This window comes from Clytia hemisphaerica, unplaced genomic scaffold (genome assembly GCF_902728285.1).
Source record: "Clytia hemisphaerica strain Z4C2 unplaced genomic scaffold, Clytia hemisphaerica genome assembly, whole genome shotgun sequence".
Classification (NCBI taxonomy): Eukaryota; Metazoa; Cnidaria; class Hydrozoa; order Leptothecata; family Clytiidae; genus Clytia; species Clytia hemisphaerica.
The window spans coordinates 337,050-472,553 of record NW_027103728.1 but is presented as its reverse complement, the minus strand read 5'-3'; the positions used below and the strand labels follow the sequence as shown (position 1 = coordinate 472,553).

The 135,504-nt window shown below is 36.2% G+C and overlaps 4 protein-coding genes across 4 annotated transcripts; 3 read left to right on the top strand and 1 right to left on the bottom strand.

Moving 5' to 3' along the window:
* Positions 1-38,986: 38,986 nt before the first annotated feature.
* Positions 38,987-63,600, top strand: LOC136804912 (mucin-2-like). Its single transcript, XM_067061433.1, has 20 exons — positions 38,987-39,384; positions 39,781-39,851; positions 40,186-40,220; positions 41,683-41,743; positions 41,890-41,953; positions 46,220-46,300; positions 46,660-46,769; positions 47,395-47,453; positions 48,218-48,300; positions 48,519-48,567; positions 48,673-48,875; positions 51,411-51,465; positions 51,762-51,969; positions 53,614-53,681; positions 53,881-57,694; positions 58,521-58,812; positions 59,245-59,383; positions 59,710-59,898; positions 62,386-62,481; positions 63,316-63,600. The coding sequence occupies exons 1-20, from the start codon at positions 39,238-39,240 to the stop codon at positions 63,495-63,497; spliced, it is 6,006 nt and encodes a 2,001-aa protein (XP_066917534.1). The 5' UTR covers positions 38,987-39,237; the 3' UTR covers positions 63,498-63,600.
* A 196-nt stretch (positions 63,601-63,796) lies between these two features.
* On the bottom strand, positions 63,797-69,008 carry LOC136804927 (chymotrypsin-like elastase family member 2A). The gene is made up of 7 exons (XM_067061457.1): positions 68,821-69,008; positions 68,222-68,350; positions 67,313-67,342; positions 66,899-66,922; positions 66,178-66,375; positions 65,480-65,695; positions 63,797-64,227 (listed from the first exon to the last, which is right to left on the bottom strand). The coding sequence occupies exons 1-7, from the start codon at positions 68,846-68,848 to the stop codon at positions 63,887-63,889; spliced, it is 966 nt and encodes a 321-aa protein (XP_066917558.1). The 5' UTR covers positions 68,849-69,008; the 3' UTR covers positions 63,797-63,886.
* On the top strand, positions 66,368-132,648 carry LOC136804921 (uncharacterized). Its single transcript, XM_067061450.1, has 11 exons — positions 66,368-66,403; positions 94,941-95,028; positions 104,506-104,626; positions 106,165-106,343; positions 109,640-109,796; positions 110,466-110,575; positions 111,839-111,970; positions 119,424-119,606; positions 127,168-127,326; positions 129,892-130,120; positions 132,102-132,648. The coding sequence occupies exons 1-11, from the start codon at positions 66,398-66,400 to the stop codon at positions 132,379-132,381; spliced, it is 1,644 nt and encodes a 547-aa protein (XP_066917551.1). The 5' UTR covers positions 66,368-66,397; the 3' UTR covers positions 132,382-132,648.
* On the top strand, positions 85,434-89,614 carry LOC136804924 (uncharacterized). Its single transcript, XM_067061453.1, has 4 exons — positions 85,434-86,199; positions 86,548-86,679; positions 87,667-87,979; positions 88,646-89,614. Exons 1-4 carry the CDS (start codon positions 85,551-85,553, stop codon positions 88,815-88,817), a joined length of 1,266 nt encoding a protein of 421 aa, XP_066917554.1. The 5' UTR covers positions 85,434-85,550; the 3' UTR covers positions 88,818-89,614.
* Positions 132,649-135,504: the final 2,856 nt, after the last annotated feature.

The following is a 135,504-nucleotide window of genomic DNA, read 5'->3' as shown; positions in this document are numbered from 1 at the left end:
AAACCACTATATACAATGACTTCTAAGTTTATCACTAATTTTCTATCGCTAAATTGCACTGCAATGACTTCTTTCACGAAAAGTAATTGTTAAACTTTTTTTGATATCGCTAATTATCTATCGCTAATTTTGAGATTGCTAAATACTTATCGATAGAATCGATAAATTAACAGTATCGATAAAGTGTTGAAAATTAAATCTTTTTCCAATGGAATGTCACAAAGGCTAATCTATACCCAACACCTGTAAAAAACTTAATTTTTTGTCTTTTTTGAGAAATTTAAAAAACTTAAAATTTGATAGCGGATTGGCAAACTCCAAAAGGGATCTAGGTTAATAATTTGTTGAAAAGTGAGGGCTATGATGAATCTTTCATATGAAAAACATGAAACTACAGTAGGCGAAAAAAGTTGTCAAAGGTGTTTTCTTGTGCCAACAATACTTTTCAATTTTTTGACTCGAGTTGAAGTTATTCTATTGCACCTAGTAATGGCAGAAAGAAAATTATTTTAATTGAAAATCATGATTCCTTATCAAACTCCAGAAAGGTTTCCAATAAAGTCAAATATGGTACTCTCTGATAACTAATACGTTATACGGTACTGGGTGGACCAAAAAAACGCAACATGATTTATTTTTGAGGTATTTTTAAAGTAAGTGAGCTTGCTTTATATACAATTTTCACAGGAATTTTCACTTACCTAGTTTCCATTGTCCCCTGAAAATTTAAAGTCTATAACTTGATTACAAAAGTTCAGTGCGAGTCCTTTCTCAATTTGTTACAAAATTGACGTTGCAGTATCATTGCTGATTTATTTTTCTACGGCGTTTTTTAAGGTTCAGCTTTTTAACGGGACCTTGCATATGCTTCGGTAGACAGGAGACCCGTCCTGTATTTTTATAATCTGATGTATACAGGACAGGTATGACCTGTGAGGGAGATTTCTACCTCAAAAGATTTTATACAGTGGGAAATTCGAATTTAGCACTTTCCTTACTTACTATAATTATAAATAAAAACCAAATTTGATTGGCTATGTTTTCAACCGTTGTTACATTATTAGGATCTGGGAAATTCAAACTCTCAGCCCATACCATGCTATATATTTCGCCATTAGTATAATAGAATAAGAAATCATAGCATGGATCTCCAGGCTAATGCTTCAGTAGAGTTTTTATTTAAGCACTACCATCAACTGATCTAACTTGGGACTATCTGACAAAACATGGGACAGCAATTCGGCTACCATTTCACCGAACCTCCAAAGTCATATGATTTGCGTTAATGTACATCGTAATAAAAAATTCATGATTTCTCTTTCGCACCGAGTACCGTAAGCTGGTCTAATCTCGACATACGTCTTGTAATCTCGACACCGGATCTGTAAAATAATCAAAACAAGCCTTGAATGAAATTCTTGGTATCATTCTTATCGACATAGCTTCAGCCCCCCTTACTTTTTTTTGGGGGGGGCTAAGAAATATTTTGGCCTTTAAAGAGCCTGGGGGCTAAAATTACCAAAATATTTGGGGGGACCTAGATTGTTGGGGGGCCTAGATGGTCTGACTGAGACTCTGGGGGCTGTTCAGCTAATTTCAAAAGATCTCTTAAAAGATTTGTAAACAAAAGCAAAAGATTTGTAAACATAAATATTAATACAAGTAAAATTGAGTTTTCATTTATCAGTACTGTAATCGCATATATTTTTTATTGACTTCTCTACAGTAGCGGGAGAACAATGTTTTCGTTTTTCCCCCAAGTGTTAGGGGACCTAGAACAAGGCATTTTTTTGGGGGAAGCTAAATTGTTGAGGGGACCTTACTTTGTTGGGGGGAGCTAGAAACCTGGCTGAAGCTAGCTATGATCGAACAAGTTCATCCATCAAACTAGAAGTTCAGTAAACATTGCAATCCTTTCAAAAAAAACAGCCAAATTATAAGCAGTTTCACACAACACACGAAACGCATGCAAACTTCCTCGTAATTTTCTCGTGTCCATCATTAAAATTTTACAACTTTATTACGCTTCAAGTCACGTGATAAAAATAATTTGCGCGCTTAGTCGACCTGGTTTCCCCGTCCTTATTGTTTATTGCAAGCACGTGCTCTAGGCGCAAAGAGGCCGGGTTAAACTTCTAGGCGCCGCACCTAGCACACCCGGTCCCTTTTCAAATTCATAAGGAAACCGGGTTCTTTTAATTATTTTCGGTTCACGGTAAAAAGGTCTACTAAAAAATTCCTTGCGTGCAAAATTTTGTTGTGATTTGGGCATCTTCGTTGAAAGCATGCTAATTAGTTTTTTAGTGATTACTACATCGTTAAAGTGTTCTTTTCAATCAAATATACAGTTAACATTTCTCATATTATATTAACAATCTGTGACGTGATAGAGAGAGAGTACAATAGACCTTTATTCAAAGAGGCCACCCTGTTGAATAATTATGTCGTCTAGCAGAAAAACAATGATAAAACCATGCATAATTATTACAATATGCATGATACAGTAATTATGCATGGCTCTATCATTGTTTTTATGGCTGGACTACATAATTATTCAACAGGATGTCCTCTTTGAAAAAAGGTCTATTTAGTGATTGATTGATAACTTTGGTATGTATTTGTTTATGTTTTATTTTTTATTTCGAAGACCAGCCTACAGCTATGTCGAGATTAGAAGACGTATGTCGATATTAGACGATCCTACGGTAGTGAGTGGGACGGCAATTCGGCCACCATTTCACTGAACCTCCAAAGTCATTTGATTTGAGTTGATGAACGGCGTATAGACCTTTTTTCAAAGAGGACGTCCTGTTGAATAATTATATGTAGTCCAGCCATAAAAACAGTGATAGAGCCATGCATAATTACTGTATCATGCATATTGTAATAATTATGCATGGTTTTATCATTGTTTTTCTACTGGACTACATAATTATTCAACAGGGTGGCCTCTTTGAAAAAAGGTCTATCAAAAAATACACGATTTCTCTTTCGCACCCAGTAGGCTTTTAAATCGAAATATGAAAAAAATCCGTAGTGTAAGACACGCGAGTGTCTGTGCACTCTCAGAGGAATGAAGAAGTATGATTGATAAACTAGGTGGAGTTTATCAAAACAAATTTGTTGTCAAAGAGATTTTAACAGGTAAGTGAAAATACAGACCAGATATCAACCAGTCCCATGTTTCGACCAATCGTCCCAAGTTAGAGCAGTTGACGGTACTATGTCTTCCTTTTTCGTTTGAATTCATTCATTGTATTGCGAAAAAGACTATAAATTTCAGTTCCAGACTGAACGTCATGGTGATAGGTACCCTGAGTATCAGAGGTCAAGTTTTCAAAGAGAAAATATTAACCTCTGAGGACGAGGTTGGGTTTTCTAATGGGAAGGCTCTGCATTGCAAAACGTTCGAAAATTGTCAATCGAATTGTTTATGAAAAAAAATCCAATGTTTACAAACATTCCCTCTCCAAGGGGTTGGTGTAATTTAAGAGCCATTTTCTGTAAGAGTGGGGCAAAATTGGAGCATCCAGATAGTAAGGAATTTTAAATGATCTCATTTTTGGATATTTTGTTCTTCAAGGTGAAAAAATGAGAAATCCAAAAGGACAAGTCTCAAAAATCCATAATGGTGGATTTATGGGGTTTCAAAGGTTTTGCGAAAATTCAAAAAAGCCAAAAATTAGCTGAGATAGCAATTTCTAGCCCTAATAACTTTTTGCGCCCTAAAGAGCACATGGATTTTTTTTCATATATTGAAACTATACCAAAAATACTACCAAAATCCGAAAATAAAAATTTGTGATCATAAGGGCGCGCGCAGCTATGGTGGCCCAAAAATACAAACTTTTCAATTTTCGGTGTACTTTGAGCTCATTTTGCAGTCCATCTAGAAGAAATTTTCACAGAAAATTAAATAAGAATGAAAGAACACCATTTGGACTGCCTAAAAATCAAATTTTCAAAGTCTGAAATTTTCTCAATATGGCGCCATTATGGTTCAAATGCGGTAATAATTTCAAAAAGTAGCATCTTTGAGCTGCGCCAGCCGCCTGCGCCCCAAAATCTAGAAAATTTCACTTTGAGGGTCTGATAGTCCACCAAGTTGACTTTCAAAAACAACAAACAGAACTTTGTGATCTATAACCATCATGGAAAAAAATTACATTGAAAATTTTTTTTTGCTTGTCCAAAAACGTCACTTTTTTGCTTTGCAGCCTTTCAACAGCAGTTTGCAAACATGAAATTTGACAATCTATTCATAATTTACTTTAAATATTATCTAAAAGACCCAAAAAGTGATTTAAAACACTTTTTTATCACATAAAAAGGCTAAAATATCTGTAAATAAGTAAATTTTAGGTAAATTTGGTGAATTTGGGTAATATTAAGAGCCTTTTTTTATCTTCAGAATAAAGAAAGTATGATACCCCACCCTCTTAGAATTTGATCTAATGATCTATCACACAAGAAAATAAGACTCTGAAAATTTCACTTTGATATCTCAAGTAGTTTTGCAGATACAGTGTCTCAAAGATAGGTTACTAAGCGAAAATTGGCCCCTAAAAATCATGAACTCTGGTGGGGAGCAGATTTTGAAAGCCAATGAAATTTTATTCAGGTACATTAGAAAGCTGATTTACAGTGGATTTCAAGAACTTTTTGTAAGGAATCAGAAAAAATCAAATTGAGTCTCCAAAATTTTCCCCGAAAATCTCTAGCACCTCCTGTAGAGGGCTTCAAACTTTGCGTAATCTGGGTTTGGAAGCACTTTTAGCTGTCTGCTGATGGTCCTTGTGACTTTTTTGAAGCAAAATTTTGACCTGGAGTGGTTTACTGGTGGGTTTTGGCCACAAAAATAACATTTTTAGGATTTCCATCTTTGCGTAACCGTCAAAAATGGCCGAAAAAATTGCTATTTTTGCAGATCTGAAGTAAAATTCAAGATGGCGTATCTTTTTGCGGCAACAACAAATCTTTTTGAAACTTTCAGCAAGGCTTCCTTAGTAGGTCTAGTTTATAGCCTCAAAAAATCTCAGTGGATTTTTGAAGTCTCTTATTAAAGATATGATCGATTGAAAATTTGCTTAACTTTGTTGTTTTTTCCCTCTTAAAATGCTAAATCAGGCCCACTTAGGGGCTCTAAAGGTTAATTATGGTCAAAATATTGGTCTATCTTCTACACCCAACTAATCATTGGCATTAGGGGGACAACTGCAAAAAATTTTAGGTCATTTCCATCAACAGATGACATTTTATGACAGTTTCTTTATTTTTAAGTACAGAATATGTAAAAAAATGAGACTGACATCTGGCCTTTCCTACCATTCCAGGGCCTATATTTCCAGGAAAAGCCTCAACCTTTCACAGTTTGGTGAATTTTAGTCTTAAATATAAGCAGGTTACTTCAACTAAATGGGTTTAACAGTACTTAATTCATATTCAGAAACTTTTTAGACTCATTCAGAAATCTTACTTTGACAATAATTTGCGCTTTACCGCAAAATTTCAAAGTCCAAGTGTTGTGATTAACTTTTATACTGTCCAATATCTCTATATTAGTGTACACTAACAGCCTTTACTTGTTGATTCTTAATAACAAAGCAACATTGCTATGGTGATATTTTACAATGCTGTTTAAATGTTCTGGACAAGAAATTTTGAACAGTCTAAAGCTAATCACGACACTTGGACTCAGAGATATTTTGCGGTAAAGCGCAAATTATTCTCAAAGTAAGATTTCTGAATGAGTCTAAAAGGTTTTTGAATAGGAATTAAGTACTGTTAAACTCATTTAGTTGAAGTAACCTGCTTATATTTACGACTAATATTCACCAAACTGTGAAAGGTTGAGGCTTTTCCTGGATATATAGGCCCTGGAATGGTAGGAAAGGCCAGATGTCAGTCTCATTTTTTTACATATTCTGTACTTAAAAATAAAGAAACTGTCATAAAATGTCATCTGTTGATGGAAATGACCTAAAATTTTTTGCAGTTGTCCCCCCTAATGCCAATGATTAGTTGGGTGTAGAAGATATACCAATATTTTGACCATAATTAACCTTTAGAGCCCCTAAGTGGGCCTGATTTAGCATTTTAAGAGGGAAAAAACAACAAAGTTAAGCAAATTTTCAATCGAGCATATCTTTAAGAGACTTCAAAAATCCACTGAGATTTTTTGAGGCTATAAACTAGACCTACTAAGGAAGCCTTGCTGAAAGTTTCAAAAAGATTTGTTGTTGCCGCAAAAAGATACGCCATCTTGAATTTTGCTTCAGATCTGCAAAAATAGCAATTTTTTCGGCCATTTTTGACGGTTACGCAAAGATGGAAATCCTAAAAATGTTATTTTTGTGGCCAAAACCCACCAGTAAACCACTCCAGGTCAAAATTTTGCTTCAAAAAAGTCACAAGGACCATCAGCAGACAGCTAAAAGTGCTTCCAAACCCAGATTACGCAAAGTTTGAAGCCCTCTACAGGAGGTGCTAGAGATTTTCGGGGAAAATTTTGGAGACTCAATTTGATTTTTTCTGATTCCTTACAAAAAGTTCTTGAAATCCACTGTAAATCAGCTTTCTAATGTACCTGAATAAAATTTCATTGGCTTTCAAAATCTGCTCCCCACCAGAGTTCATGATTTTTAGGGGCCAATTTTCGCTTAGTAACCTATCTTTGAGACACTGTATCTGCAAAACTACTTGAGATATCAAAGTGAAATTTTCAGAGTCTTATTTTCTTGTGTGATAGATCATTAGATCAAATTCTAAGAGGGTGAGGTATCATGCTTTCTTTATTCTGAAGATAAAAAAAAGGCTCTTAATATTACCCAAATTCACCAAATTTACCTAAAATTTACTTATTTACAGATATTTTAGCCTTTTTATGTGATAAAAAAGTGTTTTAAATCACTTTTTGGGTCTTTTAGATAATATTTAAAGTAAATTATGAATAGATTGTCAAATTTAATGTTTGCAAACTGCTGTTGAAAGGCTGCAAAGCTTGTCAAAATAGCAAAAAAGTGACGTTTTCGGACAAGCAAAAAAAAATTTTCAATGTAATTTTTTTCCATGATGGTTATAGATCACAAAGTTCTGTTTGTTGTTTTTGAAAGTCAACTTTGGTGGACTATCAGACCCTCTAATTGAAATTTTCTAGATTTTGGGGCGCAGGCGGCTGGCGCAGCTCAAAGATGCTACTTTTTGAAATTATTACCGCATTTGAACCATAATGGCGCCATATTGAGAAAATTTCAGACTTTGAAAATTTGATTTTTAGGCAGTCCAAATGGTGTTCTTTCATTCTTATTTAATTTTCTGTGAAAATTTCTTCTAGATGGACTGCAAAATGAGCTCAAAGTACACCGAAAATTGAAAAGTTTGTATTTTTGGGCCACCATAGCTGCGCGCGCCCTTATGATCACAAATTTTTATTTTTGGATTTTGGTAGTATTTTTGGTATAGTTTCATTATATGAAAAAAAATCCATGTGATCTTTAGGGCGCAAAAAGTTACTAGGGCTAGAAATTGCTATCTCAGCTAATTTTTGGCTTTTTTGAATTTTCACAAAACCTTTGAAACCCCATAAATCCACCATTATGGATTTTTGAGACTTGTCCTTTTGGATTTCTCATTTTTTCACCTTGAAGAACAAAATATCCAAAAATGAGATCATTTAAAATTCCTTACTATCTGGACCTGCCCCACTCTTACAGAAAATGGCTCTTAAGATGCACGATCTAACGATTTACGATGCACGATTCGCGATCCGTGCATAAAATATGTTAATTCATGCGTAATTATGCTAATCCTGATAAAATATTTAGGCCATTTACAAACTTTCATTCGCTGAAGCTCAATTATTTTTAAAAACATCATTTATGTAAGATTATACAAATTATATTTAAAAAAGCTTTTAGTGCGTTTTCATAGATTAAAAGAAAGTGAAAGCCACGTGCATTCACCTTTTGTACTCTCTCTCTTTTTCATAATTTGAATCAATCTAGGGGAATTGTTTACCGGAAGAAAATTCTTTTTCATAAAATAGAAAATTCTTCTATAGAAATTCCTATATATTCGATTAATGATTGTTAAAACTGAGAGCAAAAATATTTCTTGTGCATTGTTTATTACTTTCCCTTTCTTTCTATTGTAAGATTATGTAATTTTTTTTCATAATTTTACAGTCGTAATTATTCGTAGTTCCATTGCTCTTACTTATTTCTTTTTGGATAAATTTACTGTGGTAAACAAAAGTGAGAAAAGATTATGCCATTGTTTTAGAATTATGTTTATATATAATTCAAGTTTTATGATAATTATTAGGAATAATCAGCATATTTTATGCATGGATCGCGCATCGCGAATCGTAAATCGTTAGATCGTGCATCTTAAATTACACCAACCCCTCTCCAAGTTGAACAATAAACTATCGAAATAAAACATCTAACCAGATGACTATAATGTCAAGATTTCAATTATTTAATGCCATCATTCATAAAGTGCGAGTTGTAAAAATAATTATATACCTCCATTACTATTCTGAATTGATTGCTCGTGTTTAAAACTTTAACAATTTTGTAATAAAAAATATTACGTTTTGTATTAAGAAGCAATTATTGTTATTTGGTTCAATTGGTTCAGTGTATCAAATTTCTCAGTTTAGTTGACACTTTGGTATCTTCATTGCGTCACAGGGAAAGGTTTGTTTTTATTTTAATTTGTATCTTTGAAAGACCCCATCGGATTTAGGCAGGGCTGTTGGATTTAATTTAGGACCACTCAAGGTATCTATGGGAAATATGGGATCTATCAATAGAAGAATAGCTACTGTAAAGCTGTTTTTTTTTTCGAGTGCAGTCATGTTGCTGAAATTCAGAAGTTCTGCTGTGCTGCTAGTGCTAGACAAAAATATTTAGCTGGATATTTTCTGATCTTTGATGTGGGTGAATACTTCTAATGACACCCATAGCCCTGATGCAAATGTTTCACTCGAACCAAATACTCAAAATTTGCTTTGGACCTGGAGGAATTGGATAGGAAATGTTTTAGATTCGATTAACTTATTACACTTGACACTACAGTACAGTTTTCGATAAAGAAGTTTGAATATTTACTTCCAATAATAGCGATCCATTCTTGGCTTGTTTGCTGTGTGTGTCAAGAACGATGAAGTCTTGCAAAAAAGGGTAAGTCGTTTAATATTTTAGAATTACAGCTGGCATGAATGAATAAAATCGCCCAGCTTTTTTTATCCCAAATGGAATGAAACTTTTCTCCGTTTGAAACACTCAATTTTTGTGCTATAATAGGGTATTTACTTTTTCTGAAGTTAAGAAAAACAACCAGAGAGTTTGTTTTGCGATATAGTTGTTTCAATTTGACTCATCTATTAAGAAAAAAGGTGAAGCGTGACGCTGCAGATCAAATCTGTGTTTTGACTGAACTCACCAACCTTTTAAAGGTACAGTCTGTTTATCGCAACAACTCATGCTAAATTTAAAATCCAATGAGTGTGTTCCATCTTGCTTCATAATAAAATTGTTTCTTTAAAACTTATGCTCTTCATTTTTGAAAATGAAAAATAGGGACGGTTCACTCCTCATCCTTGAAAGATAATCTGGAGATATTTTTTATGAAGAGAAGGAGTATAAAACGTTAAAAAAGATTTCTCGTTTGTGGTTTAAAAGAGCCTGGTATCTCGGGGTCTTTTGTCTTCATCATAAAGTATGAAAATGTTATCAAAATGGACTGAAAAATTGCCCTCACTGATCTGACCCGTACTTCAGTTAGGTACAATTGCAAGGAAAATCTAGTTGAGTTAGCAAGCTATCGCAAAGTTCCCTACTGACATAATCGTTCCGCCTTTCATTTTTCACAAATTTTCTGAAAAAGCAAATCAGACATGATCCGCAACCTCCTCTAAGCCAAACGAAGCCAAACGGTGAAATATATCTACTTTGCGAGCGTTTTTCTACAAGATCTTGTATAAAAAAAACAGCTCAAATTTATTCGCGCTGTGATACTCACCACGGTAGGTGATAGGCAGGCTAAGGCGACTAACTAAAATATGTTCTGTTCGCGTCATAAAACATCTTCAAATCCAGTCGGTCGGTCGGTCGGTAGTAAATTTTGTCGGGTTTTTTAAATCTAATAAATCCTAAAGAATCAAGTCGGCAATCAACAAAATCTCTTGCCGCCATCTTTGATTTGCCAAATTAAATGTGCGCGCACATGTGTGAACCTTAAAAGCGGACCTTATTTTTGGCTCTCGGGGGTAATGGCCTACCGTGTCACCGAATTTCGACTTGAAAATTTTAATAAGGGTACATGAAAAAACTCAAACGGGACTCAATGTGGGTTAAGTAAACAAAAACTCTTAGCGAATGATGATTCAAAGAAGTGCTTAGCTATCAAAAACTTTTTGCGAAGCGAATTTATGAGCGAAGCAGTTTTGCTATATTGTGCACGTACCTTTAACTTCTATCCCAAGCGAAAATTTGCTATAAAATTTGCTATATAAATCACATCTTCAAACCGATGATTTTATCAAAATGACCTTGAATGGTTTGGCGAGTAGACTACGTAGTCTACTCTGACGTAATTGTGAAATTTATGTGATGGGAGTTTGACATAGTAATGTAATGTTGTTTGTAGGCTGCACGCATCCCCTCTGATATGATTTGATATAGCAAAACTATATAGCTATAACAAAATAAATTCTGGGGATGCGTGCAGCCTATGTTGTTTGGGGAATTATGAAGTTCTCTGGAATTTCGATTGCATTTATTCAGGCTGATTTTTTATGACTTCTAATGGTACTTTTTCTAACGAGTTTGATTACTCTGTTCTCACACTTCTGTCTTTTTTTTTTCGCATCCTTTTCCGTGATTACTTTTATTTATATTTTTAAAGACAGGTAAGAAGGCATATTGATGTAACTGTGTGTTTGGGGCATTAAGGCTCTTACGACCCTGTCTCTATAGCGGCTTTATTAATTTAGAGTGTCTCTTATTTTGCTAGCAACTTGCAAATTGAGGTGGAGTCTGGATCGCTTCGCAACCCTTATTTATACAATACGGCTAGTTCCGACATTTTTCCGACTTGTCCGACTCGGGATTTATGTTTTGAAGGTGAGTCGGTCGGGCGACGCGAACGGAACATATTTTAGATTGCCGCCTGCCTAAGCTCTAAAGCTCTAAAAAAACAGCATCTAATAACATGAAAATCAGAATATGGTTTCTCAAGGGGAATCATTTCTATTTCTATTTCTATTCAATAATTCAGAGGGTACATACGTACAATTTCCTGAATGTAAAATAAAATGGTAATAAAATAAAATCTATCTAAATATAATAAAATCTAGAATTTAATAAAAAGGCAACCACTTTGGATTAAGAGGTAATTGAATTGCAGAAAAAAGAACTAGATTACTGAGGAATTTAATTGGTTACCAAAAAGAGCTACATGGCTGTATTGACATTGAAAACAAACTAAAAGGCTAAAATGTGAACGATAAAAATATGTGAAGGATAAAAACAATTCTGAGTAAAAACATTTTATTAACTAATATATAAAACATAAGATAAATTGAAATAAATTAGATTGCAAGGTTGAATTGAATCACGCATCACTGAAAGAATTTTGAAAACTTGATAAGACAAGACAAGATTAATTAACACTGAGATTTGAAGCAAACTTAAGAAAATAATCTATTTGAGGAAGGCCACTAATTTATCATTAAATATATCTAACGACTCAGCATTAACCAGACCAGCTGAAAGCATATTCCATTCTTTGATTGTGTATGGGTAGAAGGAGTAGGTATACCGTTGAATTGCACCTTGGATTGGCTGAAATCGAAGATCATTGCATCTCTGAGGTTTAATTGTATTAGGAGGCATGAACTTGATTCCATGGTGAAACTGGTAGAGAGATGTTAAGCGCTTGACTGTACGCCTCTGCTCCAATGTTTGCAGGTCAAGGTTCTTAATCATACTAGTTGGAGAGGCTTCTCGTTGCCATTGATTAGAAATCCATCTAGCTGATTTTCGTTGTACAGACTCTATGTGTCGATTGAGTTTTAGATTTCCTACTGGGTCCCATACTATTGATGCATATTCGATTATGGGTCGTACAAAGGTTTTGTAGCATTGGAGTTTAACTTCCTTGTCACACATTCGAAGATTTCGTTGCAAAAAATGTCGACAGTTATGAGCCTTTGCAGACGTTGTTGTGATATGTTTGTTGAATGTTAATTTGCTATCCAAGATCACTCCTAGATATTTAGCTGATTTTACCAATTCGAGATTGTAGCCATGGATTGAATATGTTTCTTCAGTTTTTTTGTGTTTATTTGTAAATCGCAGGACTTTACATTTGTCAGCATTAAACTCCATGGACCAGTCCTTTTCCCATTGGGTAAGGTGGTTCATGTCATTTTGCAGATCTCTGGCATCTTTGATTGATTTGATGGATTTGTAAAGTAGAGCGTCATCAGCAAAAAGACTTATCTCTGAGGATGTGACTGCTAATGATATGTCATTTATATATACTAAAAACAGCAGGGGTCCCAGTACCGATCCTTGTGGGACTCCGGATGTTACTTTTCCCTCTGGTGATTCTACGCCTCTAACGAGTACTTTTTGGGTTCGGTTACTGAGAAAATCCTCTATCCAAGTCAACAAGTTGTTTTTGATTCCATAGAAGCTTAGCTTTAAAAGTAACTTGCGGTGACAAACTTTGTCAAAGGCTTTACTGAAGTCCAAAAGTATAGCATCAGTTTGCCCTTTTTCATTCAATATCTTGACTAGATCATTAACAGTTTTTACTAATTGTGTCTCACAGGATCGTTTCTTTCTAAATCCATGTTGTCGGTCAGTGAGGATGTTTTGCTGCTCTAAATGGTTGATTATGTGACTGTGGATTATGTGTTCGAGTGTTTTACATAGTACAGATGTTAGGCTCACAGGGCGGTAGCTTTCAGGGTTTGATCTGCTTTTGTTGTTGCCTTTATATAGCGGAGTAATGGTTGCTTTGCGCCAGTCATCTGGAATTTTTGATTGCTTCAGCGAAGCTTGAAAGATGAGAGTAAGGGATCTTCTCAAAAATATAATCGATTTTCGATTATTAAGTTCGATTAATGATTCGACTATTTAATCGAGTAGCTGTCGTCGTTTAGTTGAATAGCTTCGACTATTTAATATCCTATATTCGATTATTTAATCTCCTTTATTCGATTATTTAATCCTTGTATTCGATTAATTAATCCTTTTTCGCTTATATCTTAGGGATCCTCTCAAAAATACCGAATTTCGGTAAAATGGTTTTCGGTTAAATTCGGCTGTTTGTTTTGGACAATTTTCCTACCCATCGCAAGTGAAAGAGAATAAAAAATGCTAAAAAAATGATATATAAAAAAGTACAGGTTGTAATCCAATTTTTATCGATATTTTTGCCTTGAAGTTATATTTTTTTTCAAATGCTGTTCATTTGATCAATTTTAACTTCACGTTTCAATGGAAGCGCAATTTCGAAAAAGAAATCCCTTTATTTTACAAATCACCGACACATATCTACTCATTCTCTTTAGCATTTTTTACCTCCAAAATAAATAAAACTTACTGGTTATCCTTGGGAGTTTTTGATATCCAAAAATGAATCACCATTAATAAAAACAAAGTTTAGATAAATAAAGTCTCCCATCGAAAACTGAATTTCGAAGGGAGGAAAGTCTGTAGTGAAAACTGAAGCAAACAAAGCATTCCATTTCCATACATACATACCTCTTACAACCATATCTCAATGTAATAAATTTTATAACTTTCTGTTTTCAAAGTCTTTTCAAAATATGAATAAAATCACAATATTTTAGGTTTAATTTTTAGAAAATGTTTTCTTCTCAAAACCAAACTCACAAATGAATTCAATGTTTTGATTGCAACATTTTCGAATTTTTCGAATGCGTGACGCAATTTGATTGGCAAAAAATAGAACTCGCGCGAAAAACAATGCAACGACTTCATTTTTTAGATGACAAAAAGTGCAATCATCTGCGCGATGATTCGATCTCTTATCTAGCCATTAAAAAAAACCTGGATGTAAAATTCGAATCCATTTTTGCAAACAGAATAATAGAGCATGACGTAACTTGTAAGAAAAAAATGTTGCATTGACCAATCAAAACGCCATGATTGACGTTTGCGAACAGAACAATAGAGCAAAAGATTGTTTTCTTCCTGCTTTTATATGTGACGTAATGACGTATTCTTGATCTTGTGAGCGCTCTCCCTTTTATCCTTTTATCTTTTTTTTTGTTTTGCCCTTTTTGATTTGAACATGAACACAACGATGGAGTGCTATTTTCGAATCGAAAAACAATAACAAAGAGATAAGAAGCAAGTGTGTTGAGAGGTTGTAAAAAGATAGAAAAAGATGGAAGTACTTTATCGTGGAGAGATCGTGGAATTGTTATCCAAACATTAAGAAACTTAAAGATGATGCGATAATGTGATTCACAAAAGGATTATTCTATCATTTCATAATTTATGATGCCCCTTGGTAGATCAAAAATCCTTAAAGGTAAGAAGAATTATGCAGTCATTGGTTGATTTGACTACGGCTTTTTGAAAATATTTTTTCTTCTGTCTTTCAAATCCACAGTAGACAAAGGCTTGTTTGCGCTGTTTTCGATCTACGTAAGAAAAAATAACCGATATTCGACTATGTTTTGCAAAAAATTCGATTATATTTTGGAATCAAAAGGATTAATTAATCGAATAATAAGATTAAATAGTCGAACCGAGGGGACTAAATAATCGAACTGAGGGGACTAAATAATCGAACTGAGGTGACTAAATAATCGAATTTCGATTGTTAAATAATCGAAGTACTTCGATTATTTAAGCGAATTTTTCGCTTAAATTCGATTATTTAAGCGAATTTATTTTTGAGAAGATCCCTAAGGGGTTTACTTATTATATCAGCACACTCCTTCAAAATTCTGGTGGAAATTTGATCTGGTCCATTAGCTTTGCTGGGGTTGAGCTCTGAAAGTAATTTTTGAACACCATTTTGTGTTATTTCTAATTCACTGATGGGTGGACAGGTATTTCCTTTTATATCTGGTGTTCGGCCGTCATCTTCTGAAAAAACACTCAGAAATTGATTATTGAGGATTTTTGCAATTTGAGTGTCATCAGTAAAAGTATTTCCATTTGAGAGCAAAGAAGTGATTCCGATATTATCCTGCTTTTTCGATTTGATGTAACTGTAGAACTTTTTCGGATTTGATTTGTGTTCTGATAAAAAATTGTCGTTGATAAATTTATCACAGTTTGTTTACAAGTCAATCTTGCTTTCTTTGCAGCTTTTATGTATTTGTTCCAGTCAGCTGATTGCTTTGTGCGTTTGTATCTATTATATAATCTTTGCTTTTTTCGAACAGCACGTCTACATGATTGGTTAAACCACCGTTGGTTGTATCGTTTAGTTGAATTTTTGCACGGTACATTGCTTTCTGGAGCAGTGGTAATGATATTTTTGAATTTTAACCACAAGTTATTGATCGGTGTATCGGTTGTTTCGTTTTCCAAGAATTGGTCTGACGCTTGTCTTACATCTTGCTTCATCTGGTCGAAGTTAGCACGGTTCCAGAGGTAGATTTTTCGTTGTACAGGTCGCTGTCTTTTAGGGTGGCAATAAACGTCAGCAAGAACAGCTGTCTGGTGATCTCCAAAACCTGGTGTTGGTCTGCAGCTTTCGATGAAGGACGGTCTGTTGGTAATGACCAGGCGTACCCAATCGATGAAATCGATACGGGAAATTAATCGATATTAATCGATTTTAATCGTTAATAATCGATAGTGATCGATAACTAATCGATAAACAATCGATAGCCAATCGATACTAAGACTTTACGTTCTTATCGATTGGATTCGATTGTTATCGATTGATATCGATTAATCGCTGATTGCTTTCGATTGTTATCGATTAATATCGATTTCTTTATATTCGCTAAAAACGCAACCTTACCGTGGTTTTTCTAATTTAACGCTTGGCAATAAATAATTATCTTCGACGCTACGCGTGAAAAACTAGAGAACAATTAATTACGATATTCAAGTGTTTTAAGTGTACGCGTTACTTAAAGGCTTGTGTAATATATATTACATATAGATATATAGATTGTATCGTACATATATAGATCGTATAATGTATTAACAAGCATTAGCTGATTTGGAGGAGCCAGAGGAGGATGACGAAGATCCCTTTAATTTGTGTTTTTGAAAGAAAGAAGTTTATCAAAAATAAAACTTTCCTGTCTAATTTTTCTTGTCCAAGGCTTGATCACGCGTAATAATTAGAGTGACATTAATTATGCAGAATTTTGGCTACGCGTTAATAATTAGAGTACCGCAGGACGGGGTGAATCGGATAATTTGTTTAATCGCCTCTCATACTTCACTGACGATGTCTTTTTCCATTCTGTTTTCAGATCCCGTTCACTGATCGATCAAGCTATCGGAAAAATATGGCTTCAAAGATTTGGAACATGTTCTTCGGAAATTGAAGAAGAAAACCTTCTGATTTTCAGACCCCTTTTGAAATGCCGAATAAGAAATAATGAAGCGACCGTGATTGGAGATTCCTTTGGCATTGTGTTCTACGAAAGCCAGTTGATTCACTAAACGAAAAACAATGTCTATTCTTCGTATTTTCATTCTAAAGTTAGGGCGGAAAATTGTTCGCGTTAAAACGCGAATCGCCCTTTTGCGCCCCAAGTTGAAGGCGTTGTTAAGTGATACGGAACCGAGAAATGGAAAGGAGTCAAATGTTAATAGTCACTCATTGTTCATACAATGTCTTTGTATATTTTGTATAGTGATAATTTAGGAGTTTATATGTTATGTATTATTTTCCAGAAGAAAATAGTGGGAAGGGTAAGGCTACAAACACTTTACAACAAGATAAGAACATTTATTAAAGTAACGGACGCCGCGGTCTCTCGTCCTTCCTAGGAAATGTCTTTGACGAAAGAGAATATTTCTAAAGGCTTGATAATGAGACAGGGTACAGTATGAAACAAGACATAATTTCCCGTTCGTTCATATGCTGTTCATTCTCTCGGAGGTCTCACATCCCCTGGCTTAAATCATCTCTGAGACAGGGGTGCAAATATTTCTGCGAGCGGAAATTGGTAAACTAAAAGAGGCAAGAAAGTATGACACGGTGGAGCCCCTTCCTAGTGGAACAATTGGCAATAAATAATCGGCCCGGTGAGAAAATATGCCCCAGATATTTAAGAGCCGGAGAAATTTTTATTTTCTTTATTCCTTACTGTTTTTTTATCCTTCATTTTCCCAAAGGGTATAAAAGTTCTCACCGGGCACTGAGAGAGACAATGTTATAAAGTATTTTCTTTCGCTAAGAAAAGAATTAAAAGGTACATATTTTCCAAATAAAAGCTTAGGAAGTTTGCTGCCAACTACGAGTATACTATGTATCTGAGCATTGAATACCATATAGAATTATTACTGTCTCCTGTCTTTGTGTTCATGGCGAGTCCACGATGGTTCTGAATTCTTTAAGTGCCACCATAATACCCCTGTCTCAGTAACTAAGTGAAAATTTGAAATCGACCATCGGAGAAGTTATGAAACAAGTAAAAATTCACACACACCGAGTCTGTATTTGTAATCACTTAATTCTCGCCGGAGTACGGGAAAATTCACTTTTATTAAGCATTATTCCTAGAATTCATTAATTTATTATCTAGTTGTAGTATAGGTGTCGAAATACCGACAGTACTCTAAAGGGCCATAACCTTTAAAGAAAATACTTTTTTTGCTTCGTTTTTGCATTTCTGGAATCATCCTCAAATTCTGCGTCGATCGGTAGGCAATTTGTAGGCACTTTTAAAGCAGAACCAAGGCGGCTGGAGCCTTTGAAAGTCAAACTTTCGATGAAATTCAATGAGGTCAAAATTCTTAAAGTGGCTTGGCAGTGAACGTGTCAGTATTAGGTAATTTTTTTCATCGGGACGGATCCTTGACCGGGTCACTGAGACAGGGGTGTATCGTACGTTTTCTCTTATCATTTTGTCAACAAATTTTAGAGCCAACCAGAGCGTTATTGATAATCTTCTCCCGTCTCTGAAGTATCTGAGATTGTTCAGTACCTGAAATAAGGAGAAAACAAAAATATACGATGATCGGATTAATTTCTCTATTCTTTTTATCGACTCAGCTATCACACCCAGTATCACTGCGAAAGTAGAAAAGGTTAGCTTTTCACGGGGCATTTGTAGCGGTCGAATGATACTTGAGACAGGGGTATTCAATGGACGCTAAACGTCAAAACAGTGTTCATTTAAAATGTCCGTAAACAACAGGATATGAACACTGGGTTTTTTTCGAGCGCAATTTCTATTAACCTAACATGGCCTGTGAAACAGGGGTGTGGGTGTGGGTGTGCTAGACTCTTCTTGGGTAAAAAAGAAATACGCACCTGCTGGGTGTAATAATTCAATGCTTTTAGATTCAATACTTTCTATCGTAACCGCGGAAAATAACGACCATATAATATGTGTTTGATGACTCTGGCTGCGTTTAGACCAGCCTGGCATTTGTAATTGCTTGCAGTATTCTTTTGAATTCTATTGTTCCGCGCAATCGTTCGGTTTGTCAAATGCCTAATGATGCCAGCGTGTTGGCATTTCGTTGGCATTTGAAATGCCATTTTGAGCAAAGGAATCCCCTTTTCTGGCATTTCAAATCAAACAAAGGAACCAAAACAAATAGAAAAAATGACATTTTTGATTTTTTAAAGTATTTGCACGTTTTTTATTCAGTTCTTTCTATAGATTGTAAAATTTGCAAGATTTGCCATAGCCTAGCCCTACGGCAAAAAGTTTCAGTCTTAATGACTGCAGTTTTTGAGAAATTCCACGCTTTTCACTGTTTGATCTGTCAAAGTTGAACTTGAGGGAATCACCTTTTCAGTAATGACTCTAAAAAGACAATTCCTTAAATGCCACGACAGAAAATACAATGGAAAAGCTATTAAAATCGAATCCCTCATGAGCAAATGCCAAATCACAAATGCCAGTTGGTCTAAACGCAGCCTCTATCGATCGATGCTTCGATTAAAATTTGATATTTTCGTAAGTTGTCCAGTTTCTCTAATGCTCTTCTTTTTTAATCATTTATTTACTTCTCCCTTTTCATTTTCTCTGGAACGAAACGCAAGCGTTAGATAAAAAAACAAACTTGGATTTGGCTAATGTAGTCAGACCTTTCAGAGACGTTTCATTTTCTTACATTGCACTTTCTATCGTGCATTCAACCAACACTTTTCATAGCGCACACTAATCAAAATTTTATTATCAATGATACTAAACGTACTACCCAAATATATCTCCCTTAGGTATTACATTTTTATGACGCTCTATCTAATGACTAATTACTTTGTGAGAATTGCATGAATTCAAATTATAACTTCGGCAAAACGTAATTTTTGAAAAGTGGAATTGCTCCACCACAAAATATAGAGAGTGTTTGTTTATGTTCCGAATGGCGCCCCGTCAAATTCTATCCACTTCACCCCGAAACGAGTGACTCGATTTTCTTGTATTCGATTGAATGAAGATTGTTCTTCGTAGAAGAAACTTTGGACTTTTGAAAATGAAATTTTCTAAACTCGCGAATTAGACCCCACTCGTCAAGTTCTGCGGTATAATTAAGTGGTAGGTCTCGTCGGGAAGAGGTAATTTGCCCAAAACCTAGACTAGTAAACTAGTCGGTTATTACTTGTAACCTTATAATAAAACTGTCAATCAAATGATGTAAACACTAATTAATTATTCAGCGCGCGTGAAAAAAGGAAAATAACCGACTAGAAGCTACTTCCAACGCCTTTGTTTCTTCACCTAAAATCGTAAGGAGAGACATACAGATTTCTGTATGTCTGACCCGTGCGGGATTGCATTTATTTTTCTTTCTGTTTATTGCGTTTTTAGAAATGCTCATTTATTTATTATGTTCCCATGTTCAATGTTACTATGAAATATCATTTAGTCAAAAAAGTTGGATGGATTCTCAAAAACCTAAAAAAAGTTGTAAAATTAAACAACGTTTTTTGAGGGAAGTAGCTTCTAGTCGTTGAAATTCAGAAAAGAGACGCAACTTCACCCCTTCGATTCTTTTTATTTGGAGCTTGATTTTTTGTATATGGGTCTGTTTTCAACGACTAGTTTACTAGTCTACCCAAAACCTTCCAATTCTATCTGATTCACCCCGTCCTCTATGGTAAGATTAATTACAATTTTTCGCCAAAAACAGGGTACGCGTTAAATTAGACTACGCGTTAAATTAGAAAAACCACGGTACCGCAAGGACAAAAAAACTTGCGCCGTTGGTTTTGTTGTTCGGATTGCTCAGAAATTTGGTGCGAAGGCAATTAGCCTCCGTCTCGGAAGAGGATTGGGCCCGAATTTGCGGACGTTTTCACAGTTTCACTTTCGTTTTCGGCTATACGAAAGCGTTTTCAAGCAGAAAGCAGAAATTATGGCAGGGAATGCTAACCTATTTTTCCAGTGTTTCGCAAGATTGGAGCAAGATTATTGTTCTAGAAAGGCCTAATAGTTTCAGATTAGTATGATTTCATCAGAAAAAACATTTACACCAAAGCTCCTTATTGATATGTGAAGGCTACCAAAAATAGCAATGTCCTCCATCAGAACAACTTTAACATAAGGGACAAGGACAGTCAAGAAGTCTACTTTGTTGAAAATTTGCACAAAATACTTGGAGAAAATGGTACTATGGAAGCCCATTCTATACTCCTAAATGATAGTAAGATTTAGGCACAGATATCAATCTATTTACCGCGTAGTCCGGCGGTAACCCGGCGGTATTTCTCATTCGTCAGATCATGTGTAAAATTAATAGCCTTTTTTCATTAGAATAGTTTACCGCCGCCGCCGCCGGGTTTCGCGGTATTTTGCGGCAACCCGCCGGTAAATGACAATTTACATCAAAATAATTTACCGCCGCCGCCGCCGGGTTTCGCGGTGTTTTGCGGCAACCCGCCGGTAAATGACATTTTACATCAAAATAATTAAAAACCCGCCGCCGCCGCCGGTAATATCATTTACCGGCGGGTTGCCGCAAAATAACCGCGAAACCCGGCGGCGGCGGCGGGTTTTTAATTTAGACTCTTTGATTGAGCTTATAATTATGTTGCGGTAGTCCGCGGGTTTCCGACGGTATTCGTGTATTACCGCCGCCGCCGGGTTTTCGCGGTGTTTTGTTGCGGCAACCGCCGGTAAATGACATTTTACATCAAAATAATTAAAAAACCCGCCGCCGCCGCGGTAATATCATTTACCGGCGGGTTGCCGCAAAATACCGCGAAACCCCGGCGGTGGCGGCGGGTTTTTAATTTAGACTCTTTGATTGAGCTTATAATTATGTTGCGGTAGTACGCGGGTTTCCGCCGGTATTCGTGTATTACCGGCGGCGGCGGCGGGTTTTGAATTTTGACTCTTTGATTGAGCTTAGAGTTATGTTGCGGTAGTCCGCGGGTTTCCGCCGGTATTCGTGTATTACCGACGGCGGCGGCGGGTTTTTAATTTAGACTCTTCGATTGAGCTTAGAATTATGTTGCGGTAGTCCGCGGGTTTCCGTCGGTATTCGTGTATTACCGGCGGCGGCGGCGGGTTTTGAATTTAGACTCTTTGATTGAGCTTGGAATTATGTTGCGGTAGTCCGCGGGTTTCCGTCGGTATTCGTGTATTACCGGCAGCGGCGGCGGGTTTTTAATTTAGACTCTTCGATTGAGCTTAGAGTTATGTTGCGGTAGTCCGCGGGTTTCCGCCGGTATTTGTGTATTACCGGCGGCGGCGGTGGGTTTTTAATTTAGACTCTTTGATTGAGCTTATAATTATGTTGCGGTAGTACGCGGGTTTCCGCCGGTATTCGTGTATTACCGGCGGCGGCGGCGGGTTTTTAATTTTGACTCTTTGATTGAGCTTAGAGTTATGTGCGGTAGTCCGCGGGTTTCCGCCGGTATTCTGTATTACGACGGCGGCGCGCGGGTTTAAATTTAGACTCTTCGATTGAGCTTGGAATTATGTTGCGGTAGTCCGCGGGTTTCCGTCGGTATTCGTGTATTACCGGCGGCGGCGGCGGGTTTTTAATTTAGACTCTTCGATTGAGCTTAGAGTTATGTTGCGGTAGTCCGCGGGTTTCCGCCGGTATTCGTGTATTACCGGCGGCGGCGGCGGTTCATTTTAAACAATAGATACAGGAAAAATAATAGAGGATACAACGGTAAATAGCGGGATGCCGCCGGAGAATCCGGTAAATAAGTCAAAATCTGTGGTATACTCAAAGATCAGCAGTTGAGAGGGTTGATTAAAATAGAACTCAAAGCACACAATAAAGTATACATATATATTTGTCCAGAAAGAACTGGCATGTTATTTGCTTTGTTTTGGTGTTTAAAAATATGTACTTATCAGTCCTAAAAAAATACAAATTCGAATATAATGAGGGCAATGAGTCTGGTTAAATGTTACTATATTTACAAGAAAGGATTACTGAAAAAATACTACTGTATGTACTACTGATGAACTAAACTCAAAAACTAAAACTTTTATCATAAATTTACATTACGACAATTTAAAAATCTATCTTTAATAGCAACAAAGAAAAAAACATGGCTCAAAGTTTTAAAAACAGACTTAGTCAGAGCTTCAATTCAGCTGGTAAAGAGCTTTCAAAATTTGAAAACAGACACTGCATTGGTTACTACAAGACATACTATCCACACGGTTTTTTCGATTCATGAAAAAAATAAAGTATTTATCAAAAAAAGGTTCTCTTTTTTTTTGGTAATCAATTCCAACAAACAACAATCAATATAACAGTTTTTTGAAAACCATCCCACAGTGTAAACATTATCAACCAACTAAACCCACACCGCCAAAATTGTAAAAATAAGTCAATATAATTTCTATCAACAATTTCTCGTAAAATATTTTTTTTTTCAACATTCTGATACCAATCATGGCTGGAGGCATCATGTGTAGAGTGACTGTGTGGTATTTCATTGCTTTTAATGATCACGATACCAAACATCAACCAAACAAAACTGACGCCAAGCCAAATCTATGCCAAATCTGTCGATTAAAAATTTCCATGAAAATTATGATTGAAACTTATCTCGTAAAATGCTTTTTTAAACATTCTGGAGGTGTTCAAAGTTAGAGGTATCATATGTAGAGCCAAGCAATACATGAAAAGTCATTTGCTATCCCATTTGCCATGAGATATATGAGTCAACAAATCAAACAAAAACCAACAAATCATGTCTCTTCACTTTCAAGTCACATCGTGTTTATATGGGGTATCAGAAAGCCAATCCACAAGAAGAGCCATCTTCCTTTATTATGGAGTGTTCCAAAACTATTGGTAGGTTGTTTGGAAGTAAAGAAACCCACACAGTTTGTTTTATTTTGAAGATTTAACTTGAAAACAAACTGAATCTTTCCAGCAGAAACTCATGTTTCAACCTGCTACATAACATTGGTCAGTCGGGTCTGCTACTAACATGTAATAGTTTCATTATAGCCGAGCTTGAGAATCCGTAGGCAGAACTTGTAACATGTATTATGTGTATAATTATGTCAGTCGACTTGAATCATGATACATTACTCACATTTCACTGGATGCATTTTCGCTGTGAAATTATCCGCAAAATTTTCTGACCGCGTTCTGAGACGGAGGCTAATTCACCCGATTTGCCGAAAAACTGCGAAATTAAATTCCGCGCAAAAGTTCTTCCCGCGAAAATTTCTTCCCTTAAAGTACGCTACGATATTATCGTGAGATACTATATTTCTGGTACACAGAGTAGCGATCATAAATACAGAAAATTAGCACAATCGATCGCAATCGATCTTAATCGATAACAATCGAATTCAATCGATGGCTAATCGATAATAATCGAATTTAATCGATGAAAATCGATACCAATCGATAATAAAATTTTACGTTCCTATCGATTGGCCATCGATTAGTAATCGATCGATCATCGATTACGAACGACTTTTATCGATTGACATCGATTAAATCGACAATCGATGTTATCGATTGGGTACGCCTGGTTAGCGACTCCAGAAGTCATGCAACTTTCGTTGACGTCAAACCAAATGTTTCATTTTTCCGTGAACTTTGAACCCTTGGAACTTGTTTTCTATGTATGCTAAAGCGTTCCGGTTTTTACTAAATGAAAGCCCGTGATCTTAGCTTTCCAGCGGTATATAACACTGTGGACACGGGCTAGATGGCAAATTGGTAAAATGCCGAACGTTTTGCAACATTTTGAAAATTGTTTGCCGACGGGAGAAAAAAAATTAGCAACTATCGAAGAACAAATGTGTCTGGAAACGGAGGAAAATCCATTTGGAGGCTGAAACTTTGTATATTTATCAGAAAAAGGGTGAGGAATTCAAAAATCACAATCGCTAATTCTAGTTCTTTCATTTTCATGTAGTTTTTTTAACTTTTTTGCTTCTTTAGCATGGGAATGTCCCAAAAAAAAGTTTTTATTTCTGCCGAAATGGATTTTTTTTCATTTGGGGTTTCTCCTTTCAGAAAAACTTATTCTTTACTCATAAGTTTTTGTTCCTCCATTTCCAGAGGCCCCTTGAAAATGGGTCCTACCACCTTTTTTGACCCATTTCAACCTTTTCCAAGCTATTTTCTTCAAAAACAAAAATAAAACAATGCAATGTCTTCTTTTTTCAAAAAAAGATATATCTTTCGTTATTTTGATAAATATACTAAATATTTTACAAATATTTTTATATAATAATATTATAACACCATCAAAGAATTCTCAGGCTTCGGCATATTAGGCGTGCGATCGCACGCGCACGCCTCCGCACACGCCTAAAAGCCTTTTAGGCGTGCAATTTATCACACGCCATAAATCATGAAAACCTAGCGAGGCGTGCGATCAATCGCACATGCAAAAATTTATTCTAGAAATATTTTTTCTGCTTGTTGAAAGAAGATCAAATATCATTTTCTACTTTAATCATAAGAACCAAATAGATGACAGATAAACTTTCCTTTACTCTTTCAAACTGCTATATGTATACAAAATTTCTTATAAAAAAGTTACTCTAATGGATACACATCTTCTCTCTCCTCTTTCTCTCATACTATGCTTTGGTCTTCAATAAACAAGCCTTTCTCAAAAATAACTTTTGCTGCACGATTTTTCGTATCTCTAAAACCTTTTTTAAAAAATCACTTTTGCTGTATGATTTTTCCTCTCTCAAATCTTTTTCCTTCCCTCTCGCATGCTATGTTTATGAGGTCGCTGGTTTATGACAATAAACTAGCTCTTCTTAAAAGTTACTTTTGCTGTATGATTTTTCCTCTCTCAAATCTTTTTCCTTCCCTCTCGCATGCTATGTTTATGAGGTCGCTGGTTTATGACAATAAACTAGCTCTTCTTAAAAGTTACTTTTGCTGCATGATTCTTCTTCTCATTTGTTTTCCTAAAGTAAAGTATGCTCCTTCTTGATTATTCAGTGCTCTTTTGGTTTCTGTTTTTGTTTTTCAAATATGAAGATTGAATATACACTTTCTTCTTTCCTGTTGTCTAGTTTTTATGTAGATAAAAGAAAGATCATTCTTAGGAATTGTTCAAAAGTTTGTGCCTCATCATTGTTAATGATGTTTATAAAATAAAAGAAAAAAACGATCGCACGCGATCGCACGTCTAAAGAAAATGAGGCGTGCCATGAGTCGCACGCCTAAATTACTAAAAATTACTATGTAGGCGTGCGATGATCACACGCCTTCTTTTTTCTTATGCCGAAGCCTGAATTCTCCCTCCAAATTTGAGGTCTCTAGCTACACTAGAAAAAGAGATATGCAAAATTTCATTTTTCGAATTTTTCCAAGCTATTTTCCTAACCTTTTTTTGACATTTTTAGTCAAATTTTTGACACTAAAATTTGAATATCTTTACAACCACTAATCCTCTGGAGGCCTATGACCCCTCATTTTCTTTCTTTTTCAAAGCTCTACAAGATAGGATAGGTTTTGAAAAAAAAATTAAAATTTGAAAAATCTTCTGGAGTTGCTAGCCTGGTAATGAGTAGGTCTAAGGAGGTGCCGTTCGAGCGCTGTCATGAAAATAGGGTTAATATTGACTATAGGGACAGTGATTATAGGGACACATTGTTTGTATTGTATTCTTCTTTGATTGACAGGTCTTTTGATCCAATTATAAAAAGGGGGAACGAAAGTTTTCTATTACTGATTCAATTAAAGAATTAAATACTAACAATACGAAAATATTCTTCTCAACTTCAAATTTATAAGACGGGGGTATAAATAATTGAAAAAATCTGCTTTTTATAAGAATATCTTAGACCTGATTTTAGAAAACGGCCCAAAACAAATACTATTTTCAACGATGAATTCTCCTAGTTCCTATATAAAAAATATTTCTTTCAAATCTTTACACTCAAACTGCAATTAATCTGATCATGATTCTAGGGCATTTTTAGTTGGGTTCGTGATTCTAGGGCAGTTTCAGCTGGACTCGTGATTGTCGTGATTCTAGGGAATTTTTAGTTGGATTCGTGATTCTAGGGCAGTTTCAGCTGGATTTGTGATTCTAGGGCAGTTTCAGCTGGATTCGTGATTCTAGGGCAGTTTCCGCTGGGTTCGTGATTCTAGGGCAGTTTCAGCTGGATTTGTGATTCTAGGGCATTTTTAGTCGGACTCGTGATTCTTGGGCAGGTTCAGCTGGACTCGTGATTCTAGGGCATTTCTAGTTTGGACTCGTGATTCTAGGGCAGTTTCCACTGGGTTCGTGATTCTAGGGCATTTTTAGTCGGACTCGTGATTCTTGGGCAGTTTCAGCTGGACTCGTGATTCTAGGGCATTTCTAGTTTGGACTCGTGATTCTAGGGCAGTTTCAGCTGGACTCGTGATTCTAGGGCATTTCTAGTTTGGACTCGTGATTCTAGGGCAGTTTCCACTGGGTTCGTGATTCTAGGGCATTTTTAGTCGGACTCGTGATTCTTGGCCAGTTTCCACTGGGTTCGTGATTCTAGGGCATTTTTAGTCGGACTCGTGATTCTTGGGCAGTTTCAGCTGGACTCGTGATTCTAGGGCATTTCTAGTTTGGACTCGTGATTCTAGGGCAGTTTCCACTGGGTTCGTGATTCTAGGGCAGTTTCAGCTGGACTCGTGATTCTATAGGGCAGTTTTAGCTGGATTCGTGATTCTAGGGCAATTTTAGCAGGACTCGTGATTCTATAGGGCAGTTTTAGCAGGACTCTTGATTCTAGGGCAGTTTTCGCTGGGTTCGTGATTCTAGGGCAGTTTCAGCTGGATTCGTGATTCTAGGGCAATTTTAGCAGGACTCGTGATTCTAGGGTAATTTCAGCTGGACTCGTGATTCTAGGGCAGCTTTAGCAGGACTCGTGATTCATACCATCCATATGTATCACGAAGCAAATGAAAATTGCCCCAGAGTCACGGCTTTATTAGAAAAGATTCAAAAATCAACACTTGGATAGAAATCATCCATGTATCACGAAGCAAATGAAAATTGCCCCAGAGTCACGGCTTTATTAGAAAATGTTCGAAAATCATAACCCTTGGATAGGAAATCACCCATGTATCACGAAGCAAATGAAAATTGCCCCAGAGTCACGGCTTTATTAGAAAAGATTCAAAAATCATAACCCTTGGATAGATATCACCCCTGTATCACGAAGCAAATGAAAATTGCCCCAGAGTCACGGCTTTATTAGAAAATGTTCGGAAATCATAACCCTTGGATAGAAATCACCCCTGTATCACGAAGCAAATGAAAATTGCTCCAGAGTCACGGCTTTATTAGAAAATGTTCAAAAGTCATAACCCTTGGATAGATATCACCCCTGTATCACGAAGCATATGAAAATTGCCCCAGAGTCACGGCCTTATTATAAAAAGTTCAAAAATCAACACTTGGATAGAAACCATCCATATGTATCACGAAGCAAATGAAAATTGCCCCAGAGTCACGGCTTTATTCGGAAATGTTCGAAAATCAACACTTGGATAGATATCACCCCTGTATCACAAAGCAAATGAAAATTGCCCCAGAGTCACGGCTTTATTAGAAAATGTTGGAAAATCAACACTTGGATAGGAAATCACCCATGTATCACGAAGCAAATGAAAATTGCCCCAGAGTCACGGCTTTATTCGGAAATGTTCGAATATCAACACTTGGATAGATATCATGTATGTATCACAAAGCAAATGAAAATTGCCCCAGAGTCACGACTTTATTAGAAAATGTTCGAAAATCAACACTTGGATAGAAATCACCCATATATCACGAAGCAAATGAAAATTGCCCTAGAGTCACGGCTTTATTAGAAAAGGTTTGAATATCGACCCTTGGATAGATATCATCTATGTATCACGAAGAAAATGAAGATTGCCCCAGAGTCACGGCTTTATTGAGTTCAAACAAATCAGCTCGTCATGCGAATAACGAATAAGGAGGACTAAAATTAACCCAGATTCACAGTTAATGAGGGTAAAGATTTTTGTGAATTACGCACCAAATTATCACGAGTGAAAGAATCTGCCTCAGAGGGTCACGGCAAAAGAGAATGCCCTCTCTCTAAAGTAAATTTTTAATGCATGAAATGGAATTACCCTAGTATCAAGAGTCACCTAAAAACTAGACTTAAATAAGAAAACACACGAATTTTCTTAATCTATGTTCATTATTTCTTTCTTTGATATCACATATATAAATCAAATTAATATTTACATTTTATAAGAATAAAAAATCACCAATATAAATAGTTGTGATTTTTTTAAGTGAAGCAACCCCCGTCTCCCCTTTCCATCATTTCTTCTAATCGAATTACAAGAAAATCGATCTGCTGCCCTATAGTCACGACTGTCCCTATTTTCACGCTACCCTATAGTAATGGATGCGCTTGAAGAACTGGTGGGTCTAAGATAGATTTTTGCGAAGCGAATTTATGAGCGAAGCAGTTTTGCTATATTGTGCACGTACCTTTAACTTCTATCCCAAGCGAAAATTTGCTATAAAATTTGCTATATAAATCACATCTTCAAACCGATGATTTCATCGAAATGACCTTGAATGGTTTGACTTGAAGCCAGGAAAACTTTCTCGGTTTGGTAGCTAGGACTGCGAAAAATGCCGTTTAAAAATGGTGTACCCTAGCAGTGAGCAGCAACAAAATTACCGGAAGCCGAAACACGGACTTCGAATCTGAAGTTGATCAAATTGCCGCGCGGGCGGGCGGCACGCATCTAAGCAATCTAAGCAGTGGTTCTTCGGTTTTAAATGTTTATTTTGCTGTTAAATGGAAAAAAATTAGTTTGAATGTTGACAGAAAAGATCTTCATCATCCCTTGACTTTTAACAGAAACCTACCTTGCAAAACCAAGTGAATAATCTAATGATAAAGAAGTACAGAGGTAATCAAATTTGTCGGATTTGTCAAGAAATAAATCAAAACTGCCCAAGAACCAACAAGCCATCTTTGTACATTTTTGTTTTTGTTTTATTTTTATGTTTTGATAATTTCTCGACAGACGATTCGTGATTCGAATAAAAATGTTCGATCGTTCGACTAAATATCGTTCGATTTTATTAAGGCACCATTTACACTAGAATAACTAGAAGGAAAAAAAAAGAGCGATGCGCGGCGGGTGTTGTGCCGCCGTGGATTATGTGGTGTGTTTGGGGCATTAATAAGGCTCTTACAACCCTGTCTCTATAGCGGCTTTATTAAAGGGATTTTTAGAGTGTCTCTTATTTTGCTCGCAACTTGCGAATTGAGGTGGAGTCTGGATCGCTTCGCAACCCTTATACAATACGGCTAGTTGTCTGGTTGGAAAATTGACAGCTTGGGAAAGACTGTTTATGTCAAATCAAAACTGTAAAGTGTACTTACAAACATCAATTTGTCAGATCTAACAAAATTAATAACGACACTGTCATCATTGACAATCAAACAAACGATATTCTGTCAAGAGCCTTGTAAACATTCCAACAACTTCCATCGAAATGATCTGCCACAGCTATGTCTACCATTTTAGCGTGCGGTCCGAGGATTGTCAAAAAGTTAATCCGAAGAAACTATACCGATTTCCCCGATTCAAATCGCGCGGGGAAACAGTCGGGCTTGACAACAAGTACTACGTCCTCTTACCAGATCTCACAGCTATGACTTGTCAAATACGGTATAGTTAAACCCGACTCCTCGAGAATTTTCTTGTGGGTGAAAACTGGTGAAAAACGTTTTTGTGTTTATACTTTTAGATTTTTTTAGAGGTAGTTTTACCAACTTTAATCTTTGCTGTTTGTTCAAGCCACCAGGTCTAATATTTTGTTTGTAATATATTGTATCGTAAGTTGGTCCTTTCATTCTGTCAGCACTGGGTCCTTCAAACAGTCCGTAACAGTACCTTTTAGAGCGCCAAATTAGGAACATTTTTGTTACTTTTACTAGTATTCCTAATTAGGAATCTTATTTCTAATTAGGAAGAAAAAAATTCAGCAACAAATTTTATTGTAATAGCTACAAAGTAGTCTCTCCAGACGATTGAATTTTTACATTTTCATAATAGTTACCAAGTTTCCCGCATCCTGCATGTACGCAAATCAACCTTTTCTTTTGTCCTGGCTGAACGCCCGCATCCTCTGTTTGTCTCGCATTTTCAAACATTCATTAGGATTACGCACAAAGTGACGCAAAAATGACAAAACACAGCCAATAACGAGGAAGATGATTGATTAATGATAAAAAAAGGAAAAAATTAGACAGGGTTTTTGTAATTTTCCCATACAACTTAATGTTGAAAGTTTTTCTAAGGGGGCTCTGGTCTCTCTGCCACAAAAACCCCATTGAAATGCCGAGCTCAATTTTGCACCTGTTTCGCTTGCACACCTTGTCCCGCATTCATAATTTTGAAACTTGGCAAATATGCATTTTTACATTTAATTTTTACATTAAACTACGCTAAGGCTATTTTTAGCATTTTATTACCTTTTATTGTCAATAGTTAATCAATATGTCCCCTAAGGGATTACAACTTTTTGTACATTTTGTTGAGATTTTTTCGAAGAAGTTTTACACTTGACAATTGTGTAATTTTTTACTGACAAATAAAATTATGATATTGATTAACTAATTAGGAATATGAAGCAAATACCTAGATTTTCTCCAAAAATAGAAAAGATTGCACGTTAAAAAGTACCGTGAGTGGTCCTAAATCAGACAGGCCTGTCTAAATCCGATGGGGTCATTCAAAGATACAAGCTAAAATAAAAACAAACCTTTTGCTGTGACGCAATGAGGATACCAAAGTGTCAACTAATCTATGATATTTGAACCAATTGAGCCAAATAACAATAATTGCTTTTTATACAAAAATGCGTCATAAAAATAATGAGTTGATCCAGAATAAAAGATAATTATTTTTACAACTCACTTTTTAAATGACATTAATTGATATCTTGACATTATAGCCATCTTATTATTGTTAGATATTTTGTTTCAAGAGTTCCTTGCAATAGTTTATCGTTCAACTTGGAGAGGGAATGATGTAAACATAGAATTTTTTTTCATATAAACCGTTATTTGGGGGATCGGAATTAGGCAGGGCTGTCGGATTTAGGACCTCTCACGGTACTTCATAAGATTCTTACCATTCCATTTAGGTGGGAAAGAAAGATTGAGCTCTTGACTTGCTTGGGGGACCGAGCTATAATTCCTAGAAAAAACTTCACTTCTCCCATAGACCTAGCCTGGGAATCCAAGGCCGACCCTAAAAAAAAAAAAGTTTCCGGTTCACCGGCCGGGTGAAAATCTTTTTCGTCGTCACCCGGCCGCATTTTTTTTTCATAAGAACCAAATAGATAACAGAGGAAACTTTCTTCTTAAAAACCTTTACTCATTTAAACTCCCAGCTGACACACAACGTTGTTTCGACGTTTATATAACGTTAAAAAGACGTTATGAATGTTAGATGGACGTTGAAACAATGTTGTGTGCCAGCTGGGCTGTTACATCGTTGCTTTATAACACTTACACTCTTCAAAAAGGTTTGTTTGTTTAGCATGCTTTCTGGATATTAAAGATCAAATAAATAGTGTTATGCATATTTAAATGAGTGAAGAAAATATTTGTTTGTCTAGGAGGCTTTCTGAACGTTAAAGATCAAATAAATAGTGTTATGCATATTAAATGAGTGAAGAAAATATTTGTTTGTCTAGGAGGCTTTCTGAACGTTAAAGATCAAATAAATAATGTTATGCATATTAAATGAATTTATTAGAATGAAAGGTTTGTTGATTCTTAGAAAAAAAGATCACAAAGTAAACACAACTAATAAACTCATTCAACACTCAGCTTTTTGTAATTAATAACAACACATTTCTTTCAGTGAAAGAGAAAAAGAGGGGACAGAATGTGTGGCAATATACTTTCTTTAAAACTACAGTAACAGCCAGAGAGATGAATTTTTTTCTTCCTAATTTTTTTAATTAGAAAGGACCAAAAAAAAAAGGCATACCGGATAAGTGGGATGGGGGAACCTGGGAACCTAAAGTGGGAACCTAAATGAACACCTGAAAAGTGGGATGGGGGAACCTAAGTGGGAACCTAAATGAACACCTGAAAAGTGGGATGGGGGAACCTAAGTGGGAACCTAAATGAACACCTGAAAAGTGGGATGGGGGAACCTAAGTGGGAACCTAAATGAACAACTGAAAAGGGGATGGGAGAACCTAAGTGTGAACCTAAATGAACACTGAAAAGTGGGATGGGGGAACCTAAGTGGGAACCTAAATGAACACCGGAAAAGTGGGATGGGGGAACCTAAAGTGGGAACCTAATTTTTTATTTTTTTTTATTTTTTTTTTATTTTTTTTTTATAGCAATATATTTCGCACGTCTATTGACCTCCTATGAAACAGAACTTTTGATTTTACATTTTATAAAGTTTTTTCTCCCTTTCTTTTATCAAACGCTCTTTGGAGACTTGTAAGGATGGTGCTTCAACAGTATCTTCTTCTAGATCATTCCAAGGTTTCACTTCTGTAAAAAAGAGAGTTGCTTTGGTAGCCTCTCATACCGTCATTAGCAAAGTTCCTTTGAAGCTCGTAATCATGCTGACGTCGTGGTCGTGTTCGAGGAGTAAATTTCTCTGATCTTATAGACTCCTCATAAATGTGGAGGTTCTTGAAAACTTCCACCATATCACCAACTTGCCCCCTGGTCTTTAGGCTAGGTAGATTGATGAGTCGCAGCCGATCTTCGTATGAGTAGTTTCAATAGCAACTAACTAGCCTTGTAGCTCTTCGTTGGACGCCCTCGATTGCATTGATATGTTTGATTAGCCTTGGAGACCATACTACATGTGCATATTCCAAATGGGGTCTGACAAATGCAATGAAAAGCGTTCGAAACATATCTGGTGAGAGAAATTCGAAGCTCCTGCTAATCAAGCCAACGATAGAGTTAGCTTTCTTGATTTTACTGAATATATGGGCTTCAAAGGTCAGGTCACTATCGATTATCACTCCTAGATCTTTTTCTTGGTCAACATGTTCTAGAACAGATCCTGATAGGGATGGACATATTTGATGTTCCAAAATTTACCCAGTGTTAAAACATGACACTTGTTCGGATGAAATTCTAAAAGCCGGACTGGCTTTGACCAAATTTTAAACCCTTAGAGTGCACTTATTCTCATTTTTGCTAATTTCCACCCTTACAGTGTACTTTGGGAAGCTTGGAAAAAAGGGCCGCACGTACGGTAGTAGGTCGTTTACCTTGAGTGCCCCCCCCCCCGTGGATCTATGCTTATGTGTATTGAAACGTGGCAAGCCGTGCAATATGTTCTATTTTACTATCAAACATTTTTAATTAATGGCATTAATGAAGTGTATTCACACGCTGTACTGTTTGGTTGGTACAGAAAGAAAAACGAGCTAGAATCCGTTAAATGCTAAGCGACCCCAGCCCTGACCCGAAAATTGAAGCTGCTAATAAAAAACAATGTGTATTGCATCAAGAGTGAACAAAAACTAGATCGTAAATAATGTTTTACTAGATTCTGTATTCAAGCAAATTAGATCCGTGCAAAAGAAAGAAGAGGCTCTAAGTTATCCATCGAGCTATGAACGAACTTCTAATTCCTTCTAGATTTGAAGATATGACGGTTTAAAGTTTAAAGTTTAAAGTCAATTAAGTCAATTTACTAAAAAGAACCTTTCAAAAAGATGCACTATAAAACTGCTGATGAATAAACATGCTTTTTTGAGCTAATTGAATAAATAAATTCCCTTTGTTTTATTTTCAACATTATTGTTTGCGAACCGTAATGTAAAAAGTAAATAACTGGTGTTCTTATTATGATAAAAGGTTTTTTCTTTCCTTGCATATAATATCTTTCTTATCTTTATGTATTTGTTTTTAAAGAAAAATAATAATAATAACAAATTAGGTTCCCACTTTAGGTTCCCGGGTTCCCCCATCCCACTTTTCAGGTAAAAAATATGGGCACATCTTTTCAAAATTTGAAAAGTAAACAAAAATCGCCATTTTCAATAGACCTATTTATTTAAACATAAAGGAATTCTTCTTAAATTGCGATAAGACTTGCTATTGAGCAAGTCTTATTTTTCGCTTATGTATTTGTTTTTAAAGAAAAATATTTCAATTCTATTAATAATTAAACAACTTAGGTTCCCACTTAGGTTCCCCCATCCCACTTTTCCGGTGCTCATTTAGGTTCCCACTTAGGTTCCCCCATCCCACTTTTCCGGTGTTCATTTAGGTTCCCACTTAGGTTCCCCCATCCCACTTTTCCGGTGTTCATTTAGGTTCCCACTTAGGTTCCCCCATCCCACTTTTCCGGTGTTCATTTAGGTTCCCACTTAGGTTCCCCCATCCCACTTTTCCGGTGTTCATTTAGGTTCCCACTTAGGTTCCCCCATCCCACCCCACTTTCAGGTGTTTCATTAGGTTCCCACTTAGGTTCCCCCATCCCACTTTTCAGGTGTTCATTTAGGTTCCCACTTTAGGTTCCCAGGTTCCCCCATCCCACTTATCCGGTATGCCAAAAAAAAATTATCCCGGCCGCTCGCATGACTTTTTTTTTCGTCACCCGGTGGACCGGAAACGAAAAAATTTTTAGGGTCGGCCCAAGCTCATAATCTTAGAAAAAAACAAAAAATACCTCACCTCACAAAGTTCTAAGATTATAGAGCTTGGTGCAGGTAGATTAGTCGGACACAGAATGTTATAAACAGTCTGTGTGTGAACCCTTGTTGACAGACTTTCTGAACTTTGGAAACCCAGGCAAACACACATAATTAACTTACCATAAAAACTCTTTCACAAGCTCTAAAGACTTTCAAAACTACTAAAAACTACATCAAAACATCAGCCACATATATTCAGACTTCCAGCCGACAGCCATTTTGTTTTGAAATGAATCTATGTTTTTATTTTCATTTGTTTTCCTTTTTTCTGCAGAGTCAGCTTTTTCCATAAATTATGCGTGCGCATCGAAAATATCAAAATGCGCGCAAAAGTACTGCTAAGTAATACGCCAAAAGCTGGCCAATCAGGCCGAACCTGCATTGCAGGGAAAAATCTCCCTGCAGCAGGCGTGTTACCTGCGCCAAGCGTTACACAAGCAGCAAAAATATCATAAACTAGACTGTGAATAAAGTTTAATGCTTATATAGATTCCCAGGCTACCGTAGACCTTATTTATAAAACGCGGGAAACTCGCTTTCTGTTTTCTTCGTGATAATAAAAACGGCAGTTCGTTTAAATTCTAATTGGGAATTATTTTTTGGGGCGTTGATAATTCCACCATCCGCGAATGAAATCTTTAAATTTTTTGCACAGTTATCATATTTGGTATATACCAAATCTATTGTTCATACTTGGAATTTGCGAATGTAGCTCGTTTCAGAGATAGTAAACTTTTAAATATTTCTTCCTAATCAGGAATTTCTTTCTTCCTAATTAGGAATAGACCTTTTTTCAAAGAGGCCACCCTGTTGAATAATTATATAGTCCAGTAGAAAAACAATGATAAAACCATGCATAATTATTACAATATGCATGATACAGTAATTATGCATGGCTCTATCATTGTTTTTATGGCTGGACTACATAATTATTCAACAGGACATCCTCTTTGAAAAAAGGTCTATACTAGTAAAAGTAAGAAAAATGTTCCTAATTTGGCTAAAGGTACTGACTGTTCAAGGTTTTAGCAAACGGTACTTTAGGCGTACAAACTTTTGCAAGCAGAAACTTTTGCGAGAACGAAAATTTACTTTTGCAAATTTAACGGAAAAATATTTTTCGTGAACATAAACTTTCGCTAATCAAGACGTAAAATTGAGGATTTTCACATGAAAAAATGGCTTATGGAAAGGGAAAAGTCCCTCTTGGATTGGCTTAAAACATTTGTCCTTTGTTGACTTGTTAGTTTTTATCAGGCTAAAAAGTACCATAAAGTTACATTTTATTCAAAGTTTGAAGTTTTCAGATTTTCTATTTTGTTAAGAATTTTTTTGCAAGAATAAACTTTCGCGAATGGCCTGGCTGGGTTAATATTTCGGATCTTGCTTTGAAATTTTTATCTCACGCAAAATGAACATCTCAATTTGGCAGGTCTGTTAGTATCGAAGTGGTGTGCCATGTGAATTCGATGAAATCACTTAGTACTGTGAAGTCAGGTAACTTGCATCAGTGGAGGGAAACTTGCATAGCCATCAAATGACTGACCAATCAAAGCAGCAAAATTTTGCAGTTTTGCTCGCAGCTCTATTCTACCATTTTTTTTTATTTAACTTTGTGTTTTAATGACCAGCCAGGTCATTCATTTGAGGGCTATGCATCTTATCCTCCACTGATGCAAGTTACCCGATCTCAGTACCACGTAAACTTGAAAGTTTAATTTTGAAATTATTGATCGCAGTATTGTAAAAAATCCAGTGCATGTGCATAGGCTGCGGGAAGTAATCCTCATCGAGTTTTGGGCCCCTGATAAAATCCCACCGGGTCTGTGAGAAGGGTGTGTTCATACAGCAAGTCTGAGCCACTATGTCCTTCGTGTGCAAGTAAACTAACTTTTTTTAAATGATCGTTTATGCCCTAAACTTCACAAAAAGTGATGGTGAACTCATCTTCGAAAATTTTACGGGTCCCCATGTGACGTCATCACTTTAGCTGGGGCTTTAAAATGAAACTAAAAATTAGCTAGAAGTTCAAATATAGCTTAAATGAAAGATGTTCATCTCAGGATTCCAAAAGATATCACAACACAGGTATGAAAATCAACATTTGAAGAGCTATAACACGAATTAGGTTTCAAAAAGTCTATCTGAATTTTGGCGTCAGCCTATTCAAATTTTGGTGTGGAAATAATCAAATTTTGGCGTGGAAAAATTTAAATTGGCGTGAGACCATGTGAGACTAATAAAATTAACTGGAACTATTCAAATTTTGGGGTTGGTGTAATTTAAGATGCACGATCTAACGATTTACGATTCACGATGCGCGATCCATGCATAAAGTATGCTGATTATTCCTAATAATTATCATAAAACTTAAATTATATAACATAATTCTAAGACAATGGCATAATCTTTTCTCGCTTTTGTTTACCACAGTAAATTCATGCAACAAAAAAGAAATAAGTAAGCAATGGAACTACGAATAATTACGACCATAAAATTATGAAAAAAACTAACTTGCATAATGTTGATAATGGTGATAATGATAATCTTGTGAACATCTTACAATAGACAGAGAGTGAAAGTAAACAATGCACTACACAAGAAATATTTTTTCTCTCCTCAGTTTTAACAATCATAATCGAATATAGGAATTTCTTTCTTAAATAATAAAAGAATATATTGGTAATAATAATATGTTTTGCGTACCGTAATGTACGAAGCAAAAAACGTGTGCTCTATTATGAGAAATAATTTTCTTTCGGTAAACAATTCCCCTATATTGATTCAAGTTATGAAAAAGAGTGAGTACAGAAGGTGAATGCACGTGGCCTTCACTTTCTTTTAATCTATAACTGAATTTATTGAAAAGAGAATAATTTGTATAATCTTACATAAATGACCGACCGGGTAGCTCAGTCGGTAGAGCATTCGCCTTACAATCTAAGGGTTGTGGGTTCGATCCCCGGTCATCGCCAACTCAGCAGATGAGTAGCTTAGATTGGGTAGTCTGATCTAGGCGGTAAGTTATTGGGAGCTGATTGTAGGTGTGGCGCTCCTCTTCAGCATTCGATCTCCCAGGTCTAGCGCAAATAGAAAAGGGGATAGACTCCCTCACTCCCGGCTCCGCCGACAGCCACCAGATGAATATACTTACTTACTTACTTACATAAATGATGTTTTTAAAAATAATTGAGTTTCAGCAAATGAAAGTTTGTAAATTGCCTAAATATTTTATCATTATTAGCATAATTACGCATGAATTAACATATTTTATGCACGGATCGCGAATCGTGCATCGTAAATCGTTAGATCATGCATTTTAAATTACACCAACCCCAAATTTTGGCGCGAAAGAAAATTTAGGCGTGACAGTTGTGGGCCACCGTAAAAACCAGCCGCTGTTTCCTTGAAAAAGCAGAAAGATTTGTGTTAATTTCAGATTGTGCAAATTTCAAGGACATTGGATACTTGCCTGGTAATATTTGTGTAATAAGATAGTTGCTCTTCAACTTTACGTTAGTTTTAGGTACCTTATTTAGCATGGATTAATTTTCACAATATTCGCAAATTATGGTTATTTTCGGGAAATTAGTCCTCGCAAAATATTTAAAATCCAAATTTTGGCAAAATCCCCTAGGAAAATGAAAGTAATTGGATAAAAAAGAGGCAGATTCACAAAATTTTATCCTCACAAAAATTCATCCACTTAAAGGTATACTTCCCTGTAGTGGTAAACAGCCCACACTGTCTTTCTCAGATCAGCTGGGTACCCCTAACGAATTGGTAACCCCATCAAATTGCTAAATTTCAACTCCCCTCTATAGAAAAAGAATGATTAATTCACACAAAAAACGTTTGCGGTAATGAAAATTAACAATTCACAATGACAAGATGAATAACATGAAACCTTTGGACCCAACAAAAGAAGAAGAGTCCCGAACACAGAATTCACACTCACAATCTCTGAAAATAATGGATAGGGTACAAAGAGGAGTACAATCTGATTTCAGTGATGCCGCATGTCCAAATTGTAAACAGGTATTGTCTTTGTTTTGTTTTTCATCATTTCTATCAATTTAAAACATTGAAAAATGATCAATGAATGATAGCTATTATTAGTTTTCATTGGCTAAAAACATTTGGTTCAAAAATTGTGTCTTCCAAAGTGTTAAATTTGGCTAAATAGGCTGATGTAAAGATGTCAAAAGTGCAAGTAGAAACGTTATTATGTAGTGTAGTTTTTGTTAAATAAACATGTGGTTTTGAAAAAAAAAAAAAGTAGAAACAATTGACATCTGTAATCTCAACTTACTCAAGGATATTGATTGCCACCGAAAAACTTAATATTTGCTGGTTCAAACAGGTTCAAAGGTTGTTCAAGGCTGGTTAAATAATCTTCTTAGCAATTCTATTTTATTGATCTTTATATTTCAGAACAAAAGTCAAGTCAAATCTGCTTATGAATCGAACTTCAAGCTCATAAAAAAGAAAATGCTTGGAACTAGGTAAACATGCTTTTTTGTCATGCCGTTTGCATCATTATCTTTAGCAATAAAGATTTCCAATGAATATTAAAGCTACCAGAATGGAAAATAACAATATTTTAGTCTTTTCTGACAAGTTTATAACATACTAAACTTCATTCGTCTGAGGGGGTTCCAAATATTATTTATTGCGTGTTTGTTAATGGGAATGGGGTCCTAGTACTGTAAGGTATAAAGGAGAGAAAGTAAATAGAGCATTTTCAATCAATAAACTATATAATTCTTATTTCATCTGATAGTGCTATCATCATCAAATGTTTTTATATACACCCTTTTTTCATTCATTTTATTTCAGTGAGCTCATTCAAAAGTATCATCAAAATCAACAAGGTAGGTGAAGTAACCAAATCATTATTTCAGAAACTGAATTATTTTTTGGATATTGTCAATACCCAATTTAACTATACATGGTTTAATTAATTCATTAAAAGACACTGGTATCATTTTTCCAGTCCTGTCCCGGTAAATTGAGTTTTACATTTATTTCTTATTTGAAGTGAGTATACGCATTTGAAATGAAGAAATAATTTGAAAATTAAAGTTACGGAGTGATGGCATTTGATGGTTAAGACAAAAAGGGTATTTTCCACAAAAATTAAAACCCAATTTTTTTCAATGCTACAATCTTTCCTCAGGAATGTAGAGCTTAGACTCTTGAGACTCTTAGACTAGCAGACTTAAGATCTCAGGATCTAAAACCTGAGAATATAGCCTGGGAGCCCACAAACCCTTCCCATGTCGAATTGCCAAATTATTAAATAAAGTGGAAATATCAAGATCGTCATGAAATTTACTGAAATTTAATTTTTTTTTAAATATTGGAATGAATACCTAGCGGGTGTGCCACAAAAAGGTTTCTCTCTTTAAGGTGAATTTTTTTGAGTGTTCAAAATTTTGAAAGAAAAAATTTTTTCCATTTGGAAGAAGATAAACTTAAATTTTGATGGGTTATTTATTAAATTTGATTCATTAGATCAAAAGTTATGCTCAATTGAACAAAAAATATACTTTCAGTGCTCGAACACGTTGAAAATCGACCTATCCAATTAAACTTATTCATGATTACATGATACATTAGTATTTTTGGTTGAGTCGTTAAAAATGATTAATTTTAGCTGTGTAAATAACCTTTTGTTATATAAAGGAAGTTGAATTTCAATAAGAAAAGAAAGTTCGTCGAAAAATGCCGAAAAATCTGATAAGATTCATGAATTTACATCAAATATGAGTTTCGAGGTGAATCCAGCCTTACATTGACTTTTATCCAGTCTAGAAGCCAAAATCGGAGGAAAAGTTCGGTAAAAGTAAATTAAAATGACTTTGCTGACGATTTCAAACCCTTTCGAGGCTTCAGCTTCAAAGTTTATGGATTTAATTACTAAGAAATGCTCTTAATCATGTGAAGGCTATTGCAATTGCCGATTTTGAAATAAAAATTTTATAGGTCTATCTGAAAGTAATTGTTTTGTTCAATTGAGCATAACTTTTGATCTAATGAACCGAATTCAATAAATGATCCATCAAAATTTAAGTTTATCTTTCTTCTGTCCAATGAAAAAGGAATGGCACTTTTAATATGTTTAGACCTTGAGAAAATTAATTTTAAAGAGAGAAAATTCTTTGTGGCCCACCCGGTAGAAATGCCATTATACTATTCGACCTCGATTGTAGCCATTATGCTGAGCAGTGCTGGATCCATCGATCAATATGTATGTTGATTCAACAAATTTCTCTTCGTGAAAAGACCATATAATTACTGTATTTTAGTCGTCATGCTTTTCATTTTTTATAGATTTAGCAGAAGCGAACAACAAACTAAAAATACAGAACGAGAGACTTGAACGAGCTTGCAGGTATTTGTTTTATTTCTTTAAATTTTTTTATGAGAACTCTAACAGTACACTTTTGGTAATTGAGGAACTTAAGGCGTGGTAAAAGTTGTGGGAAAAATAGAATTATAAGGAGAGAATGATTTAAAATTCTTTTATTCTTTTAACAGAGAGAGTGGAATGTTACGTATTCAACTGGATAAGGCTTTGAAAGCACTCAACCCCCTGAAAAAGGTATTTTTGTCACTTTCGTTTTCGCAAGCAATGTTTTTATTCTCGATAAATTTGTTTTGATTGACAGATCGGATAGAGCCTGGTTTAGACTTTATTCAGCCTTTGTTTTGAAATTTAAGGCCCATCTACATTTAGTAATTTTATTTTCTGCCCAGGCTTGCCCGGCCCTGTTTTTCTCTCTTCTTTTGTTTTACGAAATGTTTTCGAATGTATTTAACGATCGTATTTTATTAATGACATTCGAATTCTTTTTAAATTCATTTAGTAGTACAAGACCAATAACGTTCACAAGAGAAAAGAAAAATGTCTTTACTTCTAGTTTCTGTACATTAAAAATAAACCAACGCTGAAGGAAAAAAATGGATGATGAAAATTGATTTGAAAATTCTCCTTAGTCTTTATCAACCGATACTAAATTTGCAGCATTTTCTCAACAATTGTTAGTGAACAAAATACGAAAAAGCCAAGTATGCAAATTGTTTTATGGGTACCGCGAGACAAACGATCGAGTAAAAACAGGTTCCATTATCTTCAATAAAGTCCGTAAGTGGGCAAATATTTCACTATTTGATAAAATCTTCAAAAGTCTGAATGTTGTCTCGAAATCAAATGTTGTTTAAGACTAAATCAAGCCAAAATCAACATCCAAGCTTAATCCCATATTGTAATATTGCAGGGTAAATTTATGGATTCTATACTATGTACAAGTGAATGGATGTCTATACTTTTGATGTTTCTATAATGGGGTGTAATTTATTGTGTTTTTTTATGTTTACCTCTGACTTTTTCTTGGCACTCCAAAAAGTTTTCACCAGAAGTTGTTCTCGAAGAGAAGTCCGATGTCTCAAACATAGTGGAATCATCATTCTTCGCTGGCGTTGAGAAATCCTCCACATTTGACAACTCAGTTTCATCGGATGCGTGTTTGGTGATTGGGTGTATTTTACGAATACTGTGTTTTTTTGTTACGTGTTTAGTAGCAAGCCTCCTTGATAAGGGATTCAGGTTCTTTATGTCATTTTGATTTGAAGAAGGTCCTGCTTCACAATCAAGATAGTTACCACTCCTTTCCGTATTCTTTCCTCGTGGTTGTTCGGGTTGAACTCGCAATTCTCTTCTCCGAAACATTCGACAGTAATATTGTCGAATGTCTTTGCATTGAGAAATGTATAGGCAGGCATTAAGCCCATCATAGAGTTCAGAAAAAATAACCATCCAGAAATATACCATTTCAGTATTGGCATATTGTTGATAGGTATGCGGAGGTGTTTCATTGTTCAACTGGATCGGTTTCACCGTGAAACAAAATATTGCAAACGGTAGGTTGCAAAGAATGTGAGTGATCTGGATTGGCACGATTCTTATGATTGGTTTCCAGATACGGTTGAAGTCTGCACGTGTCTGTTGATACTGGTTGGCCACGTTTGCTTCAATGAGCCTCGGTCTTTTCAGTATGCAATATATAGATACGATAGCCAATACTGACATGATGAATGTTGCTAGAAATAGCAAAGCTCCAGTGGAAATCCAAAAACTTCTTTTTTTCTCGCTAATAAGATTTGTCTGTGTGCCAATCAAACACACCGGTAAAATTGCTGCAACGATTAGAATGCGTTTAATGGTCTTCCATTCGACGTTATACAAAGGCCATTTGACGGAGATTAGTCTTGTCACTGAATATAAGATCAAGATAAATGTTTCCAAAATCCACATTAAATCATTAATAATATTGGTTATTGTTTCTACTAAACAGCTCACGTTATTAGATACCAGGGTCCATATGAGAAAGGGAGTCAACAAGCCAACCACCAGCCCACACACTGAAGATAAAACGAATAATTTTTGAGCGATCTTCATCTCCCTGTTTGTTTTCACGACACTCAAAATGGCTACAATGTTGGAAAAGATTAAGAAAATTCCCATCAGCACGCTGAATGTCAGCATGTAATCTGTTTGTTTGGCCCATATTTTTGTGATGTTTCTAGAAATTGTTAAATTGAGTTTTTCAAGCTCGTACACTATTTTGCCGTCTTCGAAACTGCACTTCATCTTTCCTTGTTTAACAAAAACAGTGACAAAATTTTCATATTTTTTCATTCGGATTGCTTGCTCTCTTTCATCATTATAATGTTTTGATGTGCTATCGGTTATATGTGAACAGACAGTGTTACTACAAATTTTTATTTTTATTACTTTAAATTCACGACAATCCGTTAGGGGTAAAAGATTAGCCGTAACAAAAAACGGTTACAATAGAAAAATGTAAAAACCGGATTAAAGTATGTTAAACCCTATTTGACCCCGTAGGGCAACTTGTAGACCATGTTCAGACGTTACGGTTCCGTATCGTTCCGAAACGAAACGATTTCTAAATAAGTGTGAACGTCAAAATTCGAAACGTCAAAAAAGAAGACGTTACAAAGCAAAACAGATTGAAACGGTTTCGCTCCACTATTTTCATCGGAACGGAACTGCTCCGTTTTTTTACTCCGAAACGTCTCGAAACCAATATGAACACTGATTCGTAACGGAAACCATTTTATACCGGGGCGATACGGAACCGTAACGTCTGAAGATGGTTTTAAACTACTCGGGGAAACTTTGTGAAACCTTTGACAAATTTAATTCGCAAAAAGAAATTCCGTCCATGTCAGCCACAGTAGCTTTTTGTTCAGCGGTAACCTGACAAAAACTCAACATTAATAAATGGCTATTGAAATAAAATCTGAACCAATTGAATGGTCTGAAATTTTGCAAAGTGATTAACAATCTGGGCTACATAAAAAGATTTCCCTGATGATACCTATATCACGTGGTCAATTTTTCAGGATACGCTTGTAGATTTCGAATATTTCGTTCTTAATGCCACTATTATGAAAATTTTTGAGCAATGATCCAAAATTGGACTCACAGCTCGAACCCGTCTTGTGTACATCAAATTATAAAAAAAAACACGACGGGTCTCCTGTCTACACTAATCTATGCTATGAATTTTATGAATTTGCTCTACGAAGTTATTTTTTTTGCTTTTTTTGAAAGGAAATTTTTTATTTTTTTTTTAAATGACAAAAAAGATTACATAATGACAAAAAAAAAACAGAACCAAAGTTTTACTAAAATGAAACTGTAAGGTAATTGCTTCCTTTCGCGGGCTAATTCGTCTTTTCAAAGCAAAGTCAACTTTTTTTGGTTGGAAGTAGCAGTTTTGTGGACTTTTCCGAACATATACAAATTTACATCCCGCGTACGCAGATCTTGCCAAAGGATTCCATAGATGTTTTTTTTTTTATTCACGGTTAATATACTTTGAGCCACCACAGAAAAAAGAATTTGGAAAATTTAAGGAGATTTTTTTATCAAATCATATTCAATCTATTTGTAAGAGGTAAAAGAAACGATTATTTTAAAATCTTTACCTGAAAATCTTTTGTCTCATCAATTTTCGTGCCCCTTTCATTTAAGAGCCTCTTGCAATTTATGGGATATAAGTGTTTTTGGCGATAAATATAGCTAAGAGCCCTAATAAGATTTTTATACGTATATAAGACGATTACTATAATTTTCGTGAAGCCAAGTGCGTAAAAATAGTCCTATTTCGCGCACGTATTCTGCGCGAAAAAAAAGACGTGTAAAAATTAATGGTGTTAATCAATGAAGATAATCACGACGACAGACGAAAAATGTAATAGGCTAGTGAAAATACGAAATTTGATTGGTTGAAACTCACTAGCCTGTTAAATTTTCGTTCGTCATCGTGATTTATAAGAATCAGTAAATTTTCAGGCTCGGCTGTTCTTAATTTTTAGCACTTTGAGCCTCAAATCTTTCTACACTAACAACACTATTCTTATTAAAAAAGCGTATAAGTTGTCACGTCACGAGTTGTGTATTGCTCGCTTTTATCATTATCACCAAATTTGCCAAAATATCTTCCTTGTCATTTTTATATGTAGTAGTTGAACACCATTTGCTCGATAAATTGTATAGAGCGAATTCATAAATTTATTTCAAAATTTTGCTTTTAAAAAAAGTACATTACTTTAAGTTTCATGTCTTAAGGCAATCATCAGACGTACAAATAAAAACATTAAAATTTTGAAATAAATTTATGAATTCGCCCTTGTCATTTTTATAAATGAGCCACATTTTGCATAACCATTCCAAAGTTTGTCAAAACATATCATCACGTCTGACAAACGCTTTAGCCACTAATGACCCTTATTCAAGCTCTTCAATCGCATTTTTCATCTCATTTTTTCTCTATAGACTATTCAACGAAACGAAAGTGAAAAAGCCCTTCTCCAATATGATTTACAGAAAAAAGACTCACTGCTCAATAAATCAAAGGTATAAATTTTTCTTATTACGAAAACGCGAGACTTTCCTCAATCAATATTTTCATACGGTAAAAAAATACCTTTATTTGGTAAAAAATACTTTTATCCGGTAAAATAGACGAAACTTTGGATAAAACGAAGAATGTTTTACATCCAGCAAAACTTTTCTCGAAAATATGGAATCTATAGTACACATTTTTTCATATTTCATTTTCACATAATCAAATAGTAAATTGCATTTGGTGGCATAGTCCCTTTTCTCTTGCTTCATACGTCATCAATTTGTACACTACAATTTATGGTTTAACAACCAGCCAACCTTTCGGTATTAGCCTATGATTGTATTGATTCCATTTTCCTTTCTTGCAGGTTTATACAAATGAACTTCGTGATTCGGTCGAGTCGACAAAAATGGCAGAGATTGACCAAAACAAGGAAAAACAAAGTATTTCCAAAGATTTTGAACGTGAAAAGAAAAGGTAACAGACACACTCCATTCGTTAGAACGTGTTTGGTTCCTGCCCCTCAACCCGAAGATAGTTTTAGTTAGATTTAGTTTGTTCTTAGCCCGGGGTGTACTTAAAGCTTTTTGATAGACTCGATGGCGCGATTAAGTGGCCCGGTAGTATATGGTAATATGCTTCTGCTTCAGATTTTAGTTGTTTTTGTAAGGTAAAAACAGTATGAAACAATGTTTTTATTTGAGAATAAGGGATTGCAAATCTTTTATTGATGTTTGTTTCTCATTTTTGATTATATCTTTCAACTCCAAGTTTTTTTGTAATTTGGATTTTAAACATTTTTTTTCAAAATGGCGACCTCGCCAAACGCTCCTAGTCTACTTCACTGGACTCAGTGTCATAAAAAAATTATCAAAAAGCAAAGTTCAGCCAAAAGTAGACTCTAGTCTAGTTTGTTCTAAGTTCACTCATCTGGAACAGGTAGAGTTGTTAAACAAAGACTTGATGGAGTCAAAAATTGTTTTTATTTGAAAGATCACAGTCATCAGACATAAAGATATAAGTTAAAGAAAGATCTTAAAAAAAGCTCCTCCAAGATTACTAGCAGCCTCCTCTACTGACACCATATCTTCCTCTATCGTAGAACTTTGTCACAGGCGAAGACCATCGAAAAACTTGATCGTAAACTGCAGCAAGTGAGAGGTAAGATGCGTAAACCACGAAGCATGAGAAATCTTTTTTTATTTCCCCCCTTTACGGAGAATTGGAAGGAACTTCAACTCAAAGAATATTTCTGGCTTAAGGTTACATTTTTGTGTATTATACGAACATTTCAGTCATTTCAGTCATTTCAGTCACCTCACACTCTTTTTTTGACAGCGTATCATTTGTTGTTTTTTCGGAATGCCTTAAGCACGGAAACGAAGATATACCTTAAGTGTATATACAAGAAATGGTTTGAAACAAGAAAAAGACTAATTTTTCTTGCAACATAGCTTAAATAATGTGCAAAAATAGTATCAGAATTGTAACAACATACCACTTATTTCTTAAAGAATTCATTCTCTGTTCTATTTACGAAAGATTGATATCTTGGTCTTAATTTGAAAATTTTCCCGTGTATTTAATTTAGCGATTTCTTGTTTTTGAAAAATTTAAACGGTACAAAATTTCGCCAAATTTTTCAAAAAACTCGCGAAATTAAATACTCGCGAAAATTTAGTACCCGCTGCAAAAATATATACACTTAAGGTACTTTCTTGTCAAATTTGATATTCTTCTGTATTCTTATTGATTGATAGAGTCGATGTTTTACGTGTATAGCCCAGGCTCTTTCCTTTGTTTTCACGGGGTCCACGGCCGACCGGCTTGAGTATCTATGAGCTCATAATTGGAAGATGTGAGCATGGGTAAATATTACTTGAAATAGATTTTAAAATCCAGCTTCATTTAAAATTTTTTTGTAGATTTGTTGAAAGAAGAACGAAAAACGTCGAAACGAACGAGTAAAGAATTCAACAAACTCCAAAAAGAACTAGAAGAGAAAAAGGTAGGGGAAATGTTATAAATTGTGAAAACGTAAACATTTGTTGAATTTGTTATGAAATTCTACGTTAAAGAAAATACGGACCGGACTTTAAGATTACACCAAAAGTAGTGTCTAATATGTAATATATTGACACTTTTAGTTAAAATGTAATATTGAACACTTTTAGTTTAGTAGATGCAATCAAACTTTACTGTGAAAATAATTTTTACCTTTCATAGGCCATGGAACTTTTACCGGACACTGAATACAGAAAGAATACCCGAAGACGTAGGTGTTTTCCTTTCTTTCTTTATTCATATTTCATTCCTTTGTATTCTATAGTTCGTCTTCTTCATCGCAGCTGTCGATTCACATGAAACTTTTTCTCTACAGGAGCAGGATCCGCACGAGGGCGTGCCAGAAGAAGAGGCGGCAAGGGTGCTTCATTCCGCCAAAAGGTGAACCAAGAAGATAACAACAATAATGGAGAGGTGGGAGTGGGGGCGGAAGAGGGCGGCTTCGATTACAAAAGTCTGTTCACAGATGACGAGATGAGAAACATTTATGACGACGAAGAAAATGATAGCAGTGACCAGGTATGTCCGAAAACTTTTTATTTGTAATCTAAACTCAATACTTTGTGCACGATTTTTTCTCTCGAGAATTTCATTTTCAAAGCCCTTTTCTATAGTATGAAGAGCAGGTTGAGAGAGGTCAAAGTGTTTTGCCATGAACGACGAAGAATGACTGCCTTCTCGGGAAACGTAGTCTATGGCGCGCCCTATGTTGCAAAACCATACATAGAAGATTTAAATTTTTGCTTTGATAAAGATTGAAACCTCGCTTTGATAAAGTTCGAGCTTGGAAACCTTTCTTGTCGTGGGAAGTTTTGAGTCAAGTTTTGAGTTGGGGAGAAAAATTACCGGCTACCGAAAACAAAAAAACTAATAGCATAAATAACATATGATACATATTAGTCGGTGTTTTTTACACTTTTGGCAAAAACGTGACATTTAATTTTCTAAAAAACGGTTTTTTTTAATAAAATGAATTTGAACGAGCATTTTGGGATGAAATGTTCCAAAAAGGTGTAACACACGAGCTTAGAACTTTTGGTTTTGGTCCCAGGAGCGAAGAAGGATCCAATATTCCAAAATATTAGATTTTAAGAATTTTGGAATTATGAGAGTTAAGTGACTCTTGGATTGATTCTGATGGTCTGAACTTGTTACACGATCTCTATATTTTATGAAACAATGATGAAGAGCACTTTTGGATCCGAAAAACATCTCTGAACTTGAACAATTATAAAAGATGCATTTCATCGTTAAAAAGGACTGGTCACAATCTAAAATTAATCAAAAGTCACTTCCACTTAACTTTAAAACATTCTTAGATACCAAAAAGTGCGGTTTCGCGAGCGTTTTGGGATTAACAATTTCTCGCAAAATGGAATTATTAATCCTTCGGGGCTCTATCTGATCTTATCTTAGGTCATTAACGTAACGACATATCATGCATAACGTAAAAAATCAGTTTAGAGCTTTGTAGGATATTTCATTCCAGACTAAGACGCTCATTTCGGATGAGGCAAAGTATGTTACTTTCGATTAAGGACTTGATAATCCTTAGATGCTCTATTCTAGTGGAAAATCTAGTTAAATTTGAACTACTTAATATCAAATAAACATACTACAATCCTTAGTTTAAAAAGGCTTGAACTCAAAGAAAAATTAGGAATAAGTGATTCCAAACTGCTCCCAGCTGGAACATTTTTTATTTAGGAATAGAAAATACATAAATGCTCCATCCTGCCAAATTTCAGTTCTAAAGCCCCATTAGATCAAAAGTTATTGCTCGTGGAATCCATAATCCATTTTCATTATGGAATCGTTTAATCCTAACGTGCTCCTAACTTTAAAAGGTTATAAGTACTGGTTTAGTTTCTCTAGAAGGCTCGAGAAAAATGGAATGGAATCTTCAATCCTTTGCCGATCCCCTGATATCATATTAAGAAAAGGTGCATTTTGTATTTATTTTAAAACCTGTTTAAAAAGTTTTTGCCAAAAGTGTAAAAACACCGACTTATACATAAAACACCTGTAACACCATCAATATATTCTTTTGCTTTTAAACACGTGCTATTTTCTACCGTCGATTCATATACAATTATATTTCCTCCATCACATTAATATAAATGTAACTCTTGATGAAAGTGACTTCAGAACCATTTTTTTATAATTAATTTGAAAATCTTTGATAAAAACTGTCAATTTAATTATAAAAAGACAAAAGTTAGCTCTATAAAGCTATGGCTACGAATTTTATAATGCTAAAATGACTGTCAACTTATATCTTTTTATACAGTGGGCATCAATCTCAGTATGATCTAAACTTTTGGAGAAATTTGGTTGACAATCATTATATTTAACGATCTCGTCAATATTTTTACAAGAAAGTGTAATGTTGTCAGCATATGACATTGTATATGAGTACTATTTTTTAGCTTTGCTAGCCAGCACCTAATCATTCTTATAAAGAATAGGAGAAAAATTCAACAGTTTCTAGAAAGTTCTAGAATATTCTAGAACATGCTAAGATTATATACGAGGCAGAGAGATTTAATTTCGTTTTCATTTTTTGCTAGGCCAGATTAATAATATGATTTTTTTCCAAAACAAAAAAATATTATCAAAGCGAAAATTGAAACTTTATCAAAGCGAATTTTTTAAATTTCATCGAAGCGAAAAAATCAACTTTATGAAAGCGATATTTCTAATCTTATAAAAGCGAAAAAAAATCAAACTTTATCAAAGCGATATTTCTGATTTCAAAGAGAGGAAATTCTAATTTTATTAAAGCGAGATTTCCATTTTTATCAAAGCAAGATTTTTAATTCTAACGAATTTTGAAAAGTGAAATTATCATGATTTTGCAAAATAGGGTGCATCATGATAGTCGTCAGGGGTTTGTTTTTTACTTAAGTCGAGGAAATTTGGTCGGAAAGATCGTGACCGTAAAATTAAATTTTAGTCGGGGAATACTTTTCAACCCAAAAAAATAATAGGCTTACCTGAACCTTTTATTTCCTCGGATAAAGTAGTTGAGAATTCTTTTATTTGTGTTTTCAGGATTTTAAAGATGTTTCGATTCAAAGAAATGTACCAAAAGCAAGCGAAGCAAAAAGTAACATTTCTCAATCCTGCGTTATTCTGTTACTTTTTATTTCCTCTTTGAGTATTGAGGTTTAGCTCGGAATCATAAGATTTTTCATGAAAATCCTTAGTTATTGGCAGGGTGTAAAACAACTTCCCCGCCTGAAAAAATATGGAAATCCATCTGGTATAAAATTTTGATTTTAGCTGTGTCAAAAAAATTGTTGTAACCCTAAGCTCTTGTAATGATATAACCTTTCTTACACCACTGACTTATATAAAGCCACCAAACCACCTGTTAATACACCACTCTCCTGACACTTGTAGGAAAACCACCGACACGTCAAAAGAAAACCTCCAACAGCTCCAACAACAAACCAGGCATACCTGTCAAAAGGAGGCGCTCATCGAGGCTGAACAATCTCCAACCTTCGCCGACGAACATTCCACCGGATGGTTTCCGTGACAACCGGCAAAACCCCTCACCTTTGCCAACTCCTCTTGATAATGACGCTCCACAATTCCATAATCCAAGGTACATTGTATTGTTAATTATATAATTATCATTTTATTTTTAGTTGTGAAAAGAATAGTGAAGCCTAACGTTCAATAGTTACCATTAATAAAACTACAAAAATATAGACATAATATTACAGATTGAATATTAGGAGAGGAGGGTGATTATCCGAAAGTTTTTGGTGGCGTTGATTGATAAGTACCAGTGGATACCCCTTAAAACCACATACCCCTTAAAACCCACAATGTTGCATTTTTGGCTTTCATAACTACCAGATTTAATTTTATGTGGTATGTTTCACTTTTTTTACAACCTCTTATAAATGTTCTTTCATAAAATACCAAATTTTAAGGATTTTAAAGATGCTAAAGTATCTTAAAATTCGAAGTTATTCAAAATTTTATCAAAAATCCCTTCAAAAAATCAGGTTTTTTGGACCTAGAAATTACACAATTGAATTTAAGGTCATAAAACCTATACTTTTTAGATACCTATACTTATGGTAGGTATGAAAAAATCATTTTCATCTTCGTGAATAGACCCCAACGAAAATGACAGGCCCTTAAAATTCTACTTTAAAGCACTTTTATGGTGATGAAATCTGAAAATCGACTTTCTCAAAACCTGGTCATGTTGCATACCAAAATGTCACAAATTTGATGGAGATTTAGAAAAACATTAGAACCTAGGTCAAAAATGAAGCGAATGAAGGTTTTGGCCTTTCGTAGCCGTTTTTGACGAAAAAACCACACACAATTGCATTATGGGCATGAAATCCTGAAAAATGAAAATATTGTTGTGGGAATGAATTTCTAGCAAGTCTTTGAACCATTGAATCACGAAGCAAAACCAAATTTGTATCCATCAGCTTGAGTATCCCGTTAGCAAGGGTCGGACTTTGTGGTTTTTAGCCTTATTTTTGTAGGTTTTAAGGGGTATTTTGATTTTAACACATATTTTTGAGATCATTTAGGTACTAATGGTATATTCATAACATTAGTAACTTTACAGTGAATCACTGTTCAAAATTTGAGGTCAAAAGAACTTTTTTGTAAAAAGTTATTCGAGAAAAACCATTTTGTAGGTTTTAAGGGGTAAATAGCTAAAACTGCACTTTTTCACTTCCTCGTGAAAAACTGAAAACTGTTTTCTACAAAACATCACTGCTAGGGAAGACAATCATAGACAACGTACTTTCAACACAAAAAGTTTCAGCCTTACACTCCAACTAAACAATGAGATAGAGGGTACCACTTTTTATTGTGGGTTTTAAGGGGTATCCACTGGTATTGATTAATAATACTAATATTGAGGAAATTATCCTGCCGATTTTGAGTGTATGTAGCTTTTCAATACAGTTCCTCCATTTATCATTTACGGTAGGCCTCGTATACTTTCCAATAATCACAAGCATAAAAATCTATTGAATAAAATAAATAAAACTACAAAATATATTGACACATGCTTTTTCTGGAATTGAATCCTAATGGTGGGGTTAAATTTTTCCCATGGTTACTTTGTTTTAGGACCATGCATATTTGCTCGTGTGAGAGAGCTTTAAACTTCTGACACACTAGTACAACTTTAATGTATTTTATATTAATTTATTTACTGAAATTAATCAAATTCATATACTGAAACTATTTATATATTTTTTGACAGAACGTTGGAGGGTTTGAGGCTGTCCGATTCTTCGTCCGAAGAGGACACTATAGAAACTTTAAAAGAAGGTAAGTGTGCCCATGGTTCATTGCTCGCAACTACTTGTGAATAGGGAAGGGGTGTGAATTGCAGATCTTATGAGATCTTATCTTCATCGCCAAAACATCCTTATATAAAAACGACCTTTTTGTTTTTCTCGTTCAATTTTGAAGGCCTCTGTTAGAATGCTGCTCATTCTCTCTTCCTCTTCTTTCTTTTCTATCGCAGAAAACGACAATCGAAAACTGATTCACAAAATCTTCCGCCAGATGAGCACCATAACGCCCACCATATCTCCCCTGGCTGCAACTTCGCCATCGCCTCTACATGATAACGATGATCACATATCGGACATTGGTGGCCATTCACCTTATTTATCGGACATGGATGAAAATGAAAATCTTCTCTCTTTTGATGAACCGACGGATCTTAGTATTGAGAATGTTGTTAATGACGTCATGAACTTCTTGGTTGACAGTGTGTGTTCTGATAGAATTAATCCTCGACAGTTGCACCATGCTTTACCAGAAGCTGAAAGGACCCTTCATATTCCAGAAGACGGGGATTCAAAGGATAACTTAAACGAAACTCAAAACAGGACCCTGAAGACTCTTGAAAACGTGTATAAAACTACTAATCAAAATCAGAAAACATTAAATGAGAATCTGAAATCTGAAAAGATTACTCCTTCGAAATCAAAGAAAGTGTCTTTTGTAGATAAAATGACGACCAGTGAAAGTCTACAACGATCTCCATCCAAGTCTGGTAAAACGCTTATTTCGTGTAGTGTTTCGAAAATCATCAAATCGATATTAGTGACTGACTTCGAGCTGTACCCACAACACAACACGATGAAAGATGATTGTGTAAAGCAAACAGAACCACGAGTTGAAAACACTGAAAACCAAAACGATTATAAAACAACCAAAGACACTTCAACTTTATCAATAAATCAGAGCAGATTACCATCTATGTCAAAAGAAAACACAGATATGCTCCATTCAAGAGTTACAGCAACTCAACAAACGCCAACACCACCAAGAAGTGCCAATACTTCAAGACCGTCTTCCAATACTAAATTTGCGATAAAAACAACACCTTCTAAAGATTCTACCTCATCGACAAATGCCGCTACCGAGAAAGATGAATCGCATCCGGATACGACCAAGTCTAAATGGAAACAAAATTCATTCAAGAGTGTTGCCAGCGGCGTCAAACTTGTTGCAAAAGACAGTACCCCAAATGATAACGAGTCAAACACAAACAATGAAGATGATATAGTAATCTCTTCAGAAACAGTCAACGCAGGAAACGGCACACCTGGACATTCTTCAACTGGTACAAGAACGTTTGAAATCGAATCTCAAGACCGACAATCTACAGCATTGCAACAACCTCAGCAAAAACCTTCAGTTGTCCGTGCTTTACCAGGTTTATCGGAATCATCACCTGGTCGGCCAATGAGAATCTTGAAATCCATCCTTGTCGAAGATATTTATTCCTCTCCTTCCATGATGGAGAGGTTCAAAGACAGTGCAAATTTCAAAGAACCCTTCCATCGACCTTTAAGTCCTATCGCCGCTACTCCGCCTCGCAAGCTCAGGAGGAGAGACAAAGAGAAAGCTTGCACCAAACCTACCAATAAATGTCCCATAGAATCTGAACAATCAAAGAATGAAACTGCACCTAGCGGGCGACCAAATCTCCGGCGCTCAGCACGAAGAGACTTATCCATTATTAATGAATCTTCAATTTTGAGAAACAACGGCAAAAATCAATCTGTGTCGCAAGTGAAAGAAAACTCACTAGACACGACGGAAGAACGACCATTATCGGCAATACATACTTCCCCAGAACCCGACATTCCACCTTCGTTAGACACTTCGTCATTAGCAACCGAGTCAAACGCCGAGAAATCAACAGCCACTGTATCTATTACGACAAATAACGTTCGAACTGCTCCTTCTACAACGATACAAGCTAGCACGAATCAGAATACCCCTCTCAATGAAAACATGGAAACACCACGATTACACAATACACAATCATCCATTACGTCATCGACAGAGAACTCTGATGAAATAGACAGAAACTCTCCACCATCACCGCCCACTACCACCACACAAGAATCACCAGAACATACCTCAACTTCTTTGTGTACCACTACAAGAAACTTTCCAATAGAAATGCAAAGACTGGGAGGCCATGCTTCACCAAACAACACTGAATCACCTCCAACTTCATCCCCACCGTTGCTGGTTTCGTCCTCAGTATCAACTTCATCTGTGCCTTCTTTTCCATCGACGACGTCACCTTCGAATATCTCCACCCTTGCATCAAGGATCATCTCTACTGTTGCATGCCCTACTCCCGCCACGCCATCAGTTGCATCACCCAATAGATCTTCGACCGTCCAACCACCTTACATACCACGGTACAGGCCAAGTACACAAGTCACATACTCGTCTACTCATACCTCACACATCCCAAGGCATCGTCCTCTTGCCAGCAGTCTCCACTCACCTCGCTCCTACAACAGCAGGAAGCACGTCACTTTCACTAACGCCGCCAAAATTCGAGACATTCGAAGAAAAACCGCTTCCCCGACCATGGCGATCTCTCCACCAATCAGTCCCATTCCGCCCTCTCCAAGGAGGACTATTTTAACGCCCCTGATCTCGCCCTTGCCAGTGACTCCTCTTCCAGATTCAATTTCGCCTTTACCACCCTCACCCAAAATCATGTCACCGCCCTTGATCCGTGGTTCCGCCATACAACATTCCGAAAACTCATCAGTCCGTGTACCGGTCCCCATAGCACGAAAACGATCTTTATCGACTCAATCGATTTCTTTCGATAATGAAACTCTTTCGACGTCGCAAAATAAGAACAAGAAGTGTCGGATACAAAACGAAGGAGCGTCAAACGAATCTGGTGTACATCCACCATCTGCTTTCACCAAACAAAGACCGTCAACAAGTCGAAAAGACACTTCATTGCATGCCGTCAAAAAGCCTACTAATGTTTCAACAGCACCGGGAGGTTCAGAGCCGTCTTCGCAATCTGAATCTACCGTTGATCCCCAATCTTTGTGCGTTATAGTATCAGAAGGCTCTAATACTTCAACTCTCTCCACACAGAAATATAAAAACGGTCACGCGGCGAGTGACAAACGACTAAAACCGGCACAAACATCCGAAACTGCAAATGCTGTACGAGGAAAAAATAGCTCTCCAAAAATATTACCAACAACTAACAATGATAAAAGGAAAGAAATAAAGTCTGCTATCTCTAGTAGCAGTAGTACCCTTAAAAAAGACAACGATAAAACAATTACTGAAATGGTTGGCCTTAAAGCAACCACACCCTTTAAACGATGCGTTAAAAGAACTTCGGTATCTCCTACTAGCAAGACTGAGAAAAGTTTGAATCCAATCGAAACGCCAGCCAAGAAACAAAAAAAACCAATGATAACAAAACAAAAAGAACCATGCGAGATTGTATCACCTGCAACGAAGAAAACCGAAAAATCAAGGACTGCAACGGGAGCGAAATGCGGAGCGTCAGTAAAAATATTAGGCGCAAAAGAGATAAAAGAAATGGACCGGGAGAGCGGGCTTTCGGAGAAGAAGTACGTACGTCAGGTCATTGAAATGCTGCGTAAAGATGAAATCAACCTCCGCTCCATTATTCTAGCTTTCCAAAAACGAACTAATATAATGTCACAGAGAAGTCTAGTAGCTGCATTTGTTGACTGCTCAATGGAACGAGGGAAGAAGGTGCTTAGCGCTGATTTAACAACAAATTCGAATTACCATAAGAAAACAGACAAATCAAGCGCGTTCTGTCCTTATAACGGCGTCGTGCGTCTTCTGGACGTCGACATGTTACGAACGAGCGACGAGGAACAGTTATTGTGTATTTTGAATGGTTTGAAAAATGCGTATCTCTTTCGTAATGGACCTCATGAACTGTTGGAAGTGATACATAAGACTTTGCATAAAGAAGTGAAATTGCAACTAAGACAGCAAGAAACTTTATGGTGAGTGGCGCAGGGGGGGGGGGGTCATGCAGTTATTATATAAACACTATGACAATTACTACCGTGGTGGTATATAAACCAAAATTTGGGAAAACAGTTACTCCACCAGTGGACTAATTGCAACATGGGTGGTGCCTAAGCCCAAAATTGTCGATTTTGGTAGGATATGGTGTACTAAGTGAGCACATTTTTCAATTTTGCACTTAAAATTTTAGGTTTTTAAAAATTCCGGAAGCAAAAAAATTCAAAACATTTTTTTCAAAAGTCAAAAAAAAATCACAAAGTTTTAACAAACTTGGAAAATGATTGAGATATTTAACTCTTGAACGGTCGTTAATAAGACGTACCCAGTAAAATGGTATCAAAAATGAGGAATTCAAAAAATTGCCAAATTTGACATTGGGTGGTATACACCAATTTTGAGGGTAAAATCAGTTAGTACACTATGGAACAACTGCAAGGGTGGTGGTGTCTGTAGAAAATGTCCAAAATTGCAGTTACTCCACATAGTGTCAAGGAGTAACTGCAAGACCCCCCCCCCTGAGTGGCGTATCATTCTTCAGTTTGAAATAATGTTGATTTAGCTTTTCGCTACCTTCTATTAGTGTATTTCTTATACATCTTAAAAGTTTATAGATGTTACTCATCCATCGAGTCAAAGTATCCTCGAGTGGGCATATAAGCTACATGTTTTGGATGGCTTGAACATCCGCAGTTTTGATCGGAGACGGTAAAATCCCTGACGAAGACGAGTCCTCAGTCAATCAATAATCGGTAAATTACGTTAACTATACTTTTAACTGTTTGCTTACTTTTTCTCTTACAGTCGTTTTTACGCTGGTGTATGTCGTATCTTCAACATGTTGGATAAACTGATCGGCTTTTTGTATGGAGTATGTTACGACAATCTATCTCACCTTAACTTCGCCATTTGTTTCTTATCATGTTACATCGTGTGGCCATCCATTGTCTTCCGATGTGATTTAATGGACTTTTCGAAGAAAAAGGAAGAGGAGGGACGTTTGACCAGGGTCATTATGTCTCCAATGAGTGCGGCCATGCAGTTCATTTCATGGTTCGATTGCAAAGACCCAATCATTCACAAAGATATGCGGAAGGTATTGAATTTAATTGAATACTTCGCTCTTTCTTTTAGTTTGGTCCTTTCTCTGCTCGTATACGATATTGCCCCATAACGTGATGAGAGTATTGGGCTATTCCAGAAATAGTGTGTACCCTCTATGTTGAGAAGGTGTGACGTCCAGAGTTGACTGGATAATTAAAAATCCGGGGGGTCAATAAAACGAGATCGAAAATCCAGGGTGGTCCAAAAAATGAGAAAAAATATCCAAGGGGGTCCTGAAAAATTGAGAAAAAAACAGGATATCACCTTTCCGAAAAAAGACCTCCTGAACATAGGGGCTACAATCTTTTCAAGAATAGCCCATTTCATATGATCTTTCCTGATCTTTCGGCTATGATTTTTTTAACATGATAATCTGTCTTTTACTTTGTTTTTGGACTGAATTAACTGCCTGGTTACTCTTTAGCTTGCGAACGACTTCTTCAGCTTGGGGCTTGGAACCGAACGAAAGTGGAATGACCTTTTCCCTCTGTTGAAAGAATTGGCTAAAGAAATTTACCATCTGCTGAGCAACAAAAAGATTTCTTCTATCCAAGGAGACTCAGGTACAAATGGAACTTTGATCATCTTATACTGCTTATATTTTGAAAGCGATTTCATTCGTTACTTCACTGTATTTCATATTCCTCACGAATTCGGTTTAAGATCTATTTGAAACCAAATATTATCAAATACGGATCTGATCCCGGTATTGGTTTTTCGTTTAGATATGTTGGTATGATAAATGAATAATAATCTTAAAAGTAGTTTCAGATCACTCCAAAGACACTAAAACTTCTCTTGATTGAAGGAGAAATCTGTCTTTGTTCCATTGAGTTCGGCTGCTGCGTAAGCACAAATCAGCGAATTATTTTTTCTCGTTTATTTTCAGACACTGGCTACCATTTAAACGAGTATGCCTTCTCCACGACGAAAGCTTTGGTATTGATCTGCAGACGAATTGGCTGGCAGTACACTTATAATAAAGTCATCTGTGGCTCTATATGGAAAAGCTTGGAAGGTGCTTTCTCTACTCCCAAAAGCTCACAATGTGATACCGGCGTGCTAGTTTATTTGATTGGTGAGTTTTCCGTTTTTACGGCAAAGATATTATTGTTGATAAGGTTGTCTTAAGCTTGAGGTATTGTCCAGTTATCGACCGCCGGAGGCGGTTTCTTTCATAGTGGTACGCTAATCTCGTTTTGCCTTGGCTCATTACTTTGTCTACCATTTACTTTCGGCTTTTTTAACTAGATTACCCAGGTGTTTCTCTTTTTTTTCGCTGAATGTCTTTTATTCGGAATTGAATAATCGAGACATGAAAAATGACTATATTGTAATCTGTTTTCAATGAACAATCTAAAATGTACTGGAGATGACATTTAGGCGTTAATAATGTGCGCGCGCTCTTTTGCGAGCGTGACTACGCGTGATGGAAGGCGGTCGTTTCAGTGTGGTTTAGATCCACACTGTGACCTAGTATACAAATCTCAGTATTATCTTAGGTGATATGTTCGTCTGCGAACAGACATTTCCGTACTACGCCACGTCATACTGTAAGTTGGTCTACTTTAGGCGTAGAAACTTTCGCGAGCAGAAACTTTCGCGATTTTCGCGAATTTTTGCCCTTTTCGCGAAAGTGAATGTCTTTAAAAATTCTAGGAAGGGACATTCGCGAAAGTTTATGCTCGCGAAAAATTCTTGACAAAATAGAAAATCTGTAAAACTTTGAATAAAATGTAACTTTTATGGCACTTTTTAGCCTGCTAAAAGACTAACAAGACGACTTGAAGTCGAAAATTTCGCCAAATATTTGCAAAAAGTATGCTAAAATGCTGGCTCTGAAAAAGCTGTTAAGAAAATTACGAGGTGGATTAGAAAAAAAGGTTTAGGTCGAGTCATGAGAAATGATTCGGACACGGTCATTTTTTATAATGAATAAGCGAGGCTGAACCATATTAAAACTGCTGCAACCAGTAGTCCCCTGTCTACCTTGTAAGAACTAATTACCTAAAAGTATATCCCCAGCTATCAAAAGTTATTGATTTGATTTTTATAAAATATATGCTTATAAGAAAAATAAATGTGCTCAAATTGTGCGTCATCTCTTGTTTACTTTGTAAAAACTAATTACCAAAGGGTATATCACCGTGTTTCAAGAGTTATTGATTAGATTCTTATGAAGTAAATGCTTATAAGAAAAATAAATATGCTCAAATTGTGCGTCATCCCTCGTCGATCCCTCGTTTACTTTGTAAAGTAAATGCTTATAAGAAAAATAAACATTCTCATATTGTGCACTGTCCCCTGTTTACTTTGTAAGAACTACTCTCGGGTACCTAATAGCCGTCCCCCCCGCTAATTAATTTTTCGAAAATTTTCCACCCAGGACATTCTTATTCCAACCCCCCCCCCCCCCCCCCGCTTATTAATTTTTGGGAAATTGTTTTTGAAAGTTCCCCCTTTTGTCCTAATTCAGCTGTATTAGCCACCTTTCAAAAATTTTCCACCCAGGACATTTTTATTCCAACCCCCCCCCGGCTATTAGGTACCTGAGAGTAATTACCGAAAGGTATATCACCGTGTTTTAAAAGTTATTGATTAGATTCTTATAAGGTAGATGCTTATATGATAAATAAAATGTTCCTGCATATTATGCCATCCTTTGTTTACTTTGTAGGAACTAATATCCGAATAGTATATTGTTCATACCATCTAACTACATAGTTTTTCAACCAAATCCTCTTTATTTTAAACGCATAATAACCACTCTCTGTTTTTCATTTACGCATGTCAAGTAGAATATTCATAAGAAAAAAAAATAAAAGAATAAAGTGTTTGTTTAAAGTACAATGAAGATGAGCAAATAATATTAATGATATTTGAATTGTTTCAAAATTGTACGTCTTATATTTATTATTTTTCTTTTTGAAAAAAAAAAAACGACCACAATATTTATGCATGGTAAGTGTGACCGAGGAAAGGTAGAAAAACAAATTAAATTTAGTGAGTTTGTCCACCGTATCGAGTACTTTCGTTTTCTAATTTTTTTTCCGATGACACCAACACCGCCGCCGCGAAAGGCTATCGTAATACTTTCGCTAGGCGAAATTAATAAGTCAAAGGACAAATGTTTCAAGCCAACCCAAGAAGTATTTGTGTCTCTAAGCCATTTTTTCATGTGAAAATTCTCAATTTTACGTCTTGATTCGCGAAAGTTTATGCTCGCGAAAAATGTTTTTCCGTTAAATTCGCGAAAGTAAATGTCGTGAATTTCGCGATTTTTCGTCCTCGCGAAAGTTTTTGCTCGCGAAAGTTTGTACGCCTAAAGTAATATCGATATCCCTCGTCTAATTCCGATCCCCTTCTCTAGAACTGGGTATAGTAGGAAGGTCTCTAGTTGGGTTCAGAGAGGAAAAAATCTTTTTTAAATCAACTTACGGTACGTACGTATCATGTGTCTTGAAATTCCATTGCTGTTAAAAATTATCGAAGAAATTATACTTGACTTGATGCTCCCTTTTTTGCAAGAATATCAACGGCAGTTGTAATTTGATTCTTTTTATAGGCCAATTGATACAAGTCGGGATCACTAGCGGATGGTTGGATTATTCCGAAATTGTGAATCGGATTGCGTTGGTCTTGTCGCCCGAAAATGCTCAAGGTTTGTTTATACAGTTGACGCTCTCTAATTCGACGTTCGTTACGCTCCATTAGTCGATAATATTGAAAGTCATCGTCAACGAGGAATTCGTAAACGACGCTTTACTATTCGATACGCTCCTTTATTCGATGAAAAACAAATGTCCCTTAGAAGTAGAGTTAGAGAGTCATCCTTGATTCCTGTATAGTATTTCGACGTGAAAATCTATGCATTTCATACCTTGAGTAGATAAATTTTCGCGAGACTTATTTTCGAGAATCAGCCCTTTTTTCAACCAATTACTTTCATTTTTCTTGGGGTTTTGGCAAAAATCCTGCTTTTGAAATCTTTGTGAGCCCTAAATTTCGCGAATTTTCTGAAGAACAAGCGAATTACTATAAGAACTCGTAATAACTTATCCACTTTTAAGGTATCTTTTGCCACACGCCTTCTGCATGTTTTTTATAAGAACAATTCATCACATTAAGAACAATCCGAGCCTCAGATTTAAGAAATCACTTATACTGATTTTTGGATCATTTTAAGTTTCCTGAGCTTAACCATGAGGTTAAACGGAGCGCTCAATATGTATAAGTCGCCTGTCTGTGATCGCAGTCAGTCTCTTTCGATGGCTATATTACCCCCAAAGGTAGGGGAGGGCGTTTACCCTAGATTGCTCAACCTACCCTTCTTTAGAGGTATTGAAAAACACCATCTCGTATTAAATACGAAATCTTCGGTTTGACCCGACCGGGGATCATGGGTTCGACCTTGCGTACCGTAGCTAGATGCTCCATCTTTGCAACACGTCGCTACGTATACCGTCTAACGACTTTTCTTTACTCTTCTTTATAGTACACGAAAAGGTTCAATATGCAGCAGCGACAGTTTTGAAGGAAGCTTTGCATTATCACCCACAGCTCTGTATACAACCTATTCAACAATGGATATCCAATCTCAGAAAGAGTAAAGGAGGAATCCTTCCAAAATATGTTTTAGATCAGTTTGAAATATTTTTAGTATATGATGGAACCTAAATAGTTGTTTATATTTTTCTACTACTTTTTTTTCAATTTTGATAATTTTTTTATATGTTGGATATTTTTAATAAAAAAAGAAAGTAAATAGATACATGAATAAGTGACAAACGCTATTATACCGTAGGAACTCCAGTTTAAGAAAAAACATCATGATACATTATTTCTGACTGGATCCAATAAAAGCAATGAAGAAACATACCCAAAGGCTAGAAACCATTCTCAGGCAAAAAATGTGATGACTTAAGAATTGCATTGCACTTCGAACAAAAAATTGGGTTTAGTCTTTTAGTGGTAAATTTAGAGTCACCGTATTTCTTTTCCAAACGATACCATATTTTCTACATTTTAGAGCAAAAACTAACAACAACAAAATTACTAAAAATTGATTAATTATTTTTGATGGTTTCGTTGATCCAAGTCATGTATTCTGTAACACGTGTAAAGACGGTCGCCTTTTGGAACGCATTACATCGACCCGATCCCCAGCTTACCACACCTTGTAAAAACCAACGGCCGTTGCTGCCTTGACAAACAAATGGCCCTCCAGAATCACCATGACAAGCTGAAGTTGCTTGTTCACGATTTTTGGCGCACACCATTTTGTTAGGGATGTTTGGTGTCCATCGATCACAGTTTGTTTCACAACATTGTTTGTTGCTGATGATTTGTAATGGGGCGTGTTGGAGATCATATACTGCTTGACCAGCGTAATCCGTCTTTCCCCAACCTGTAAGTTACAAATCGTATGACTATAATTTTTTGTAAATTAGCTAGGATTTCTCTTTAAGAAAACTTTCTCATGGGGTTGAACGATAGATCATTTTTATCAATGAACTATCACTGGACATTTTGATTATTTACTCTCTAAACACCCAAGACAATAAATCAACATTGGACCCTGGACATTTTACTTTTGGCAGTTTTCATCCACCTATGAATTTTTGGACCTACCTGGAGGTCCTATAAATTAACCTTTGTTCGTCCGTCCGTCCGTCTGTCCGTCCGTCTGTTACCAGCTTTTCTCGAGATTGGCTCATTATTTTTTTCTGATTTTTGGCACAAAGATGCAAAATGGCAATGCCCAAAATGTGACGGAGCCCGATTTTTGAAATATGCCGGAAAAACCGGTTTTTTGACATTTTCTCGAGATTTCATCATTAGTTTTTTCTGATTTTTTGCTTAAAGATGCGCATTAACAATGCCCAAAACATGGCCTAGTCCGATTTTTAAGAAAAATTTTTTTCCGGCCGAAAATGCCGGAAATATGCCGGAAATCACCGTTTTTCTGGATTTTCATTAGACTTTTTCCTTATAATTGGTTGTTTTTTCATTCAAAAACATTATTAATAGCAATGCCCACCATCAAGCATGTTTCAATTTTCAATAAAATTGATTTTTAAAGCCGGAACTATTAAAAAATCACCGGAACTTAACCTATTTTCGCCGGAAAGACAGTATTTCTTGAATTTCTCGAGCTGCACTTTATATTTTTTTATGAAATTTTGCACACTGATGTAAAATGACAATACCTAAAATGTGACGGAGCCCGATTTTCGAAAAACATTTTTTTACGGCCGAAAATGCCAGAAATATGCCGGAAAAACCGGTTTTTTGACTTTTTCTCGAATTTTCATCCTAAGTTTTTTCTGATTTTTTGCAAAAGGATGCGAATTCATAATGCTCAAAACATGACAGAGTTCGATTTTTTGAGAAAATTTTTTCCTGCAGAAAATGCCGGAAATATGCCGGAAATCGCCGTTTTTGCAGATTTTCATTGGGCTTTTGCCTAACATTGTAACATTTCTTTGTTTTTTCTCAAAAAAAAAAAACATCATTGATAGAAATTCCCACCATCAATCATGATTCGATTGTCAATCAAACTGATTTTTTTGTCCAACTATTGTCCATAGTTTGGTTAATTTGTCAGAAATTTCAAAAAGTAAATTAAGCTGGTCTCTTTTGGTTTCTTGATTGTTTACCTGAGACAAAGCATTTCTTTCCAACAGGGATTTGTTCGCCAGTGCGTGGTAGACAGGCGGGTGTGATATCAGAGGAAAAAGGAACTGGACGATCCAGCTTTATTAATGCGATATCGTTGTCCTTTCGTAATGGTGTGTTGTATGAAGGGTGTTTGAAAAGCTTTTCTCCTCTAGCGTAATACTCTTTACCACTGATATCGTATCTGTCCAAATCGCCTGATGTGAAAGATTGGAAAAAGAGTATAGAGTTATGTAAAATAAAGAAATCTTTTAATTTGCAACTGTTTATTTTCCTCCTCAGATCGATAGCTGTATTTTCTCTGCAAAATCTCAGGCTCTAATTTTGCAAGTTCCTTTAAAGAAAACATTGTGCATTCAGTTACGGCTTTGGAGTATTCAAACGTGAAAATCACGGTATCGCTAAACAGTACTAATTTAAAGGGACATAAAAGTAGTAAAATGTAAACATTGCGCGAACCACGTGTCATTAAAAAGAACAATTAAAATCACGTGTCCAAAACAAACTTGTAAAACAATTGAACAATCAAAATTAGCTATATTTGGTTTGATTTTTTATTTTGACATGTGATATTTGTTTTGATTTTGTATCCGCTGCATACAGTTTGTTTACAAATTTCGCAAGTACTGTTATGTCCCTTTAATAAGACTCCATGTATATTTATTATATAGCCACTCACCGAATCTGAAGGAATATTGGTTGGCTCTCCTGTATGCTTGGATGCAATGACCAGCAGTAACCACCCATTGTGGAGCAATCAACGTTGCACCACAGCTGAATTTACCACCGATACTCAACGATGCTTGCCATGGCCATTGTGATTGTTTGGATTTGGTGCCTCCAACTACACGACTCTGGTATCCTTGGTAACCACAGCCTATGGTTGTAAATATAGCAACATGACTGTAAGTTGGATTCTCATTCAATTTTCATTTTATGTGTATTCACAGCACTCAGAAAACACCAGTACTCCGGGAACACAAATTGTCGTACCCCATGTCGGTTAATACAGTTGACGCTCTCTAGTTCGATGTTTAAAAGGAATTGGATTTTTATCGAATAAAGGAGCATATCGAATAGTAGAACGTCGAATTAAAGAGCAGAGCATCAGCTGTATTTTTTCTCCTAACACCCACTCATTTTGTTTTTAAAATAGCCAGATTTTATTTAGTCTAACTTTGTATCCCTGCGTATTATCAACTTTTTGATGCTTACTGATGGCGTCACATAATATATTCTCTGGCGTCATTCAGTAACGTAAATAATGCCTGGTATACACTGGGACGAGTTTGTTTAGTCTCTATTCAGAACAAACGCCTTGTTTATCAGGTACGAGTGCTTATGGCCTACTATCCTGACTCTTTGGACACTATTTTTAGTTTGATGAAATAAAAACCTACCTTTATAATTTGGTGCGTTTGTGGCTGTAAAATTAAAAAGAAACAATTAGAGCACGTAAGCGAGCTTTATGGGGAGGGCGACTTGAAAACTTCATGTGAACAAAAATTAGGGTCTCAAAATTTGACCCTTCTAGTAGTAAATATGCAAAAAATCTACCCTAACGGTATATTTTCTTGAAAAAAATTCAACAACCCTTACCGTGTACTTTAGGAAGCCTGAAAAGCGTACCCTTAAGGGTCGCACCTACGGTGATCAACTTAACTGCAGTGTCGGGGGTTATGATAGAACACAATAAACTACTTGACCACTTGTTCATTCAAATTAATTACTAATTTCGAAAAGCAAAAAGAATCTTAAGTACAAATCGTAGAAAAATTGATAAATTAGTTGATTTAAATCTTCATCAAACCTACCTGGTCCGGTTGGGGCTTGAGTTGTTGAAACTAAAATTATAGAGAGGGTGATTTGGTTCAATTAGAAGTTTTTTTGCCCTACTCAATGGGGTTTTGTGCTGAATTTGGAAATTCAATTTTGAAGTTGTCAAATGCTTCAGACTACCAATCTGTATCATTCCAAATCTTCTGCCTTTAAATAGACCTTTGTAGGGTGAGTTTCTACCAATGAAGTATAAGCCCGATGGGCTAGAATTGAATCTCCTTGGTAGGATTTGAAGCCAACAAATCCTACCAAAGTTGCGCGGCCTTGAGCGGCTCGCCTGGTTTTTACACAAATGACAGATTAAAACTAAAATCTACCGCTAAATTTCGAAAAAAATATCAATCATAAACAAAGGAATTGCTAGATTCAATCTGTCGTCAAAAATACGGCGCAATTTTTAAGGGCTTCACTTTTTCTTGCCTGAGAAAGGTTAGAGGTTCTTCTCTAGCCCTTCGGGCGTTAAACTCAATGGTTTCTACAATCCTCTGTCAATGTTATTTCAAAAAAAGTGCAAAACTATATAATGAGTAAAAATTGCAGCGCAAGTAAAAGAAAGTAAAACATCTTAAATCGAAGTTAAAGATATTCTTTTTTATGATATAGAAAGAAAGCGCTCTTCATATGCTGAGTAATCCGAATACCTTATCGGCCCTTTTTACGCCGGCCCTTATTACGCCACGAGCCCAAAAATAACGCCAATAAGGTCCGGTGTAAAAAGGGCCGATAAGGTAAATGAAAGAATTCTTCGAATTTTTTACTCGTCCAAGGTGGGGAAAGGAAAGAAAATTGTCATGTCTTTTGTTGAAAAATGCTGTGAAAGCAAATGTTAGAAGATGGTTAAACGATGTCTTTTAAAAAGGGGGAAAGAGAGCAACAACACATACCACAAGTTCCGCATGTTTTCTTACACCACACCTTTCCAGTAAGTCCTCCACATTTGGTCACATCACATCCTGGTAAAGTGTCCATGCAAAGAGCCGACGTGTGCCCGGCCAATGCTGTCAGCCCAAGAGCTAGAGAGTAAAAGAGATTTATTGATTGGAGTTATCACCAGGTATATATGAGACTGTAGTCATTCATAATCTACGTATTACAGTAACATAGTTATACAATAATTATATCGAGATGATATCAGTTTTCGTTGCAGATTACAGGTACAATATGATAACCATTATAGATTTTGTACTTAGACGTTCCACACGGCAGTCAAAGATTCCACTTGAAATTGAAAAATTTGAATCCTGTTTTTGCGCATTTCAACCCTCTAGCTGTTCACGACACTAAATTTTTACGGTCTTTCTTAAATCTAACTATAAGAGTCTCTATAACTCGACACGCGCATGGAAACGCAGTTAAGTAGATTAATGAGATTTCGAGTTTTGGAGTAAGGTTTAAAAAGCAATTTCAACTGGGAGGGACCAGAAAACTCGTTCGAGTTAATTAAACATTCGAGTACGAATCATAGAGACTTCAATGTACTTACCAAGGAGGGTGATGAAATTCAATTTCATTTCAATTCTTCAGTCAAAAGAAATAATCAAAACTTTTTTTCGAGTTTTAATGATTGCTGACCCCTTGGCTTCTCTCCTTTTATATTTTTCAAGACGTTCTTCTCCGAACTTCAAATGGATGTTTGAACCCCTGACTCGAATTTTCCATCGAATTTTTCGTAAAATTAATGTTTTGTTTAGAATTACTTATAAAGCACCTGGAAAATTATTATCAATATTTTATTAAAATCTCTTGTGTTTGTTTAATGCTACAAAAATTTGATCCAGAGCAAATTTTACCTCGTAAAAAAGTACCTTATGTACATTCAGTCTTTATAGAAGAGATTTCTGACGTAAATTTGTCTGAAAAAAAAGAGTTGGGTCACTTCCTCCGTTCGATAATTAGCCCGCAACAATTTCAAAATTTTGATGAAATGAGTTTTTGAAAATACGTCAAAGATCTGCAAAGATCCCACGCGGGGAACAGAGAGCTGTATTGTACTAATCTGTAGATTCTTATCAAGTTGAACACCAAATGTCTTCAAATACTTGGCCTTTTATTAGCCTATTTCACATACTTCGTGCATCTGTCACATGCTATTTTCTATTACATTTTCCCAAAGAAAAATGCACAAATCTGTGCAGATTTTCCTTCAAGAAAGACGTTTAAAATGTATTATTCAATTGACTTGGGAAAACTCTTTTCCATTGCTACTATCTTTGTAAAATAGTTGCTTACTGAAGTGACGTAGAAAAGAATCATGTACTAAAAAACGAATTATATGAAATAGGGTAATTACCATTGAGTTTGAAGCCCCGTAGAGGCTAGAGATGAATCTTCAACCTTTCTCAAGCAAAGAAAAGTGAAGCCTTAAATTTGCCCCGATTTTAGAAATTTTGTTTTAAAAACGCACGGATCACGTGTTCGATGGATGGGAGGATCCTGGAGTTTCGGATCTAGCCTTGAAATCAATGGTAATTACACCCCGTCACGATGACCCGTTGCGAATTTCCTAGCCATTTAGGGTAAAGCGAGTTAAGCAGCTAAATCTCATTGGGTATTGTATATGATACAAATGAATTTAGTTTTTACTTTCCAGTGGAGAATCTGAAAACTTACTGGATATAAGAGTTCAGTTTTCCGCAGTTTTCAATAGAAATTTTAAGATATTTCTCTTACTGGAACAATTTTCTGAGAACTTTGTATCAAAGTCAGAATGATAAATTGGAATGTGGATAGAGCAAATTGCAACCATAATTTAGATCACTTTGGCCGTAAATAACTTTTCAAGTCCATCAATCATCTCTTTTAATTGCTTGAGTCACTCTGAGCACTTATATACCCCTAGCCGGCTGTTCTGTCGGTTTTCGGTAAGAGAAGATCTAAGAGAGAGCCGACGAGAAGTTTCCTTAGAAATTGCTTCATGAAATTGTTTTGACCGCTCTAACGGTCTCTCCGTCTTTGTATCTGTGCCAAAATTAAGTCGCTTGTCGTTATGTTATGTAGGAGTTCATTTTGTTTCAATTATTTTCTCTTGTCGCTTGGTGTTAAAAGTTACTTCAGGAAATTTAGTTTGACTTGGGATATGCTTATTTTGTTTGGACAAACATTACAAAATGTGCGGAGGTTAAATTAACTTATTTGTTCAAACAGGAGAGGTTTTTACAAATTTGAAAGTTTGCTAGATCTCATTGGTTGGCTTTTTTCGAAGATTTTACTTTACTGCTAAGATACCTTTTATCTGAAATGAATTAAAAGACCTCTACATCTAGGCTACATCTGAAATATCTAGGCTGCTGATTTCGTGTCCTTACTGCTATTCAGATTCAGATACCAAAACGTCGCTGGAATTAGGTTGCTGTGGGGAGGCGTAATTATGGCGTGAAGGTTTCTATGCCCGGGTTTGATGAGCAGTTTACCCACCTAAAGATTTAATGAAATTTTGAGACTTGCTCCTAAACTTTGTGATTTGAAAATTCATGTAAACTAACTTTTCTGAACAGACCTCAACGCAATTAAGATTGTAGTTCAATACTAAGGAAACATTCCAGGAATTCGGTCAAGCTGGAAGAATGCGGTTATAAAGTAGAATTATGATATGACTCATACGATCAGTCGGTCGAAAGTGATATTGAGTGAACTAACTGGACAATATTAGTGACATTTACAATATTTTTTGGTTCAAAGCACTAGTCTTTTCTTTGATCAATGTGTTCAAGCCAGAATCACAAACGGGACAGGTTTTTTTTCTATATAGTTTAAGTTTATCGACCTAGTGACTTTCATATTGGAAGTTTAGCGTGGCTTGGATTGTTTAGTAATTAATCATGAAGTCTTCAAATATTCCACGTTTTTGTTACTAGAGTTCATACAAAAGTGTCAAATCTTCTGACAGCCATGACGTCTTCTTGGGTGTCAAAGTTCAAAAGCCAACCTCTAATTTTAGTTGTAGCAGATAGAAACCACTCCAATTCATGCGTGAAGTTTCTATAAGAACATTATGAACCTGGTTGTCACATAATCGATAAAACTTTTGACCGAGTGGGCAAAATTATTTCTAATATGGTTTCCAAGTGCTCTTAAGACTGGACTTAAGTATTTCCTAAAATAATTTTGAAATACTTAAAGGGTAAGTGATTGTGCTATTTTTTCTTATTTCGGTGGTTTTTATTGCATGTATCGTATCATGGCTGACTGAAAGTGTCGAAAAAAAGATTTCATAACCTTTAGCACCTAGAAAAATTGATTTTTAACCGACCATATTAAAAACCTGAAAATTGTAAAATGTTACATTTATTAATCATTCAAATCTTGAGCCAATCCTTAAAATCTCAAGATTGACAAACGCTCTAACCGTGAAATTTTTACCAAGAAGATGCTTGAAGTGTTAAAAATAGAAAGGAGGTTACTTGAAAGCCCTTGATCAAGTTTAGGTTGTATTTTTGTTCAAAATGTTATCTAACAAGTTTTTGAATTACATCACCACGAACCATCATGCTAAGCTGCACACTATATTTATTGTGGATGATACCCTATTCAACATCGAAGCCCACAAAACGTAAAAGATTCAATAAGCTGGCACCACTTGTCAGAAAGATGTCAGAAAAAATGAAATTCGTGTCACCCCTAAAGTTTTCTTTTCAATGAAAGTCTGATAGGTTGACTGGCCCAACCGCAACTCCTTTAAGGTCCTTTTAGGGTTGTATTTAGCCACAACCAGTGCAATAATATATTGGCACCAGCTTAAAAACCAGCCTCAAAAATCACTGCATTTACTCACTTCCATCTCCTAAACTCCTCCCCCCTAATTTCAATGGTTGAAGAAGAGAACAGGGCTGCAGACTCAACCATTGAAGCTTGGGGAAGGGGAAATAAGTTGTAACATCAAAAATCAGTGTTTACTGCCAAATATTATTGCAGTAATTGCAGCAATCGGTTCCACACCCCTTGTACTTCCCTTGTCACTGGCCAAACTTAGCGGAACATATAGAAAAAGGATTTAATAGTTTGCACTCAACCGCAGATGTTAGAGGTAATGTCTTTAGAGTTTTGACATGAGTTTGCTTTGCTAAATTTACTACCAGTCCCCTAGCGCTGCTAAGGGTTGATAAGTGTATGATATATCAAAGTTGCATAGTCATACCATTCTGCCGGTCATTTTGCTAAATAAGTTTCTCTATTCATGCTGAAAGTTTCTTGTATGAAATGTCAACTGGCGGTCTTTTTTGTGGCTAGTGCTAAAAAAACCAAAGGAATTTTCTTTGCATGTAAGGGTGTTTGCCAAGTTAAATAAACTCCAAAAAAAGAGGTTTCTTAGCTTTCTCTACATATCGACAACCGATCAACCAACCACCGTTTTGAGAAAACTTCTACCGTCGTTTTGCATAAGATTCCATTCCTGCACTAAAATCCCACTGCCACTTTTCTACCGAAAAAAGACCAGGACTTCGGTTGGTTGCAAATGAGCTTCGGAAACTTAGGCTGTTTCTTATTAAGTAAACACAAGATTTTCCGATTCTTTAGAAGAAAACCCTTTCCAATCTCATCCCGGCTATACCGATAAAAATAGTGGAAATTTTTCTGGAAAAGTCAAGAGAATCTTAAGGCTTGGGGAAACAAGGAGTTTTTTTTGCGTTGGAGCAACGCTCCAACATGCTCCATACCATCAACACAAGAAAAAAAGTGCGTGTCTCATGGTTTCTTTTTTTGTGTCATGGGACAAAAGTGAGAGAAGCACAAATGTTATTAAAAGAAAAATGGAGTGGAGAAACGAGAAAGCGTTTCAGGTTGGTGGGATGTAGCATATTGCATTGCACCAACGCGAAAATAACTTCTCGTGTCCCCCCCCCAACCTTTAACTTTCTTGTTGTTTTTTTCAAAAAAGGTCATCCCTCTTTTGAATGACACAAGTTTTTATACACCTTGGATACCTTTATTAAAAAATCTAAATGTTTTTTTAGCTGTTTCGCGTTTCCTTCGAATGGGTACCGAAAAAGAATACTGCTCAGGGGACAGTCAGCGGGCAACTGCCCTTATTGGCCAATTCTTTGGGGCGCCGAAGGACAAGAGGCGTAAAAAGGTGCCTCTGGTTACCAATTTCGGCGCCCGTTTTATTTCTTACACGTTTGAATTGGAAGTTTTCAGCCCAAAGAGAAAAATACCCAAAAAGTTTTCGTCCTCGCTCCGCTTGCGTAAGCATATTTTACTTTTTGATAGGGGCTGCCAAAATCCAAACTTTCGATAATTGCCCCCCCCTCCAAAAGAAATTTTGGCTGACCCACAACGCTACTACCCATGATGACTGTGCCATATTGTTCGCCCACATCATCCACCCTTTATAGTGTTTGAGTAAGATTGAAATGCGATGCTTCCCATCATCGAGCACTTGAGAAAATACTTAATTAATTGCCCTTAGTTTATTTATTTTCTCAAGTTAAGTAAACAATGAACTTTTTGCAACTTTGATGTCAAATTGAGGTTTATCAAACCTCAACGCTAGGTCTGGCTGGGGCTTTTAAAAGCGTCCTTGTTGTTGGCTTTTCAAACAAGCATTGTTATTTTTTTTTCATTTCAAAACGTTTATAAAAAAATTATACTTGATGTCAACGGGAAATTCCTTCGAAGAAGGTTGGGCTTCGAAGGACCTTGGGCTAAAAACGACCAGTATTTCGGAGCTGTCAGCGCTAATTTTCTCAATTATCTATTGAGATTTTTTCTTCAAACGGGACGTTCTATTGTATCGAAGACTTCTGTGATTCATAGTATTACGGAAAAACCGCCAAATCAGAGGCTTTGAAACTTATTGTTTGCATACATGTTTCTCCTAGTTACACATCTGGGAAGAAATCACACCGTTTTTCAAAACATCTCTCGGGCTTTCGTTTGTTCCCACCTTAGAAGTTTGATAGCGTCACGAAATCTTTTTAAAAAGGCTTTCAATCGAATGACATGTTGTAATAAACTCCAAAATGGACTGAAGTGCCATTCGTGTTTCAAGCCCGGGAGGGGGCACGCACTCACTCAAGGTAAACGACTGACAGTGCGTGTGGCCCCTAAGGGTCCTTTTCCCAAGCTTCCCAAAGTGCACTGTAAAGGTCGAAATGAGCAAAGATGAGAAAAAGTTTACTCTAAAGGTGTAAAATTTGAAAATGCACGCCGCTGTAAGGGTAGATTTTTCACTTCCGAATTTACTCAAATTCGGCTAAATTTTCTCTACACTGTACTGTAAGTGTTCGATTTTAAAGGCCTATTTTATGGCCTCACATACGGTGGTTTTTGAATTGAGTGCCCCCCCGGGGTTTCAAGATTGAGATGAATTGCTCTCTTTGGAAATCTTGGATAATTTAGTTTTGAGTGCATGACACCCAGTGGTCATGAGAACATGTCAAGTATCTGTTGGAAAAAGGTTTTAGAATTGTGACATATGCAAAAAGATTTTCTTTCTAAAGTTATCAAAGTATGTTTCATTGCTACTGAAAGTGTTATGTATTTCATTAACAAACGGTGATTAATATTAAGGTATGTTCCAAAAAAAAATGACAGTCTGCACATTTTGATACATTGCTCTCATTGTAACTTTGAACTTGGTTGATTTCAAATATGTTCTCAGACTTTTCATATCTTTCTTTGAGCAAAAGCTACCACCCTTCAAAGCAGCCTAAAAAAGGCTAAAAAGACCAAGTGAGATATAAAAAAATCTGAGAACTTATTTGACATCAGTGAAGTTCAAAGTTTTCAGAAAGGTTAAATTCAAAATTTTGTGTAAAGTAAATTTTTTTTCTCACTTTTTTCGTCTTCATTTTCGAAATTGTTAAAGATTTTGAAATCATCCGCTTAAAATCATATTTTCAACGAGGTATTTGTAGACGGCCAATTTTTTGGAACACACTTTAGGTGTGAACGTCTTGTGTGCAACTACGAAGCAGGGCCAAGTTCTACTCCGTGCCTTTGAGTTGATGTTCCGAACCGTGAGAAAGTGTGGGGTAGCTAATGGCCAGAATTTCGTCAACAATTACCCTACTTGTTCACCGCAAAAATATCGGAATTTTGAAACGAGAGCAAACAACCATTAAAAACACATCAAAATGTTTTTGTTTTGAAAAAGTTTTTTGTTTTGTACAACTTTCAAAAAATTGTCATTTTTTGTGATTTTCATTATTTTTGGATAATTTTTACATATCAGCATCAAATTATTCATTGCTCTGGCGAAAGTATCAATTTTTGTTTTTAATGGAATATATTTAAGTATGTAGAGTCAATCTCCTCAATAGTTTAGTCATTAAGGCCCATTAGCTCTTTTCTAATTAATGCGGCAGATTATTTCAAAATAATATATTTGCTTTTTGAAATCTCGGAAGCCATTAGTCTCAAAATAAAGTAGGTATTTATCTAAAAACAATCTTCCTGAAAACCAAAATAATTTGGGTAATTGAATTAAAGTTGTCTGTTGAGTTGGGTGAAGGTCTGTTCGTTTTTTAGTTTTAAAGATTTTGGCTTTATATTTAATGATTCAGGACCCCATGTCTTATATTTCCTCTTTTGATGTATAAGTTTTAACACCCCTGTCTCACAGCCCTACTGGAACTTTTTTCCTCAATGGGGATAAAAATTCCTATTGAAATCCCGATGGGGATAGAAACACTATTTTTCCACGGTTAAAAAATCCAGTGGAGTGGTTTTGGAGTACAATATTTTTAAACATTGAATTTCGAATGGGGATGAAATCAAAGTCATTTTGCAGTGGGGCTAAGGTCCCAGTCAGTCTGTGAAACTGGGGTGTGTTTTAGGATAAAAACCTTGACTTAGTGTTGTCAATTATTCCGCTTTGAGATTTTTTACTGAAATCTTTTCAAGAAATTTTGATATTCTACTTGTTTTTATACTATGGTTAGACTGAAGTTGTCTTAGACTGTATAGTAGTATATAATCCATGCAACTTAGTAATATTGGTGTTTATGTAATAGTACAATAATCGTAACATGATGATATCAGTTTGTATAAACTACAATTTGTCCTTTGCTTGTTTTGCTTATGTCTGAATTAGTCGTCCATGCTGCTAGACTAGAGTTGTCAAGTTCTATTACGGTATAAGTCATTTTCGTTGAGTTCGACTGTGGAAAATCGTCCATTTTTTACTCATTTTTTTCGGGTTAGGAATTTTGCCTACGAAGTCAGTTTTTTGGCCATAAAAATTTTTGCCAGGCCTTATTCACGGGCCCCTTCTCAAGAACGCTTCAAAATCATGTTTACTTTCGAACCAATCACATGCAGTTGAGTCCCACGAAAGATCTTACGGATCCTAAGAGTTGGCCCCTTATATAGCTGTCATATGACGGTACGCTTTTTTTTATGGGATGATACTCCAGACTGAATATACTTCCAATTTTGCCTGTATATCCCACTTGGTCTTCATTTAGTCGTCTTGTATGCGCTACATTACATTTTGGTTTGATCTTTCGAACTTTTATTGGATTTATATAAGCTTTATGATTTTCTTTCCCCTCTTTTTGGAACGAGTATTTTGACGAAGGTTATTTTTGACACGGTTGGTGATTGATTTGAAAATATTTTTATAACGCTTTTGATGTTGACGTCATCACAAACAATGATGTTTCTATAAAACGAAAGGAAAAGACAACCTTCTTCTTCCCACAAAGCAAGATATCAGTCATGGCCGTAGCGAATAGTTTGCTAGGTGGAGAGCGTTGATTTCCATATAAGGAATGTTCATAGTACTCTGATACTCTCCATCGTTCAATTTTAAGCACTTCTCAGATTGTTAACTCAGACATTACGTTGATTTTCATTGACAATTTCAACTTCGACTAAAAAGACTTTTTGGTTAGAGGGACGTGGGAGTCAGTTTGATTAATGATGCTGCGATTATTATTATTATGATGATCAATGGAATTTTCTTTGAACATTTGTTGTATTGTGTGTTTTCTCAACTTGGTTACGTTTTTTAAATTGCGCTTTGGAATGGGTAATTTTTGATTAACATTTTTGGATTGTTTTTTTGCTTTGACACCTTTTCGACCGTAGTCAGGCGCGTGCCACACTTTTTTTACACTTTTTTCTATTGTCTTTAGGCAGGATAAAAAAAGACTGGAACGGTTTTAGGGTGGTAAAACAGACAAAAAGATGCCCGCGCGGCAATTGGCGTCTACGGTGTAAGAGGTGTATTGAGGTAAAAAAAATATAATAGGCTTGGAAAGCTGTTTGATGTCTTGGAAAACACTTCTAGGCTACGTTTATACACGCTTTTTTTATAAGAATGGCTTTTTTTTATATTTCATCATAAAGTCTCTGCAGCGGAGACAAAAAAGTCTTTTGAGAGTATTCCACTTAGCTAGCGGTTTTGTGCTCGTTATAAAGATAATTTTGACTCAGGTATAAAGTTGACATGTCTCAAAAACATGAAAATTAACATAATCTTCGGAAAGCATTAGCCAGTGGGAAATGAACAAACTAATGATTTAATACGAAGGGTACCATGATGAAGTTTCCCTGCAGGGGTTTTACCTAATTGCTTACGCCCTCATTTTCGCGAAAAACCGCAAAAACCAAAAAGTGCTGACGTCAGCAAAACTTGTCTTTTAAATAACTCCAGTTTGGCTAATGGTAGAAACATGAAATCATTTTGCAAAAAAATTTTTGCTGACGTCAGCACTTTTTTGCAAAATTTCATATTTTGCTGATTTCTGCTCACAACAGCAAAATTTGAAAAATTATTTTTTTTGCAAAATGATCCTTTTAAAAAGATGTGCAGCTTTGGTCCAAATTTCATATTTATTATTTTATTACTTTACGCAAAATGACATGCTGTATTGTCTGTGGTCTAAACGGACTTTTTACGTGAAAAAATACGCTATCTGTTTCTCATAAAAACAAAATATATAAGAACATAATGCTTCAATGGCCAAAATGTTAAGAACAAGTTAAGAACAAAGGCTCACAAACATGACAAATTTCATAAGAAAATGAACAAAAATGCTCATCCAATGGTGAAAATAACAACATTTTTAGGCTTTAAACTCAAAATGTCAAGAACATCCGAAAGCTTCAAAAGTTTTGGATGTTCTTATAAAAAAAGGTGTATCTTTATCTTATGGATACGAACAAAATGAGCTGAGAAAAGAAAAAAGCAAAAATAAACAAAGTCAGGAAGAACACATGTTAGTCAACTACCGACCCCTGAGGATCATTTCGTCACTCCTCTATTTCACATCCGTTTCGGAACCTTATTTCGGTAAGGTTTAATCCCGAGCAAACTTTTTTTGTATTTGTGTAAAATCTTTTATGAGTGTGTTAGAACGAACGTCCATGGTGTAAAATTTTCCTTTTTGCTAAAATTACATTACACTTTTTTCTTTATTTTGTTGGCTGGTGAGTGATGTTTTGTATTGGTTGTCATGACCCAGCTCCAATGAGATGGAAAAGAAAAAAAAATTGTAGTTAAACTGTTTTGCTTAGAATTTTATACAACAAGTCAGAAATTTTCGGGGCCAGCAATTTTCGCGGTTTGCGCGAAATTTAATGGTCGCGACAATATTTCATTGAGTTGCATTCGCGATGTTAAATCCCCACGAAATAGCGAATGGTCGGCCCCACAAAATTTTCCTGGCGGCAAAAATTTCTGACATTAAAGTATATTCGATTGTATTGAGGTAAGAGGCATCCGGCAAAGCTTATTTTTTATAAATATGTGCTCTTATCTTCCATGTAACACATGCTATGAACACAAATGATATATTCTGATTTCTAGGATAGACACTTAATTTGTCTCACCAACTCCCAATGAAAATTATTATTATACTACTTTATGGTTTGATGCGTTCTAAAATCTAAGGAAAAATTCTTACCTGCATAACAGGTAACAAGAGAAAGTCAGTTTTCACTTGATTATATCCCTGTCCTGACAGGCTTTGAGTCTCTCTAGGGTTACCTAGACAGTCTCTCTAGGGTTACCTAGACAGTCTCTCTAGGGTTACCTAGACAGTCTCTCTAGGGTTACCTAGACAGTCTCTCTAGGGTTACCTAGACAGTCTCTCTAGGGTTACCTAGACAGTCTCTCTAGGGTTACCTAGACAGTCTCTCTAGGGTTACCTAGACAACAAAAGCATACCATAGTTTAATTGGAAAAGTGCACAATATTTATCCTTTTTTGAGTTGTCAGTCTGAATGTGTTCTGAAAATGTTTTTTTTTACCATTTTGTGAGGATTTTCGTGCAATTTTCTAAATAATTGGATGTTTTAGAGTCCGCAAATCCTCAAAATGTTCTGTAGTTGTTCTTAACATTTTGGCAATGGAAGACTTTATGTTTTTATATAGTTTGTTCTTATAAAAAACTTGGAGCTAGTTTTTTCAACCGATTCTGGGAGGTTCTTCAGCAGTAATTGTCTGTAATGATTGGAGGATGCACAAGATATTTTCTCATAATGTTCGCACACCAATGACTGACAAAAATCTCAACAACTTTGAAGGTCATTTTCGGAGAGATACTCATCATAGTTTTCCTTATAAAGTTGTTTTTCTTTTGCGGTTTTGTACTCGTCTTTGAGTAGGATATATAGAATGATTTCCGAATAAACCCTCAGGTCGTGGTTCCATTTCAAAACGTTATGATGGTGATGATGAATAGAGAGGGTGAACCTTTAGGTTGGTTGTATGTTTTTTTCCTTGTTGCTAATAGAGGTTAAAGTGCAAAAATTATCGACATGGTAAATCTAGCGAGTTTATGTATTTTCACTTTTGAGGATGGCAGAGTAACTGAAGTGCTGTAGCCTAAACAAGAGGGGTGCAAAATTTGTGTAGAAGAGCATTTATTTTATGACACTATTATTATCTATACATCATATAAAAAGATAATTAAGTGTCTGCTCTCCTTCACAAACTTTTCGCCCCTCCTGTCTACGCTACTGGAAGCGATTTGTAATATTCTGCAGTTATAACCCGAAAACTCGAGGAAGTTAAAAGTGCTGATTTATCGTCGTCCTCAGTCAATCAGGATCGAGACAAATCAGAAGCCAACAGTCTCTGTCGCTGGAAAATCACAGATAAATAAGCTTTATATTGATTCTCTCTATTACCTTATCGGTAGAAATTTCGTCGGTGGAAAATTTCGTCGGCAAAAAATATTCGTCGGCAAAAACTTTCGTCACTTGCTGGTTTTGGTAAGCGCATTAAGGCCGGGGAAAATATTCGTCGGTAAAAACTTTCGTCACTAAGCGATTTTTTCGTCACTTTTTACCGACGAAATTTCTACCGATAAGGTATTTTAAAGGGACATTGCGGGAGTTTTAACAATAGAAGCCTTTCGTTTTTAAGAATCGGTAGATTGTGTTTTGTGTATTTTACAGACCAGCGCGCTTTATACTAAAGCCTAGGTCTGCAGATCATATTATTCATTTTCCAGCCACTGAGATACAACCTGCGGATTATTTTTATAATATTTTTCAAGATGTCGGCAAGAACATGTGTATTTCTCTGTGGTTTCTTTCACTTTAATTTAATGGTCTAGTAGTTGTCTTTTATTTTACCAATTTCTTTGGGAATGTATGGAGTTGAAAGGAGACTTATCAAAGTTGATGTCTGCGAAGTTTCGATCCATGTATTTCGTTAGCAATCATAAATATTTCTGTAATGCAATGCATATTATTTGGATTTCATAGAAATATAAAATAGGTGTTTGATCTTCCCTTGGCTTCCACTACTAAGAACTTTGTACTCTTTAAAATGTGGATTATTATGCTTTTTAAATTGGAAATTGTAACTATAACTTAGCTTTATAATCTCATGCAGGATAGGCTCTTCTTTTTCTTTTCCACAAGAACACTTTTCTGAGCATTTGACAACCCTTGTTTTGCAGGGACATCCTTTTCTGAGATTGGAATCTTTTCTACAACAGGTATTTTTACAATTGCAAAAAAAATCATCCATTTTTCTTTTCCTTCTTCTTCTGTCTGCTTTCTGTCATAATAACAAAGACGTATTTGCTAAAAAATGGTCAAAAATATCATTAGATTTCAGTAAGTATTACGTAATCGTAACGCACTTACCGTTGTGTCTTTTTTCATTTTTATAATAGAGTTCTTTTTTATAATTTCAATTTTTAGCTGCGGAGGAGAGAGCAATGAAATCGATTACCTCGACGTTCGAAAATTTGCAATAAACCCGGGGGGGTTGGCATCTAAAACGTAAAGCGACCCACCGGACGTTTGACGATATAGGGAAACTTTTTGGGGACATTTTTTGGGAGTTCAGGAAGTGCATTTTAATGGTCAAGTATCCCATTTTCGAAGCAAAATTTTTTTGGCAAGGGCATTACTCTTTACAAGAGCGATAGAGAAACACACCAGCACCCCCGTCCAGAGAAATAAAAAAGTAAAACAAAAACAAAATGACAAGAAATGAATGAAAGATTTTTTATTTTGTTGGAAATGTTTCTCTGTGAATGAAAATATTACTTCGTTAGCTAATATTACAAGAAAGATTGGAACGATTCATATGCAAAAGGCTTCCTGCGACTTTTCGCCCAAAGGAAAGTCTACCATGTTTGTTATGGTTTTTCTGTTTTCCCACGTGACTTTTGTTTTGATTTTGTATGTTTTGTTTTGACTTGAAAGCGCGACAATGTTTACATCACAACTCCCGCAATGTCCCTTTAATGTTGCCAGTACAACGATTTGTTCTAAAAGTAGTGCGACGAACGTAATGACAAGATTCTAGGGGAAATTTCGAACCCTCTGATTTGTGCAAATTTAATTTTTGTTTTGAATTTTCAGACATGATGGTGGTGTGTGGAAATTATTCACATGATCGTTTTCCTATTCCTTCGAATGCCTAATTATTTAATTTCCTTTTTTTAATGAAATATTTATCAACAAACAAAAAGTTTTGATTGAAATTGCTGGACTGATTTAGGCTGATCAATGTTTGACCTATCCTCGGGTTTTTAGGGGTTTTTTTCTCATCCCTTTAAAACGTCCGTCAAGATAACACGAAACAGGGCTTACCGTACTTGGTAAGATAAGTGAACTCAAGTTAGTTTTGTTTTTCAATCACGTACGACTCAATATTTCAGGAATGGGCAAATTTCCAAGGAAACTCTTGACGATCAAAAACCGCAAAAAATCGAACGCAAATTAATTTTTTCGCTAAATGTGCGATTAATTACTGATTTACAATTAGTATTAAAAAGGTGACTCAATATTTTGACCTCACACGGAAAGAATGTTTGAGAAGCGATATTAAGGAGGTCCTGAGGTCACGGATCACTCATTAAAAACTCGTTCCAAACAATTGTAGGTTTAGACTACGAATGGAGTTCTTTGGGAGATCTGCGTAGATCTCTCTTGTTGTCAAGCCAACAGAATTTAAAATTTATACAACGAAAATTTCGAGAGTTGAAATATAAGTTCAAGGTCTTTGTTTGGCTTCATATATTCTGTGCCTACATTCGGCTCTCACTTATTCGAACCTCTGTTATTATCTTTCTATAATTCGAATTTATCCTCAGAACTCTTCCAGGGAGAAACCCTCTGGCAGGGCTTGTGGAGCTATTTGAAATAAGGTCTGTAAACTACATGCCTGCACCAAACGGACACGGCTTTTTGTGTTTGTGGAACTTTTCTTTTCCGCCGTGGTGCAAGCAATTGAGCGATGGATTTAGCATTGAAGTTGCTTGCATTTAATAGTCTTCTATAGAAAGACTTGTAGATAATCAGGACCATTGCGCTGTTATAACGACTTTCTGTTGGTCTAAATTTGTTTTTGCGTCTAGCCAACAGGAAGCCGTTATGGAAGCGCAATCAGTCTTGATTATCCATGATTCATTTCGACTGTGAAATGGCCTTTAGATACGCAAGAGGTAGACGATTTTATTGTCCGTTAAAGTGATAGTAATCATGGGAAAAATATATGCGCAGTAGAGTCAGGGCGTCCGGGCGGTTTACGGAAAATATAGTGGTGGTAGAGTTTGGAACACTTTAAACACCTCCGCCACTGATTTCTCCGCCCAGGGATAACCACCCGTTCACAAATTTTTCGCGCCTCCTAAACTAGTTCCTTTTTTAGTGATCATTAGAGGACATAATGCAGTGTACCAATCGTCTTTAAAATCCAAAATGAAAAAAGATGAAGGCTGCTGCATCAATATTTAAACGCTAAACAAATCTTCCACCACCACAAAAAAACAAAGTTAAATTTGTACTTTAGAATGATGATATCATAGATGGCCAATATACGTTTTTTGAAATAACCAATGAGATTTCTTTCCTATAATTATTGCATAATTATTTCTCCATACGTTGTCTATAAATATTGAGGATTTTTTTATGCAAATTTCATTTTTGTCTCAGACTGAGGTCTCTACTACACTATTCATCAAGAAGGTCCTTCAAACAGATATTAGATTTCAAGTCTGGTTTTTGTTTTAACCGTCTAGTATTTTTGGTTGGAATACATTGAGAATCTTTAGTGCAAATTTACAGATTTTAGTCGAGGGAGATTAATTTTAGCAAGTATATACGAAGATAGAGACAAGATGAAAAAAAGTTAGTTTTTCTTAAACTTAAACTGTACTTTTATGATTTCAGATTCAACAACAATAAAAAATAAAACCATGAAGTATCTCATCCATATATTCTCCATAATAATCACAATGTTCCTTCTCACCAAAATCTCTGCACGTTCCGTCCGGGATCTTTCCGCACAATCTACACCCGGATCCTGCCAAACATTACGGTTCAACCGGACAATCATTGTAAACGGATGTCAACCAATTACTATCTCGGATGCTATGTGTCTGGGAACATGTTTCTCAAAAGTGTATTCCAAAATCGTCAATCTTACAGCCGTCACCACACATATATGTAGCTACTGTCTACCGGCGGAGAGAAAAGAACATACATTTATTCTGGATTGTCCTGGACGTAAAAAAAGCAAGAAATACAAGAAAGAGAAGATCACAACGAGATGTGCTTGTAGTGAGTCCAAGAGATGTGCGTAAAGTGTGAAGAAATGTGTGAACCTTTGACTGGCCTGACTGATACAGGCTTTGTACGGTGACAAAGATGGATCAAGTTGTCCAGTTGTCTGAGAAATGAAGTTCAGGATGGATTGCTTCGGGAAAAAAACTCAAAAAACAAATAAAGATGACCAAAATGGTCATGCGTTCCAAGTGCTGAAGTTCAAAGAGCGTGGCCTGGACATTTTGATGGAGCTATATTCCATCTTAGAGGTGATAACTTTTGGAATGGAGGAAAGCCAATGAAAATCGTACAAACGGATATCTTTTATACCTTGTACTGGATATTTGAATATTATGTAACTATAAATAAGAACAAGCCCGTGTTACAGAATCGGATTTCCTGTCCCCACTGGAAAATTTAGCCAAAAATTGTAAGATCCCAACTGGATTTTAAAATTCCAAACATATTAAACCAGGCTATTTTCCATCTCCATGGACATTGAGACCCTTCACTTTATCCCACAAAGTAGCCAAGAAACTTTCACCGGGTCGTTAAGGTAGAGTCTACTATAAGACCTTTTCTCAAAGTCAGGTCTCTATATCTCATTATTAAATTTAGCAAGTTTATCCCTTCTTAAACCCAACAAAGTTGCTTTGATCCGATTAGCATACTCTTAACGACTCTCCTGGAAACTAAGACTTCCACATCCATTGATAAACGGGGAGCGGTTATGCTATTATCTCTTTGCTAAAATGTATCATTCTTTTAGGATGATAAATTCAAAAAGTTATCTGAGATTTGCGTCGACCAAAGGGCCCTGTTTAACCTGGAGGTATGGAAGTAAATTTTTAGCGTATAGTTTGAACAGGCCTTTTCCTAAAATTACTGATTATTTTTTTCGCTTGTATTTATATTTTCAAAATTTATTTATGACTTGGTTTGTTATCTATATGACTTTGTTGCTATGACAATATTAATATTAATATCTTTTTCTAGTGACCTAGAGTTTTGAACTAGTCACCATGGCTAGATAAGATATGTTGCTCCTTTGAATTTATTAAGCAACTCGATTGCCTAAACTTCTAGACACACTCAATATACAAATCAAAAATTAAAGTTTCATGATTGATAGTTAAGGCCGTTCATAATAAAGGAATTGATATTCATTGGTTTATGATTGAATGATTTTAAGGTGTGAAATTTTGATGGGAAAAATTAATCAATCAGTCGAAGAAAAGTGAAAATAGCGAAATGTCACGATTAGCAAAAAAGATGAAATTTCTTCAAGTTTTTTTAAACCTTTTCATATTTCGCTTATCAATATGTCACAATATCTTACGTTGGTCAGATATCAGAATCGCGAAATTTGTTCTCCGTCATACGGACAAGGTTCGCGCACAAACTCCGTACCGGGAATTCACCATTTTTGATGAAGCAGCTTGTATTGATCGTTGCGTAGAAGACGGATCGGCGCCTTGTAAATCCGTTAATTTTTTCCGCAACGAAACCGATGTTAACCAAAGTATCTGCCAGCTTCTTTCTGCTGATATCACCGACACCAATGAATACACCAATAAACCGGGATGGCGTCATTTTGATACCGGAAAAACCCGATTAACCCGTTTAATGCATTCGGATGGTTATTGTTTTGTGCCAAATGCAGCTTCATGTGTTTTTAGCTCATCAGTACTCTCACTTCGTCCCATGAGCGAGTGTGACGTTATTGAAGCGTGGTTCGATTTTGATCGAAATACAGGAATTATTTCACATGTCTGCAGTGGAAAAGCTCTTTGTCCGGGATCAAGGACTTTCGGTAATGACATAACCTTAATCAATTTTGGCGATTGTGAATTTTACAAGTTGGATTCTTACGAGAGGGAGAAGTTTCGAATTCATATGAGTAAGTTTCTAATAAATTTCTTTTAGCCTCCTTAAACTTGACGCTCTTCTAATAATAGTGTATTAAAATATTCTAAAGATCTGAGACGTAAATCCAGAGATCTCAGTGAATATAAGAATGTCTTGTCCACTAAACCCGTAAACCTTTAAGTACCGATACACGAATTAAATAATGGTAATTTTTTTGAACACATAAATAGAGAGAGCTTCGATTTGACGGATAACTATTGTACCAAATTTTATAATAAAACTCTTTTGATAAGTGAACTTTCTATAATAATTGTATCACTTAAAGTTCAGCTAAGTTTCCGATAGAATAAAATGTCAACATTTCTTTTCTTCCTCAGAGATGTCTTTCTTGAGTTTTACGTTGGTTGTGCATGTCAATATCCACTCACAGGCAGTGTGGCAGGCAATACACTCCGTTTGACCCATTTTGGCAATTGCGATAATCCAGCATGTCAAATGAGATACGATTTTGGTAAGATGTTTTTTCCTTTCACTTTCATGGCTTTTATTATCGCCTCGACGTGTAATGAATTGATCTCTTCCAAAAAACCTCTCGAAATAGGAGATTGAAGATGTATTATTCAGTAACTATTATCCAGCGACCGTAGTGTAATGGTAGAGCATTCGGCTACGATTTGCAAGGTTGCGAGTTCAACCTCCAGCCAGGTCATACCAAAGATTCCCAAAATGGTACTTGATGCCTCTCTGCTTGATGCTCAGTAATTAAGAGAAGGATAAGGGTAAGTGGAGCAATCCAGGGAGAAAAAGTGGAGTCCTCCCTTACCTTCGGGTATAGCTATCAAAAGTGGAGCCTTCGGGTCGCCTCCGACTGCGGTCGCAGACTTACTTATCCTGGGCTATTGGAAAATACTGAAAAATCGGCCTATCTCTATGTGGTGAATTTGGTGTTTTTAGTTTAGAGGAGTAAGACCTGGCTAGGGGTGAAAATCAAACTTTTTAAAGGTAGATCATTAAAAAAGTGACATAATATCTGCCCATTGGAAATAAACTACCTTATTACGCGAATATCACTAGTCGTTTTATTAACACGAATCGAAAAATTTCGTGTTAATCAAAACCTCCTTAATTTAGCCATTGCACAACGTTTAAGCTACTTTACCCCGAAATGTAGGTGATCCTTTTTCTATAAAAGTTCAGGCCAAGTCAAAAATGGTTGTTGAATTTTTTTAACGTAATTTATTGCAAAATTGAGAGAGTTTTTCATCATCAATGTTCGGACCAGCAAAAATCACGGTGTACTCGCTCATTCGAACTTCTGCTATTCAAATCTTTCTATAATTTAAAACTGATTAATTTAGAAAAACACTTTCTTTAATTCGAACTCCTCCGTAGTCTCTTTATTTCGAAAAAATTAGACTCCAACTTTGAGTTCGAATAAGGGAGAGTTAACGGTAGCGTCTTTTTGTATCAGTTTACCTTCCTTTTGTTTATTTTACAGAAAACGGACCAGTAAAAGTCACCATTGTCTCTATATCTGGTGTGCCGTATAACGGTCTTGTAACGAGAATAAGGGCAAAAATAAACGCGGGAGAGATCTGGGCAGTGCGTTATATAGATGGCTTGATGTATCGTACTCGAGCGCACGATACTTTCGGTACAAAAATGCAGACCATTTTCCAAGCACCGTCCACGGGAACGTACACATTTTACATCCATGTCGATAAGTATGCAAAGGTTATGATGAGCACAGACGAAACTAAAGCTAATTTATTATTTCGATTGGGTGGTGGACCAATCTTTAACTGGGATGCGTAAGTCTTGAATGCTCGTTCATAAGTATCCTTACTTTTTAACTTATCGGCAAAAATGTCTTCAGTCAATGTTTTCAAATTGGTCACTTCCCTGAACAAAACTTCACTTTTCAAAAGTATCCACTGAGTGAGTTCTTCAAAATATCTGTTCTGAAGACTACATTTCACAGTCGCAAAGCGTAATGGGTAATCATATGACCACTGCGCGCTAATGACAAGATTTTTGCGTCTAGCCATAAGAAAGCCGTTATGGAGGCGCAACCAGTCCTGATTACCCATGATCCATTTCGACTGTGTAATGGCCGATACCACTACTCTAAGGTCCCGAATAAACCTCTCATCTGCTTATTCGTTTCCGAAAAATTTATTTTAGATTAATTTTTTTACCACCTGTTGATGTCGTGTATTTTACAGACCGGACTTAGATTGCTGTTTTTATTCTCCAAAATCAGCTCTAGTAAAAAAAGGAGGATTCTCAAAGGCTTAATACGTTTTGTAACATCAAAAACTTTTTCTTTTTTTTTGATTTTTCTTTGATCACCAAAATAATGGTATATATATAACAACTATTTGCCCCCCCCCCCATTTCTGGGTTTTCAATATTACATAATCTTTTCATCGAAATTGTGTACCGTAATATGGTAGCACTACTTTTTAATTTTATAGGGCTGTCGCGAACGAGTACAAAACAGATTTGGAGAAAGACAAGAAATATTACATGGAAATTTACACTTTTGATGATACCGGCGATGATTGGTTCTATCTCTATTTCAAAGCACCTGGAAATGGAGGATGGGAGGTCATGGGTTACGAATACCTTGAACCGTACACTGGTTGAAAAAGCAGAAAATTACAAGTTATATTCATGTTCACACACATGGATGATTAACCAATAACCCAGCTGGCACACAACATTGTTTCAACATTCATTTAACACGTTATATAGACGTTGTGAACATTAGATAAAGGGGAACGGGGTACTAGATTTGCGAAGTGACGAGCCCGAGCCAAAAATCGAGAGAGAAAAAAGTGACGTTTTTGGGGCCCTGCATAGAGACTTTTCCCAAAATATTTGTCGATTTTCACTCGATTTGTTTCCAAATTCTTTTAAAATCACGACCCTTTCAGAGGGGGGAGTTTCGATTTTCGTGAATTTTGGAATCTTTCAGAGAGTGAATTGTTTTTTTGTAAAGAGACTTTCGAGGGTGTAAAAATGGGACCCTTATGGCTTATACATACCTGACATCCATTCTGCCCACGTACTCCCCCTTCCCCCGTCAATATGGATTTTTACTGAATATTTAAGAACAAATTTTGATGTTTACTGTCTTTGGAATACCCGTGATTTGATTTTTAAATTTTAGGATTTTTAAATTTGAACGAGTAAATTATATTCCCTAGCATAGAATATAAATCAAATTTCTGTACATTTAGTAATATAATATAGCCTAATATCGTTTTAATGATTTGAATGTTTGTACAGGTTCATTGTCAGTCACTTTTATTTTTATTTCATGATTATTTTTAACACATTTAACAATTTTTCCTATGCACAGGCATTGTTATTTTATAATGTAGATATAACCTTCCCAAAAATCATGTAATGGGGAGAGTAGTAGGGAAAATGCTTTTAAAGGCAGGGGGATTGTGATTATTTCATAGTGTAAGTGGAACCTTACCAGAAACCCGGGGAGGGAAAGGGGTGTTAGAATCAAAGTTTGTAACAGTGTTATTTTTTAAAACCATTTTTTTAAGATTCAAAAGTTTAACTTTGACCCGCAAATTCAAATCTTTTTGAGGCTACTTAAAAATGGTGGATTTTTCGGGCAGGTGAAGGAACAGAAGGTAGACTTTGCAAAAAGGGTTTGGTCAAGAAGGGAGTTGTAGATTTATGGGTAGATGCACACTGCACATTTATTTGCAATTTATAATGAGACCATGTATTCATTTTCTTTGAGAATACTATTCGCTAGGAAAAATTTTTTTTATCAATATTCTCTTCTTCGTTGTTGACTGTTTGTAGTTTGATTGTACGCGTCCCCTTTGATATGTTTTGATATAGGGGATGCGCATCGTGTATAAAATTCCCGTCCGAGAGTAACCCCCGTATTTGTGTTTTTGAGTTTTAGAAACCTGATTGACTTGATTACCTCAAGGGAAGAAATTTTGGCGGGAATTTTTGGCGGATGGCTGAAAAAGATTTTTCGTAGGGAATTTAATTTGGCGGATCAGGGAAAATGCTAATTTTGGCGAGAAATTGGTGAATGACGGATTTTTAAATCCGAAATCCAGGGGCGGATTAAGACCGTATGAAAGCTATGATTTCATATAGTCAAAATATTTGATGAAAAATAAATAAAGGGGTTCTTAACTTACTCGGGCGCTAATTCGCGTGTGCGTTATCTGATATTCCGATGGCGTATTGGCGGCCGCCAACGCTAAAGCTCTAAAGGAGCGGACCAATATACCATCGGAGACCTATAGTAGTCATCGTTTGATGTACCGCATCACAGTCGTGTCTAGCCGTCCTTACACTTTTTGCTTGACTATCGGTTGCACCCGACTGAATTTAGCATGAAAATCTCTGCTGCCTGAGAAGGCTTGAGAAATATTCAAACCTTCGATTGTTGGCTGTTTTTGGTTTATTTTGGTGGATTTATTGAAACTTGACAGTTTCATTACTTTTTCAGTATTATATTTAGTACCTAGTGTAATTTCTTAGTAAGTGCACCAAGTTAAAAATGCTTGACATTGCATGATTATTATCTTTTGTTATTTATTTGTTTTTGGTGGTTGACTGGTTATATCTTCAAAGGCCAAATCAAAGAAAGCATATCAGGTATGTTTTATTTAGTTTTACCAATAATTTTTATGTTGGAATTTTAAACTGCTGCATTCCAATTTAGACCTTTCGAGCCTGTCGACCGCCCTCCATGCAGAGCAGCGGACCGCCCAACCCCAACCGACATCAACAAACTTGTTGATCATGACCTGTGTGTTGTTTATTTGGAAAAGCCAGAATCCTCCTTCATCAATGAAAAAAGTTGGAGGGAGGTTCTCATTTATTGTATCAGTATTTTGGGGACAAAGCTTTTATTTTTTGGTATAACAGGACCATCTTTGCCTGTTTCGCCAAACTCTATTTTAAGAGGCTGACATGCATATTTCAGGTAGTGAAAGATCTAGTGCAGGTGTAATTTTCATTTGGTGTGTTGAGGCAAGCTTAGTGATTCTACAAATATCAAAAAGTTCACATATTGCTGTATAAGTTAGACTAGATTGAGGGAAATTTGGCTCATGGCTACTCTCTTTTAATTGTTTGGTTCGTGACATTGCTTGTTTACTTTTTTAGGTAGTGAAAGATCTTGAATAGGTGAAATTGTCGTTCGATGTGAGGAGACAAACTTATTTATTCTAGTAGTAGCAAAGAATTCGCATTTTATTGCTATAAATTGAACTGTAATTGGGTTTGGGTTTAGAGCCACTCTCAATAAATGTTTAGTTCGCGTCCTGCTTTGTTTACATTTTTCAGTTCGGAGCACTATGTAGAAATCGCACGGGAAATTTTTTTTGCACGTGTACTCTTAGTTCGGGACACTAGTAACTTTTTACCGTCCCCAGACTCTTTCTAAATTTTACGAACGCGGTCAGGAGAAATTCCGTAATCCAAAGGTTCCAGATGTTAAAATATGCCCGACCTTCAGAAGGCGGTCAATGAAAAATCTCGTATAGTAAAGATTACATCATAAATAGCATAATTAGTATAATTATGCTATTGTTTGGGTCTCCAACCCTAACCCTAACTGGAATGATCGATATTCTTATAAAAAATGTTTCTTATAAAACATCGATATTTATAAGCAGTGTTTCTTATAAAACATCGATATTCCTATAAAAAATGTTTCTTCCTAATTATTTGAGAGATCTTTAAGTTTCATTAAATTTAAATCTAAAATTTGAATGGTTTGAGGTTAATACGTTCATTGGATTTTTAAACATTTTTAAGAAAATTTTGACTTAATATCTGATGTTTTTGAGTTTATATGCTGAAAATGTGGGCAAAATATCCAATATATCCTCCAATCTTTAATGGGATCTTCCAGAAAGTTGTTTTACATGGGGGGTTGGAGGATATATTGGATATTTTGTCCGGGGGGTAGTGAAAAATCTGCAAAATTTGCCTTGCTTAAGGGGAAAATTTGCTCTGCTTAATTAGGGGTAATTTTGAGGGCCAACTGATGGTTCTCCGGGGGGTAAGATCTGTTGTCTGGGGGTCATAATTGTCCGAGGAGTAACTTTCCAAAAAATGTCATATCCTCCAGCCCCATGTTCAAATTTTTCTTCTGGAAAAGCCCAATACCACAATTCAAAAATTTGACGGAACTTCTCCGCCATTGATTACCTTCCCGTTGAGAAAACTGTTCTACACTTGGGATTTTCTTTGGCTGTAAAAAGCGAAAGATTTTTTCATTCTTATCAGTATACATTTTGCTTGATGAAAAACGTCACAAGAAAAAATATTCTGACTGATGTTACACGCTTTTTTTAATAAGAATGGTGTTTTTTCAATTCATCATGTATACTCTTAACCCACGCTAAGCTCGAAAGGAGCCACCAATTTCGCACCAAAGATGATTGATAGTCGGCCTTTGAAGCGCCCCTTCCCAAATCGAGTTCAACTACCTTTGCGCGTAAAATTAAAAATTTTATTTATGTTTCGTTTGGAACTGCTGCAATCCCCGAAAACGAGGGCTAGGTTACCAGGCCTCCCGCTGCAAAATCCTTGACGCGGTATTGCAAAATCCCGTAATCTAAACCTTCCCGACCTTCAGAGCTTTAGCGTGTCGGATGAAAATAGCGAGGTTAAGCAAGTATTTATTTTAGACCGGAAAGTGCGATACCGTAGGCCTGTACATAACTTGCCAAAGCAAACCATGCAAATGAAATCTTATGTATAGGCCTACGGTATCGCGCTTTACGGTCTAAATAAAACTTGCTTAACCTCACTAATGTCTGCATCGGGTGCCAGATAAGACTGATGAAGCGAAACAAGGGCTGGCGATTGAATCGCTCGCCAAAATATTGGGCTTTTCCAGAAAAGATTTTTTACCCCCACTGTTGAGGATATTAATTTTTCGAAGTATCGAACCCCGGGATATCCTACTTTATTAGTAAAGACCCCCTGAATATCCACACTTAAAAATATGCTCAACCCCCTGGATATCCTCTCTTATAAAGATGCTTACACCTGGATATCGTATTTTTTACTTGAAAAGACACTTTAACCCCTGGATATCCGCTCCCTTGTAGATATTTAACCCCCTGGATATCCACTTTTGAACAAAAATCGCCAACCCCCTGGATATCCGAGCCATGTCATGCATTATTCAGTATTTTTAAAGAGTTACAATATTTGACATCTCTATGACAGTCAATGCATTCTCCTGAATAATTCAACTAATATGATTTATTTATAAATTTCATAAGGGCCCATTCAATATGCGATTCATTTCTTAAAGAAATTTGTCCAATTGAACTAAATAAACTGACCTTCACATATTTTTCTTAACTTTTTTAACTTTCTTAACTTTCTTAACAGTTTTGATTTGTATTTGAAAAACTTGGGCAAAATGGCTGATTTCGTCCGTATTGGCTTTTTCTATGGATCTTTCTGTTTTATCTTTATGATAACCGTAGAAATAATTGCACATCAACAACATTTGACATTCACTGATGTTCACAAAAACAAAAGATTGCTGAGTCGGCAAATAATCGCAGCTCCCTCAGATACCTCCGGTAATCCAGTAAAATGTATGACTCACTGTCTTGCGAACAGAGACAAATGCAAGTCTATCAACGTCAATAAGGAGCTAGGGAAATGTGAGCTGTTGGGACAGTCGACGGTTGATGGATTGAAATTAACAATAGAAGAGGGATGGATATATTACGGACCCAAAGAACCGGTACATCTTTCTATATAAGATAAAAAACTTTAAGCTTGGCCACAAGCTAGAAATAAATTAGGAACAACTAGGGGCAACTGAGGAAGATTCTTATTAAAAAAGAAAGTATTTGATATTTCAGAATTAATTTTGATAGGGGATGTAGGGTTTCAATTTTCTAAAAAAAGCTTCAGAAATCCAATGATTGGATTAATCTCTAGGCATTCAAATTTTTGATTGAAATTTAATGAAGTTTCCTTAGACGGCGAAAGGCGTATATATACGTCTTGAAAAGGTCATTTTACCGATACACAGTCTTTTGGGCATAACTCCTGACCACTTGAGATTCAGAGAAAAAAATCTGCTATTTTTTGTAGCTGAGAGAAAGAGCTCTCCAACGATACCAAAGTTGATACCTTAATCATTTGTCCTGGGCAAGAAATGGCTTTTGAAAGAATAAATTTCCAGAAAAAAATGATGAACTCTGTTGGCATTTTTCAAAAAAGTTAGCGGCTTTGAAAATTTAAAGATCTCTCATATAAAATTTACTAATCAAGCTAATCAAGCTAATCAAGTTTCTAAAACTCAAACTCAAAGACGAGGGTACATGCTTTTTTTTTATAAGAACGTTGTTTTTGCATTTCATAATGGATATTCTTAACCTTTTGGCGAAAATCATCCAAAAATATTCTTACGGTATTCTTAGGTAAGATCGAAATTGGCAATCTACAGGTTAAAATGCATTTAAAATGGCATTCTTAGGTTCAGTTGCTAAATTCTATGATGGTGATATTCTTACCATATTCTTAATTTTTTGGCCATTTTCATCATTGACATTCTTATAAAGTGTATTCTTATAAAAAAAAGTGTGTAACTCTCGAACTGGAATTTTATACACGATACGCATCCCTTATATCAAAACATACCAGAGGGGATGCGTGCAGCCTACAGTCTGCTGGAGTAAATCCATCCAGAGAATTTTACTTTCAAATATTATATATCTCTCTCTCTCTCTTCAGTACGATGGATGTCATATAGCAACCTCAATGATCGGACAAAAGTATTGTTGTCCCAGGGGAAAATTTGGTGACAAGTGCCAGTATATAGGTGAAATATCTGTTTGTTTTTTGTGACAAAATTCGCACGTAATCAAAGTTTGTATTGTTAGTCAAAGGTTTTGATATGTTATGCCAAGTACTCAAGTCTGTTCCTGGCAATGATGGTTACAGATGACGGCCTTTAAAATTATTTAATAATGGAGTGAGCAGAATTCTTTTTTGCCATTATTCCTTTTTGGGCCTACCCCGGTGGAGGTCCTATAATTTAACCGTTGTATGTTTATTCGTTCGTTCGTTAGTTACCAGCTTTTCTCGATATTGGCTCATTAGTGTTTTCTGATTTTTGTACAAAGATGCATAACGGCTAAAAACGGGTTTTTCTGACTAATTGAAAAATTTGATCATTAATTTTTTCTGATTTTTTGCATGAAAGTAGGGTACCATCATAGGTAAAAGATGGTCAAGCAGATTTTTGGAGAAAATTTTGTTGGCTAAAAAAACGCATGTTTATCTATAAGAATTACAATTAATAAGTGTACAGAGGCGATTCTATAGCCTCTGTACTACGCCCAGAAACCACCTTCCACGCCCGTAACGCCCTCGTTACGGTTGAATAAACTTGAAAGTGTTTTACTCTGCTCAGATCGCCTGATCTGGGAGTCTAGTTTCGGATATGATCGGAGTCGGTGGTTTCTGGAATGCGTCAGGTAAGATCTCTTTTAATTGTAAGATATAGCTAGCACAGAAATACGTACAGTCTCCCCTTCTCTGTTTGATGTCTGGACTAGTCCTCCACCCGTTAATAATGTGGTGTCGACTTAGGCCTGGGCCGGCATCGCATTATTACAAATGGCGCCCAACGTAATTAAAGATCCCGGAGCTTATTTAGAAATTTTTTTTACAGGGTTTTATTTTTGAAAGACGTAATTTTTCGGCTCCTTAATAAAACAGAAAAAATAATAATAAAACCGACTTCCTTAAGCACTAATGGAAGGGGTTTTCGTTTGGTTTCATCGATCTTCTGGGTCTGTATCTACATAACGTAGCGATATAGTATCTGGAGCGCACTATATCGGTGTCATCCGACTTTTTTTATCCTCAAAGATTTTGAAAAAAATTAGTAAGAAAAAAACACTTTTAATGTGCGCACGGGTTATAGACTACTCCAACAAGGTCGAGGCAATGACGGGCGTCTTGTATATAAGGAGAACTACCCAAGGGACACACTGCCCGTTCCAGTGTAACTATAACATGTTGATTGAATAGGAGGTTAGATGGTTGTGTGAGAGAGTAGAGAGAGTTATTTAGGTGTCACATGTACAAATATAAATTAACGATTATTTTTTTCTTTCAGCAGACAGTGGGGCAGTCTAGAAAGTTGAGTGAATGTGAGAAGCGCGCGCTATATAAGTTTAAAGCTCAGAATGATGTCTCGAGGCAATGAGAGTTATGACGAGTGTGGGGGATTATTGAGTTATTTGGAAATATTGAATTGAGTTATGAATTACAGAGTTATATAGAAGATTATTTGAGTTATGAATAGAGTATTGCGATTTTTTTGGACCACGTGTGACCATAGCTTAGCGCCCGAGCGTGGAACAGTCACGTTGGTGGATAATAGAAATTTAATGAGATATATAGGAATCATGATGGAGGTTTAGTAGATATACGTATTTAGGTTTTCGAGAAATTTCGGAGAAAATCGAATTGCAAATTTGCAGAGAAAATTAGTTGTACAGAATATGCGCAGTTCTGTACATGAAAATAGAAACACTGTTTGGTATGATAAACAAGCTAAAAATAGAATTGATGAAAGATGAACAAGATTAGCTCATGACCAAACAAAGTAACAGAAGATTGTTGAGATTGTTTCGCAGCGATCCCTTTAATTTTTGTTTATACACAAGCAAAGTTACTGAGTTTGTTGGGCCAACCATGAAGTTTTTTGTGCAACAAGCGAATGATTGATTGTGAGTGAACAAAAATTAAAGTGAATGCTGAATAAGAGTATTGAAATTAGTGGAGTAGAATGACCTGAATCGACCTTCTTTGCGAAGTAGATTTCTTCTGGATAGGATTCAACTGAAATTTTCGTTGTTTTTTATTGGTTATTTCGTTGAAATTTTTTTGGAAAAATTTTTTTACCTGGAGTTATTAGTTGTTGTTTTTTTTGGTGTTGACGAAATCTGATTGGTGGAATCGATACCAGCCCGTCAATCGGACACAGGGACTACACGGAAAAGAACAACCAGGACGTCAAGGTACACTTATAGTGTGTTTGATAGCGATTATAGTAGGTTTACGTTGTTGAGATTAGGGCCAAAAGTGATTCACAAAAGCAACCGCTTCCTCGTAATAAAAAAAAAGTGAGACAGGGGTGCCTGCCACGCATCTTATAAAAAAGATTAAGAAACTGTTTTGTTACAGCGTCCCATGAACGACGATCTTAGCTTTTCTCCCTTGCTAGGTTTTGAACGGTCCAGCTCCCCCAACAGCTTAGAAGAGGACCACTATATAATGGCGAATACTGAAGGGATTGCGCCCCGCGAAGACGCTACACCTGAACTCCCAAACGATGAGGTTCTTAGGAGCCTTACTAACGCGTTAAAATATGTTTCAAAAAGTAAACGGCCAGCGGCCCCTAAGTTTAGCGTTGCTATTTTTTCGGGAAACGATAACGAGGACCCAGTGGCTTTTGTGAAACGGTTTAGGCTTCTAGCTAAGGCTCAGATATGGGACGATAATGAGTCCCTTGAATATCTCTCGGTATACGTGGCGGGAAGGGCCGCGCGTTGGCTCGAGGACCTTCCGGCTACGGATAAAACAAGCTTGGAGAACGTTTTGAAGCTTTTCCTCGAAAAGTTCAAAACCGTTTTTACCCTTTCGAGCCTAGAAAGGATAAAGATGTTAGAGAAAGAGTCGGTAGGGGACTACGCCGACAGATTTTGGACTCAGTTCTCCAACGGGGATTCACACGATGGCACGTTTCTCATGGATCTTTTCATATCAGGACTGACTGAAAAGATGAGGAACATGGTTGTGTGTGGATCGCCGAAGACGGCCAGGGAAGCAGAGGATCTCGCGAGAAGGTGCTATCTGACGGCTTACAAGCCCTCAGATGCTGCTACTGCGAGATCGGATGTAACGATGGACACGCTGAAAGACATTGTTACAAAACTTTCGGAGGCTCAGATCAGGGCTGAAGATCGACGAAATAGTGGCCATAACAAGTTTCGACCTAGTGGTCGGCAGTTTAGAAGTTATGGGAGAGGAGGCGGCCATGACCGTCAGTGGAATGGACAAGGTCCAACTAACGGTGGGAGAATGAATGAGTGGCAGAGGAATACGCCAAGAAAAGCCGGGCCGATCATCAGTCACTGTTGGAAGCTCATTTAGCCGCAACGGTAGATTTAACATTTTCCCACTTCAGGGCAATATGGCATCAGATATGCCGAGTAAACAAACAGTTAAAGAAAATAAAGAATTGGGCAGTCAGGAATTTCCCTTCATCCACCCAGAGTTTGATGTCGGACAGTTCAGGGTTGGTGATGACCAGCATCGGTGATGCGGTAATGACATATAAGTGCAAAAGGGTTAAGTCCTACATGGTGCACTGGGACAGAAAAATCAAAGGAAAATGCTTTCAGCACTTTCCTGTCTACCTACGAAATGAGAATAAAACCGTCTTCCTCAGGGTGGAGGATCGGAATCTCCTACCGAAATCACGACAAATAAATTGCACAAAAAGGGAAAAGCACACAGTTGTGATTTCTAAAAGTAAAAGGGTATACCACATTGACCATAAAGGGAAAGTAGATATATTAAGGTCAAAATTGAGAGACCGAATTCGATTCCCCGATATGTTGAACCCTCCCAGAGGATTCAACACAAAGATCGTCTTAGAGAACCCGGTTATACTAGATCAGCCTAGTCTACTACAAATGATGGCAGAAAGTGAATTTACACTTGGAGAATTAGTTAAACTTCACCAAGGTGCGACCAAGTCAGGGTCAATAATTGAGGGAATCGGATTGGGCCTCGCAAGCGTCCTAGAAGCTGCAGGTAATGCAGGGGACAAGGTAATATCTAGCTTAGGGACGGCATTGAAGGATACCTTCAATGGCGCCGGAAATGGAGGAGCAACCCTTGTCAAGGCAATAGGCGAGGGTACAGCAGATGTAATAGACAGTACAGGTACAGCGGTCAAGAATTCCTTAACGGGTGTCTCCTACGTTTTTAAGGAGATATTCGGGGGTATTCCGGGTCTGCTCATCTGGGTCGTCTTGCTGCCATTGGGGGGTTACATAATCTACCTAAGGGCCACGGGACAACTTGGAAACTGCGTTTGTGCAGGGTGTAGACAGGGAGTGGATCTAACACCGGAGAAGAAAACAGAAGCAGAAGTCCCTGAGAGGCCAGATTCCCCGATGACACTAGAAAAGAGGATGGCTGAACCTTTCCCAATGACTGAACCTTTCCCAATGGATGAACCATTCCCAATATATGCGACCATGAGCGGGCCCCCAAAAGAAGCGACCGTAGAAACAACGGTCTTAAAAAGAAATAGGGACCACATAAAACGCAGGCGACAAATAGATCACAGACGTCTTAACAAGGCGATCACGTACCTCGACGCCCAGACTCTTTTCACCGGAAAAGATACCTAGGTTTGCATTAAAATATTTAGTAATTTTTCTACCTTTCATAATACATTTTTAAATCATACATAAAATACGAAACAAACAAGACGTCTACAACAAACCAGTTTATGGTAGTAGAATAGCAACCAAACACTTAAAACACCCCGAGTAGATTAGCACACTGGTGGGTGTTGATTAAGAAATTAGTGACCCCTAGAAAGGTCAATTGGAGAGCGGTCTATGTCGAAAATTAAGGCCAGAAATCTCATCGCGACGAAAATACAACTGTATTTTGTATACTATCAAATCGAAGAAACGTTTTTTTTCTATCATAATGGCACGACAAGGAGCAGTTTGGGAAGAGGTTTGTCCGTTCTTGGGAGGAAACGATTTTTCAACTCTGTTTTCGAGTCCCGCTGGTTTAACAAGATTAATGGCTACATTCCGAAATAGAGTCCCACAGGACAACAGCGCTTGGGCCCCGGGGGAGTGGAAAACAAAATGTTTGAATTAACACTAAAACAACTTTTTTCAGTATCATATTTACAGCTCGTCAACGAGCTACTGCTTCCTCTTTTAGCAAATAAGATAGGAGTCACGGAAGCAGACGCAACGGTGGCAATCAATAGACTATGGTTTGAGAGGGTTGAGGCAGCAGTTGGTCTAGGTCAAATTTACGATGAAAGACTGTCCTCAACCCGCTTCCAAGGATATTTGGAGTCTGCGAAGCCTCCAATTATGCGTTCCAGAGGAGAGAAACGCTCGTACAGAAAGATCCGTAAGTATGTCCGCCGAGGATACGTCCGGAACCCCAAACGAAAGACGAGGAATTCAGGAGTAAGTGATTAAATTTTATCTGATTTTTGTATGCGAACCTTTCGGAAGAAACTAAACAACAATTTCAATTTTGGTTATAATTTTATTAGTGTAAACAAAAAAAAAAAAAAAAAAAAAAACATTAGTCTTCGCCTTCGGTTCACCAGGTGCCTGAAAAAAAATGAAGAAAAAAGACAGCATTAGTAAATACAGAACAATCATTGTCTATGAATGTATTAATAATCACAATTACTTGCAGTTTTCGAAGCACAAAGGTAGACCTACAGAAGGGACACAGAGGTGTAAGTATAGCTATTTCTTTAATCCAATTTGAATTTTTTGAGTTTTTTAATTTTGCGTTAGATAGTCGTAATACGGACACGCACCCTCAGCCTTCACACGCCATGTGTTCTTGTCCCAAAGAGAATTTTTTATTGGAATTGAGAAATTTTGCACTAGTGCTAGAAATATTTTTGAGACTTAGAAATTCGATTTTTTTCCTACGCGTCTAATAGGAAACGAGGGTATAATCGGGACAGGAACACAGGCACTAGGTAATAGATTTTTTTGATATAACGGCATTTTGAATTATTTTATATACGTAGACAGTAACGGGGAGAGACCTATTTTGTGGGAAGTTTTGTGTGCCTCCAAAACATCGAAAATCTTACCTTGAGGTGAAAATTCCAAGTGTGAAACGCGTCATCGATTTAAAAATTGGTGTGCCTGAAAAAATAAAAAAATAATGAGATAGGTTCTACATAAATAGAATAAAGCCTGACTAGGAATTCACAGACGAGCGATAGCTATGAGACACGTACTTTTTCTATCAGCCTCGACTAGATCTCACCTAGAGGGGGGAGGGAAGTCTATTGATATAGGTAAAAAGGAGGAGGGCCGTGAAAGTAATTGAAATAGTGTGGAAATGGAGTTGGATGCCAGGCTGGGAAACAGAAATACCAAAACGAAGACTAAACCTTAAACCAACCCAGAAGGACCGACGATGGACGAAACCCCTGAAAGAAGAGAGAGGAAAAGAAACCACTTACCGGAAGACAATAGCAGCAGACGATATCTTCGTAGCCGCGCCAAACTCGGCCACAACACCTGGTGGCCAAGACTGATCCATTTATATCCTCAAAGTGCTTTGGGTGCAAACACCCGGGGCACATTGCGATGTTTGTAGAGTGACAATTGACGCATTGCCACACGGCGTTCCAACGCCCGTTCACTGGAACCAAGGTTACTGTGCACAGTCGATCCATCTTCACGGGTATCCAAGAAATAATCAAAGAATATAACTGCTAAAAGAAACTATACTCTCCGTACAGCCACAACGATTGGTTGAAAGCAATCTACCAATCAAATACCACCAAGTACCCATTACAAGTAATGCCGAACAACACAACAACAATGATATGTTTTCAGTAACAATGAATAAGTTTCCCGCGGGACAGTCTCTGTGCAGTCACCACGATTGGTTGAAAAGAACCTACCAATCAGATACCGCCAAGCAACATTTAAAAATAATACCGAACAACACAACAAAATGAACTATTTTGAAAACAAAAAACGAAGAACTTTCCCACGAGAAAACAACAGTGCTACCATGGTTTCCACCCTCCCTTCCAATCAACCATCACCATAGACAACAGACAATTTCTATCCTAGCCTTGGCACAAAGAGAGACACTATTCTGGGGTCATTTAGACCCCGTAGAGTAGAAATGATATGGTTCATGTTATGTTGATTGGGAAATGTCCACCCTCCTCCCTTATTATACCTCATATTACTTAGGTCATAAGATAAATATGTTCTTGAAAAAAATTATTATTTAAACAGTTAACCTTATATGTTGTGGATTATAGGAATAGTATTTATCATTAGAGTTTAGATTATTTAATGTTTATTTTCATAGTATTTTTAGGATTATTATATAGGATTTGCTATTGTACTGGTTCAGTCGGAAACGCCCTGGTCATCCCAGGTGCTTATTTGAATTGTAGTAGGGGAAACCGCTCCCAACCTGTTTAACAGGGCGGGGAGGGGTGTACAGAGGCGATTCTATAGCCTCTGTACTACGCCCAGAAACCACCTTCCACGCCCGTAACGCCCTCGTTACGGTTGAATAAACTTGAAAGTGTTTTACTCTGCTCAGATCGCCTGATCTGGGAGTCTAGTTTCGGATATGATCGGAGTCGGTGGTTTCTGGAATGCGTCAGGTAAGATCTCTTTTAATTGTAAGATATAGCTAGCACAGAAATACGTACAGTCTCCCCTTCTCTGTTTGATGTCTGGACTAGTCCTCCACCCGTTAATAATGTGGTGTCGACTTAGGCCTGGGCCGGCATCGCATTATTACATAAGCATACATCAATGTTATTAGTCAAATTACTCAATTTTTTTTATGAGACAGATGTTTTTTTGCTCATGAGGGCTTACGCTTAAAGAATATGTGTGTTAAGACATGAAATTTTGGTTGTTTGGCGTGTTTTTATATAGAAAAACTGACCAAATTCGAAATTTTTTTTTAAGCACATTACCAATTACTTAGGTATTAGCTTTTCTCGAGATTGGCTCTTTCATTCTTTATGATTTTTTGCACAAAGATGCATAATTATAAACCCTCGAATGTCACGGAGCTCGATTTTCGAAAGAAAAAAATTTGGGGGCAAATTTGGGCCAAAAACGGCTAAAAACGGGTTTTTTGGACTTTGTGAACTATTGGATCATTGTTATTTTCTGAATTTTTGCATGAAAGGAGGTAAAAAGATGGCTTTAAATAGATTTTTGTAAAAAAATAATTTTTCAGCTCAAAAAACGCATCTATATCATAAGAATCACTATTAATAAGCATATACATCAATGTTCTTAAAATAAGTGCCGTAGCAACTGGGGGGGGAGCAAGGGGAGGCTATGCCCCCCCCCCCCAATAACTTTTTCAAAAATGGTTATTTTGCAAAATGCAAAGTTTTTCTTTTTTAATTTGTCATAATTGTCTTTATGTGTATGTTTTGAGTGTATTTTTAAGCAATCTAGAGCTCAAATTTTCAAAATCCCCCCCCCCCTCGGGCCAAACCATGGTTGGCCCTCGCGGTGTCACTAAACTTCAGCCCCCCCCCCCAATATGAAAATGCTTCCTACGGCACTGTAAAATTACTGAATTTTTTTTTATGAGATATGTTTTTTTGCTCACAAAGTCTTGAATATGAAAGAATATTTCAAGAGCATGAAAATTTGGTTTCTGAACGTTTTTTTTTATAAGAAACAAACGACTAATTTTAATAGATCGTCACTATTTGTGTTCTGAATGATATCAATTATATATGTGTTAAATGTATAACCAGGTAGGTCCATAAAAGTATCACTTGTTATGACAATGATTGCTCTCCATTTCAATTTCAAATTTCTCTCGAATGTGCTTTTCCAGAAAAGAATTTAATATAGGGGTGGAGGATATAACAATTTTCAGTGATTAACGGACATTTTCTGGAAGAGCCCAATATATACAGCATCACAAACTCAGTTGAAGATTTTCAAAATTACAGCGTTTTTCCCGGTGAATATAGTATATAGTGTAGTTTCCAAGTGAGAGGGATGAGTTTTTGTTTTTCTTTGCTGGGGACGTTTTATTGACCGACTTTTTCATGTCATTTGGGAATATGCTATATACAAACAAAGAAAATTAATACACGAAAGAGCGTCAAATTAAAAAGCTTTAGGAAATTTTATATTGTCTGTTATAAGAACAGTTCGTAAGATTACAGAAGAGCTCTTAACAGGTCTTTCATACGCCAATAGGCTTTTTTCGTAAATTGTCTTGAGTACAACGTACAACTGCCTTATTTTGAAACTATTACCAAGGTGATGAAATCCCTTGAGCCTTCAAATTTTACTTTTATAAATAGAGTAAACTTTTTATTAACTATTTTGGGAATCAATTACCAGCAATAGCAATATTTTGAAAACGAGGTAATCGTTGCTCGTGATGACGTTATTTATGAAAAGGTCTATTTCTATATTGTAGAAAATGATAATGTTCTTATTAAATTTTTCCTATTTCTTTTAAGCGACGTGTGCGAACAAATACCATGGCATTTGTCACAATTCTGATGGAAACGTCCAAACTTCCGGAAAACAATTTTTGGGCAATTTCAAATCCGCTTATAAGTGTTTTCAACAATGCAAAAAGTAACGATTTTTAATAACTTGACCCATTAAAAGGGAAATTCCCACGAAATCTTATACCCACAAATGACTTAGAATATATCCTGGAAGTCTATGAACCCCTCTAGAATTGAGAAATTCGATTACATTGAACCCCGGGGGGGGGGGTACTAAGGCAAGATGGGTTACGGGGATGCTCCGCTGGTCAGGGTACCTTTTTTAACCTCCACGAGTCCCAGGCAGGGTTGCAAAAACACCAAAATAAAAAAATCAGTCCCACGTAGGGTGCCTATTTTTGGAAAATGTGGGGAAAAGTAAAAATTTGAGAAAATTTTGGAATTTCAGTCCCATTCAGGGTCACATTTTTCGCAAATTTCGAGTCCCACGTAGGGTCCATTTTTCGAACCTCAGCGGAGCATTCCCGTCGGGCGACAAGGGTAGTACCCCCCTCCCCCTGGCATTGAACAGATAGTCCAAAGTGACAAATTTCGAAAACAAGGAAATCACCAAAATTCTCAATATATTTCGACGCAGATTGTAGAAGGATTACATAACAACGAAGGGTTTTACTAACTCACTGATAGACGCAGATACATGGGCCCCGGCGAGCGATTTTGAGTTAGGGGTCAAAAATGTCGTCCACCATGGTTGGGCGAGGAAGAAAACTTTTCACTTTTTACACCCTCAAAACACCTTAAAACGATATCTAATTGGGGAGAATAATAGTTTTTGTGGTTTGATTTGGTCTCAAACAAGCTTAAAATACAATCATGGTCGTAATATTTGAGAAAAAAGGGAAATCCACCGGGAAGTCTTGAAACCACAATCGATTTGTAAGTGCTCTAAAGTAGGTTGGAAGGGTAGAGTTTTAACATGAGACTTAAAGACCTTTAGGATCTGATGATCCTAATGTTCAAAAATGGTCCAATAAGGCTCATAATGTAGCCTGGAGGTCTAAAAACCCGAGCCAAATTGAAATATCCGATTAAATTTGAGAGATGGCCAAAAATCGACTTTCTCGCCCGAACTCCAACTTTCGAAAAACGAGGAAATAGATTTCGACCATGATTGCAGTAACTCTTAAAAACGCGTGACATGGTCTACTAAAAAGTGGGGGGGGGCGTAGAGCCCCTGGCCACCGCCCGATGCAATTCCCGGAGTATCTACCACTACAATGACGCCATCAGTGAATGTTAAAAACTAGAACGACACCACGTTGTATCTCTCCTAGTACATGTTTTTTTAAGCATTGTACTTAGTCTACAAAAAATGTTTTTCCCCTTATTATGGCTGTTCTTATCTGGGATTTTTCGTAATTTTCCCTAAAATTTTTCTAGGGATATAAGGATCCTTGTAAGCATTTTTCAGCCTTATCAAGCTATTGATCTAAGCATATCCGAGCCTGTTTTCGAATTTATTAATGCTTTAAAAAAAACATGTACAAGTTACATTGCATCCGGGGAAAGTGGGAATAAATTTTTAAAAAAATTGAGTGTTCTAGTCATAAAACAAAAAAAACTTCAACCGGCTGAAATTTATCTTAATTTTTTTTCAAACATCAGGCTTGTTATCAAAGATGCTTTGAAATGGACTGCTTGTGAAAGTTACGAAAATTTGAATGGTCATCAATGCAACATACTTTCTAGTGACGTCATGTTGGGCAAACCTACCTCTCTGTATCGTGCGTTTTATTCAACATGTTGGACGTTCAAACAACAATGCAGTGACCCCATTAATCAAAGTAAGGCTTTTTTGGATCATTTCCATGTGCAAAAGTCCAGGGGGAAGTCAGTCAAATTGACCGACGCGTATGATGTGCGGCGGTTAAGGGTATGTTTTTCAAAATAGCAGAAATGAACTGTAAGGGTGGACTTTTGATAAATGCACTGTATGGGTGGAAATCTCAGCAAATCTAGGAAAAATTGCAAATTTTTGCTCGAAAATCTTGATTTTTTTTGCTCTAGAAGATTTTAAAATTTGAAAAAATGCACTGTAAGGGTATGAATTTCACCGATTTTTTTCTGCACTGTAAGGGTGCGATTCTAAAAGCCAATTTTTTGGCCGCATATACCGTCATTTGGTAAACCCACTGCCCCCCGCCCCCGAGCAAAAGTATGATGGATTTACTTTTAGTTGAAATGTGGCACAACTAGTCACTAACACTTAATCTTATTTGTAATTGGGAATTTCGTTTCTCTTTCATATATAGAAAATTCCTCAATACGGTTAAAAAACAAACTAACTCTCTGAAAGGGTCCAGATATCACGAAAACCCAAAATAAACTCCCCTCCCCCATCAAAGCTTCGCGATTTCCTGAAAATTTTGATTACTTAGAAGAATATATAACTCAAAGGGCACCCTAAATGACACATTTCCCCTCCGCCTCATTTCATTGTAAATTCATTAGATTGAAGTGAGTAAGAGTAATTAAATATTTAATTGCAAAAATGACGTTGTGAATTTTAAAAAGACGTTAATAATATGTTGCATTACCTTCTTTTATGAAAAGTGCTTAATGGTTTAAGTTTTACAGTATATGGCCCCCAAAACGGAGACGGCCCCTAAAACGGAGGTTTTCATTAAAATGAAGATTCTGACTTGTAGATTTATCAGAATTAAACGATTTTTGTTTATCTTAAAAGAATGATGGTTATACTTAAAAATGAGCATCTTTTTGCTGGTTTGAGACAGATTCAAAATAACATATTTGCGTCTAAAGGAAATATTTTAACACCAAAATTAGATAAAAATTGCATATAACTCACTCTAGCTCCTTGGATATTGAAAATAAGTTATGAAAACGGGGTATAGGAAACTTTCTACACCTAATGCCGTTCAGAAAATACAAATACATCTGTGACTTTAGAGGCTGGGTAAAAGATATAGCATCTTAAGGTCAACCAGTATTTTGGAGCCCTAGAATCAGCATTGACAAAACCGAAAATTCTAAATATGAGAAAAAGCAAAAAATCTTGGAATTCTATTCCTATCACCTTGAGTTAATAGTTTAAAAATTTTTCGCTGAATCAGCAAAAACGGCAAATTCTGTCATTTTTTTGCAAAATATAGGAGAAAAATATCTTTAAGTAATAGTTATCGGACAGTTGCGAGTACAATATGAGAAATATTTTACGAGTTCCGAGATTTTTCCGTACAAAAATTTTTTATAACCAATCAGATTGGAATATACGGAAAATCCGGAACGAGTAAAATATTTCCATATTGTACGAGCAAATGTCTGATAACTGGTTTATCGGTGACCCAAAAAATGCACTTTTTGTGTTGGAGGACACTTTTGTAGCAAAGTGACGTTAGATTGCTTCTACCGCTACAATGCAACAACATCTTTTCGTCAATTTATATTTTTACATGTAAAATATAAGATATATTGTACTCTTTTTAACCAATCAGATTGCTGATATTTTTTGGATCGCCGATAAAGCTTAATATTTTCAGTTTCAGTTAAGCTTTTTTTCTAAAATTTTCACAGCTTATTCCATACATGAATGGAACTATTTTCAAAAGAGATTTGTTTTCAAAAACTTGATCAAGACGTTGTTAAATCAAAATTGTCATTTTGAAAATTTCTAAATTTTCAGTTTGGACTTTGCAATATCGAAAATCTTGAAATATTTCATAAAGATCATAAATTTTACATCCATTGGGTCGTAAATTTAAGGGAAAACACAAATATGTTCATAGTTTTTCCCCCTATTACCACTGGGCTTGATAATTTGATTTTAACTACACCTCCGTTTTGGGGGCCACAAATCTGCATTTTGACAACCAGGGGTATACTGTAAAAATTTTATCAAATAAATTTATGCCCAAAACCCTCTAAATCATATTTCAAAACTATGGTCAAAATTTTGTATTCATATCGTAAAGATATCTCGAGAAATCGCTAAAATTTCAAACCTCCGTTTTGGGGGCCATTAGAAAAAAAGCTACCTATCTTTAAGCGATTGAAAAATATTGTTGAAATTGAAAATTTTGAAAAAGAACTTCCAGGAAATAAAGTAGAGATGTTAAAGGTTTTCATGCAGCAAACATTTTTGTAAAATCTCTCTTCCTCTAGATTTGAGAGAAATTTCAAATTTGATCGCCGTTTTGTGGGCCACATACTGTAATGGGTAATTAACCTTTTTGTTTCGAAGTTTTCTCAAACTGTCCGCAATAAGAATTGAACTGTTTTAAATTTTTCGGAAAAATTTTCTAAATTAATGCATCAAAAGTTATGGCTGTTTTTCTATGAAAAATCGGGATGAAAAATTGGTCAAAAAGCACTATTTTCAAGATTTTGAGACAAATAAGCTTTTAGAAAAATTTTCCGAAAATCTTTTTTTAGTTCGGTAAAATATACACCATCTACCGCAAAAAATTTTTCATAATGTTTTTTCTTCGCCGAAAATAAGCTCTTCAAAGTTGAAATACTCTTCTTCGCAAAAGTCTTCATTTTCTTCTTCATCTAATGTTCTTAAATTTTCAGACTCAAGGATAATTGGCTTAACATAAAATGTATAACATGTCACAGTTTTGTGTGCTACATCAAGTAGAAATTTATATTTGTACGTGGTAAATATCAGAGCCCTTAAGACTAGATAGATCCCAGCTGGCACACAACGTTGTTTCAACGTTAATCTAACGTTAAATTGACGTTCTGAACATTAGATAAACGTTGAAACAACGTTGTGTGCCAGCTGGGATGCATAACAAACCCGTAAAAATGCTCTATAGCTCCTTAAAATTCAGACTGCAAAAAGTGTACGTACAAGAGTGCGACTAGATTTTTATCATTCCCGGGGAACTTTTCTATTACCACTTTACAAATGAAAAAGCACTCTGCGTAGGTACAAAAATACCTTCAAGTTTTTTGGCGGTCAGTATCAGGGCTGTCACATTCATATGTTCTCGATTTTTATACAATATCTTTGCTGGTATGTTCGTAAAGAAAACAGCGAAAAGATCGCCATGAATGTTTTCCCAGAAATAAGAAAGTTTATTCACCCTACGGTAAAAAACAATTCGTTTTTCAGCCTTTAGCTGTCATTTCATCGATCGCAAAGCTCATAACCCACAGCCTGTTTCTACATTCACCAAAGATTCAAGAGAAGAGTGCGCTGAAGAATGCTACAAACAAAAACAAACATTCAACAAAACCATCAACGCCATACAATACGGCACTGTCACCAGGTAAGCCCTTGACACCACCATCGTATCTTGAGCCCTGCACTCTTTTCTTACCGTATTTACCTATAACAATCCAAATGCTCCCTTAACAATCAAAAAGCACCAAAATCCCAAAAAATTTGCTGCGGTATAGCCACTTTTTTGCGTTTTTGGTGCTTTTGATTGTTATAGGTAATTACGGTAATTAGAGGATAATTTGCCGGTCGTTCGAGAACCTACGCGTAATAAAATCAGCCAAAGATTTTGTCAACAGAACCCACGCCAGCAGCGATACGCACCTTTTCGACCGTAGTCTCGCTGTCAATACAAGCGCGTGCCACTTTAATATTTAATCTACCACCCTAAACTCGATCCAACCCTTTTTTTACACTTTTTTTGTCTTTAGGTGTTAGGGTGGTAAAACGGACAAAAAAATGCCCTTGCGATAATTGGCGGCTACGGTCGAAAAGGTGTTTTCGCAAAAGAAATAAATAATAAATAAATTGATCATCATCAGCATATAACAGAATGCACGAATCCTATGAAAAAGGCTAATGATTCTTAAATCGACCAAATTGCCAATTTTGATATAATTCAGCGGTCGAGAATATTTATAAACTTAGTAAATTTAATTTTGCTTTTTTTGCAAATATGGCTTCATAGCTAATAAAATCCACGATGATGATTTTTCAGATACTGTCAATGTTTGGTTGGTGTAGATGGTATTGAGACAAGCCCTTCAACCTACCCTACCCCTGAAAATCATGAAACATGTATCATTAATCAAGAAAGTTGGTTAAAAGGTACTTTCATTTATACCATCATGAAGGACTTATATAGTGCATTCCCAATTCAGTTGTTGAACTATTACCCTTGTTGGAAAATTTATTGGGAATTGAAAATATATTGGAGCTGTGGCCAAAGTGGTAAAAAAATGTCAAGCGTTACAAACTAAAGTCTGTCCAGATATAATTGGCAGTGGAAACAAGAATGCCTGTAACTTTTGACAGTCAAATATAATTATGGAAATTCTTTTTGCTTGTTTTAGAGAATCAAGAGCGCTATATTTCAATGTATTTTTTGTTGAAAAATTCGCGACTTTTAGCGGTTAAATTTGCTATTGCAAAAATTGAGCTTTTTTTCTACTTATGCTATAACGTTCATTTTTACACCAGTGGTAGTTCAACCTTAGGTTAAGAAGGTTGTTAAATTTCAAGGCAAACAGAAAAGTCCTTCGGAAGATATGGGACCCGAAATACCCCTTAGTAGCACTTTTCTGTGAAATATCAAATCTCCAACTTATTACTAAAAACGGGGGTTATGTTATCTTTTTTTAACAGTGCAATTAAAAGTTGGAAAATGTTAAGTGTTGGTGCATTGGTTTATTGGTATCATTGATTATTTCGAAACGAAGTCACATTATAATTGTTTTTATTGAAAAGATAAGCATGAACTTATATTGCCTTTGTTATTTTTAAGTCATTAAAGAATTTTGCTAATTCCCAAAACACTAAACACAGTATGGCTATGAGGTCATTAAAGAGATCGTAAAATGTATTATGATCAAAAAACTGTGTTATCAATAGTCATATCACTACCCCCGTTTTTAGTAATAAGTTGGAGATTTGATATTTCACAGAAAAATGCTACCAAGGGGTATTTCGGGTCCCATATCTTCCGAAGGACTTTTCTGTTTGCCTTGAAATTTAACAAACTTCTTAACCTAAGGTTGAACTACCACTGGTGTAAAAATGAACGTTATAGCATAAGTAGAAAAAAAGCTCAATTTTTGCAATCGCAAATTTAACCGCTAAAAATCTTCATTTAGCAAAGATGGTCATTATTTTGCTTCACCTGCCGTGGGTTAGCTCTATGTAGTATATATGTAGTGTTTTATTTAAGATACCTGTGCTTATTATAAGCATAGCATAAGAAAGCGGCTTTCTTATACTATGTTATAAGAACTACTGCTTGGAATTTCGATTCTCCAATCACAAACTTGATTCAAATATATAATCATTTCTTTGATTTTAATCATCTGCATACTATATATATCTTTTTTTCAGAGCGCACAACGAATTTAACAGAACTGTCTGTTTTAAGCATTGACCACCTCAGTGGTTCAACTGGAGTCTACTTTAATTTCATGTCATCAGATTTAGCACCCGGATTTTTTGAGGCTGGCCAAAATAACAAAGGTAAAAAACAGTCTCAAATTTATAATAATCTAGATTTCCTTTTCAAACTTTTTAGTTTCAGGGGTTCGGTACTAAAATCTCAGACATTATAAATACTAAAAAAGGGTTTTCGAGAATTTTTTTGTATACCACCACCTCCAAATTTGACCCTGCTTTACTTGATTATGTTTTCCAGCAAATTGATTTGAAGTCTTACCACTGGGCACCTTTCTATCATTCAGGCAGGTCTGCGCAGCAATCCAGAGATATAAGCCTTTAAAGTTTGAACTAGCGATTTTCCTTAAAAAAAATAGAAAAAAAATGACTATGAATTAAGCATTAAAGACAGTTTGATTGAATGCAAAAATAATTGATCTTGGAAAATTTTCTTTTAAATCAAACGAATTTTTTTTTGAAACATTGCAAAAATTCTGAATAAATCACGAACAATTCTGAAAAAGATTCAAAAAATGATGAAAATCACAAATTTTAGTATCAATTTACTCAAAAAATCCTCAAATTCAGTGGCCCTTCGTGGAACCAATTCCTTAGCTGTCTAAAAGCGTTCGAATTTTTCGGAGCATGCCACTTAGAATATATGTTATTATTATTAATTTTAGTCTGAATACTACCTTTTTGGTATTTTAGTACCCCATGGTACTAAAATGATTTTCAAAAATATCAATAAGAGCTCATAAAAGAAAAAGATTGGTCAATGCTGACAAAATAACACATACTACAACGCACCGTTTAGGATTCGAACTCTCAAAAATGTTACCAAGATAGTTGGCAGTTCAACGCTTTATCCACTCGGCCACGCAGACTTATGTCATATCAAAGTTTAGTCATGGCATATTTTTATTTGCCATGACCTGTATAATTTTACCCTGTCAAGGTATTAACTTCTTAAAGAAATGACTTTACATTATTTCCAACATACAAGAGCCGATCAATCATCACGAATTTCAGGACTCATTAGTTGAAGAGTGACTCTTATTCCAATTCAGTAAGGGGACTCAGCAAACGGGCTGTAAACCCTCTGCTAGTGTCTATGAAATTAGAAATTTCCATCTGAGGGGTTAGGACACTCTCCAATCTCCTTTAAAGTCTCAAAAGACTAAAAAGAGGAGCTTGTTCTTGCATTCAGTACCCATACAACAGACAGAGCGCACACGCTTGGGCGATTAAATACTATCGAACGATCGATTAAATACGATCGCGTGGGATGCGGGTGAAAAAATTCCCGTGAGCATTCTCGTTATTTATCAAAAAGTAATTTGAGATTGCTGATTTGGAATTTAAATGTTACCAAGCTTGAAAACCCGCAGTTTTTGCGTAATTTGTGATTTCAAAATCAAAATAAAACTTTACAACGTGATAATGAGAGAGCTCTTCTTCTTCTCAACTTTTCTAGATCAAAAGTTATGGGCGCTTTTGTGGTTAGAAAAGTGTTATAATGTTGCATAAATTATGCAGATTGTGGGGAAGTTCTCTGTTTTAAATCAATTTTTGACCACAAAATCGTCTAAAGTCTGTCTCAATATAATTTGCAGTGGGGACAAAAAAGGCTGTAACTTTTGAAAGAATTCGAATTAGATAGCGGTTTTGTGCCCGTTAGAAAGATAGTCCGGAGTGAAATATTATCAAAAAAGAAAAAAAAGAAAAAATCGAAAAACGAAGATGAAAAATGAAGAAGAAGAAGAAAATCAACTTCTTGTAGAATATTGTTATGATCTTCATTTTTGTATCAGAAACTCTTCAATCTTAGAAAGTCGTGAATGCAAAAAAAGATTGAAAAGATATTCATTCATTCAAAAAATACACCTTAAAGGTTTTTTTTTTAATAAGAGTGATATCGTTTGCTTACTCATCAATTTTAATTTACAAGCTTTTTGGACCTACCTAAGGTAGTCCTTTAAATTAACCCTTGTCCGTTCGTTCGTTCGTTCGTTCGTCCGTTCGTTCGTCTGTTGCCAGCTTTTCTCAGGATTGGCTCATTAGTTTTTTCTGATTTTTGGCACAATGATGCAAAATGGCAATGCCCAAAATGTGACGGAGCCCGATTTTGGAAAAAAAATTTTCTCCGGCCGAAAATGCCGGAAATATGCCGGAAAAACTGGTTTTTTGGCATTTTCTCGAGATTTTATCATTAGTTTTTTCTGATTTTTTGCTCAAAGATGCGTATTAACAATGCCCAAAACATGGCTGAGTTCGATTTTTGAGAAAAGTTCTATTCTTGCCGAAAATGCCAGAAATATACCGGAAATCGCCGTTTTTGCAGATTTTCATTGGACTTTTTCCTATTATTTCTTTGTTTTTTCACGCAAAATTATTATTGATAACAATGCCAACCATCGAGCATGGTTTCAATTGTCAATAAAACTGATTTTTGATGCCGGACTTTCTAAAAATCGCCGGAAACAGCCGAATATCGCCGGAAAAACGATTTTTCTTGAATTTCTCGAGCTGTACTTTATATTTTTTCATGAAATTTTGCAGACTGATGAAAAATGGCAATACCTAAAATGTGACGGAGCCTGATTTTTGAAGTAAAACAATTTCGGCCAAAAATGCCGATAATATGCCGTCAAAACCGGTTTGTTGCCATTTTCTCGAGATTTCATTAATCGTTTTTCCCGATTTTTGCATGAAGATGTGTATCAGCAATGCCCTAAGTGTGGCCGATTCGGATTTTTGAGAATCTTGTCATGCCGGAAGTGTGCCGGAAATCGCCGTTTTTGCAGATTTGAATTGGGCTTTTTCCATATATTTCTTTGTTTTTTCACTTAAAAAAATTATTGATAACAATGACACCATCAAGCATGATTCAATTGTCAACAAAACCTTTGCAAATTTGCAACCGGAACTTTCTATTTCTTTTTTCCCTAAACCCCTCCCCCCCATCAAATATCAATGATAAAATTTAATGCATTTTCGCTAACTGCTATATTATTTTCTAAATGATTGTTTTTCTCCTTATTGCTATCTAAGTTTCATCATCAGGTAGGTACATTCAGCATATTGCTTGTTCACATTGGATTGACACGGGTATGGATCAAGATTACTCAGAAAGAGGAAAGGAAGACGACTTTTTGTTTATTCAGCACAATAGCGAGGTTAAGCAAGAAGCTATCTATTACGTACGGAGTCTATTACGTGAGTTTTTAGACTGGATCCGAGGCGTTTTAGCCTGATTCCTAAATCTTCACGGCATAGAAAAAAAAGTGGTAAGCAAAAAGGCGATCTATGACGTATGACGTAATGTTTATTTTTCCGTATCTCACTTTCGGCCCCAACCTATAAAATTTTATTTTTCTTTCTTTCTTTTCCAGCTTTCTTGTTGGTGGTTGGTCTATAAAATCCCCTTACTTTCAATCTTAATCTGCTAAGTTTTTTCCCAAGACAAATGTTTTCACAAAAATTAAAACTAGACAAGCATAGTCAGAGTTTTCTCTGTATTACTTTTACTATTTTTATTCAACATTTTTATAAACAAAAAATATGTGTCTATGACTTATCATTTCAATGAATTCTTAACATTGCAATAAAGATATATAATGGGGGGGGCGTACGGTTTCACGGTATCCGGGATAAGGCTTTTTTAAACACGGGATAACGGTATTTGTGAAAAAAAACTACGGGATGACGGGATTTCAGATAACCCACGGTGACGGTATTTGTCAGATTTGAAAACACCACATATTCTAGGTGAACTCAAAGCTCTTCCGAATGGATTAAAAATGATTTCACAGTCACTTAATATAATTTCTGGATTCGAGCAAGATATTCGGACCAGCGGAAACAATGTTCCAGCTGTATTAACTGGTGCTCAAGGGTTCGTGTCTACAAAGTCTTTCGTGTCATTGCAGCTGACGGAATGGTCCATTACGAGACTGATTGATAATCTTTCGTCGTTTAAATTCAACAACGCCAACTTTCTGAGCATGATGACCCTGTCTGTGGGGCATTTTCATTCCACCGCACACGTGAAACATGTTCTAAAGAGTCAGCTTCAATATGCAAGAGAATTCATGCGTGCAATAAAAGAATCTCTCAAGCGAACAAACCCTTGGTCGGCTCACTATTTTACCAGTAGAAAGGGGAGTTGGTATCCTCCTCCAGAAGGAAGTTTCAACTTCAAAACGTTGACAGCGCTCCTTCCGAAAAAGAAATCTCCTATCCCAATGGATAAACAGAAAGTTGAAAAATTACAAACTTGGGCTAACAATTATACGAAAGCAGTTCGACAAAGAACGGTACGTCAAGAAACAACCATGGCGAAAATGGGGACATTACCACACTACATTTACACGACAAAACTGAGTGAAGTGATTGAGTCAACAAAAGCTTATCAAAGAGTCGAAAAAGCTCAAACAATTGAGCGTAACCAAGACGATCAACAGAAGGAGTCATCATCAGTAGAAGCAGAGGAACCAGAAAAACCAGTGGAATCAGAAAAACCTGATAAGTTTGATGAATCAGGCGATGAGGACGAAGTGATGAACGAACCCATCAATGTGGACAATGCTCTTGACGAGGGACCTTTTTTCCTTGTTGGTCGCTCCTCGAGATTTGGTCGAACAATCAAAATTAACTCTAAATTGTTGTTAGGATATTGTCTTATAGGATACTGTCTGTATATAAAGATATATTCCTATGGTCCGGAAAAACCTCTAAATTTTTTGGTATAGTCCAACTATTTTGAAGTCGAGATACCTTAAGGGAACTAACTTTGCCGGGAACTAATTTTCACTTTTTTCGTGGTTTTTCGGCAAAATCAAAATCATACGGTTGATGAGTGAGCTAAACGTCTTTTGCCAAATAAAGGGTCATGATATAAATCTTTGGAGTTCACATTACCAAACTATCAAGTTTGACCAAGGAACTTTCTTGGTTTTACGAAAATTCTTCACGGGATCGGTATTTTCGGAAAAAAACCACGGGATGACGGGATTTCCTCGAAAAATTTACGGGATGACGGGATTCCAGATTGCCGTACGCCCCCCCCTATAATTTCATAATTTCATTCCTAGTTTACATAGGTACCAATCATAAATTACTGCTTTATTTATAAAGAAAAAAATAATCTGTAAGAGCATAGTGTACAGTCTGTCATCCTTATTTAGCTGCATTTCTATATGAATGCTTCACCATTAGCATTACCAATAAAAACACTCTTATAATAAAGTGTGCAAACCAGGTCTCGAGTTTCATATCTGGCAGGTGTTCCTTCTTCTACTTCTTTGCATTCCAAGATATCAATATCACCTTTTTAGGAAGGGAGATGTCTCTTTAGAATCAAACTACTAAACTTTCTGCTGGAACGTTATAACATAATGTCGAAGAAGTTGAAGGATGACCAGTCAATAAAAATTTTTCAGTAAAGGATTGAGAACTTAAAGCAGTAGCGGTTGTCCAGAAGATAGAGCTTTATATAATTTTTGAGAACGGTTTGAAGTTCAGCGGTTGTGTGACATCAGGTTCTTACTCAGGCTGATTTGTACGTACAATATATGGTCATGATGGAGAGCAGAAATTGAATCTCGAGGCTTAGTTGTAGCAGTTGAAATTGGAGCAATAAATAAAGATTTCTTCTGTTATGCTTCGGGTGGAAGGGTAAATTTATTTGAGCTTGGCAGAGCAGTCTTTTTCGTGTTTGTTGCTTTGGTGGGTGACATTATAACTTTGGCTTCTTCGCACTTGATGGTGGCACCACAGAAACACTACAAAACATGAAAAAGAAATATGGTTACATGCTGTTCATTGTAAAGGTTATTTTGGATGTATTTGGACTTTGAGAGCATAAAAAAGCAAGATAAAAAACAGACGAAAAACAAACATACACAAAGATCCAGAAAGAAACTTTCTGTTTGTTTTGGTTTGATAAAAACGTCAGCAAAGGTTATCTAATTACACTTACATCTTGACCTTCTTTTGAGCAATAAATTCTTTCACTTTGTTTGTATGCATCATAGTTTCCACAGATGAGATTCAAAAACTTTCTTCTGTCAGCTCAAACTTGTCAGAAGTCAAAAAAATCTACCAAAGTTTCTTTTCTGTTTACATTTTTTTCGGGTGATTTTTGATCCTAAACGATTCAACCCAATCTCCGTAAGGTAAATTTCCCTGGATCATGCTTATATCCTAATCGATATCTATTACGTGAGATTGGAGAATTTCGCGCAATAGATCCACTCCCCAAACTATGACGTACAGGTTAAATTTCACGGGACAGAGTTAGCCTTGAGATTTGGGCGCTAGCCTGCGAAAAACTCACGTAATAGATTCCGTACGTAATAGATAGCTTCTTGCTTAACCTCGCTAATATAACAATAGGGAGACACCGCCCTGATATGAATTATGTGTCTGGTATGAAACTGGAACACTTAAGTATGTAACAAAGAATCACTCGTATGAAAATGATAGTTATTGCGCAATTATTGAAGAAGTTGATTTTCTTCTTCTTCGTTTTCAATCCTCATTTTCCGATCTTTTTTGAGTTTTTTCTTCGTGATAATATTTCACTACTGTTTGTCTTTTCAACAAGCACGAAACCGCTATCTAATTCGAATTTTATCAAAAGTTATAGCAAATTATATTGAGACAGACCTTAAAATGCATTTTTTTGCTCCGGCGTCGCGGAAAACACCAAGGTAAATAATGATAAGATACACAAAAAAGTCTGAAGGATGTTTGTTTACTTTGGCTCCCCATATCTACATCTCCCCATATCATATAGTGTGACGTCAATTCTTCCTGGTAAACCTTATGCCCTTTAGGCTTTAGAGTTGGTAGGTGTATACACGTTTTTTTTTTTATTAGAACCCAGTTTATAAGAACATTTAGGCTGAAATTCGTCGAAAAATTAAGAACATCGTAAGAACATGCCCAGCCTCAGTTTGGAAAAAAATGACAAGAAACTACAGTTTTTCTTCTTTTCAAGCAGTTTTAACCCAACTTAGGCATGGATTTTCTAAAATCGATAGTCAAATATTGTCCAAATTGTACCAATTTTATATGCTCTTTATTTTGCATGATATTGTCGATTTAGAGTAGTCTGAAAAATTAAGAACGCATTTAAGAACATTTAAGGCTGAAAATTGCTAAAAAAATAAGCACATCCAGGCTCAGCCAAATTTTAAGTGTTCTAATAAAAAAAAAACGTGTAATGTTAAACCACAGGTATTATAAAAGACCCCGGGCTGGCAATCTATTGTTATAGCTTTTTGTTCAATTTTTTTTGTTTAATTTTCTTTTGTTACAAACAAAAGACAAGTTAAGATTTGCTTACTTTTTGATCACGTTACCAAAATCTCCTCAAAAAGTTTGCAAAATAGATCGATTTTGGTACGTAAGCTCTATCTTTAACAATAAAAAGAGACGAAAACCTTCCAGACCAGTGTTTTTATAATGACTATGATTAAATTATAGCGCGAAATACTTTTCAACATATTTATGAACGCTATTTTTTCAGAGGCTGTCATGTATAATTTGCGAACATCGGTGGCTGGTATAGTAAGAATATGGAGTCATGTTACTGGTGGTAGTGTGGGCGATCACCATGGAAGGTTTGATACTGCTCCGTTATTGCTTAAAGAAAATCAATGGCAAGTTGGAGATAAGGCGGTGTTAGTGGACTCATCGATGCCGAGTATCGGTAAGTGGATAAGTAAACCTGGGAGTAAAGTCTACTTAAAGTCTATATTGATCGAAAGAAAGTCACAATTGACCTAGACTAGCAATCTATAATCTTATGATCAATTATATCAGACGGTGGGAATCGGGTGGATGTTTATTTGTTAAATGCATCGGAAAGGGTGGGAAAGTTAGTGAGAGCATAGTTTGTAGTAGGGCTACAACCCCCCCCCCAGGCTTCTTTCATCCCCCTCATTTTTATCTATCCCTTTTTCTGTAATGAAATGCTTACCCCCGTAATTTCACAGAAAATCAATTTCGAAGGAAACTTGCTCAATGCACCCCCAAAATGATAAAAAAATAGTACAAAGTATCAGTCAATCAGTCACGAGTCAATAATTTCACAACATAACGACACAATACACCCCTGTCTCAGTGCCCCGGTGGCATGATTTCAGTACATGATTTTTTTCCTACGTCACTGCAGTAATCAAATTTTTATTGCACTCATTTGTAATCATCCTAAATGGCTTGGGAATTCAAGAACTGTTTTTTATTGTCGCTGTCTTTATTCAATTTATATCTCAATTCACAAATGAGTGCAATAAAAATTTGATTACTGCAGTGACGTAGGAAAAAATCATGTACTGAAACCATGTACTGAAAAAAATCATGTACTGAAATCATGCCACCGGGGCACTGAGACAGGGGTGTCACAATGGTCAACAATATACAACAAAGTTCGAATATAAGCAAAGAAAGAAACAATATGTTGCGTGACCATTTGTATATGGTTAAAAAAATGACCAAAAAATTTCCAACCCTCCCACCTGACTTCAGGCTTCTGTTTTCATCTTGCCGCAATTTTGATTGGATTTGTCGTTGTTTGTTTTCTTTTATTCATTTTGGTTGATTTTACTGGATATGTCTTTTAAAATGTTTTTATATTTTATTTTACGTTCTTTTAGATTGTCGTTTTTTATCGAAATAGGTATTTGATGTACATTAGGTATTGACGCTAGCTAGTAAAGTTCATTGACATTGACTTTCTTATTTTTCTTATTTGATCACCCTTACATTTCCATCCCCCCCCCAGTTTTTTTGGCAAATATTGGTACCCTCCCCCCCCCCCCCCCTACAAAAAGGCCAGAACTCATTTATGAAATCCATAACTCAAACCTCTATAATTCGAATATCTCAATATCTCGAACGATTTCCCTTTCTCGCTTTGCGTTCGTATTATAGTATTATAATATTTGACGCTAAATAATTAACCTAAACTAGCCGGTACCCGGTGTCGCACGCCGGTTAAGCTGTAGCTGAGCGCACTAAAAGTCCTTTGGATGTTGAAGGTGGCTTAAAAGCACGATTAAATATAAAAAAGTCTGCATCTCAAAGTCTGCATACAAAATCTTCAAAGTTTGACTCTAGTCCTCCACTGGGTGGCTTATCTTTTAACCATATTTGGATTGTGTACTGTCCCCGTGACTTAATTTTTTGTTTTTAAATCTGCAAGTAGATTTTTGTCTCACTTCGCTCGCGTTAAATATGCCGTCCAGGAAAAAGCGGGAAAGAAAGCCACAAAGAATAGTGCAACTTAATGTTTTTATCAGATAAAAAAAATACTAAATTGCCTTTTTTTAACCCTAGTTAAACCCTAATCTAGCCCGGGGTCCACTTAAAGCTTTTTTATAGACTGAATGGTGCGATTAAGTGGCCCGGTAGTATATGGTAATATGCTTTTGCTTAGGCGAACAGTCCGCCAGATTTTAGTTGTTTTTGGAAGGTAAAAACAGTACGAAGCAATGTTTTTATTTGAGAATAAGGGATTGCAAATTTGTTTTTGATGTTTGTTTCTCATTTTTGATTACATCGTACATCTTTCAACGACGACTTGGATTTTAAACATTCTTTTTCAAAATGGCGACCTCGCCAAACGCTCCTAGTCTACTTCACTGGACTCAGCGTCATAAAAAATTATCAAAAAGCAAAGTTCAGCCAGAAGTAGACTCTAGTCTATGTCATATCTAAGGTCGTGTTCAGACCTGAAAGTTTAAGGTTTAAGTATTACTTTGTTGATATCATATGGGAATTCAATTATAATCACTTTTCTTTTGTCATCATCGATTGGCGATCTCGAGGAATCTCCTTTCCTAACTTGAAATCATGTCATCTTCTCTCTTGAGATACTTTGAAACAAAAAAGATTTCAGGGAATCCCTCTGCAAAACACTCATTCGTGTTCGTTGAAGCTATTACTGCTAGAGATGCTCCGAGCGTCTCTAAGTCATAAATTTCACGTTCTTTTTTCTTGATTTACAAAAGGAGTATGCTTTTCGCTTGCGAATTCTGATTTCGTCTATTCAGAAAACTGTAACGAAATCGTAAAAACTTTTTTTTTAAACCAGAGGGTGATTCCTTTTTAAACTTTGGTTTAACTAATGAGGAGCGTGCCGTTAGATACAAAAGGAATATAAAAGAAACATGTAGACCTAATTGCTTTAACCCTATTCGGACTAGGGGGGGGGGGCTCTTTCTGTTCGGAGGTCAAACTATTGCTAATAGCTCCTGAAATAATAGAGCTTTTGCCGTGAAATTTTCTGTAAATTCCTTACTTTTATTTAGCTTCAAAATAAAAAAAATTGACACCTAAATATCTTCACACCTTGAGCATGATGACATTTCTGACAGTAACGTGTCACAAAAATTGACACTTTTCCAATACAAAGTTATTTTCATTGTAAAATATATCGTTTAAACCGTAATTTATTGAATATTTAGGATAAAATAAGCATTTTAAACTCAGGCAACTTTTTTCTAAAGCCTTTGTTAGAATACAATAGCTATTTATAAGAACAAAGGAAATTTTCGGTTTTTGCTCACTTTGGGCATGATGAGTGACGTCATCAAAAAAATATTTTGTCAAAAGTTACCTTACGTCACAAGGATCTTGTGTGCCAAATTTCATCCAAAAAGACCCACTAGATCAAAAGTTAAGGTGTGGTACAGGAAAAGCCCCCCCCCCCCCTAGTTCTGAACCGCCCCTAAAAGCCTAGTATGAATAGGGTTAAACTTTGGTCTGAACACGACCTAAATGTTTTTATATGAAGAAAGAGGTGGACTATTTTTCTCTCTTGCTTTTTATCGCCCTTTAAATGCTGTTGTTCTAGTTGTTGTTTGACAAACTTTATAATTTTTATGTTTTGATTTGCATTTGAAATTTTCTTTTCTATAAAAGGAATTTGTTTTGTTTTGAAAAGAATTCGAATGTCATTAATAAATACGATCGTTAATCACATTCGAAAACATTTAAAACAAAAGAAAAGAGAAAAAACTTTGGTGCAAGCCTGGGCAGAAATTAAAATTACTAAATGTAGATGGACCTTAAATTTCAAAACAAAGGCTGAATAAAGTCTAAATCAGGCTCTATCCGATCTGTCAATCAAAACAAACTTATCGAGAACAAAAAAAAACATTGTTTGCGAAAACGAAAGTGACACACAAAAAACAGACAGAAAACAAACACAGACTACGAACGGGTTTTGACCCGCAACCTGCAGTAAACATGTGGACCTGCATTTTCTAGAATCCAGGCTAAAACAGCTCAAGAACGAAAAACCGTGAACATCTTCGTTGTTGAACAAAGAAGATGTAACATCTACTTTGCTACCCTTACCATCTTGCAGAGAAAAGGTCCGTTCGTCGCGTAGATTTATCTTTGATACTTAACCTCCCTAATGTATAGATAACTAGCCGGTACCCGGCTTCGCACGCCGGTTTAGCTGTTTGCTGAACGCATTTAAAGTCCTTTGAGATGTTGGGAAGGTGGCTTAAACACGATGAAATCCAAATTTAAGGGAAGAACTCTATTCAAAGTTTTACTCTATCCCTCCCGGGTGACCTATCTTTTAACCATATTTTTTTGTGGCAAAAATGATCAGAAAACAGAAAGGGCATCATTCCCAAATTACACCATACCGGCGACGTCCAAGACGGCTCTGCAATTAGATTTTTTTTCTCGCTTCGCTTGCGTTATATTTTCCGTAGTTCTTGAAGTTTAAGTTTAGGAAAACTTTGATGTCAAAATAAGCGGAGTGAAATAATAGACATGACACGCGATTCGTCGAAAAAAGGCAGCCCGATGGGGGGGGGGTACTTAGGCAAGAGAAGTGTATGGGTATGGGTATGTGCCGGCCTTAAGTGTGCCTTTTTGAAACATGGCAGTTTGAAAAATCGGAAAATCAAACTTCAGTCCCACTAAGAATCGGAAAAAATAGGAAAATTTCAACTTTTTGCCCCCAGAAAGATAGAAATTTGGTCAAATTAGTTCCAAAAAGTGAATTAAAATTCACACAATTTCCCTTGTTTCTTCTCCTCTTTATTTTGCTAAGGGTCCGAGGGGCAGGGCCGAAAGTCAGCTCGCAACCATAGTCCCCCCGGAAGGCAGCTAGGACACGCAGACAAAAAAGCGTGATTGCGCAATTTTATGTTGCTTTTTATAAAAATAACTTCGTCATAACTTCGATAACTTTTCAAATTCAACAATGACTTAGATTTACAGCAAAATAATTATCGACATAGATGTTTAAAGGTCCCTTTTTACGAAGAAAGAAGTTTTTACCGCCTTTTTGAATGTATTTTTAATGTTGCTGTTGTTCTACAAATTTGTCTTGTGATTCTTATGTTTTATTTTATATTTGTTCTTTTCTTTAACAGATTCTGTTTAAAAGATTTTCTTTTGTTTTGAAAAGAATTCGAATGTCTCAAATCAAATAAGGTCGTCAATTACATTCGAAAACATAAAACAAAAGAAAAGAAAGAAAAAAAAAGAAAAAAGTCTAATCTATCAATCAAAACAAAGTCTTTATAAAACGGCGCGAATCTGATTTAACACATTTGTGGAGCAAGAAGCAAAAGTCATCTTTTAAAAGAACATTGCTTGCGAAAACGAAAGTGACACACAAAAAACAAACAAAAAACAAACCAACAAAAAACAAACTGACATACAGACTACGGCTATTAATATATAGACTAGCCGGTGCCCGGCGTCGCACGCCGGTTTAGCTGTTTGCTGAACGCATTTAAAATCCTTTGAGATGTTGGGAAGGTGGCTTCAACACGATGAAATCAAAGTTTGACTCTATCCCTTCCGGGTGACGTATCTTTTAACCATATTTTGAAAAAGATTTTTGTGGCAAAAATGATCAGAAAACAGAAAGGGCGTCATTCCCCAATTACACCATATCGGCGACCAGCGACGTCCGAGACGGCTCTGCAATTAGATTTTTTTCTCGCTTCGCTCGTGTTATATTTGCCGTAGTTCTTGATGTTTAGGAAAACTTTGATGTCAAGATAAGCGGAGTGAAATAATAGACATGACACGCGATTCGTCGATTCGTCGAAAAAAGGCAGCCCGGGGTACTTAGGCAAGAGAAGGGTATGGGTATGGGTATGTGCCGGCCTTAAGGGTGCTTTTTTTGAAACATGGCAGTTTGAAAAATCGGAAGATCAAACTTCAGTCCCACTAAGAATTGGAAAAATAGGAACATTTCAACTTTTTACCCCCAGAAAGATAGAAATTTGGTCAAATTAGTTCCAAAAAGTGAATTAAAATTCACACAATTTCCCTTTTTTCTTCTCTTTATTCTGCTAAGGGTCCGAGGGGCAGGGCCGAAAGTCAGCTCGCAACCATAGTCTCCCCGGAAGGCAGCTAGGACAGGCAGAGAAAAAAGCGTGATAGCGCAATTTTATGTTGCTTTTTATAAAATAACTTCGTCATAACTTCAATAATTTTTCAAATTCAACAATGACTTGGATTTACAGCAAAATAATAATCGACATACATGTTTAAAGGTCCCTTTTTACGAAGTAAGAATTCTAGTTTTTACCGCCTTTCGAATGTATTTTTAATGTTGCTGTTGTTCTAACAAACTTGTCTTGTGATTCTTGTGTTTTATTTTACATTTGTTCTTTTCTTTAACAGATTCTGTTTAAAAGATTTCTTTTGTTTTGAAAATAATTCGAATGTCTCAAATCAAATAAGGTCGTTAATTACATTCGAAAACATAAAACAAAAGAAAAGAAAGAAAAAAAAAGAAAAAAGTCTAATCTATCAATCAAAACAAAGTCTTTATAAAACGGCGCGAATCTGATTTAACACATTTGTGGAGCAAGAAGCAAAAGTCATCTTTTAAAAGAACATTGCTTGCGAAAACGAAAGTGACACACAAAAAACAAACAAAAAACAAACCAACAAAAAACAAACTGACATACAGACTACGGCTATTAATATATAGACTAGCCGGTGCCCGGCGTCGCACGCCGGTTTAGCTGTTTGCTGAACGCATTTAAAATCCTTTGAGATGTTGGGAAGGTGGCTTCAACACGATGAAATCAAAGTTTGACTCTATCCCTTCCGGGTGACGTATCTTTTAACCATATTTTGAAAAAGATTTTTGTGGCAAAAATGATCAGAAAACAGAAAGGGCGTCATTCCCAAATTACACCATACCGGCGACCAGCGACGTCCGAGACGGCTCTGCAATTAGATTTTTTTCTCGCTTCGCTCGTGTTATATTTGCCGTAGTTCTTGATGTTTAGGAAAACTTTGATGTCAAGATAAGCGGAGTGAAATAATAGACATGACACGCGATTCGTCGATTCGTCGAAAAAAGGCAGCCCGGGGTACTTAGGCAAGAGAAGGGTATGGGTATGGGTATGTGCCGGCCTTAAGGGTGCTTATTTTGAAACATGGCAGTTTGAAAAATCGGAAGATCAAACTTCAGTCCCACTAAGAATTGGAAAAATAGGAACATTTCAACTTTTTACCCCCAGAAAGATAGAAATTTGGTCAAATTAGTTCCAAAAAGTGAATTAAATTCACACAATTTCCCTTTTTTCTTCTCTTTATTCTGCTAAGGGTCCGAGGGGCAGGGCCGAAAGTCAGCTCGCAACCATAGTCTCCCCGGAAGGCAGCTAGGACAGGCAGAGAAAAAAGCGTGATAGCGCAATTTTATGTTGCTTTTTATAAAATAACTTCGTCATAACTTCAATAATTTTTCAAATTCAACAATGACTTGGATTTACAGCAAAATAATAATCGACATACATGTTTAAAGGTCCCTTTTTACGAAGTAAGAATTCTAGTTTTTACCGCCTTTCGAATGTATTTTTAATGTTGCTGTTGTTCTAACAAACTTGTCTTGTGATTCTTGTGTTTTATTTTACATTTGTTCTTTTCTTTAACAGATTCTGTTTAAAAGATTTCTTTTGTTTTGAAAATAATTCGAATGTCTCAAATCAAATAAGGTCGTTAATTACATTCGAAAACATAAAACAAAAGAAAAGAAAGAAAAAAAAAGAAAAAAGTCTAATTTATCAATCAAAACAAAGTCTTTATAAAACGGCGCGAATCTGATTTAACACATTTGTGGAGCAAGAAGCAAAAGTCATCTTTTAAAAGAACAAAACATTGCTTGCGAAAACGAAAGTGACACACAAAAAACAAACCAACAACAAACCAACAAAAAACAAACTGACATACAGACTACGGCTATTAATATATAGATAACTTTTTTCCTTTAGAGGGGGCATCGGCTTCGGATGCAGGTATATCATGTCGACGGTTGAAAGAGCGACATCCGCACTACAGGAGTGGTCATTACTGGGTGAAGTACGCTTTAAGTGAGGGAGTGGCTAGACAATGGTGTGATATGGATGACGGCAAAGGCTGGATGGTGATAGGTAGGTACCCTTCGCTTAACCAACAAAATACATGTTTTTTTATAAGCAGAACACTTATAAGCATATGAAGGCTCAAATTTGCATAATTCCTAAGCATAACATAAGCATATATATCAGCCTGACATATTTTTCAAGTTGTCATTTTTTATCTGTTTAAAAAAGGTTTGGTAGAGGTCAAGTTAAAATAGACATTCCACGGCTAGCTACATTCCATCGCTCCCAAATCTGAACAAATTTTTACAAAATTTCTGAAAATTCACTAAAAACTTGACTAAGCATGATTCATAAACATATAATAAGCATAAGCTATGCCTGGATGCAGTAGCGGTCTGGCTTAATTTTCTTGGTGGTGCAAGCTATGAAATTGGCGCCCCTGGTGTTTTTGTCCTTATTTGCGCCCTCCACCATTAAGTGAAAATAATAAACTGCAAGATCAGTGACTGGTTGAAAGTAACGCCCGGAATATCTGAGTTAACAAATTTTTATTTATACGAAGGTGGTGGTAATGATAACTTGATATCTATTTCCTTGTTATTTCCTGTCTCATGTTCGAACCCATAAGATGTTAATGCGTTGGTTTGATGTCGCGGATGCCGATATCTTTGAGCAGATCCTCAATTTCCTTTTTGTCCTCTTCTTAATCTTCTTCTTTCGTGTCTTCAGCTCAAAGAGTCCATGAATTATGATGTTTTTTCTTCTTGATTCAATGTCTCGTTTTTCTCTCCTCTCCTCTCCTCTTCTTTTTGTTCCGCAACAACAGATTTAAGATTTTCCTTGTGTGCTTTGGTTATATCAGCGTAGGTTTTACGGGATGACTCTTTCATAAAATCTTTTGTCTGTTGTATCTCTTCTTTTATCATTATCCTTGTTTTGTCTTCTAAGTCGCTCATCTTTAGTTAGTGTTAGCATTGTCTCGATGTCGTTGTTGATGACTTCTCGGTTTTTGGTCAGTTCTTTTTTGAGTTTTTTGATTTCGTCGTCTTTCTTAGAAATCTGCTTTTGCATCATATAGTTTCGATCAATCTCTCATTTTGGGGTGAGCATCCTCTTTAACCCCTAGTGGATACACACACACTTATCTCTTGCTTAGACTTTTCGCAGTTCAATGTTGATAGTAGTTTTGAAAAAAATCGTAAAATAAAACGAAGCGCCGCAGGCGAAAAAATATTTACATTGCACTTATATAAGGCGCTAAAAACGTGTCAAAGGGCGCCAAATCGCCCAACCAAACATCAAAAAACAATTTTGGCGCCCCCTTGAAAAGCTTTTTTGGCGCCCCTCTCAGGTCTTTCTGGGTGGTGCACTGCACACCCTGCACCCCCTGCCAGGCCGCCACTGCCTGGATGCTTTGAGAACTTAAGCATACACGAGTCTGACCAAGGAGCATACACTTGCTTTTTATTAGGAACTACCTATATTTGGAAATTTTGAAATACATGAAACGTTTCAAAGAACACCTCCTTCTCACAGACCCACTGGGAACCCTTACCACTGGAAAAATTGGCAAAAATATCGTCCCTAGTGGAAAATCATACTCTAATTTTTGTCTGACTGAAAATAACCGGATAATCAAATCCTCACTGTAAATTATTGTGCTATTTTTTCCATCCCTACTAAATTTTCGGGCTAGAGAACAATGGAATTTAAGTCCCTAGCCATAAAAAAACAGGAATATCAATCCCCATCGAGGTTTGGACCGTTATTTTTACCCCCACTGGCTGATAAAATCCCACCGTGTCTGTGAGAAGGGGGTGTCAAAGAGACTTTTTTCTCAATCAAAATTACATCCTGTATTTGTAAGATTTATCTCTGGATTTAAAAAAGAACGATTTATATGAACAAATATCTGCAGCATTTACAGTAGCGAAGTAGCAAAAGATCTTTTACTGAAGCCTATGAAATAGGCTAATTAGGATATCAGGTCTGGCATTACCGTGAAAAGCACAGGCCAAAATCATATATTGACCTGTGCCGACCAATTCAGTTTCTATTCAGCGCGCAATCAACGCAGAGAAAAGTAACCATGACGACAATCCAAGATATTGGATAAAGTTCAAAGTTGATATTTTTATTCCCGTTTTTGAAAACACAACTCAAAAAATGTCATCAATGCTTTTTAAAAACAGTCAGTGATAGAGAATCATTACATTTGTCTATTATTTCGATTCTATTTTAAAGTAACATTACCATAATTAATAATTTAGTAATTACTGTTATACATTTGGGAATCATTCTTTTGAAAGGAACTTATTTCAATTACACTTGGAGGTTTCTGGGGAATTCGTCACTAGTAAACATGTATATTGATACAGTCTGTTAGACATTAATATGGTAATATTTGCTCTTCATCTTTGATTCTTTCTACAGTGATTAGATTGACACATGCGCGATAAAATTTCTATTATTGGTCTTCAGAGGTTGATATATTTTTTGAAAACTCAACCTCTGATACTCAGGGTAGGCTGGCATATTACCAAACAGGGATCACCTGATGGGCAAAGTAATCGTTACGTTTATATGTAGACTTAAGTAGACATTGAACTCTTGTTATTATTATTATTCTAGGTCATGTCAAACTCGACCCGAATGTGGTGACGAGTGTGGGAAGTGCGATAGAACAACATCCTAATTTGATTACAGGCGACATCTTAACAACTAATGTTTTGTTCAGTGTATTCGGACTGACAAACACGCAGGCTTTCAATGAGGTCACCGAGGTGCGTATTCGTTGCTTTAAACAGTGGCATGGACGCACACTTGATGTGGTGGTTAAAGAAGAGTCCTTTGCACGAAGGTATGCTTTTAGTTTAGACAGCTAACTTTCTACTCTACTTATGCTTATGTTTTTTTAGCAACTCATGGTTGCTGCTGCTACTTAAGCTAGATATCGACAGGTTTTGGTTGGAAAAGTTGACTTTAATAAACCTTTTCGACCGTAGCCGCGTAGCGGGCATTTTTTTGTCCGTTTTACCACCCTAAAACTGTCCCAGTCTTTTTTTCGCACCTCTAAAGATAATAGAAAAAAGTCTAAAAAAGGATTGGATCGAGTTTAGGGTGGTAAAAAGTGGTACGCGCCTGGGTGTATAGGCTAAGTTTCTCGGTTCTGAGACTAATCTATAGCCCTATAGAGTAGGCAAAAACTCGCCAAACAAAACCTTTGTATGGAAAAGAACAGAGATCTTCGAATTTTAGACAGCCGACTAGATGGTGATGGTATTGGCTTTCTAAATTAAGGCTAATGATTATTTCATCATACAATCAGACGAGGAAGCATGATCTATGATATTTGAAATTTTAAACCCCTTAAAACTTTAAACGCAAAATGCTGACAATATGCTAAGTTATACGATCTTATAAAGAATATTCTCACCTGAGCAGATGATTTGCTAGATACTTTAAGGGCGGAGAGTTTCGTGGGCAGAAAGTTTCGCGAAGTCAAAAAGTCGCGAAATTTAGCGAATTTAAGTTTCGCGAATTATGGTTTTAGCAGAAATTTCACAGATAGAACTTTCACGAATTCATATAAAATTTACCTTTTTTGGTAATAAAAACTCATGAAACTCGCAAAAATTTAGCAAACAGCACAAAACTGAGTAGGAAAGTTTATTTTTCGCAAAAAAGACTTTCGCGTTTTTCAGGTTTAATTTCTTACCTATGGCAAAAACTTTTGCGAAAAGTATCAAAATCGCGAAAAAACGCGAAAGTTTCTGCCCGCGAAAGTTTCTGCCCTTAAAGTAGACCAAGCATTTGAAAGTTCCAATAAAAACTTTGGGGGCGAAATCTCATCATTAAGATCTTCTTCAAAGTAAAAAAAAGTATCATATTTAGAGTGGTCTAGGACGAACGGGGAAGTTCGATAAGTTCTCATTTAAACGAGAACATGATAAAATATTGTTTAGGCGTATGCTGATTGATATTTTGTTGAGATTTATTTAGAAGGGATGGGTACCCGGAGGGGGGGCACTCAAGGTAAATAACCTACCATACATTGTGGCCCTTAAGGGTATATTTTCCATGCTTCCCAAAGTGCACTGTACAGGTCGAAACCAGCTAAAATCAGAGAAATTGCACTATAAGGGTGTAAAATTTATAATAATAACCCTAACGGTGCATTTTCTTGAAAATTTGTGACCATTTACAGTCAAAATATGGTCAAAGTTTTTCAAGAAAATGCACCGTAAGGGTGGATTTTTTTGCTTAAATATGCTCAAATTTTGCAAAATTTTGTCTGCACTGTAAGGGTCCGATTTCAAAGGCCTAGTTCTGGGCCGCACGTCTGTTCGTTTTTTAATCGAGTGCCCCCCCCCGATGGGTATTCAGCTTGTTTCACAGGCGTTTAATGACAGCAAACCTTGATCCTTGCCTTAGCGACCACCTCACCAATAACCGGGAATTTTCATCCCGTTTCTTAGTGAGTTCCACTTTGATGATTTTCAAAAAATAGAAGCCTTTCAAGTCCTCTGACGCAAATTCGATTTTTTTCGCTGCTGCAAGAGCTTCGAAAGCTTAAAGTGACGTCGAAAAATCGAATGTTTGGAGCCCGAAAACCCGGGCTCAAAACATTCGAAAAGGTCACAAAGTGGAATAGACGTTAATTGCGTAGGGAAAAAGCCGTCTAGTATAGGCTATCCTTGCCTGTACCAAACGATAACTTTTTTTTTCTCTAAATACCGTTGAGCCGATTGATAAAAAATTGCGTGTTAGGATATAGGGTTAAACTGTAGGGAACCATTCAGAATGAGAAAATCTTGTTGTGAAATTTTGTTCTTTTTTAGAGTTTTTACAAAAGACAATTCACAGTCAAGACCGGGTTTCTATTGCTCACGAAATCCCGGAACACCTAACATTATGCAATTCCTATCGATGGACAATTCCCTCTTGAAAGACGTCCCTTGTACAGATGTATTGGGGAATTCATTTATTTGGGGTTATGTATTATACAGAGCAAGTACCCAATATATCTTTCCTTATTCCACTGAATGTGATGATCGTAATAGATTGGACTTTAATCCCAGTTTCACGGTAGAAGGAGAATGGTGGTTTTATGCCGGTTGATTTTTCAGATGTTGCCAGTCTACATTACTGGGAAAAGAGGTTAATTTTTATGGAACATACGAATTTCATGAGATTTACTTCATTAAAGACTTGAGTAGACGAGAAAATTTTTTTCGCGTTGGTGCAATGCAACATGCTCTATCCCGCCAACCTGAAAAAAAAAATAAGAAAGAGTATGAGAGAAATACTGTATGATGGGGAAAAAATTTCTCTTACTTTTGTCCCAGGGATTAAATCTCTTTTGAGTATTTTCTTCGCTTTTTGTCCCATGAAACAAAAAAAGAGAAACCAAGACAAACCTCTTTCTTGTGTTGGTGGGATGGAGCATGTTGCACTGCACCATAACGCGAAAAATCTTCTCTTGTCCCCAAGCCTTAAAATTAACAGTTTTTTTTACTAATACCGATGGTTTCATGGCATCATTGATGCAAATCATCAGTTGGATTATTAGAAGGAAGGGCTTAACGAGTTTACGAATGACGAGAATCACAAAACTTCTGTAAAGCTTTCATCAAAAAGGCGGAAGCGGAATACTTTCCATAAATACTTTCAAGTATTATTTTCTAATTCGTAATCTCAAACGATAGTAAAATTTATTTATCATTTTACTTTCAACTCTTCTTGTCACGTTAGTTAGTTAGTCGTCTAGAAAGGGTAATACTAAAATACGCAACCAGCCACAACCAGCCACAACCAGCCACAACCAGCCACAACCAGCCACAACCAGCCACAACCAGCCACAATCAGCCACAACCAGCCACAACCAGCTACAACCAGCCACAACCAGCCACAATCAGCCACAACCAGCCACAACCAGCCACAATCAGCCACAATCATCCACAACCACCCAGAAAAAGGTACAACCACCCAGGAAAAGGTACAACCAGCCAGGAAAAAAGGTACAACCAGCCACAACCACCCAGAAAAAGGTACAATCAGCCAGAAAAAAGGTACAATCAGCCACAACCACCCAACCACCCAGAAAAAGGTACAACCACCCAGGAAAAAAGGTACAACCAGCCACAACCACCCAGAAAAAGGTACAATCAGTCAGAAAAAAGGTACAATCAGCCACAACCACCCACAACCACCCAGAAAAAGGTACAACCACCCAGGAAAAAAGGTACAACCAGCCACAACCACCCAGAAAAAGGTACAACCACCCAGAAAAAGGTACAACCACCCAGAAAAAGGTACAACCACCCAGAAAAAGGTACAACCACCCAGAAAAAGGTACAACCACCCAGGAAAAAAGGTACAACCAGCCACAACCACCCAGAAAAAGGTACGATCAGCCAGAAAAAAGGTACAATCAGCCACAACCACCCACAACCACCCAGAAAAAGGTACAACCACCCAGAAAAAGGTACAACCACCCAGAAAAAGGTACAACCACCCAGAAAATTGTACAACAACCAAGAAAAAGGTACAACCACCCAGGAAAAAAGGTACAACCAGCCACAACCACCCAGAAAAAGGTACAATCAGCCAGAAAAAAGGTACAATCAGCCACAACCAGCCACAACCATCCAGAAAAAGGTACAACCACCCAGGAAAAAAGGTACAACCAGCCACAACCACCCAGAAAAAGGTACAATCACCCAGAAAAAAGGTACAATCAGCCACAACCACCCACAACCACCCAGAAAAAGGTACAACCACCCAGGAAAAAAGGTACAACCAGCCACAACCACCCAGAAAAAGGTACAATCAGCCAGAAAAAAGGTACAATCAGCCACAACCACCCACAACCACCCAGAAAAAGGTACAACAACCCAGGAAAAAAGGTACAACCATCCACAACCACCCACAACCACCCAGAAAAAGGTACAATCACCCAGGAAAAAAGGTACAACCAGCCACAACCACCCAGAAAAAGTTACAATCAGCCAGAAAAAAGGTACAATCAGCCACAACCACCCACAACCACCCAGAAAAAGGTACAATCACCCAGGAAAAAAGGTACAACCAGCCACAAAAAAAGGTACAACCAGCCACAAAAAAAGGTACAACCAGCCACAACCACCCAGAAAAAGGTACAATCAGCCAGAAAAAAGGTACAATCAGCCACAACCACCCACAACCACCCAGAAAAAGGTACAACCACCCAGGAAAAAAGGTACAAACACCCACAACCCAAATTTAAAGACTTATACCACAACATTTTTCAAATCAACCCTTTTCCTTTATATTTGATTTCAAAGGTTGAGAAAGTTCCATATTCAGCCCTCACAGATTTCATCTTGAATTTCTTTACTGTTTTGTTAAGACACCAGGCATATGACTGGCTCATTCTAAATAATTTGTGCATACCCCTTTGCCCTAAAGGTTGGACATGTTAGTAGACTTGGGTGTTGATTGTGAGAAGTTGTTGGTTTTGTTTGACTTTGTTTTTGGTCAACTCCAGATCAGAAATTTTGTCCAAGAAACTTCCCTCATGCTGGAGTTGACCTTCTGTATTTCCTTATTAATAGTGGAAGTAAGTTTCTCTCGCTTTAGATTTTGTTGTCCTGCATGTTTTGTTACAACCCCTTATCTCCCTAGTTTTCATCATTTTATCATGTTATCAGTTTTATCATTTTCAAAAAGAAAAAATATATATTTGTTATCCTTTTGCTTTCTTCTGTTAACCTATTGTTTTTTGTTAAGCCTTTATTTAACAATCAAGGTTATGTCAAAGTTAATTCAAGTTTTTAACAATTTCATCATTTTTTAAATTCAAAAAAGAAGGTAGAAAATGAACATGAAAAAAATTTAATATTTTTCCTACTTGATCAAAAACCGTACCTTCTGAAACTTTGTACTGCGCTGATTTCAAATATGTTTTCAGATTGTTTATACCTTTCTGGGATCAGAAGCCATTTTTTGAAGAATCCAGAAGCCATTTTTGCTCAATGAACGATATGAAAAACCTGAAAAGAAAACACTTTTGAACGAGCTCAGTTCTTCTCAACGAGGTATTACTTGTAGTTGTATTTTTTCCCTTCAAGAAAAATGTATTGAAGTTTGCAAACTGTCAATTTTTCGAAATAGACTTTAGTTCAAATATTAACGGAAGTAATTTTTGTGGAAATCATTTTTTAATGACTTTAGAAAATAGTATCGATTATCATTTAGAGTAAT

What these genes read in the sequence shown, in the direction of transcription:
- LOC136804912 (XM_067061433.1), top strand. Translation starts at nt 39,238, where the DNA reads ATGAATAACATGAAACCTTTGGACCCAACAAAAGAAGAAGAGTCCCGA. An exon ending in AAGAACTAGAAGAGAAAAAG is followed by an intron (nt 48,301 to 48,518) that starts GTAGGGGAAATG and finishes TACCTTTCATAG; the next exon opens with GCCATGGAACTTTTACCGGA. An exon ending in CCACAATTCCATAATCCAAG is followed by an intron (nt 51,970 to 53,613) that starts GTACATTGTATT and finishes ATTTTTTGACAG; the next exon opens with AACGTTGGAGGGTTTGAGGC.
- LOC136804921 (XM_067061450.1), top strand. An exon ending in TGTTTTCAACAATGCAAAAA is followed by an intron (nt 104,627 to 106,164) that starts GTAACGATTTTT and finishes TTCAAACATCAG; the next exon opens with GCTTGTTATCAAAGATGCTT. An exon ending in GGCTGGCCAAAATAACAAAG is followed by an intron (nt 111,971 to 119,423) that starts GTAAAAAACAGT and finishes CTATTTTTTCAG; the next exon opens with AGGCTGTCATGTATAATTTG.
- LOC136804927 (XM_067061457.1), bottom strand. Translation starts at nt 68,848, where the DNA reads ATGAAATTGAATTTCATCACCCTCCTTG. An exon ending in GAATTTCATCACCCTCCTTG is followed by an intron (nt 68,351 to 68,820) that starts GTAAGTACATTG and finishes TTTACTCTCTAG; the next exon opens with CTCTTGGGCTGACAGCATTG. An exon ending in AAAGAAATGCTTTGTCTCAG is followed by an intron (nt 64,228 to 65,479) that starts GTAAACAATCAA and finishes TGTAACTTACAG; the next exon opens with GTTGGGGAAAGACGGATTAC.
- LOC136804924 (XM_067061453.1), top strand. Translation starts at nt 85,551, where the DNA reads ATGTCACGATTAGCAAAAAAGATGAAATTTCTTCAAGTTTTTTTAAAC. An exon ending in GAAGTTTCGAATTCATATGA is followed by an intron (nt 86,200 to 86,547) that starts GTAAGTTTCTAA and finishes TCTTCCTCAGAG; the next exon opens with ATGTCTTTCTTGAGTTTTAC. An exon ending in TCAAATGAGATACGATTTTG is followed by an intron (nt 86,680 to 87,666) that starts GTAAGATGTTTT and finishes TTTATTTTACAG; the next exon opens with AAAACGGACCAGTAAAAGTC.